The following is a 128,701-nucleotide window of genomic DNA, read 5'->3' as shown; positions in this document are numbered from 1 at the left end:
TTCAGTGTACATCATATATACAAAAACTATAAAAATAAAACAAAAACACACATCTTTTCACATTCTATACAATTGAATTGAAAACCCCCGATACTACATTAGCATTACACTATACAGTAGAATTCAATATAATTACTGCTCTGGGATAGAAGCTGATTTCAGCCTAATTGTCCTTGTTTTTATTGTCCTGTACTGTCTGCCAGATAGTTTTAAAAAAAGGTGCCCAGGATGAGATGGATCTTTAAGAATGTTTTGAACTTTCTTAAGTCAGCAGGAGCTTTAAAGCTCTTCCAAGGAGGGGAGAGGGCAACCAATAATCCTCTGGGCCAGGGGTCTCCAACCTTGGTTTCTTTAAGGCTTGTGGACTTCAACTCCCAGAGTTCCTCAGCCAGCAAAGTCCACAAGTCTTAAAGGGACCAAGGTTGGAAACCACTGCTCTGGGCAATGATGTTAACCCTCTGGAGCACTGTCCTATCTGCCACCGGGCAATTAGCAAACCATACACAGGTGGAGTAAGTTAAAATACTCTATAGTGCAGCGGTAGAAGGTCACCAGCAATTTTTCATTCAGTTGTTGTTTCCTGAGAAGTCTCTGCTGGGCCCTTTTAACCAGTGCTGCAATGTGAGCGCCCCAAGTCAGGTCTTCTTTTATGATAACACCCAAAAACTTAAAACTGGCCACTTGTATCAAAGTCTGGATGTCTGATGAAAAATTGCTCATTTTTGCCCAGAAAGGTTTGTTTAATTGGTATTAATAAATGGTTCCAAGTCTCATTTGCTCAGAACTGAAGACAGAGAGAATATTTTAAGGTACTTAATGCTGAGTCTTTCTTATCCGGAACTTATTTTTGTAACACATGAGAAAAAATACCTTTGTGCATAATTTTGAAAATTATTTGGGGGATGATTTGGGGATTTATATATTCAATTTATTTGGTCATCCAACTCATAATGTGATTTTAGGTAGTTGAAGAAGTTGGCAGTCTGAAAGTAATCCTAGATAAATAGGACAAATAGACAGAAACAACCTTTTGCTTGTCCTCTCAATAGGGTCTGCTAGTATATATTGTAACTTTGCATGAGTAGTTTTTAGCTTGAGGGCCAAATATACCTGTCAGGTTAATTTAAAGAATACAGAGAGAGCACTCACAATTTTTATGGAAGAGGGAAGATATTTTAGATTTAGAACAACAGGTAATCCTCAATGTATGACCACAATTGAGCCCAAAAGTTCTGTTGCTAAATGAGACAGTTAAGTGAATTTTGCCCCATTTCTTGCCACAGTTGTTAAGTGAATCACTGCAATAGTTAAATTAGTAACTTGGTTGTTAAGTGAATCTGGCTTCCCCATTGACTTTGCTTGTCAGAAGGTTGGAAAAGGTGATCACATGACCCCAGGACACCGTAGCCACATAAATATGAGTCAGTTGCCAAGCATTTGAAATTTGATCACGTGACTATGGGAATGCTGCAATGGTCATAAGTGTGGAAAAATGTCCTGAGTCACTTTATTCAATACCATTCTAACATGGGTCACTAAATGAACTGTTGTTAAGTCAAGGACTACTTATATATCATGACTTCCACATAGAAGATAATTATAGTTTAATTGTTTATCACTTCCATCTCTAGCACATGTAAATGATTAAAGAAATTGAATACTATGCTTTCTTGGAAGTGAGCCTTACTGATTTTAATGAGCTAAATATACAATTGCAGCCTTAAATTTATATTTATTGAACAGCCTTCTCTCTTCTCTATGGTGCATGAAAAACTGCTTTCGATGTTAAAAAAAAAAGCTTTCAAAGCAGTTCGCGATGCATTGGAATACTTTCAAGAAATTAACTAGAATATTTTAGTCCACTAACATAGTCAGTCCTTCCAATGGGCCTGTTCAGGATCTTTGGACCCGACTTATTTTAATTTTCAAGTCTTTAGGATTTGCTATAAAACATAAACATGTTTACAAAGATCACAGAGGCAATCAGTTTGTTTTTTTTGAAGGCTAGCATACATACAGCAACATTAATACACTTGGAGCGCTGGCTTTAAAATTATAGGATCTCCTGCTTGGGCAGGGAGTTGGACTAGGAGACCTTGCAAAGTTCCTTCCAACTCATTCTGTTATTCTATTATCTCTATTTTGAGGTACAGCTACAACTTGCAGTGCCAGCTCTAAACTCTGGAATATGGAATAATTATAATTATATAATTATTAAATAATTCCAGATATTCTTATCTGGGAAATTATCTTTGGCATATACAATATACTGAGAAACTTCACAGCATTGTGCCTTTTGCATCTGGAACTGCACTGAAAATTTTGGAGAAGGATCCCTCCAACAAAAGCATGGGCAAATTCAGCTCAGTCACTTGCTTTTTCTGTTTCTAAAGCTGCTGTGTGCGTGCATGTGTGAATTCAGAAAGTGTGTGAGGAGACAGCATGAGTGTTCTATGTTGGAACCTGCTCTGATATGAATCCATTCTGTCCTAGACTAGTAACAGCTTAGAACAGGGGTGTCCAAACTACGGCCCGCGGGCCAACTGCGGCCCGCGGGTCAGTTTTTATTGGCCCGCAGCAAATTCTGGAAGTATAATTTAATATGGCCCTTTTCGCGCTGCGAGGCTCGCGGCTCCTCCCCATGGGCGGGGAATAATGAAGGGAGGGGGCAGAGGAGGAGGCGAGCGGGAAAGAGGCTGCTGGCCGTGCCTGCCCCCAGCAGTTCTACCCTCACCTTCCTCGGGCCGCCTGGCGAAGCTCCTCGCGCCTCCCCATGTCGGACACGCGTGGCGGCAGTGACAGCCATCGAGAAACAGGTGAGGAGGCGGCAAGCGCGAAAGAGGCTGCTGGCCGTGCCCGGCCCAGCAGTTCTATCCTCGCCTTCCTCGGGCAGGGAATAACGGCGAGGGGAGGAGGAGGAGGCGCGGCAAGCGCGAAAGAGGCTGCTGGCCGTGCCCGGCCCAGCAGTTCTATCCTCGCCTTCCTCGGGCAGGGAATAACGAAGGGAGGGGGGGAGGAGGCGGCGGCAAGCGCGAAAGAGGCTGCTGGCCGTGCCCGGCCCAGCAGTTCTATCCTCGCCTTCCTCGGGCAGGAATAACGGGGAGGGGAGGAGGCGGCGGCAAGCGAAGAGGCTGCTGGCGTGCCCGGCCCAGCAGTTCTATCTCGCCTTCCTCGGGCAGGGAATAGCGAAGGGAGGGGAGGAGGCGCGGCAAGCGCGAAGAGGCTGCTGGCGTGCCCGGCCCAGCAGTTCTATCCTCGCCTTCCTCGGGCAGGGAATAACGAAGGAGGGGAGGAGGAGGCGGCAAGCGCGAAGAGGCTGCTGGCCGTGCCCGACCCAGCAGTTCTATCTCGCCTTCCTCGGGCAGGAATAACGGCGAGGGGAGGAGGCGGCAAGCGAAGAGGCTGCTGGCCGTGCCCGGCCCAGCAGTTCTATCTCGCCTTCCTCGGGCAGGGAATAACGAAGGGAGGGGAGGAGGCGGCGGCAAGCGAAGAGGCTGCTGGCCGTGCCCGGCCCAGCAGTTCTATCCTCGCCTTCCTCGGGCTGCCTGGTGAGGCTCTCGCGCCTCCACCCCTTGGGCAGGGAATAACGAAGGAGTTTCAAGTTCATACCAAATACAAAACAAAGCCAAGATCAGGGTGTCCAAACTTGGTCTCTTTAAGACTTGTGGACTTCAGTTGAGGGACTCTGGGAGTTGAAGTCCACAAGTCTTAAGGGACCAAGTTTGGACACCCCTGGCCAAGATGAATGAATATGAAACATTTTCCCCCCTTAAATGAAGATGATATCCACATATTGTTGCTTTTTAGTAGACTGACTGTATCCATCTGTATTGTAATGTCCCAGGTTTTCAGGCCTCTAATATAGTCCTAAATATTTACCACGAGTCATCAGAAATGGCAGCACCGAAGAAACGCAAGATAGCAAGTGAGTGTAGAAGATTTCAAACACGGTGGGAAAATGAATATTTCTTTAAAGAAATCAACGGAAAGTGTGTCTGTTTGATTTGCAATGAAGATGTTGCCGTGATGAAAGAGTATAATGTCCGTCGGCACTATGAGACCAAGCATCAGAGCTACGCATCGTACACAGGTGCCAAACGAGCACAGAAATTCAAGCAAATGGCAGCTAGCCTGCAAGCTCAACAACAGTTTTTATTTCGTGCTAACAAAATACAGGAAAACGCCACAGCAGCAAGCTATGAAGTCGCAAAACTTATTGCCCAGCATGGCAAACCGTTCTCAGACGGTGATTTCATAAAGCAGTGCCTCATCAAAGTCACAGAAGTAATGTGCCCGGAAAAAGTGCAGGATTTCAACAACGTGACCTTATCCAGAAATACAGTGGTGCGGAGAATCGAGGACTTGTCAGCTAACCTGAAACTTCAGCTGAGAGAGAAAGCTTGTGCTTTTGATTTTTACTCGATAGCATGCGATGAGAGCACAGACGCCACAGACACCGCACAGCTTTTAATTTTTTTGCGGGGAGTCGATGATAATTTTTGCTGTACGGAGGAGCTGCTTGATATGATGAGCCTAAAAGGCACAACGACAGGTGGAAATATTTTTGACGCTGTGTCAGAGGCAGTTGAAAAGATGGGGCTTAAATGGGACAAGCTCTGTGGAGTAACAACAGATGGAGCTCCAGCCATGACGGGTGAGCGCAAAGGAATGGCATCCATGGTGTGCGTCAAGGTAAAAGAGAGCGGAGGTGAGGCTGTTAGGATGCACTGTATAATCCACCAAGAAGCACTGTGTGCCAAGACTGTGCAGCTGGGCAATGTGATGAACACTGTTGTAAAAACTGTCAACATAATTCGAGCTAGAGGACTGTACCACAGGGAATTTCAAGCTTTCTTATCTGACGTGGATGCTGAATACGGGGATGTACTCTACCACTCTGATGTGCGCTGGCTCAGCCGTGGCTCTGTGCTGCAGCGGTTTTATTCGCTGAGATCAGAAATCGACAATTTTTTGAAAGAGAAGGACCGACCTCTTCATGAACTGAGTGACCCTCTGTGGCTGGCAGACCTGGCATTTTTAGTTGATCTTACTCATCATCTGAATACACTGAACAAGAACCTACAAGGCAAAGAACAGCTGGTATCACACCTGTATGCACATGAAAGCCTTCTGTGTAAAGCTCCGCCTGTTTGAGACACAACTACGAAGCTTTAATGCTGTACACTTCCCTGCGCTGTCTGAAATCAAGTCTGCTTTTCCAAAGGCAGACCTTTCTGCTAAAAAGGAGAAATATGTTTCTGTAATTACATCTCTCGTGACAGAATTCAACCAGCGTTTTCAAGATTTTTCTGTCATTGAAAAACAAATCAAGCTGTTCTCGACCCCCTTCCTGGTGGATGCAGAAGAAGTGGAGGAGAGTCTGCAGTTAGAACTGATTGAAATGCAATGTGATGATTCTCTGAAGAGTCAACATCAGCTTCTCTCCCTCCCTGACTTCTATCAGAATTTGGATCATGCCAAGTTTCCTCTGATGAGACGCCATGCAAAAAGAATGATGAGCCTGTTCGGCTCAACATACATATGTGAACAAACATTTTCTCTGTTAAATCAGAACAAAAGCAGACTGAGATCCAGAATGACTGATAGCCATCTCTGTGAAGTCCTTCGTGTCTCAACCACCAAACTTTCTCCTGACATCCCAGCCATCCTTCAATCCAAAGGACAGCATCACTGCTCCCACTGAGAGCAATGTTCTTCACATTATAGGCGAGTTAGAAATACACACAGTAATCATGTGTCAATATGTCACCTCTTGTGTGGCCCGGCCACACATGAATTTACTAGGCTTATATACTGTTTGTTGTCCAGCCGCATGCCTTTCTGAATAATTATATTTAAAAATATTACATTAAAATCAACATAACACAAACACACACGTACACAAACATAGAGATACACATGCACATATATATAACTCACACACATATAGTATACTTAAGCCTAAACTGTGCATAGGGACTACCCAGACGGCTGAAAAAAGTGATTTCTGACAGGTTCTCACACTTTTGACTGGTCCTCACACGTACAACTATCTTTACATTTTGCACCCTATCTTGTAACCGTGGTGAAGAGAAGCAGTTGTGAAATGAGTGATATGGTTGTTAAAAATGCTGCAATGGGCATAAATGTGAGGATGGTCATAAGTGTGAGGACTGGTCAAAAATTACTTTTTTTAGCCCTCTGAGTAGTTTCTATGCCCATAGCCACATCCACTCAGTCACATGAGCAGTTAGCCACGCCCACCAGTCACATGACCACCAAGCCACACCCCAAAATAAGCCACGCCCATTCCCCCCCCCCCCCCCCCCCCCCGTGGCCCGGGCCTTTGCTTATTTTTCTGTATTTGGCCCTCACTCAAAAAAGTTTGGACACCCCTGATCTAATCACTAACATTTATAACATAACATAACAACAGAGTTGGAAGGGACCTTGGAGGCCTTCTAGTCCAACCCCCTGCCTAGGCAGGAACCCTACACCATCTCAGTCAGATGGTTATCCAACATTTTCTTAAAAATTTCCAGTGTTGGAGCATTCATAACTTCTGCAAGCAAGTCGTTCCACTTATTAATTGTTCTAACTGTCAGGAAATTTCTCCTTAGTTCTAAATTGCTTCTTTCTTTGATCAGTTTCCACCCATTGCTTCTTGTTCTACCCTCAGGTGCTTTGGAGAACAGCCCGACTCCCTCTTCTTTGTGGCAACCCCTGAGATATTGGAACACAGCTATCATGTCTCCCCTAGTCCTTCTTTTTATTAAACTAGACATACCCAGTTCCTGCAACCGTTCTTCATATGTTTTAGCCTCCAGTCCTCTAATCATCTTTGTTGCTCTTCTCTGCACTCTTTCTAGAGTCTCAACATCTTTTTTACATCGTGGAGACCAAAACTGGATGCAATATTCCAAGTGTGGCCTTACCAAGGCATTATAAAATGGCACTAACACTTCACGTGATCTTGATTTTATCCCTCTGTTTATGCAGCCCAGAACTGTGTTGGCTTTTTTAGCAGCTGCTGCACACTGCTGGCTCATATCTAAATGGTTATCCACTAGGACTCCAAGATCCCTCACAGGTACTACTTTGCTTTGTGGGTCTTGATTTGTTACTGGTACTTGAACAGTTAAAATATTTGTGGGTGATAAATGATTCTTGCTAGCTTAGCTGGTTCTCTTGAGTATCTCATCAGTTTCTAAAAATATTATCTTTCCTTCTGGAGATGCTTCCTGAGGTGGGATGTGTGAGCATGCATTGATGATTCCACTTCTGTTTGAGTAATCAATTTTAGAAAGTAATACTTTCTAAAGTATTGTGTATTGTGTGGTATTGTGCTTCCTTTGACAGCACTTACTTTAATATTGTAACAATACAAAGAAGGTTTTTTGAGAGCAAGAGCTCAAGTCTATTGGATGAGGACCTGGAGCAGGAGTAAGGAAAAGCCTGAGTTTTAGTCTTTTAACACTAAAATCATCTGCATGACTTTGGGCCAAGTAATCTCTCAGCCAAGGAAGAAGGCAATGAGAAAACACTTCTCCAAATATTGCCAAGAAAACTGCATGGAGACTGACTCAAAGGCATGCATATTCGCGCGCACACACACACACACACACACACACACACACACACACATATATAAATATATAATATAATAATAATATATAATCTTGATTATATAATCAAGATTAAGGTCTCATCAAATATGTTTTAAATTTTTCTATTAAAAGCATATTAGATGTTTGCCTAGTCTAGATCACCAACTTAAATGTAATACCACCAGAGAACAAAATGGTTTGGAAAGGTTGAGCAATTTGTTTCTGAATTCATTATAACTAGAATTCCAGGTGACCTGATTAGTTCAGAGTACCTTATATCAACCCAAATTTATTTTTTTATATAATATATATTTATGATACAATATGACACAGCTATGATACAATATTGTATGACAGTATCTAACTTTCAGTACCAGTGTTCCTCCTGAGGAGTCCAAGATGATTTTTTTAAAAAAACCTGAAAACTATAGTCATTATGTAATGTTGAACGTAAATTATGGCCTGTAAAAATTGAAACAAAGTTAAGATAAGTTGCATTCTCCGAGTCTAACCTTACTCTAAGTGACTATGTGGAGTAAGGGATACCTACTATAATTTTAGCAAAAATCGAGACCGCTAGATATTTTTTCTTTGCTGCCATCTAGTCGGCGTCCGGATTTTTATGCCACTCTAATAATTCGATCTATTAAATATCATACCTCAAGGCAGGCTTCCTCGGCCCTATATCTTAATATGCCGAAGATGTGTGTCACTATTTCCCTCCCATAATTAATACTCTTTGCGTGTTGCGTGTTAACAGCAGTCACTAAAGTATCACGAGCCTCGGTGGTTCTGCAAAAACGAATACGGCTGACCTTCTAGGCAACTTAGATGATGCACAAAATTGTCCTAAGACGAGTGTCTATGTTTCCCCTTTTCACTTCCGCCCAATCCTCCCGCACTTCCATTTCTGACCCCTTTTGCCGCTGCCCAGATTTCAATCAAAATCTGCTAAGCAGCGAACACGCCTCCGGACCGGGCGAGATCGAGCGCCGCCCTCTTTACTCAGTTCTGTGAAGGGTTAATTCACACTCAAGCTTGTCATTGGGCAACCCATCTAACGGCTGTCCGGGAGTTGGGCGGGGAGCTCCAGGACCAATGGGGGGCTGGCCTGAGACTGACGCCATTCTTTCCCACCTCCCTCTGCCGCTGGTGGTTAGCTTGTGAGGTGGTGGAGCTGGAAGGGGGCAGTTGCTTCCCAAGATGGCGGCAGTAGCGGCTTTTGGTGGGGTAGTTGATGGGGCAGCCGCCTCTTCTGAGTCTCTTCCAGGCCCAGATGCAGGCTCGGCCAACGCCCCTGAAGAGATATTGCCGCCCTTGGAACCGACCGAAATAGCGGGTCGCCTGGAAAGAAGCGCCCGACAATTCCGTAACCGACGCAAGGTGCTCATTCGCGGGCTGCCTGCCGACGTCGCCAACCAGGTAATCGAAGGGAAGGTGAATTAGGACGCGGTGGAGGGATGTTAGAGGGGGATCCGAGCCAACAAGCAGGTGAGAAGATAAGCACAGCGGCTGCCGGCATTGTTGCGACGTACTGTCTCGGCATTGACGGAAAACAAAATACACATTATTTTTTTATCCTTTGCGTTTTTTCCTTATTTCTCAGGAGCAGCTGTTGTGATCTCTAAACTCACTTTACTGTATTTAACTTCCAGCTTGTGATAAGCCAGGGTCTGGTCTTTGAAAGATTACGCCGCAATAAATGTATGACTTTTTAGCATGTTGCAAGTGTGTGTGTTGCTTTTATCATAAGGCTTTACTTAAGCATGGCGGTGGATGTATGTGTGCATGCATGCGTGCTGCTTTTTCAGTTTGGTTTTAATAAAAGCTATTTAGTGTTTCATGTAATTGAGCTATCAATGATAAAATCAGTGATATGCAAATCTTAGATCCACCAATTTCTTAGTTCTTTCCAGTGTTATAGTCTGTTTTCAGATCATGCCTGAATTACTGCATGCATGCAAACATATCTATAAAATCTTGTAAACGGTTCAGTGCAAAATTTATGGCATTTGAGAGTCTAATAATCACTGATCGGTGATTGCAACTATATTGCTCACTTTTATATCTAGTTGAACTTTGTAAAGGCACTGTGACACACCCACTCACACCCATGGCTGCTTCATTATACTTAGTGTTTGTTTTTTCCAGTTCTCTCTTCTTTTCTATGGCTCTCTATCCTCTAATTAAATAACGTGTGATGTATCTTCTGTGTGACCTTTTGTCCATGTAACTGTGTAATAATAAATCTGCTGGCTTTTAAGGTAACAATAGACTATAGTTTTGGCAACAGACAAACTGATACATACCTGTTTAACTGCTGCAGTCCAGAGAGTGGTAGAGAAATGTACTGCATTGCTTTTCATAGATACTTGAATGAGCTGAGATCATACAGTGAAGTTAAATCAGAAACAAAAGGAAGTAAAGAATTTACTAGACAAATGCTTATGCAACACACTATATTATATGTTGCTGAAGGCTTTTCTGTATGTACAATTAAACCAGTTGCGACAATCTTAACAAAGGACATGAAACATGAAAGTACACAGTAGTAGAAAATCATACAGGGAATGAGGAAAATAGAATTCTGTAGAAGGAAGCAGTACATTTATAGCAGATCATTTTGACAAAGAATCAGAGAATTTAAATGGTGTTTCAGTGGCCAGGAAATAAAGTGGATATGCTCTTTTAACAACTTATATTTGGTTATACATTTCAATATACAATTTATGTGGAGTTTTCACAAGCAGCCAGTTAAAATTTTACTCTAACAAATTTTTTCCCCTTTTCAACTAAGAAGGGTTGATAGAACATCTTAAAATCTATATAAGGACAGTTATAACCAAATATGGTATGCCCTACAGTTTTAAAAAAACAGGCTGATTGAGAAACAAATAGAAAGACTCTTGAGATTCTACACAATCAATTGTGTCAGAAGCTTCCTAGTCCTTTCATTGAACTGAAATTGTAATATTAAGTACTAGGATATCATGGGAACATCTGAGATCAAGAGGGTGGCCCCAATCTTCTCAAGCAAGAGCAAATTTATAGCCCCTTTTTAAGTATGGCTTGTTTGGTTTGGGTTTAGAATATATGTGAGCCCAGACAGTGATTTATAGTTTATGAGGGAATATTAAGAAATTATCAACTGTAATTCAGTCAGTAAAATACAGTTAGGCAAACTGGCTTAAGATGAGCAAACCCAGTCTTAGAATTTCCTTTCTTAGAAGAGATCACAGCTTACAGGAAGATGGTGCATCATGTTGAAGCCCAAATATCTGGAAAGTATCCACACAAGGCAGGATAATTTATATTTTCCATCAAATAATAATCATTTGAAAAAACCTAAAGCAATCATGTGGTGTGCTTAAAGCTAAGAAAACTGGTGACCAAACAAATTGAAATCTATCCAAGACCTAGCAAAGTACAGATGAATATAACCCAAGATGCCTTGTTTCTCATTTAAAACATGTTAAGGAAACAATCAGTGTAGTCTTCCTTGGGGAAGAGATTTCTCCCATGTTCCAAACAAACCTCTTATAACGGCAGGACATGTTGATATAAGGTCTCGATTTTATGATCCATAGAATCATCTAGTAAAATATGGTCATTCAGTCAGTCTAGCTTTAAATTATCATGTTAAATTTTGCTTGGAATCAAATCAAACCAAGATCCTACTAATGTAGTCCCTTCGTACAAAAACCCTTGTTTTTAAAACCTGAGTTATTACATTCTGGATCAAGGGAAAATTTCAAATGCTCTTATAAGTTATCTCCTATAATTCATCACTGTGAATATATAACTTTTGATTTTATTTAGTATGAGTGTAGCTTATGTGAAGCATGTTTAAAATCATGGCTACAGCCAAAATGAAAGCTGAATTTGTGAGGCATCCCAGAAGAGAGTTCATCTAGAACAGACTATATCCCTATCCTAGGACAGATTGTTATACAATCTATTCATGTGAATTCAGTCCTTGTTTCTTAGGCCATATGCAATCTATTAATATTTTCAGATAATGTTCATGATCTCAGTCACCTCTCTGGAATAAAGGGAGAAGAAACAACATATCACAAACCTAGGTAATCTTCAGTGGTTTCATATGGATACTGAATAGCATAAGGCAGTGAACCTAACAATAGCCATTCTCTAACATTCTCCTTAGCATTTAAAAAAAAATCTTGTCACCAAAGGAAGAACAGGATTACAACAAATGTGTGCCTCCTGATCACAATCTGATGAAGTCATCATTGCCCCCAGCGGAAGGAGTCAGTTCCCCCTCCCAGTAAAAAATAGTTCCCACATTTTCAGGATTTTGCCCTTTCTAGAAGCTGTGATTCAAGGCAGATCATGTTGGATCCTGTCTATTGTAAGAAAAGGTATCTGTAAGAAAAGTCTAGTTTGTTTTCAGTATTTTTAATCAACGTATTCCCACAGCAAGTCTCAAATAGCACTTCAATCCCAACACAAGGAATCCTGACCAACCTGGTTAATGGCAAGGAAATCCTGGCAAGGAATCCGCCAGAGGGAACTTTTCTGGAGCATGAATGGATGTCTCCGACAACCACGCCTCCTCCTTATATCCCAGCCAGGGAGGAGCTTGTTAACGTCTTCCTGGATAGCTGGTCCTTAGTCCTGCGTTGCTCTCCTCTCTGCACTTCTCTGCACATCTGCTCAGGCCCCAAAAACAGCTGTCTCTCCACCTGAGCCTGAATTGATAGGCCCTGCTCTGCATCTGGCTCTGAGACCTCCTGCTCCTCAGAGCCTGCCGCTGGCTCCGATGGTAACCCAGGCACCCCTCCATCTCCTCTGACTCATCTGGCTTGACTGCCATCTCCGCTGACAGTCAATGAACCACAACAAGTATATCCTTTTCTCTCCATCCGATAATCCCAATAGTCTCCACTGTTGATTTCTAAAGAATAGTTCTGATCTTTTCAGGATAAGAGGAAAGGTGTAATTTGAGCTGTGGTTTGTGCCAAGAAGATCCAATGCTTAATATCTAATGCAGACGTTTCAGTCCAAAATTCTCAAAAGAGCTGTTAGTATAGGTAAGGGGTGTAAAACTCAAGGCCCGCGAGCCGAATCCGGCCCATAAATCTGCTTAAATCTGGCCCGCAGTGCCAGCCTGGAAATAGCAAAGGACTGACCTGCAGTTTCTCTGGTGGCCAAAACAGGTGAAAAGCACAGTGAAAAATGAATGCCTGATCAAAGCCATGTTGCTAAATAATGCAGTAGCAAAATTCAGGAATTGAGACAAAACAGTGAATAGATGTGAAACAGGTACTTCCCTATATGTTTAGTTAAAGCCAAGGTAATCTATTTAAACTTCCAAATATTGGTTTGGAGAAAGGGTATTAAAAAGATGAAGGGAATATAATTTGATATGAATTTTTATAGTGAGGAATATCCCTCTGTAGTTTATGCAGACTTCTGTATATGTCTGCCTTGAGATGTTGGAAAAGGGTAAGTAAACTAAACTATGTTGATAATGATTAGTGAACCTCTGGGGAAAATACAGAATAAAAAATATTGGTAATACTATATAAACTTAACTTGTAGTGATATAAGACTTTTTAAAAAAATATTCTTCTTTGGTGCAAAATATAGATTACCTTGGCTCAGAGTCTGCTTCAAATGTTGGAATTTTTTGACTACTCAAAGCTGGCAAGCCCGTCTTTCAGTGGAAAGTGTGCTAGTTTTCCACACTCGCTTTAATTCTTCTACATTCTCTGCCCTAGAAACAGGAGACTGTGATTTCTAGTCTTAGGCATGAAAACCAGCTGGGTGACCTTGGAACAACCGCACTCTCTCAGCCCAACTCACTTCACAGAGGAGTTGTGGGGAAAATAAGAAAGAGGAGGGAGTGTTAGATATGTTTGCTGCCTTGAGTTGTTGATAAAAATAATAGAAGCAGGATATAAATAAATAAAAATTCAAGGCAGTGATTAATTACTGTGGCAGTAATTAAGTGGTAGATCTGTGGCCAGAGGGAGGATGGAAGTAGACATGAACCTCTGCTCTCTATAAAGGATATCTGCAGGTTCTGCAGGCATCTGACAGATTGTTTTTTCTTGCATATCAGAAAGAATTTTATTTTTTAAGAAAGTAATCATCAAGGATCTACCATAGGCAAGCTTTCTATGAAAAACTCTATGAATTCACTGCAGTTTTAAAAAACAAACCTTGTGATACCGTACTTGAAAAGAGTCTGGTTTTCTTTTGGTGAAAGCTTTCATGAAATGTACTCTTATGCCTTAATAAAACTGTGCAGTCATTCAGTTTTCCCCAACATTAATTATTGCTGCATAACACTGTATCTCGGGATTTGGTGGTTCTGCTTTTTGAATGCTGTCCTTTATCCACCTTCCTAAATTTAATAAGAATCTTGTATAAGATTCATATTAATTTCATATGTAACTCTCTTAAAATACAGCATCCATTATTTGCTACATTATTTTCTATGAATTTTGTGCTGTCAGAATACAGATACTATTGTGGGATGATCCTTCCTAAAAAGAACATTTAAACTGAAGAATTTAAGAATGAGCTTTTTTTTTAATGTTGCAGCCAGATAGAAAATGTATAGTTTTCAGAAAAATAACTAAATTGTAAATTAATATTTTTGTACTTTGAAGTTAAACCTGAGCTATGATGTAAATAATATATATATCCTGAAAGCGTGAAAGGGAAAAGACTGCCTTGAAACTCTCTTTTTGTTTGAAGCATTCCTTAGACTCTTGTTTTCATAATGTTTAGCATAATGTATTCCACTACAAAGGGAGCACATTTAAACTGGAATATGAGGACCACTTTCTTGCTAAGTCACCAATAATTTTCTGAATGTACCTTAAATTGCTGGAGTGCAACTATGTCATATTCTTTGCAGCTCTGACCCTATTTTTTTTTTCAGGAAAAGCTGTGGGACAAAAAAATGCAGTTGAAAGCCCTGGATATCTTTTTTAAATAATTTTTTTATTTATTAACAACAAGCAAACATAAACATAAAAATCTCGTTGAAAGCCCTGGATATCTATTACCATGTTAGCAGTGTTGTGTTCAAAAGATCAGTAATCTGACTGATTACTATAGAGCATTCTAAGTTACTCTTTTTGTACATCTGTTAAATTACCTTTGTTCTCAGTTGCCTTAAAGCTTTCACTCAAAGCTTTGTAGGGGTTCTTGATTTGAAACTTGTATAAAACCTCTGTCATTAGTTATTGCCAAATAACTAGAATTTTCCTCTATTGTAAGAGCTTCTAAATATTATTGAATGTCCCATTCTCCCTATTGGGAAGAAAAATAAAATCACATAATCATGTTTTAGTGTACAATCATTGCACAAGATACAAGCACAGACCATTCTGCAAAATTAAAAGCCCTGATTTTTTAATTTAGACTTAACATTAACTCTGCTGTTTGAAATACTGTGTATTATCCAAGTCTGCTGGTTTGTCTTTTAGGAATTGATAAATTACACAGCACTGAATGGGAACTGCTTCACTATGACCAAATATTAGATGTACATTAAAGTGGAAAATTGCTACTTTCTGCTTTTGAATTGGCTAATGGCCTTCTGTTTCAAGATTGAAAATTATTATGACACTCATACAGGAACCAGCTCAGTAAGAGAAACTACAGCAGGGGTGTCAAACTCAAGGCCTGTGGGCCAGCCTGGAAATAGCAAAGGACTGGCCTGTGGTGCCACTGGCAGCCAAAATGGGGCACGGGAGGCTGTGTGCATGCCCCCCGTGCCCATTTTTGGCCTGAGCGGCCTCCTGCAGCACTCTACCAGCCAAAGCATTTCTGCGCATTGTAAACATTTTGTCCTTTGGTTCCTCTTTAGGTGGCTTTTGTAGCTGTTTAAAGTATCTCTGAATTACAGTATTTCTTTGAACCGTAACCAAATAAGCTAAAAACAGCTTCCACAACAGTCGTACTAAAATAGAGATATTTACAGATTCTAGACAATGCAGTGAAGCAGTTTTTGATTTTAAAACAGATCCCAAGAGATGGGAGAGGGGAAATATTAACAATTTACAGTACTGCTGTTTGATTATGTTGATGCTATTCTACAAGCCTTATAAATGTATTAACTAATATTAAGAAAAAATACAATATTAATCACATGTTGAACATTGATTAATGTTAATGATTAGGCTAGATCTTAGCTGAAGATTTGCCTGTAACTTTGAAATTAAAGCTGAACACTAAGTCTTCGGAAAAGGATTAAAGTAAACAAACTGAAATAGGTAAAGTTAGAATTGTCTGCTATTCTATAACAATTTCTAATTTAAACCTAAAATTATTTTGATTTTTTAATTTAAAGGATCAAAAGATACTCTGTTATAAAAAATCTTATTTTAATTTCTGCCCAGTCTTGAGAATCATATTTATTTCTGAATAATATAGTGGTTCTCATTGTCAAAAAATAGAATCAAATTTTATGGGAAATCCTCATTTTATAAATTGTCCAATATTCCATTTCAATAACTAGTTGGTAAAACTTGACCCTATCATTTTAGTTTGGTTGGGATCTCTTAATTTCTAAGTTGTATTGCTTTCTTCTATAGTGTCATAAAGTTGCTTCTAGAATTGCCTTTAATTGTATTTGTTTTTTCAAAAGCACAAATAACACTGTGTCCCACAGGGTTGCCCTAAGCTTATGCTAGTGCTATGCTGTGGTATTGTTTCAAATTTTCTGTAAGAGGCATATTTCAATTAGGTTCAGAAATGTCCATTTATGGGGTAGATTACCCTTTGAAGCCTTTCCCCCCTGTGTCTAGGATGTGGAGAGGAGTCAACTGTTTTGCAGAAATATGGGGAGTATGATCTTAAGTGAGCCTGACTTATTTATCTGTACTGTCCCATTTGGTATGTGCTTCAATTGTGCAGTTTTAAGTTCATAAACTGAGCAGAAAAGTGTTAGCACTGAATATATGGCAAAACACCTGCTGATTGTATAATTTAATACATAAATGCAGGTTGCAATATCATCTGCAGATGAATGCTTAGTTGTGACTGTATTCATGTCTCAAATATGGTGTCACAATTGGTGGCTTGTGAGTTTGCTTATTTTTTTCAACAAAAACTGAATTACAATTTCTAACACTTGCCTATAGTCAACCCCCCCGCCCCCCCGGCAATCCCCAAATCACCAACTTTAAGGACATAGGATTTTGTGCTTAATAAGTGGATAATGAAATGTTTAAATTTGCAGTGCCATTTCATCTATAAATGGTTTATCAGATCTGGGCTGGGGAAAAACAAGGATCATCAGATGACTGCAAAGAGGTATAAGAAACTGTTTCCTAGTGGTTGCTGAATTTCTGTAATATTAGAGTACTGTATACAAAGGTGAACACTAGCTACAGTTACCAATTTTATTCCTGAATAATAACAGTTATTCTACTGATTTAAAACAAAATTCAGTGCTCTGAAGGCTGAAAAAATGTATAGTGATTATGTGTAAGTACTACCTTGTGATGTCCTTGTTCATGATCAAATCGAGTTTATACTTTTTGTAAGGAATTCATGTACGCTTTTGCTTATCTTCCTTAAGTTTTCCTCATTTTATTTGGTACTAGACAATCCTGTAACACAGTTGGTCATCCTTTGAGAAAAAGGTAGTGCAGTCTGTGACCAGAATGAACATTGCATTTCAGGCTTCTTTTTTTATTTTCCCAATACTGAACAGTCGCAAGATCATCTAAGAGCAGTATATATCAAAATAAGGGAGTGGGAGAGATTTCTAACTTCCTGTTAGATTCCCTATTGACTTTACTTGTGGTAAGGTGGCAGGGAATGTCAAAAATCACATATAACCTCAAGGACACTGTAGCAGTCACAGTAATTGCTTAACACAATGTAAGCCGCCCTGAGTCTTCGGAGAAGGGCAGGATATAAATTCAAATTCAAATAAAATAAAATAAAATAAAACCAGTCAGAATATTGTGAAAATTTCAGTTCCATAGGAGTAATGAGTCCAAGATTTTTTATGAATTCTTTAAGTTAGTGGATTTTAGATATCTTGAGGGAACAAAGAGACAAACACAATGACAGTTTTAATAGCATATAAAAGATAGAACTGATATCTGTATCTGCTCTGGAAGTTAACAAATTTTGATTTGTCTGACATAAAAAGTAAATTCCAGTTTCATAATGATACAGAAGTGGTTTGTGATTTCCTGTTGTACCTTAACAGTAAAAATAAACTTGAAACAATTGACCCCTGTAGTTTTATTTGTGATCAATTGCATTTTATTTGTTTAGTATTTAATGTCAAATCATTAACAAAATATTGGTCAATTTGGAAATAGCATTTCAGTTTAATATGTAGTTAGGCTATCTTACAATATAATATAATAATTAAAACAACTACTTTAATAGTACGTTTATTTGCTTTAGACATTGAGACTCCTAAAAACAAATGTATATTTGATGGCTGAGTCAGTAGTAAAATGCACAAATTTCAACTTTGATCCAAATAGATTTTTTAAAAATTACCTCGGGTGTAGTGCTCTCTTTAACAAGATATGATTAACACATTTATGACTACCTGAATCCTTGTGCTCTTTTAATCATTGTTTATTCAAATCTGTATGTATTTGGAAGTAATCATTGTTCAAAGCACTGATTATGCTTTCACATAATTTCTGTCAAAATTGTGGATATCTTTCTCTAACATTTGCTATAAATATGTTAGCAATAGTGGTCTTACTTGGCATTGTTCTGTAGACTATCAAAAAGGGAGTGGAGTGATGACAAGAAGTCATTTAATTAAAAAAAAGCAATTATTTCATGTTTTTGCCTCAGTGTGATTTATTTTGTTAATTTTATGCAGGAAATTCATGATCTTTTGAGTGATTACGAACTTAAGTATTGTTTTGTGGACAAATACAAAGGAACAGGTGAGTAAAATAGTATTTATAAAGTGCTTTGCTATGAACTGAGGGTTGGAATGTCATGCATAATATATCTGGATAATACCCTATTCTTGATAAATATCCTTCCAGTTTTTCATGGAAAATATCCACATATTAAATAGCTTTTCTAGGTAATATTTACACTGGAAGGTTTAAGAGCACTTGTATTATGTTAGAAATAAGTTAATGGTAGTGGGAGAGTATTTTTAAATATTGTTTGCCCTCCCTAAAATTGGGGGTGGGACTGTGATAAAATTGCTTTTTATTCTGCATGAGTTTTTGTCACTACATTTAAAAAGCACAGTTCTCCCTCTCTGAAAATGAGTTATTTCGATGCATTAATATATTAGTTAGATCAGTATAAAGTATGAATGCATGCATTTCCTGATAGAAAGTTTTGTTTAGTTGTAAAGAGCATTAACTGTGGTTAAACTTTATTGAGATGCAGAGTAGGAACAAGCTATCACAACTGCTACTTTTTTCATCTACTTGCATTGCTTTAGGATGCAGTTTCTGAGGTTAGCATTCTATAAGAGTCCATTTTTTGCCTTTCTGTAGATAGATTTAAAATTGCTTGATGAATATTTTCTTCCTAAAATAACAACATATACATGTTCTGTATTCTGTACGTGCTCTGAGAAAAAGTTGAGATTAAGATTCCTAATTTATTGGTGTCCATAATGATGTTTCAATTGAAAACAAAATGTTGTACTAGAAATATACTTCAAATATGTTTAATATGGCAAATACTGTACATTACTGAAAAGTGCACAGAAAGATGAGCAGAGCCTTGTCTTAGTGCATTTTCATGATCCTTGAGACTTTTTGCTTTCAAGTGCCTTTAAAATCCAGTATAATGATAAACAATAAAAACATGTACTTTTGCTTCTATCAAAAAGGCCTCTGATAGAATAACTTGTAGGAAGCAAAGATTTGACATCTGTGAATTAAAAAAATAGACTCTCTTATACAGTGTCATTCTTCTCCTTTGAAAACTAGGGAAATATAAAGTGCTAGGAGAGAAGAAAAGAAAGCAATCTTTAAAGATCCATGCACAGTTTAGTACAATACTGATAGTTGATATATGTTGTTAGTGCTTCTTTATTTTACAAAATAACAAGGCTATACAGTCTTGAGTTGACAAAATGGAAGTGGCAGATGAAAGTTCTCTCACATAATTGTCTTTTTGAAATGAATCTGACCTGATCAGTATCTGGATCCTTTACATTACCCTCACTTTCATTATCATGGAGAAGTGTAAATAAAGAACTAGGGGAAGGAAAATAAAAGGGGGGGAAAAAGCAGCCATGTTTGACAACTTTCTGAAAGTATTTATTGTCCAGACACTGTGGAAACACAAAGTGATTTTTTTTTGACTAGTCGACCAAGACCATTTGTTTATAATTGTGTAAATGTTCTGTCAGAAATCTTCAAGAGAGTTTGGTTATATGTTTGCTGTGGAGCATTTTGCCAATTGCCTTTATATCATCCTTTTCTTGTAGCTTTTGTCACCTTATTAAATGGGGAACAGGCAGAATCAGCCATTAAGAAATTTCACTTGAGCACACTGCGAGACAAGGAGATAACAGTGCAACTACAACCCACAGATGCCCTCTTGTGCATTGCCAATCTACCCCACCTTTATACACAGCAGCAGTTTGAAGATCTGGTTCGACCATTTGGGAACTTAGAGCGTTGCTTCTTGGTGTACAGTGAGAAAAGCGGACACTCAAAAGGTTATGGTTTTGTGGAGTACATGAAAAAGGATTCAGCAGCCAGAGCAAAGTCTGACTTGTTGGGCAAACAGCTGGGAACACGGACTCTGTATGTTCATTGGACAGATGTCAACCAGTTGACTCTAGACCTTATTCACTCAAAATGCCTATGTGTAGATAAATTGCCTCACAGTTATAATGATCTTGAAGAACTAAAGCAGACCTTCTCTGCCATTTTTCCTCCAACATTCTGTCAGGTAAGGATCTTAGTCATGGGGGAAATAGGCTGCTTTTCTGGTAACTATGTAACATCTCAACAACTGCACATGACTCTCCCTATGTAGATTCCTTTTCCCAAGTTGCTAAGTTATGTTGCTTATCCCTTGTCAAGCTGTAATTAAATATGGATTGCTCTTATGAATGCAACAGAATGTACACCCCGTACAATAAGGGGTGACTGATGTACAAAACATGCTGGTTGCATTATTCTTCAGATGAATGTTCAGTAAGAAACTATTGAAGGTTTTGCTTAGGAGCTTACATACAAAAAGATGAACATTTCTTTTATGTGCATAATGCTTCTGTTGACACAGCACTTAATTTAGTTATAGCCCTTGTATAATTTCAGTAGCAAAGGTTTAAAAAAACAGGGTTGAAAAGGGTGAAAGAGACAATATTCTAGTTCAGATGCAATTTCATTTCTTTGCAATGTTTTGCTTAATATTTTATTTAAACAAAATACATGTCTTCTGAGGAATGTTTTGATTGCACTGAAGATTTTTGCAGTGAGGAAGAAGTCTGTTGCAAAACCAAAAGGACAAAAAGAAAAGACATTAAGTGAGGAAAGTCTGGCGCTCTTATTTCTCTAGATAAGAACATCTTTCAGAACACGTATTTGATATTTATATTGATTATATTTATATTCAACTGTCTGATCCTTTGGGTGCAAACAGGGTGCTCAGCCAAAAACAAAGTAATATAAACAATATTATAGCTTAATGAGATACCGATATGTAAAGTCAGCTCATTTATTTCTCCCAACTAACTCAGGAAGACTTGCTGATTCCATTAAAAACATGAAGTAACTAGGTCATTTTCATAATGTTGTTTTTTCCCCCCCTTTCACACAGCTGGCATGTGGTCAGGATGGGCAGCTGAAAGGCTTTGCAGTCCTGGAATATGAGTCAGCTGAGATAGCAGAGATGGTTCAGCAGGCTACCAATGGCTTTCTACTTGCTGGGAACCATATCAGAGTCTCTTTCTGTGCTCCAGGCCCTCCTGGACGAAGTATGCTAGCTGCTCTGATAGCTGCCCAGGCAACAGTAAGTCTTAGCTTGCAGTACTGATTTTCTATATAATTTTTCTCTTGCTAATCAATGCCATATGTCATGCTTTGTTATTTTAATAATTTTATTTTGGCCTGGAGCAAGCTATGCATCTCAGTGAATGACACAGGCCTCTTTATTTTCATTGTAGTTTAACAAACACTTGTCTTTTCATCAGTTGTCTTTTAGTTACAGTCTACTCTTTATTGACCTGTATTATCTAGTATTTTGATAATGATAGCCATATTTCCAATCATCCCTTAAGAGATAACACAAAATACATCTTGCAGGAACTAGAAGTTTTTTCCATAAGCAAAAAAATAATAATTGACTAATGCTTCACATTGCTGTAATAATTAAAACTTCAACTTGGATGTGGATGCCCTCTTCCTGCATATAAGAGCTACCAATGCATATTTCTATCTCTGTCAAATAATCCAGATATCTTTTTGATTCTGCTGCTATTTTTTTCAGGCACTTAACCGTGGTAAAGGGCTTCTACCTGAACCCAACCTTCTTCAGATTCTGAACAGCCTGGGGAATCCTTCATCTCTCCAATTCTTACTCAACCCCCTAATTCATGGAGCCATTGGAGGAAAGCAAGGCAAGTTCAGATAAAGAATTCTGAGTCTGAAAGCTACTTGGGAGCCTGACCTAGGTGATATGTATAAGCTTCCAGCCTATAATAGATCCATTGATAATGCTTGATTTCCTCTCACTGTCTGAGTTAGAAAAAGCAGTATGATATAAATACTTTGTACTTAGAAGCTAGGCTTGGTTTCTGATGTTCTAAGCTAACCAGTAATGTGGCTTAGAAATACAAAGCATGGCTGTGCCATATAGCACTTTTGTGAAGCGTTTTAGTCCTTCCTAGGCTAACTCAGTAGATTAAGCCATTCTTTCTTCAAATGTATACATTTCTCATTTTTATTAGGCAAAGCCAAAATATTACTAAAACTCTTTGTTAGGCTACCCAATGTAAACATTTTTTGGGGGGAAACCCCTTCAAATTCAGTCATCAAAAGCCAAACTCAATAAGATATTATGAGCCTCCAATGACTAAGAATTTCAAAATTTGCTTTATCTCATATTTTTTGCAATATTGGTAGGTTGCCTTGCCATTTTTCCTAATAGGATGAATTAAATTATATTGATTTTCTTTCAGGAATCCTTGGAGCACCACCAACGGTATCTCTTCTAACCAACCCAGCTCTGTTCACAGCTCAACTTCAGCTGGCACTCCAGAATCAAACACAAGCACAGCAGGTGACTTGTTCTCCAAGGGTACAAGTAGAAAAAGTATTAACTTTTTGTCATGGAATGGTTGCTGTACATAGCTGCTTTTCCCACCATTCACATTTAAAAAATGAGGCACAGAATATCTTGTCTAAAAGTGCTTGTGCAAATATGATTCAGTTCTTTCTCAAGAGTTACTTTTGTAGTTGGAAGTATGTTTTGTTGTGTGTGAGTGTATTTGTATAACCAAATTTTATACTGGTCACTTAGCCTTTCAAGTCAAAGCTGTATTTGTATGTTCAGCAGCTGCAACTGATTTTTTCTGTTAGTGTAAAATACAGCAGTTTGCAATATTGCATATGGTGATCGAAATGTCCTTAGGCACTGGTATATATACATAGAAAAAGTGCAGTATAAGCTTTGCTTTCTAATTATCTTCTTCTCAATAGCTTTTCTAGCGCTTAGTTATTTCTAAATTTCTTATTTCTGGTCTTTCTGTGCTTTCTGCTCCAGAAGGCATTTCTTGGAAACTTGCTCTTAGTCCAAAACCAGGTCTGGACACAGCTCCTGCAGAACAAGGAAAACCAGGCCATATTCCATGTGAGTGCTAGGCTTGGTCTCTGTGTGGAAATACACTGATTGTGTGCAGATGTGTGTAGTGTTTGTGCTCAGTGAAAGGTACACTGCAGTGACCATTTTCCAGTCTTTCTCGTACCATGGCCTCAGTGCAGGAGATGTACAATATGTTACTGAACTTTTAATTTCGAAGAGTGTAGCCTAGGAATTTAATGTTTAAAGTAGGATTAAGGAACTAGCATATTTTCTTGCCATAACTTTGTGCATGTCTTTAATACAAGCCGATTATGGATCCTCAGAAAGCAATGGATGCTGAGATCTTAATTCAGTATGTAGGTTTACTTCATTATCTGTGTATCTCTGAGGGCAGCTTTATGTCGTCAGAATTGCATACTTTGTGATTCCGGAGAGAATAGATTTTGTCTATCAGCTAGCTGAACCAATGAGACATTGTGCATTATATAAATCATGTATAAATAAGAGATTTAACTTCTCTGTATATTGATCTTTCATGGGTTGCTGTTTCAGAAAAATGTAGAATTCTCCTCTCCCACCCCACATTCTTAAGGAATGAGAGGTGGTTGTTGTTCTTAATTTCAGACATAAAAATGTCAGACCTGTTTAATACTTTTCTATTTTCAAATGCCTCTGGATAGTATTATATTTAACGGGATTGGATTCAAGATACATCCCTGTGTTTTTCTTCATATTCTAGCTTCCCTAGGATCTAGATACACCTTTACAGTTTGGTTTTGAAATAGAATGCACCTATTATTATAGCAATGGAAGGAAATGGCAATCGGAACTTTCGGAACTAACTTTGAAATGTCAGTATGCCTGTCAAAAATTGATTGGTACTGCAGTTTAACCCTTCAAACTAGTGGAAAAATTGAGATACTAAACTAACCACTTGTGCTGTGGAATCTTGTCTGTTTAGATCCTTTTTAAATACTGTAATTTAGACTGTTTGTGGCAGCTAAACTCAGTCAAGGTCGTTCCCTCCACAAAGGGGTTAAAATTTTAAATGGATATATTAAAGTCATCAGGACACTTACTTCCTCCACGTATTGTTTTTTCAAAACTTGTAGAGACATATTTGCACCTCTGCCAGATGTTTATGTGGTACGTAAGTTTACAGGATTGAGTTTTTGTCTCTTTCATAGAATATCCTAGGTCACTTGAAGTATACATGGTTATATTTCTCTCTGTTTAGTTCATTTTTGGCATTACCTTGCTTGACATTAGCTGCTTCTGGCAGGCTAATAGTTTGGTCTTGTGTGATTTTTAATGCATGTACTGTATGTATCCTTTAATCTTAATTTTTTTGAAACCTCTGACTTGTTTGCAGAAACCTGGAATCTTGGGAGAGTCTCCTCATGGGTCCTTGCAGCACAATACTATGGGAATGTCAAACTCTCCAGCTTCTCAGACCGGAAATCAGTTATTAGGAGAGATATCCTCAGGTAATTGTACTTGTCCTATTAAAAAAGCTTCCAATCTGTGGAGTTTAAGCAGGGATTCCCAGTAGAAGTTGAGGAAGTTTTCTTAGATTCTTGATAAACAAAGATATAGATTGCAGAAGATTCCTACAGTTTCATAGCAAAAATGGTTCATTTTCTCACTCAGTTAACTTTCCACTTGCTTAACTGAAAGGAGACTTATTTGAGTTGAATAGACAATGGTAGGCTGTTCTTCAGATGGAAATTGATATTTTTGTTTTGATTTTGCCCTGGATTTCAGTACAGTTTTTGCTGCTCTTTTCAGAAACTTAGTGAAAGTTCTATTGGTGGGATAGAATGTTATAGTTCTGTAAATTCCTGCCCTTTCTGTCTCCTGACTGTCTAAAAAAGAACATTGTGCTGAGTCCAGTTAATAGACTATGAATATAAACAAAAATTTAGGTGACTTTTTTAGCCTTAAAGTAAAACAGGTGAATAGATTATGACTAGAAATATACTTTTATTTGTGGATATGTAGACCTAAGGTTTTTCTATTATTTATATTACTATTACTTGTATTGGCAAGCTGCCAAGGAATTCATGAATAACCTGTGGAACCCCTATTTCTAAAGATGTTTATTAAGACTGGACAATATCAAGGTTTGCTATTAAATGCTCCTTAAAATGCTGCCCATCAAATGGTGATCATTTGTTCAGTAAATAGACTGATGTCTTAGCCCTACTATCTAATTTTCATAGCTATTATTTGGAATATACTCTTTACTGGATTCATGTTTTCCCAGGTGGTTCTTTGCCAGCTGATGTTTCCCCAGGACCTGTGAAATCTACTGTCTTGCCTTCTGCCAACTTGTCCTTGCCATCTTTCTTGGGACCATTGGCAATGGAGAGGGAGAATGCTACGATGGGAACCCAGGCACCTCAACTGACTTCACCTGGCCTACAGGGTCTCACTACCTCCATTTTGGGATCTATGATCAGTGGGCTTCAGAAACCCTGTGATAACAGATCAGATAATGGTCCTCAGGGTCCTCAGTTAGCTAATGTAAGTAGGGCCATCAAGTTTAATATTCAGCACCTGTCTATATTAGTGAAAATCTGAGCATTTAATGGCATAATTTTATCATTATTTAATGTAATCATTTAGAAGTACGGCAGACAAGAAACTCTTTATTTTTTGTGACAGAGCTCTTTGCCCGCTACACTGGCTAATGCTCCCTTTCCTTGCAGATCTTTTTCCATTAAGGATTCTTTGTTTTGTTTTGCTTTTATAGTTCTGATACTTGCAGATATTAAAATCTGAGTGAATGCAAAATAACTACTTTCATGGTATAATGTATAGAGCTGGAATTAAAGATAACTACCTAGGGTTTTTTGTTTGTTTAATAACTAAGAATTTGGAGGTTTTATGTGTTGCTACTTAGGTAATTAAAACAGGGCCAGACTTAAGTGACTTGCCTTAATTGGAGTAAACTATATTCAGCAGTCCAGGAAATGGTGACTATTGCAGTTTTCCTTTCAGGTTTCTCTCCTAGGAGAGCCACCAAAAGACTTCAAGATTCCACTCAATCCATATCTAAATCTGCACAGCCTTCTCCCTAGAAGTAAGGTTGGAGGTAAGCAGCAATTGTCAGGGAGGGAAACCAAGAGAAAATATCTGTTCCCCAATTAAAATCATGTTTGGCCAATATTTTAAAAAAATAAAGTGGGAATGTTGGATGTTGCAGTTCCCAATTTTTGAAGGATGCCAAGTGGGAAAAGGCTGTTCTGGAATAATACTTTCAACAGGGGTTTGCATTTATTCTTTGTTCTTCTATTTATTCCTTGGCTGGCATCCTCCCATCCTAGCTTTCTTTTCTAAATTCGGGATTATATATAAATTTACTTATTTTACTAGGTTTCTATGCCTACATAAACAATGTTAAACAACATAAATGATAAAAAACTTAAGATTTTTATGCTGAAGAATGATTTCAGGAATGGTATCTCAGAAATTGGGATAATAGCATAATTTAGAAGACAGAAGTTCTTTAGCAAATAGGTACCGTATTTTTTGCTCCGTAAGACACTCCTGACCATAAGACACACCTAGGTTTAGAGAAGGAAAGAAAAAAAAATCTGCCTCTGCCTCCCAGCATTCATCCATATTCTTCTGGCTAGTGTCCTTGCAGCAAAAAGCAAACAGCCTGCCTCCTCCATGTCTGCTGCCTCTGCCGGGGAACGCTGGAGACTTCACCTCTGAGCAGCTGATTGGCGGTTGGATAGGCCTCCTGGAATACCACCAATCAGCTGTTCCAGGTGGCGGGGATTGCTGCTGCTGTTCGGCTGCTGGATGTTGCCCATATTCACTCCATAGGACGCACAGACATTTCCACCCACTTTTGGGAAGAAAAAAGGTGTGTCTTGTGAAGTGAAAAATATGGTACATATTTTATTTGGATTGCTAAATTAATCAGATGTGCAGATGTTTTAAAGCTGGGAGGAAATTTGTTTACACCTAGGGATTCACAAACATTGTGATAGTACGACTACCTAAAATATTGAATTGATTGCATGGCAAGAAATGAATACACCACTGAGCAGGATTGCAAGGTCCACAGGGTGGCGATTTCAAACCATCTTTCTTGGAAACCCTTTTGTTCTACATTCCCTGGTTATGCTTCCATCTCATGCTTTGGGGAACTGTAGTGACTTAATAGTTTAGTACCACACCATGTGCAGGTAGTCCTCAACTTACAACCACAATTAAGCCCAAAATTTATGTTGCCAAGTGAGACACTTGTTAAGTGAATTTTGCCCCATTTTATGACCTTTCTTGCCACATTTGTTAAGTGAATCACTGCAGTTGTTAAGTTAATAAATCTAAATCTAATAAATAAAATCTACTAAATAAATAAATAAATAAAAACATGGTTGTTAAGTGAGTCTGGCTTCCTCCTTGACTTTGCTTGTCAGAAGGTTGCAGAGGGGAATTGTATGGCCCTAGGACACTGTAACTGTCATAAGTATGAAACAGTTGCCAAGCATCGGTATTTTGATCACGTGACCATGAGGATGCCACAAAGATTGTAAATGTGAAAAATGGTCATAAGTCAGTTTTCTCAGTGCTGTAATTTTGAATGGTCACCAAGCGAACAGTTGTAAGTGGAGGACTGTCTGCTGTAAAGAGAAAAAACACAATTTAAAATTACTTCGATGTGCTTGAAGATTGGGGCAAATGTCACAAGTAGAAGGCCTGCTGCAGTAAGTAACCTTTCATTTGGGTAGGGAAAAATTAAATGCATAATGGGGAGACTTGGACCGATGGCAGTTTGCATGAGAAACGAGTAAATGACCAGCTGAACATCAGCAATAGTAATATACAGGCAGTTCTCAGTTTACAACTGTAATTGAGCCTGGAAATTGTGGTCATTAGTCGTGTCAATAGAGTGTTCCAAATGCCAATAAGTGCAGGCTGGTTGCTGAGTGCCCAAAATGCAATCATGTTACTGGGGTGGTGGTGGACATTGGAACTTCAACACTGGTTCATAAATAGCTTTTGGAGAATCTGTTGTAACTTTGAACAGTCACTAAGTGATCAGTCATAAGTGAAGAAATACCAGTAATGCATTAGCTAAAAGTCAATGCCATCTGAGGCTGCGTTAACAGAAAAATTGTTTCTAGATCTTGAGGTTGTAGTTCAGTTGTAATGTGTGGTGGTCCAGCTCTGGTTGTTATGTTATATTATATTAAATATATGTTTAAATGTTTAAGCAGGGATTGGTAATATTAGAATAAGCAACAAAATACATAAACCTTGCTAAGTTTTGTTTACATGACACAAGATACGTTGCTTTAACAAAAGACAGGATGGATAAAAATTGATGATTTTTTAATATAAATTGGATTGTTTAAATTTTTGTCAAATTTATTTTAATAAAATGCTTTTGGAGTAAAAATTTATTCAAAGTTAATTTTCTATTTAAGATACATTAATAATTTAGTTTATTCAGCATGAAATGGAGTTTAGTTATGTAGCATGAGGTTATATATTCTGCAATATTGGGACTGTTGGTGAGTCAACAGCAGGTCAGGGGAGGAGCTGCTGCAGGACAGAGATGACAGTTGCTCTTTAAAAAGCCTTTTTACTAGTGATTTAAATTGTGATTTCAGGCAACATGATTTAAATCAAATCCACCCTGCCAGAAGATGCATGCTCAAATTCTTGAAAGTACATACAGATACACTTTCGTTTCTGTGTTGGTATTTTGCTTCTTTTATTAATCTGCTTACTGATTCTGATAAACAAATATTCAGCCTGTAGAATTCATTCCCAAAGAGACAGAGATGTTGGATAACTTTCAAAGAGGATCAGATAGATTGTTAATGGTTGCAGATATCAAAGGCTACTCTTAAGTAATAGATATCTCATTACTACTGCTGGGGGAAATAAACGAAAAGGCAGTATTTAATTTCTGCTTTTGGACTCTCTGTTGGTATCTGGTTGAGCACTGTGGAAACAGAATACTAGACTAGTTGCTTCTTTAGTCTCATTCATGAGAACTTTCCTGTGATCCCATGCTTGTGTCATAATAGAAATCTGTTACAAATATAGGAGGTTCAAAGGTGAAATGATAATACAAAGAGAATTTATGGCTATTCCTAGCATGTGCAAGTACTCATGGAAAAATCTATGCTTACCTTACATACCGGTAGTATAGATAGATATTCTCCCATGTGGTCCTGCATTTAATCTAAAGGAATTATAGTCTCATTACTGCATATTCACTTTACTTGCAGGTGGAACTAATAAAACATTCAGCCCAAAGACTGGTGTACTTGGCAATGCTTCCAATCCCAGAATGCAACAGGCATCCATGTCTGATCTTCTCCTGCCCTCATCTAGTCAATCAGAAGATAATTCTGCATTTGACTATCAGCCTGTGAGTATTAGTAAATTGTGATTTTCTGATTTGGAAAGCTGTGGGGGAAGGCATGCATAGGTTTTTGCTTTTCATTAGTGAGCATATAAAATATTAGGTGAATGTTTCAGGGCCATACTTGTCTCTAGTGGTAGCAACATTTTCTTGAAAAGATTTATTCTCTCTCTTATTTCAAAAGGACTTGGTATCACGAATATATCCCCAGGCCAGAGAGACAGCATCCCAGCTAAGTGTATTTGCACATAAGAAGCAAAAGGTAAACATTAATTGAATAAAAACTGTCCACTAGTTAAAATGGACCAGATTTTAGGGAGCTCCTAAGAAGCTGCCAATTTCTGTATCTGTTCCTTCTACTTTTGATCCATTACCCCTGTTCCTTGTGCAGCCAAATGGTACCATTATGTCTATGAGGGGAAAATGGCATCAGTATTGGCCAGTGATATGCATAGAACTATCACCAATATATGCATAATTATCTATTTTAGGAAATATTTAAGCGGAATCCATTATTAGCTAGAATGGAGAAGGAGCAAGGAATGGGTGAGAAGGAAAGTATAAGAAGTATACTGGAAAAGTATTGATCAGGAACACAGTAAATGGCAAGAAGGTTCCACTTTTTGATCTTCTATAGTATCCATGTAGACTTCATAGTCAAACTATGGTGTAACTGTAGTCAAACTATAAAATCATGGTGTAAAATCCAGATGCTAAGTGCCTGTTTCTGATTTCAGTCAGTGAAAAGCAACAAGTTTACATTTGCACAATTCCTAAATATTAAAATATGAGAGTTTGTGTACAAGCACCTAAAACAACCCAATTTCTTTTTTAGGTCTCATCTCCTGGGTTTGAGCAAAATCATCTAGGAGCTCCATTGCCTCCATTCTATGCAGGGTCTCCAACTTCATATTTCACAAGTGGCCTTCAAGCTGGTCTTAGACAAAGTCACTTGAACAAAGTAATTTTTGATCATTAAAATAATTTGAAGTTTGTATAAAAATTAACTTTACATAGTTTTCAATATCATATTGCAGTTGTTTGCACATTGCTCCAAGATTACTTCAAAACATCAGGACCATCTCCTAGAGTTTCTGTCTTCTATGACATTATGCAATGTTTCTCTGGACAGCACAATTTTTGGCCACCAGTTGCCTGGTTTGACAACAGCCTGCATGTTTACCTAGACAGGGAGACATGATATCTTACAAAAACAACTAGTAAGGGATATAGTTCTTGTAAAAAGAAAGTATTCACACAGTGGAATATTTGATGTTCAGATTTGTTTAATGAAATGAAAAGTTTGGCAGACTGTTCTGAGTTTGACTGGAATCCAGATTACACATTTACTAATTTTTGTGTGCCTCCAGGGTTCTTTCGGGACATTCTCCAATAACACCTATGCCTAATTTATATATAATACATAGTATATAGTATACCAGAGCAATGTGTTAAAAATCTTTCAATTAAATTGAATAATGGTTTGATTCTTTCCTTATCTTTCAGGCTATTGGGATGCCACCAATGGGCACAGGAGAGAATATCCTTGGATTAGGACCAACTAGCCCTTCCCACAGTAGCTATGCAAAGGTGAGATGTTTCAATCCAAAAGGAATTCTGAAACTTGGAGGTTCTCCTGAACTTGTCATTTACCTGCCCTGCTTCTCTCCTCCCTTACTTTGTTTGTGCTTCTTTTGCAGACTCCCATTGGAGGCCAGAAGCGAGCCTTTTCTCACCTGCTACCCTCTCCAGAGCCTAGTCCAGAAGGCAGCTATATTGGCCAGCATTCTCAGGGCCTGGGAGGGCACTACGCAGACTCCTATTTAAAGCGAAAGAGGATATTTTAATCCATTTCTTAGTGAAGCACTCTTATCCTCCCTAGCCCCAACGTGTACATTGTTTGTAAAAATATTTTTACTGTTTTATTTTAGTGTTTTTTTTAAATGCTTGTGTGTAAAAAAAACCATACCTTTATGCTTCTAAGACCAGCTGCAGTCTTGTTGTGGACATTGAAGATGGGCCTTGGACGTTTGCTCCCAAAGAGCACTACTTTTTCCCAGGTGAAGCTATATGAACAATCATGAGAAGCTTTGCCAAGCTCTAGACAGCTGGACCACAATCAAACAAATTGGATTTGTTCCACATTGGTGTTTTCTTCCTGTAAGAGCCATACCTTTTAAAGAGATACAAGTTCCTGCCTTAAGACTCATAACAAAGGCATGTGCCCTCTAGATGTTTCACAGTACAGCAGAGTGAATGGTGATGAGGAAGGTGGTGTGATGCCTTGTTACCATTAGGAAACAGAGTTCCAAATAACTGCAGATTATCACAATCACAGTCCTGGAATATTCAAGTTGAACTGAGTCTTCACTTTCTCTACAAGCTTTTTTTCATTGGTTTCTTTTTAAAGTATATGTCTATTTTGCTTTTGTAAATATTTGTAAATTCCCTTTTTAAAAAAAAAATCTGGGCTTTTAGCTGCTTCTTTCTAATAATAGTTCAGAAACTTTGGATCTTGGAGTTACATCAAAGTCATCTTGAATAATGCTTTTTTTAAAGTTTCTTTTCTCTTAGGTGTAGTAGTTTTTAGTCTAGACCAATTTCTTTTTGCGATACAAACCATTTTCTTCTGAGTGTGTTTTTTTCTATTTTGACCATTGTCTTAATGCTAATCCTGTGATCTGATATCTTTTAAACCAAACTTTTGTGGCTGGGACAATCTTTGGGCACATTGCTTTCTAGAGTGACTTGTTTTCTTGCAGTTACACCCCTTAGTGACACATCTGACTTTTTGATAGAATCCAGCTTTTATATGGTGCCTGCAGTTGGGCAGCACTATCCAACTACTGAATTGATAATTGGAGTCTTTATGCTGTGTTAAGGGAGGATAGATAGAAAGCACAACCTCCTCCAACCAGAGTAGTTTGGGCAAGATCCAGGTTTAAACTGTAAACAAAGAAGAGCTCAATCAGTTCCTTAAGCCAGTTTAGATTCAGGATAGGCAATATTGTCCATTCTCAGAGGAGACCTGTATAGGGTTCATTTTGAGAGAGTGGGAGTCTGTGGCCTTCTCCCCAAGGGATTTAGAGTTCTGCTTTGATATAATGAACTATTTCTGTTTCATAAACATGCTACAATATTTCTACTATATATACTGGCTGGTTTGCTGTATTTGTCGCTGGATTTGAAATCCATCAACAGCTGGATACCAACTTTCTTAAAGTAAAGCTATATTTATATCAAACTTCATCATCTGTTGCATTTTTCATTGAGAATGTGCTGCAAACTAATGCTTGGTTGAAAGATACTTGTGCCCCATATATGTATCTGGATCTAGAACTGCCTTACATGAAAAATAATCCATATAAATAGTGTCAACTTTTTGGGCGGACACATACATCAAAGGGGAATTGTTGACCTTTTTTATACCCAAAGGCTGAAAAGAATATTACATATCACTGGAGGTCTTTTGTTTCCCTTGCAAATTGTCTGGTGGATGGAATTTCATAATTCTCAAAAGTAACAGTAGTATTTCTGTTGTTGGGTTAATCCATATATTAATAAAACAATCATGTCTGTAACCTTCAACTGGGTGAAATGTTGCATCCTAGAGCAAAATATTTTTAACCAAGGCATCTCAAATGAGCTAATTTACAGAATGCCAGGACCTCTTTCTCCCAAGGCAGTGACATTTGGGAAAATTGTGGTTACTTCAGCATTGCCAGGTTGCTGCACTGCTCTAGCTACATGATCGGGGATGCTATTCAGCAGGTTCTGACAGGTTCTGGAGAACTGGTAGCGGAAATTTTGAGTAGTTTGGAGAACCAGCAAATACCACCTCTGGCTGGCCCCAGAGCGGGTTGGGAATGGAGATTTTGCAATATCCTTCACCCAGGAGTGGGGAGGGAATGGGGATTTTGCAGTATCATTCCCCTGCCACGCCCGCCAAGCCACGCCCACAGAACTGGTAGTAAAAAAATTGAATTCCACCAATTTACATAACCTTCATTTTCAGCATTACCTAACATTTCCCTGGCCACTACTTCAATCCCTTGTTCCTCTCTCCCTTCAGCTGCAGGAAGCAAGCTACATTGGCATTTCTTTCCTGCAGTGAATTGAACATATTCTAGAAAGTACGTTGTCTGAAACCACTGCCTTCCTGTGTAAACTTTGTAAGAGGAAAGTCATTAATAATCTACAGGAAGAAAATAAACAGGAGGACTCTCGTAGCACCTTTTCCAACAAATGAATTTTATTATAACGCATAAGAGCTTGTGAGCTGGAGCTCACTTTATCAGATACATCTGACCTTTTTCCCCCTCTACATAAGAAAAATTCTAGCGACAATGCCTTGGGTGAACTGATTGAGTCTCCAGCCATTCCTGACTTTTCTTGTCCTTTAAAAATAAGGTTGTAGTTTTATACATGTCATTTTGTTCAACTGAACATTAGACAGCACCACACACTGAACAGAGACTGCAAAATTTCGGGAAGTTTCTTCACTATCTCCTGATTCTAAATCCCAAATGCCAGGAATATTATCTAAGATGTTTTACATTTTTAGTATACTAATGGTTTAAATATAATTCTCAAGCTGAGCTCTCATTATAATATACTAGTGGGTGGAACCTGAACTAGTTAGATTTTTTTCTGAATTCCAGAGGTCAACTTTTGTTTTAAATGCTCCAAGAATGCCCTATTATCATACTTCTTTTCTCACTTTGAAATCCTGGCTGCCTTTCCCCCATTTGGCATCCCTGCTGTTTGCTAGGTTCCAGAAAAATCTGGTCTTGGGCAGCCAGAATGACCTGGATTGCTCTGTTTGGTTGGACTGACCATAATTTGTGAAAATCTAATAATACCTCCTGCCACTGCCTATTTTTCTAGTAGGGTCCCATTTTTTTGTGGAATGAGGACCATGAAGGGGAGCTAGTATGAAAATTATAACAAGGCAGCAGTTTTCCAGGAATAAAGGAACACATTCCAGAAAGGGAGGGTAAGAGAAGAAGCAACACAGACCAGAGATTGATGGGAAACAGAAAGAGAATTCAGATAGTCTCTGAAATCCCCCAGGATAAATCCATTAGGCTGAGGTGGTAAGGATTTGTTCCGGTTAGAATCTTATATATGAGCAAATAAAGTATTGAACTCGGGTTGAATGTTCTTGGGCTTAGCCTGATACATTTGCCATCTCAATGCAGTTAGCCTCTTGGCTATTGAAAGAACGTGGTTCACCCCAAATCAGTAATCACAACTATTTATTCTTCGAAAAAATATTGTATTGATAAAAAATGTAGATAGAATTTATGATATGATGAAGGAAAAGCAAGTATTGTAAAACTGCTGGACAGGTACTTTCCTTTTTATAACATGGAATAGAATTTTCAAAACCCTGACAGCTAGGGCCATTTTAATCTTTCTCAAATTGCTTTCCCTGCAGTTTCCGTTTCACAGCCATCATCATTTCCACCAGAAGGCTCTCCGAATTAATGCTCCTTCATTTTCCAAAAACATCTCTATTAATCAGTTAATAGACAAGCTGGGGAGGAAAACATATAATGGATTCATATAACAATCTAGACTACTAACAAACTATGACTTTTTCAAGAAACTTAAATATTTTGTAAATATGGACCTGAAGACACAAACTCAAACCCACTCCATCGTACCACTCTTGGGGACAACCTGCAAATATGTTCATCCATACTCCATGCTTCCAATCCACAAAATCCAGTGATGATATTGTAGTAGCTCATTTTTATTTCAGGATCTCTCCATCCACACAAATATACTCAAACTATATTCAAAATATACATCATACTAGCTAGATTAAACATTTGCATTGCCACTTAGGTTTGTGCTGGTATTTAGATAAATAACTTTTATTACAGTCACAGACCAGCATTAAAAATAAAAGCATTAAAAATAATAGGAAAAAAGACAATATATTACAATTAATGGTGGATTATCAGTGGGCAGTCAGCTTCTGTCTAATTTTATAGGCAGTATAACAAAATGTAGCCACATTAAGAGAAACTACATTTTAGTGATCTGAAAACATCAATTATACATTATAAAAATCAGTACTCCCCAGCTATTTTATCGGGTGAGGTGTTATAAAGTGGGTTCATGAGTTCTTATAAGAGATACAGTATAATATGACATGAGTTTTAGTTTTGATAGCTCCTTGTCCACAGGGACACAATTTCGGCTCATGAATTTTTTTTATCAGCCCTCCAAAGCTACTGTGGAACGTGCATTGCAGCATGCTAAAAATGCACTTTGAAGTTAAATATCTCACTGCTTAAAAAGGAGGGATTTGACTGCACAAAAAAAAGTTTTTAAGAAAAGCAGACTGATCTTGTTGGATTTCCAGATCTTTGATATGCATTAGGTGAACATTCATATCCCATCACTAAGAGTGCTTCCCTGGAGAAGAATAGAATAGAACAGAATTTTTATTGGCCAAGTGTGAATGGACACACAAGGAATTTGTCTTGGTGAATATGCTCTCAGAATACATAAAAGAAAAGATACCTTCACCAAGGTACAACACTTAGAACACTTAATGATAGTCATAGGGTACAAATTTAACACTTAATGATACAACACTTAATGACAGTCATAGGCTACAATTAAGCAAACAGGAAACAGTATCAGTATAAATCGTAAGGATACAAGCAACAAAATTACAGTCATAAGTGGAAGGAGATGGGTGATGGGAACGATAAGAAGATTAATAGTAGTGCAGATTTAGTAAATAGTTTGACAGTGTTGAGGAAATTATTTGTTTAGCAGCGTGATGGCCTTCGGGGAAAAACTTTTCTTGTGTCTAGTTGTTCTGGTGTGCAAAGCTCTATAGCGTCGTTTTGAGGGTAGGAGTTGAAAGTTTATGTCCAGAATGTGAGGGGTATGTAAATATTTTCACAGTCCTCTTTTTGACTCGTGCAATATATAGGTCCTCAACAAAAGGCAGGTTGGTAGCAATTGTTTTTTCTGCAGTTCTAATTATCCTCTGATGTCTGTGTCTGTCTTGTTGGGTTGCAGAACCAAAACAGACAGTTATAGAGGTGCAGATGACAGACTCAATAATTCCTCTATAGAACTGGATCAGCAGCTGCTTGGACAGTTTGAGCTTTCTGAGCTGAGATACTGAAGTTTTTGTGAAATGATCCTGAACCATACTGATGCAGAATTGTCCTCTATAAAGAAAGAACTCAAACCTGTGTGGAATAACACTGTGTGGAACAGCAAGACAAAGGCGAATCCAACTTATACATTGACTACCGTGCTGACTACCCGGATTAAAAGAAAAACCTACAATCAAATGCCCAACATCCAACCCACCATCACCCAAAACGTTCAACCAGCTGTCGTACAGAACGTTGAACCAGCCGTCATCCAAAACTAGGTATGCACGCCCCTTATTTCCTCTATACCAACCACTACAGAACTTATATGCAAACTGATAAATGCAAGAAGCATTGTATACAAAATGCCTGAATTTCTCCTCTTGTTAAATACTGGTATATTCGACATTATATTTGTATGCGAAACATGACTGAACTCATCCCTCCCAGACTCCATCATTTCAGACAGAGAATATCATATTTTCCAGTTGGATCGCGAAACCCGCAGGGGAGGTGAAATGGCTATCTTTTACAAAAAGTCACTGAATCTAAAAAATATTCAGGTTGCACATAAACTTGCTCTTCCAGAAACTATTGTCTGTGAACTGTCCCTTAACATCACACTTCGCTTCTTGCTATGCTACAGAGCCCCCGACTACGACATTGCACATGTGAACATGTTAACCATACTACTAACATGGGCTGCCTCTTGCCCTTATCCTCTCATCTTCCTGGGTGACCTCAACCTACCTCTTATTAATTGGATAACAAACGAATGTACAACTGAACCCATCCATACTACCCTGTACAATGCTGTTACAAACCTAGGTCTTAATCAACTAGTAACTAACAATACAAGACTCAACAGCTGCCTTGACTTCATCTTCTGCAACAACGCAAACTCAATTTATGGACTACAAATAAAAGAACCCTTTTCCAACAGTGACTACAGCATGATAGACTTTTGTCTCAATATACGCCCTTACAATAATCTCCATAATAATGGTACAAAAAACTACAATTTCAAAAAAGCCAACTATGATCTTATAGACACCGTCCTCTCATCTCTTGACTGGCAAATTCTATTCTCTAACTGTATCACTGCTGAAGACCATTATAGTGTTTTCCTACTTGAAGTCAATAGAGTCATTAAACTATACGTACCACAGACCACCACCAAAATCAGGAAAACAAACTACCCATTTCAATAAAAAAGCTCCAATCCCAAAAAAAATCCCTCTGGCAAAAAACCAAAACTGGTTATGTAGCCAATTTTAAAAACCGCTACAAAAATATATGCCACCAAATAAAAACTGAATGCACCAATTACCACATCAAACAAGAAGAAGACCACCTGCGCATAAAATCCAATTGCACTTTTTATAATTTTGTAAACAACAAACTTAAAGACTCGAGACCCTAAAGACCCTAAAAGGATCTAACAGTAAAGAATGTAATGATGAAACAGTTAAAGCAAATCTCTTTAACACATTCTTCGGCTCAGTCTTTGTTAACAGTAATGGTTCATACCCAAAATTCCCCAGTCGTACCAACAATGATTACAACGATCTAACACAAATAGATTTCACAGAAGATAATGTTGAAAAGGCCCTTTGCAGACTGAAACCATCTCTATCTATTGGACCTGATGGTCTATGTGCATACTTCTTAAAAAAGCTTTCCACTGTTATAGCAAAACCCCTAAGCATAATCTTTGAAAAATCTTTCAGGACCAGCTCCCTTCCCAAACTATGGTCACTAGCCATGGTCATCCCTGTCTTCAAAAAAGGAGACCCCAGCCTAGTTGAAAATTACAGACCAATTTCTTTATGCTGCGTCACCTGCAAAGTAATGGAATCAATCATCAACCAATCCATCACCCTCCACCTTGAAACAAACAACCTACTCTCTAATAAACAATTTGGTTTTAAAATAAATTATCCTGTAATTTTCAACTTCTTCACTGCAAAAACATATGGACTACAAATCTTGACCAGGGCAAAGCAATAGATGCAATTTACATAGACTTCTGTAAAGCTGTTGACTCAGTGGTACATGACAAACTTCTTCTAAAACTTAAATCCTACGGCATCTCCGGACCACTCCATAATTGGATAACAGCATTCCTGTCAAACAGACAACAAGTGGTCAAAATAGGCAGTGCCCTATCAAATCTTGCTCCTGTCAATAGTGGTGTCCCCTAAGGCAGCGTTCTAGGACTAACACTCTTCATATTATACATTAACGACCTCTGTGACCATATTATAAGTAATTGTGTTCTCTTCACTGATGATGTTAAACTATTTAACACTACCAGCAATGCGGCTACCCTTCCAAAAGACCTTGACTTTGTGTCGGAATGGTCAAAAATTTGGCAACTCCAAATCTCAACCAGCAAATGCTCTGTCTTACACATTGGAAAAAAGAATCAGAACACTAAAAACAAGCTTGATGGACATTACCTTGTAGATGACCCTCACCCTGTTAAAGACCTTGGAGTTTTCATATCAAACGATCTAAGTGCCAAAGCCCACTGCAACTACATCGCCAAAAATGCTTTAAGAGTTGTAAACTTAATCTTGCGTAGCTTCTTCTCCAGAAAGATTACACTACTAACCAGAGCATACAAAACTAAATTGCTAGACCAATTCTCGAATACAGCTCGCCTGTCTGGAACCCACACCTCATTTCGGACATTAATTTATTAATTTATTTATTTTATTTGATTTTTATACCGCCCTTCTCCCAAAGGACTCAGGGCGGTGTACAGGCATAATAAAACCGACAATACAATATACAAGTTTAAAATACGATTTAAAAAACTTATTTAAATTAGCCCAATGATTAAAATTTACCATACTAAAAAACCCCGTTTAAAATTAATAAATTTAACATTAAAATCCCAATTTAAGCCAGCCCCGCGCGGATGAAAAGATGAGTCTTGAGTTCGCGACGAAATGTCCGAAGGTCAGGTATTTGGCGTAAACCCGGGGGAAGCTCGTTCCAGAGTGTGGGAGCCCCCACAGAGAAGGCCCTTCCCCTGGGGGCCGCCAGCCGACATTGTTTGGCGGACGGCACCCTGAGAAGTCCCTCTCTATGGGAGCGTACGGGTCGGTGGGAGGCGTGTGGTAACAGCAGGCAGTCCCGTAAGTACCCAGGTCCTAAGCCATGGAGCGATTTAAAGGTCATAACCAACACCTTAAAGTGCACCCGGAAGGCCACAGGCAGCCAGTGCAGTCTGCGCAGGAGCGGTGTTACATGGGAGCTATGCGTAGCTCCCTCTATAACCCGCGCAGCTGCATTCTGGACTAACTGAAGCCTCCGAGCGCACTTCAAGGGGAGCCCCATGTAGAGAGCATTACAGTAATCCAAGCGAGAGGTAACGAGCGCATGAGTGACTGTGCATAAGGCATCCCGATCAAGGAAGGGGCGCAACTGCCGAACCAGGCGAACCTGGTGGAAGGCCCTCCTGGAGACGGCCGTCAAATGGTCTTCAAACGACAGCCGATCATCCAGGAGGACACCCAAGTTGCGCACCCTATCCTTTGGGGCCAGTAACTCACCTCCAACAGCCAGCCGCGGCTGCAGCTGACTGAATCGGGGTGCCGGCATCCACAGCCACTCCGTCTTGGAGGGATTAAGCTTGAGCCTGTTTCTCCCCATCCAGACCCGTACAGCTTCCAAACACCGGGACAGCACTTCGACAACTTCATTGGGGTGGTCCGGGGTGGAAAAGTACAGCTGGGTGTCGTCAGCGTACTGCTGGTATCTCACCCTGAAACCACTGATGATCTCACCCAACGGCTTCATGTAGATGTTGAACAGCAGGGGCGAGAGAATCGACCCCTGTGGGACCCCACAAGTGAGGCCCCTCACGGTCGACCTCTGCCCCCCTGTCAACACCGTCTGCGACCGGTCAGAGAGATAGGAGGAGAACCACCGATATACGGTGCCTCCCACTCCCAATCCCCCCAACCGGCGCAGCAGGATACCATGATCGATGGTATCGAACGCCGCTGAGAGGTCTAATAGGACCAGGGCAGAGGAATATCCCGTCCCTGGCCCTCCAGAGATCATCCACCAATGCGACCAAAGCTGTCTCCGTGCTGTATCCGGGTCGGAAGCCGGACTGGAACGGGTCTAGATAGACATCTTCATCCAGGTGTTGGGGCAGCTGTCACGCCACGGCACTCTCTACAACCTTCGCAACAAAGCGAAGGTTGGAGACTGGACGATAATTACCCAAAATAGCTGGGTCCAAAGAGGGCTTCTTAAGGAGGGGTCTCACCACCGCCTCTTTCAAGGCGGCAGGGAAAACCCCGTCCAACAAAGAAGCGTTGATAATCCTCTGGAGCCAGCCCCGTGTCACCGCCTGAGTGGCCAGTACCAGCCAGGAAGGGCACGGGTCCAGTAAACATGTCGTGCCGTGAAGCCTCCCCAACAACCTTTCCACGTCCTCGGGAGTCACCGGGTCAAACTCATCCCAAATGTGCTCAACAAGACGTGCCTCCTCTCCCTCGCTTGGATCATCCCAAATTCGGTCCAGACCGTCCCTCAGCTGAGCGATTTTATCGTATAGATACCACTAAACTCCTCGGCTCGTCCCTGCAAAGGGTCATCCCGCACCTCCTGATATAGGAGAGAGCAGGTCACCCGAAACAGGGCGGCCGGGCGGTTATCTGCCGACGCAATGAGGGTGGAGGCGTAGGAGTGCCTCGCTTCCCTCATTGCCACTAGGTAGGTCCTAGAATAGGTCCTAACTAGTGTCCGATCAGCTTCAGAGCGACTGGACCTCCAGGTGCTCTCTAGGCGTCTTCTCCGGCGTTTCATCTCCCTCAGCCCCTCGGAGAACCAAGGGGCCGGACGAGATCTACGCCGGGTCAGAGGCCGCAAAGGCGTGACACGGTCCAGGGCCCCGGCCCCGGCCCGCTCCCAGGCCACGACCAGTTCCTCAGTCGTGCCGTGGGCCAGATCCTCAGGGAATGGCCCAAGCTCCGTCTGGAACCTCTCAGGTTCAATTGAGCGTATCCAGAAATATTTTACAGGAAGAGTTCTCCACTCCTCTGATCACAACAAAATACCTTATGCCATCAGCATGACCTGAGTATAACTCATAAAATCATCTGCTACAATGTCCTTCCTGTTGAAGACTACTTCAGCTTCAATCGCAACAATACACAAGCACACAATAGATTTAAACTTAATGTGAACCGCTCCAATCTTGATTGTAGAAAATATGAGTTCAGTAACAGAGTTGTTAATGCCTGGAATGCACTACAAGACTCTGTGGTCTCTTCCCAAAATCCCCAAAACTTTAACCAAAGACTACTATTGACCTCACCCCATTCCTAAGAGGTCTGTAAGGGGCGTGCATAAGAGCACTAGTGTGCCTACCATTCCTGTCCTAATGTTCCCTTTCCCTTAATAAGAATAATTTTTAACCAATATGTTACAAGGCCAGGCACCTGTTTTAACTTTAGAAAAACTGCCTTCTTCCTTATTTATTTTATTTATTTATTTATATTTATTTTATTTGTCACAACAGTATATATAAGTATAAGCATGAAATAACTATACGAATTGGATACAATCAAAGGGAACATTAGTAGTACATTTGGGACACAATGAGCTACCTGAAATATAGCTGTTAGTAATTTGGACTGCACCCTTTCCAGAGGAGTTAAAGAGGAGTAAGGTCCCAACCAAACACCAGAGAACAGCTAAATATAACTTCAGTGCTACTGGAATATACTATGCTCCTCTGGAGAAATAGAAAGATTGAATTGCTGCCGTTGTTGTTGTTGTTAAAGACTGAATTGCTGCCGTTGTTGTTGTTGTTGTCGTTGTTGAGCATTTTGAATGACATAGTTTGGATGTGCACTGCGTTTAGTAGAGCTGTGAAAATCCATGCCCGGATATTTTAAAGATTGAACATGCTCAAATGTTCTGGCCGTTCATCTTCCAGGCATGCAATTTAAGCCTTTTTGCAAATATCATGATCTTAGTTTTACTATAGTTGATTTCAAAAGTTTCTTCAGATCAGTAACTAGCCATAGTGTTCAGGGCTTCTCTAAGTCCAATATGAATTTGTATATCATCTGCATACAAGGATGTAAATATGTGTATTAGCTAATTTTGGAGGATGTTGTGTCCTTCCTGATCCGGAAGGCGAATGAGAAGTTCGGTGTATTGTGTATGCCTAACTTGTTATCAGTTTATGGAATATAAACACAGAAAATTAATTCGGTGACTCCATTAAACCTGCTGTGGGAACAGATTCCTTACAAATCTGATTCCCTTCCAAGGGAACACGACTTTGCTCCTCCCCCTGCGTTTTGTCACCCTAGCAACCGAACTCCGACCCCGCCATGCAGTCACGTGGGTCGTGCAATGGCGGCTTCCGGGGCTGCTGGTGGCGGCGTGAGTGTGACCCTGGGCTGGGGGTGGCGTCGCCTCCAGTTGCTCCTGGGAACTGCCGGGCGATTTCAGTTTCGGGGCTTTCGTACTACAGGTGGGATGGCGGTTGCAACTGGGAGCATTTTTGCCTGGCCTTAGAGAAGAGGGGAGGGAGGGAGGGAAGAGGTTTCTCCGCCAGGCGCTCCTTTTCTCCTTGTTTTGTGTTTTGTGAGGATTCGGTCACCCACCGAATCGAGAAGAGGAGCGCGATAATCCTTTTCTTTCCCCCGCCCCAGCCTTCCCTTCCCAATGTCTGATGTCTCCATTGGACTATGATTTCCTTTACCTTTTCTTCCGTTCGAGAACGTAGACAACTGTTAATGTGTATCATTTCTACTGCCCCCCCCCCATTCCCTTTGCTTCGGAGATAACCTGCACCATTATTATTCTCCCTCTTTGCTGTTACTGCGATTCTGTGGGGTACTTTAGGATAAAAAACATTGCAGTAGTTCAAGGTCATTAGTAAGTCTTCTTAGCCAGTTTGAGTTTGAGGCTCCTTCTCCAATATACTCAATCCAGTCATCAAATATACTCAATATATTCTTCAAAGCACCCAAAGGCACGACAAGAAGTAATGGGTGGAAGATCGTTAAAGAGAGATTCAACCTAGAACTAAGAAATTTCCTGACAGAACAATTAATCAGTGGAATGGCTTGTCTCTGGAAGTTGTGGATGCTCTATTAATGTAGGTTTTCAAGAAAAGATTGGGCAGTCATCTGGCTGGAATCATATAGGGTCTCCTACTTGAGGGGGTGGGGGTTGGACTAGAAGACATCCAAGATCCCTTCCAACCCTATTGTAGGTTCTGTATAGATTACAACAGTGTTTAAGTACATTGGAGACTTACAAATACATTATTGAAATATTTGAGTAGTCACATAAGAAAAACCATGTTTGCATAACACACTGAACTATAATAAATCTCATTTTATCCTAGCATACTATGAGAACCCAGTTTATGATGCTGTAGTTATATTTCAGGGAGTTAAAGAGAAAGCCTTTTAAGGTGGTTATGTGTGTCATGCATAGATGAGAACATCTCCTAATCATTTAATTTACATAAGCTGTCTGGATCCTCCATGTTGCTCCTAGGAATTTGTACTGCTTCCCCATTTCCAAGTTGTCTGTTTTTTAGAGTAGTAGGCCAGTTGTTTATGTTCTTTCTGGTTTATAGAAGCATTTCTTAGTATTGAGTCAATTTCTACTGTCATTTTATGATGCTGGACTGCTGTTAGTTGTAAAGATGAATATTTCTGAAAACTGGTTCATTAAAGAGACCATGATAATACAGATTTAGTACTAAAAATGAAATAGTGCTAAGAAGCACTGTGATCTCGCATGAACAACCCTAAAACCAAAGTTCAAATGCAGCGATGATTGTCTAAAAAGGAGATTTCATTAGGCTGGAGATCTATTTGTTCTACCCCTTTCTGTATTTTGTGTTGCAAAATTCTGTAAAATAAGGAAACACTATTTTATGCCATGGGGTACACAAAATAATGCAAATAGTAAACACTATTTATTTCTAATAAAGCTGCAATACTTGACTTAGAAGGTTATGAAGGTTATGATAAAGAGGTGGATCTAGCATGTAATACCAAAATCTGGCTGCAAAATTTCTGAAAGGATTTGTACTTTTGTAATTAATAATGGCATTTTGTTGTTGCTTTTCCAGTGGCTTTTCAAACTGAAGATAAGAGCTGCACAGCAGAAGTGTGAGTATTAGGATGTAGTAGACGCATGAAACTAGAAGAAGTAATTCAACTGAAACAGGCACATTTTGTGGCTACTCCAATTTCTTGACATTTTGCTTGCTATTAAAAGACACAAATAACTTTAAATTCAGAAAAGTCAGCAAATTCAGGGGTCAGCAACCCACGGCTCTGGAGCCGCATATGGCTCTTTCATCCCTCTGCTGTGGCTCCCTGTTGCTAGTCGGCTCCACAATTGATAGGGCTTTTGGTTAGGACAGGTAGAGGAAAAAGGATGCTGCGCTAGGAGGAGACTCTATGGTAGGAGAACCGGACTTCCGGTTGGCTCCAGAAGTAAATGGGGGCTTCCAGTTAGGACCTTTGTGGCTCTTTGAGTGTTTAAGGTTGCCGACCCCTGCTATAGTAGAATATTTTAGGGGTATATTTGGAGTAGAGACCAGAACACATTATATTGAAGCATAAATTGGATTAATGACAACAGTGGCAGCAAAAATAGGCTTGAGGGTTACAGTCCCTCAGTATTGACTTATGCAAATGAAAATATACCGATGTGATTGAATACTGCAGTTAGGTATAACACATTGTATAATATCTAGGTTTAATAAATTGGTATAACACAGGTGCCTACTGAAATCAATGAGGCCATTAAAGTATAACTTTACACTAAGGTAATGAGTCAAGACTACATTTTGGGTTTTGAATGAACAAAGGCATTCTATGAACATAATTTCTTTCTAGGGAGTTATTCTTGATTGCTTTCCCAGAGCTCTGCTTGCCTCCAAATATCTTCACAAATTAATTTCCTTTGAATGTTCTGAGGTTAAGGTGGCAATGCAGTTTTCCTTAAAAAAAAAAGGCATTTTTGTAATGAGGTACTTGCTCAATTTGACTCTATAGCTAAGCCTGTCCTTTGTTTTCTCTAGGAAGATTTATTTGAATTAAGGGCTTTAACTTGGCCCTATAAAATTGCATACTAACCTAAATCAACCTAGGATGAAAATTTTGATTTAAGTATTGACCTTAATCATAGATTGATCCAAGGTAGTGGTTCATCCTAGAGCTAAAAGTAATCAATCTTAGCATGTTACTCAAAGCACTTTTATCATTTGTGTCTTTTATTTCAGATTAAAAATCTATATCCATTATTAGATCAACCTTCCGCATGTCTTCCCCCTATGTGTTAGGACAGGAGCACTCAAAATTCTCATCCAGTGTAAAGTGAACAAGGATAGGCAAGATTCTACATAAAAACAGAAATTGCCAGAAAACATTCAGTTATGCTTGTAGCATTTGAGTGTATGATATATACTGGATGGCCCTGAACTGAGAGCATTTCCATATTGTTTCTTCTGTCTCAGAGTCAATGTAGTGTTCATAGATCGTTGTGGGCAAAAAATCCCAGTGCAAGGCAAAGTTGGGGATGATGTGCTGCGCTTGGCTCAGAGAAATGGCATTGAACTAGAAGGTATGTCATGAATATCTGTATAATGCTCTCCTGGATCGGAGCAAAGATCAATTTAGGCCAGCATCCTGTTTCCAACATTGGGTCACATGCTCTGGGAAACCCACACAAGCAGGATATGAATACAATTATTTATTTGATTTATACATCTGCCCATCTCATAAGTGACTCTGGGTGGATTACATTGATATAAATAAACCAAATAAAATATACAATATAAAGTAAAAAACAGAAAGCTGAGCAGTATAAAATAACCATTAACTAAGCGAAGAGATGGGCTCTATCTGTTCTGGGGCCCTAGGCAACCACGTCTTTAGGGCTTTGCTGGCTGAGGAAATCTGGGAGTTCTTAAAGTTGCCAAGGTTAGAGACCCCTGCGTTAGGGTTTTGCGGTAGCTCTGCCTCATAGGTTTTTGCACTTAGTATATAGTATACTGCCTCCAAATTGAAGGTTCTACAATTACAACCTCATAGCAGCATAGAAGCAATCTTTCTAAATAACAGTCAGTTTCAAAGAAGATTAAAAATTAAAGCTGTCCTATCACAGATTGTAACTTTAAAAGATCTCTCATAGAAAAATATGTTAAACTCCGCAGCAAAAAGTTTTCCGCTTGTATAATATACAATTACTGGGCTTGTACAGAGACAGTAAAAATTTAAGTAGCAACACCACCCTTTTCTCCCTCCCCCACATTCCTAATTTTCTGGTAGATTCGTTTACCTGTTCTGAGGTGCCTTCAGCTTGCCAACAGGATTTGTCCAGGTTTTTTTTATAGATTCCAACCTTTAATCATGGCCCAGAGACAATGCTGCTTCTTTATGTAATCTAGCACTAGTAACTAACTTTTGTCTTTAATTTTTTTTAAAAAAAACAACCCTTTTCTTCTCCAGGAAGAAAAAGGTAGGAAGATTTGCCTGTTGTATATGCCTGGGGGGGGGGGGAATTCTGTGAATGACAGTTTTAAATCCAGACGATGGTTTTCTGTTATATTGCTGCTTGGCAGAAGAATCATTTGAGATCAGGGAAGCTGGACTGAATCAATCTATCTTTTACTTTCCCAGGTGCTTGTGAAGCTTCCTTAGCTTGCTCCACCTGTCATATTTATGTAAGTCATGATTTTCTGGATAAGCTTCCCATGCCTGATGAACGGTAAGGGTTACTTTGGTTTTCTTCTTATAGATGCTGTGGCTGACCTTTAGACCAGGGGTGTCAAACTCGATTTCATTGAGGGCTGCAGTTGTGTTTGACCTTGGGGGGGGGGGCGGTGGTGTGTGGACAAAGTGGGTGTGGCCAGCTTGACGTCACTCATGTTGGGGGTGCCTGTGGTGGCCCGACCACTCTACCAGTGAAAATGGGCTCCCAAACTTCATTTTCAGCTGCAACAGCCTCCTGCAATCCTCTGCCAATGAAAACAGCTTGGGAGGCCACGTGTGGCCCTCGTGACCTCCATTTTCAGCTGGGATAGCCTCCTGCAACTCTGCCAGTCCTTTGCTCTGCTGGTCCTTTGCTGTTTCCAGGGTGGCCCTACAAGACAGATCTAAGCACCCTGTGGGCCGGATCCAGCCCGCAGGCCTTGAGTTTGACACCCCTGCTTTAGATTATCACTAGGCTAACATTTCCTGATTTTGGCTTTATGCTGATGCTTTTCTCAAGCCTTTTGGAGCAAAATGACTGGGTCTTTTGGGATGAATAATTTGGGAGGGGGTATCCCACTGCAAAGAGGCATCCTTTGTTTTTACTTTGGAAAGACACCTCTGTAGTTTTTCTGTTTGCTTCTGACTTGGATAATAGTAAAAGCCATCACTAAAAATTAAGCAATATCCCAGTGGGTGAGGAGGGGAGTACTTACTATATATACTAATAGCACTACACAAATGTAGTGTACATAGCAAGGAAGGGCTTGTTATTTTTCCTAAGGTTGCTTTTTACCTGTAACAAAGGACAATTTGAATATTTAAGTACATAACCTTCATTCGAGACTGAAAAATCAATTGCACTAATAATTTCCAGTATGTGTTGAAGCTTTACCAAGAGTAATCCCCCTAGACCTTTTGTGTGCTGAGTCAATTTGATATTATAACATATACAGTGCATTCAGAAAGTATTCAGACCCCCTTTACTTTTGTCAATTTTGTTATGCTGCAGCTTAATTCTACAGTTGTTGAAATTCATTTTTCCTTCAATCTACACTTAGTATGCCATAATGACAAAGTGAAAACAGAAGTTTAAAAATAAAAAACTGATATATCACATTGGTGTAAGTATTCAGACCCTTTGCAACAATACTTTGATCGTTGCTGACATGTTTCTTCATCTTGAATGGAGTCGACCTGTGGTAAATTAAATTGGTTGGACATGATTTGGAAAGGCACATCTCTCTAGAAGGCCTCACAGCTGACAGTGCATACTGTAGCAGAGCAAAAGCCACAAGGTCAAGGGAACTGCCTTCAGAGCTCAGGGACAGGATTACCGCAAGGCACAGATCTGAGGAAGGCTACAATAAAATTTCTGCTGCACTGAAGTTTCCTAAGAGCGTAGTGGAAGAAGTTTGGCACAACCAGGACTCTTCCAAGAGCTGGTCGCCCAGTCAAACTGAGCAATCTGGGGAGAAGGGCCTTAGTAAGAGAGGTGACCAAGACCCCAATGGTCACTCTGACTGAGCTCCAGAGATATGTGGAGATGGGACGTGGTTCCAGAAGAACCACCACCACTGCAGCCCTCCTCAGATTTGGGCTTTATGGCAGAGTAACTAGACAGAAGCCTCTCAGTGAAAAACACATGAAAGCCTGCTTGGAGTTTGCAAAAAAAGCACCTGAAGGACTCTCAGACTGTGAGAAACAAGATTCTCTGATCTGATGAAATTAAGGTTGAACTGTTTGGCCTCAATTCTGAACATTATGTCTGGAGGAAGCCAGGCACCACTCATCACCTGCCCAGTGTCATTCCAACAGTGAAGCATGGTGGTGGCAGCATCATGCTGTAGGGGTGTTTTTCAGCAGCATGGACTGGGAGACTGGTCAGAGTTGAGGGAAAGCTGAATGGAGCAAACATCCCATTAGTACAGGGATATCCTCAATGAAAACCTGTTCCACAGTGCTCAGGATCTCAGATTGGGCTGAAGGTTCACTTTCCAACATGACAATGATCCTAAGCACATAGCCAAGACAACACATGAGCGGCTTAGGGACAACTCTGTGAATGTTTTAGAGTGGCCCAGCCAGAGCCCTGACCTGAACTCTATTAAACAACTCTGGAGGGACCTGAAAATGGCTGTCCATTAACAGTCACCATCCAATTTTACTGAAATCGAGAGGATTTGCAAGGAAGACTGGCAGAAAATCCCCCAATCCAGGTGTGTGAAGCTTGTCGCATCATACCCAAAAAGACAAGACTGTAATTACCAAAGGTGCTTCAACTAAGTACTGAGTGAAGAGTCTGAATACTTATGCCAATGTGATATTTCAGTTTTTTCTTTTTAATAAACTTGCAGACATTTTTAAAATGTATTTTTTTATTTATTTATTTTGTCAAACACAACAAATATATATATAAGTATAAGCATGAAATAACTACACAATTTGAATACAACCTAAGGGAACATTAGGACAGGAACGGTAGGCACGCTGGTGCTCTTATGCACACCCCTTAAATTAAAATTAAAATTCTGTTTTCACTTTGTCATTATGGGGTACCAAGTATAGATTGAGGAAAAAAATGAATTTCAATAACTGTAGAATCAGGCAGCAAAATTGACAAAAGTGAAGGGGATCTGAATACTTTCTGAATGTGCTGTATCTCTCTATTGTGTTGGAGATATGATAGAAGTTGAGCAGGTGGAGCTCCAGATACAGGAGAAAGCACATATTGCTTGATTGCCAATTATATACATATCAGCATAGGCCTGATATTTAGATCCTTGATTTGACAGAACAGTCTATTGAGACTCACAACAGCTTGTCATATTTCCTTCTGGGCACTAATACATACATGACCAGCTGAAATGCTAAATTTATAGTCAACGCTATTTAGCTGAAAACCTGAACAGTTACATAGCATGGTCTCATGCAACATGATATACAAATTTGAATATACTTTGTTTTGTACTTTGGAATATTTATATTTATCTTTTGTTTGGTTGATCCGGTGTGGTTCTTTGATAGGGTCAATTGAGTGATCAATAAATTAGCTAACACATAATTCACAGATAATGTTAGAAAAGCATTTGAGTATCAGGTAACAATTGAGAGTTAAACTCTCAAAAATCTCCAAAAGTTGTTGCATATACTAAAAAAAAGTTTGCTGTATAAGGAAATTTTAAAAAAACACAATTTCAAAAGACAAAAAGCATTTGTAAAATCTGCTGCATGAATTGGAATAAGTATTGAAAACCTGTATTTATTTATACAGAGTAAGTCAGTTTGGTGTATTGGCTAAGACACCAGGCTAGAAATTGGGAGATCATGAGTTCTAGTCTCAATTCAGCCACAAGCCAGCCTCTCTGACAGGAAACAGTCAATGACAAACCATTTCTGAAATCTTGACAAGACATGATTTTATGTTATTCTTGTTTAGAATAACTTTTCTTTTTCATCTTTCTTTTTCAGGTTTTAAAATAGTTATCTGCCATGAATGTTGTAAGTGCAAAGTCAGGATATTAATTGCTATTATAAATAACTCTTGACATTCTTCTCCACCTAGGGAGGAGGATATGTTGGATATGGCACCGTTGCTTCAGGAGAACTCTCGACTGGGCTGTCAAATTGTCCTTAGCAAAGAACTGGAAGGAGCAGTGTTCACCCTTCCCAAAATCACCAGGAACTTTTATGTGGATGGGCATGTCCCCAAACCTCATTGAGAACTACAGACTCCATGGCTGGATCTATCTCCATTCTTAAGATGATAAAGGCTGCAGAGTGCACAGTGGGATTGTGGCCAAAGCTGGAAACATTTAAAGAAAAGAAAAAAGAGGAAATGGCTCAAAGAGTGAGAAGATGGGGCTATGGAAGGAACTGAGCAAAATGAGTGAGACTCAAACATCTCATCTGCTTATACCTTCTTCAGAAATCCAAAGATGGATTAAGCTCCATGGTACAGAGGGGTGCTGGGAGAAGGGTAATTCCATAGTTCTTTCTGCACATCCTGGAGAAAACCAAAACATTTCATGGAGAGGCAAGATGGTCCTGTGCAGTAGCCACTGTGTTTTAGCAGAGGAATACAAAGTTTTATGTATTGTTAATTGCATGAAGAAGGGAAAAAATGTAATTCCCATAAGCACATTCTCTATACACTTTACAGCCTATTTGTTTTCTCTTGTTTTTCCAGCACTATTTGGATCTATACTGGCACTTCTTGTCTGCATTTAACCATCAAACAGTATATTGGATATTTGGTTATCTGTAGAACAAAAAAAAAAGGCTTCTTCCAGTAAAGATGAGGCTTCTGCTAATGTTTTTGAATTATTCTCCATAAACATGAACAGATATATTTTGAATGATGTGGGTATGTGGGGCAGGGGCTGGGCAGCACTTTAGATTCAGCCTTCCAAAGTGGTTTGAAGAGTTCAGGAGCACAACTGTAGCATCTATTTGCAATATCTTAAATGGTCACATCTTTTGTTCTTGTAATTGCACAGCCACTTAGAAGTGTTATAGAAAGAACTCTGAAGCAGATTTTTGGACACCTTTTCAATACCAAAGTTCAAAAGAGTCAATATTCTTTCTATCCTACTTCTTCAGAGTTCAACTTTCACTTCCCATAGACTTTCACAGACAATTCCTTTACTATGCTATTCTGAACTTTGTAGGTATAGACACATCACAGGATCTGAACAGCTTTTCCAAAGCCGCCTCTGTAAGAGTTAGTCTGCAGCTTTTTCCTTTACTGTTGATGGTTGATTGTAGAAGCTCTCTACCACTTCAGTATCTTCACTGTCAGTTATAAGGCTGGCTGTTGTACCTATTGCCATTAATTTAGTCTTATTTACATTTAATTTTAGTACCATTTTTTTTTACTATGCTTTGTGACTTTTATTATTTGGGCTGGTGGAGCCTTTGCATTTTCAGCTATCAGAGTAGGACATGCAGCATTTTAGTGGGGAAAAACACGTTTTCAGAAAAAAATGGTTTTGATATGTAGATAATGTCTTTATAACTATTGTCTAGATACTTCCAGTGCAGTGGAAATAGTTTCCCCCTACCTGCAACCACTAGATTGGCTCAGAATTAGTATAAATGATGGATTTGCTTTTATTTATTTAAGAAGTAGTTGGGAGAAGCTTAATCTGTTATTCAGATAAGTTTTATACTATTAAATTGGTTTGAGCAACTTGTGCTCTTCCAAAGGTTGATTACAACACCCATAATCTCTGAACAATACCCATGCTGATTGGTTGGAATGAAACAAACAGAGGATACATGTTTCCCAATCTTACTACCAGTACTCCTCAATTTACAACAGTTCATTTAGTGACCAAAGTTACAAAAGCACTGAAAAAAAGTGTCTTATGACTGTTTTTCACATGACCATTGCAGCATCCCCATGGAATTCAAATGCTTGGGAACTGACTCACATTTATTACAATTGCAGTGTCCCGAGGTCATGTCACCACCTTTGTGACTTTCTGACAAGCAAAGTCAGTGGGCAAGCCAGGTTCAGTTAACTGAGTTACTAAGTTAACTATTGCAGTGTTTGATTTAACTACAACACAAAAGGACATAAAATGGGCCAAAATTCACTTAGCAAATGTCTCACTTAGCAACAAAAATTTTCAGGTCTAGTGGTTGAGGACTATAGCTCTTTCTGATACATTGTAACTTTTTCAGCAAAACCATTTTTTCCTGTTCTACGCACCATCTATGAACCTTCCTAGATTATCATACAGGTAGTCCTCAATTTATAACCACAATTGAGCCCAAAATATAAGTTGCTAAATGAGAAATTTGTTAAGTGATTTTACAACTTTTCTCTCCACTTAATTTTTGTTAAGTGAATCACTGCAGTTCTTAAATTAGTAACATGGCTGTTAAATGAATCTGGTTTCCCCATTCACTTTGCTTGTCAGATGATCACAAAAGAGGATCACATGACTCTGGGACACTGCAGCTATTATAGTATCCAAATGTAAATCACATGACCATGGGGATGCTGCAATGGTCATAAGTATGAAAAATGGTCATAAATTGCTTTTTTCAGTGCCATTGTAACTTTGAATGGTCACTAAGTAAACTGTTATAAGTTGAGGACTACCTGTATTTAGGTTTCTCTTTGATGCAACTAAAAAGTTCATAAATATGAAAAAGGCAAATATGTATACAATATGAAGAGTATATAGTGATGCTTGAAAGCTTGTGATCTTTTGAATTTTCAGTATTTCCACATAAGTGTGATCTAAAACATAATTTCTTTACAGTCCTTTATAGTCCTAAAAATACATAAAAAGAACCTAATTAAACAAATGAATCAAATCATTATACTTAGCCATTGAGTGAGGAAAATTATCCACACACATTTGTGTGTGGCAAAAGTATTACTGAATTTGAGGTGATTGCCTTATTGCATGATTCATTTTCTCTTGAGCTTCACTTCATAGACAGGTATCCTGATGTGTTTCTGTAGAATTTGCTGATATAAGTTAGAATATGTAGTTCCATCAGTGACGACAAGCTGTCTTGGTCCAGGGGGAGCAAAGCAAACTCAGACCATGGTATTGGTTTCACAAGTGGGACAAAGTTCTTAGACTGGAACACAGCGTTTATCGTTTGCCAAAAATGCTTTTCATTTATATTTTGGTCTCATCTATCTAGAGAGCGCATATCTCAATAGATTTCCAACATATGTGCATGGCCTTTCCCAAACTTTAAATAGGCAGCAATCTTTTTCGTTGCAACTCTGCTGTATACACCATTGTTGTTCAGTGTTTTCCTAATGATAGTTTCACGAACACGATACTTGCCAATGCAAGAGTGGCCTTTAGTTCTTAGGATTCTTTGAGTTCCTGAATTCCTTGAGACCTCCTAGAGTATTACACATTTTGCTTTTGGTGTGATCCTGATTGATTAACCACTCTGAGGGAGGTTAACAACAGCACTGAATTGCCTCCATCTGTAACCAATCTGCCTGACAGTGGAGTGGTAGAATCCAAGATCTTTGGAAATTCTTTTGTAACCTTTTCCAAAATGGTGAGCATCTCTTTCATGGTGAGATATCTTTTCAGAGATCTTCAGAAATTTTCATTTGAGTCATGACATTTCCACTTACCTGTATAGTGAAGATTAAACTTTGCTAGTGAAGACCCACAATTCTCTTCTTTAAATAAGGGAGGACTTCTCACAATCATACCCAATTATCCCTTTAATTGAAACATCTGGCTCTAATTTCCACTAATGTAGCTTTGAATTATTTTCTTCTGCAAATTAAAGAGCAATTATGTTTTTGGTTCATTTAACTGGGTTCTCTTTACAAATATTTTTCAACTTACAACTACAATTGGGATCAGAATTTGGGTAAGGTTAATTATATCAAATTTTATTGCTTTTGCCACAATTGTTAAGCAAATCCAGCTTCCCCTCCCACCCTTGATTTTGTCAGAAGCCAGCTGAGAAGATCACAAATGGTGATCATGTGATTTTGGGGCACTGCAGCCATCATAAATCGGCTTGCCATCAGAAATTGTGGGTGCTTCACCACTGGAGGTTTTAAAGAGACTGAACAGTCACTTGTCTGAAATGTTATAAGGTCTCCTGCTTGGACGAGGGGAGGGTGTTGTATGGTTGTAAATTGTGGACTACCTGTATCTACTTTTAAGACCTGATGAAGAACAGATCATGACTTAGGTCATATTATTGAATATTTCATATTCAATAATAAAAATCTTGAAAATTCAAGTGCCTTGGCAAACTTAAGCTTGGCTTTAAATGTGTGGTGTATCCACAAAAATTCAAGAGAAGTGGAATGTATTCACACTTGTGTAATTTACAAATATATCTGTTTGTTATAACTTCAACTATTATCTCCTTCAAAACTGCTTAAAAATGCACCATGCAGATACCAGTTCTTGCCATCACTCCCATTTCTTCTCCTTACACCACCTGAAACAGGTTGCTAGCCCTATTCTAAAAGAGCAGGATCAGCCCTACATTTGAAAAACTTTTCAATTTTTGGCAGAAACTGTGATTGACAGGTGTACCTATACTTGCAAGTTTAATTTCTTACTAAAAAGGACACAATTCCAATTATTTCAGATGAACAATACAGATTAATTGAATATGAAACAATCCAAAAAGTCATCAAAAATTATACACATGCATACAGTTAATTAGCATCTTACAATGAATAAGGAAAGCACTTAATAAGTAGATTTAATATTCAGCTATAATTTATCTAAAAGTGACATTTTGATCAAGATTTGAGAGAACCAATGCTAAAATATTTAGATAAAAGCTGAGCTCTAAAGTAAAGCAAGCAGGGATGTCTCTCCTGTTTTTCAAAGATACACAATCTCTGAACAGGGAAGTTCTATTTAACTCCAGATGAAGCCTCTTATGCTAAACAGCTTCCCAAATTCATCTTCCTCCTCTGTTAAAAAAACAACACCCCCCAATCATGGCAGACTCTAGCAAAGGCACCCAACATGTTACTTTACAAAAGATGTAAAGTAACTAACTTAGATACCATAATAAATACCATAACAAATCCTATTTTGGGTCTAGTCTATATTTGAGGGAACAGACTTGACCTTATGAACGTTTAAGCTGAGCTCCAATCTCTTTTCCTCTTCTGACCGATGTCGCCTAAAAGTAGTCCAATTCCCCTTTTATAGGTGCCGTCCCTGTGCTCCCAGGTGTGTCCAATTTAGCACCTTCGTTGAAAGGTTGACTCCTGCGCCTTTTAAGGAGGTGATCGGCGTCAGGTTCTCCCTGCGGACTGTTGGTCATGGAGGGGGAACTTTTCATGGAAGGGCAACCCCCAGACTTTTCTGTCCTGCAGGAACTGCTCTGCCCTCCTTGCCTGGAGTCCGAGTCTAGTTGCAGTCCGGTCTCCGTTTCAGGAGACTTCGGGTCAGAAACAACCGCGACTAGAGAATTCGGGTGAGCCATTCTGAGTGACATCTTGAAAAGAAGGGGGCTCCGGATCACTTCGCATCCGAAGCAGATCCGATCCCCCTGGCTGATTGCGCTCACTCAGCTCTGGGATCCGAATGAGCTTCTTGGACCTGAGAATCAAACCAGGGCTGAATCCCACGGAAGATAAGTTTAGGTGTAACCTCACTAACACGCAATGGAACTTGCTTCAGTCCCAAATGCGCAAAGACTCATTTGTTTCACTTCTATGCGTAATGTTGTTGGGAATTATTGCCGAATAAGACGGTGGTCTGGGCTCAGTTTGTAGAGGAAAGCGGTCGCAGTGTTATGTAGAGGGGGACTGCATCTTCCCCGCACGTTCCAGCCATGTTAGCCTTTGGGTGGCGAGCCGCGCAAGCGGCGCGAGCCCGAGCAGAAGCCCGAGCAGGGTTGATTACCATTGGTCAAGTACTTGCAAGCGGGAACCCCGCGCGGGGGGCCTCGCAGGTGTGGGCAGCTGAAGGGGCGGGAAACTTTTGGTTGGTTTCCTTTGAGGGGAGGGGAGGGGAGGCCAAGCCTAGTAGGAGGGTGCCTCTTGTTCAGCCGCCTCGGAGTAACTGGCCTGGATATGGGAAAGGGCAGCCTTCCCACAGGAGGAGGAATTGCTGGACGAGTCTGTTGGGGGGACTCTCCTCAGTTTCGTGTCGAAAGGGGTCGTGGCAAGGATTGGTGCCTCTCTCGAGATGGCAGACGTGCTTCAGGAAAGTAGTCCTGAAGAAGTCCTGTATTAGAGATTGCAGAATCGAGGGAAACTAGGAAATTTCGTTCAAAGGATGGGATACTTGAGGCAGGGCGATCCCAGATCTCGTACGTCGATTTTCAAGGCTACTGGGAATGGGTTCGTAGGGCAGAAGAGAGCCAGGAGGCGCGCCACCTGCCGACTGATTAGGTTTAGAATACTCACGGGATCATCGGGAGGGGGAGAATATACAAAGTACAGTATATTATGGAAAGATACTCGGAAAAAGCTTTATTTATTTGGGCTGTTTCCAACGGGATCATCTCTGTAATAATTCATTGTGCAGACAACAGTTCTGTGGTATTCTGAAGATTTAGGGCACAAACGTTTGGTCTAAAAAATCCTATAATCAGTCTGTGAAATTTATTGCTAAACAAACTTACTAACAAGCCATGATCACTGACATGCTTATAGATGCTTGGGATTTAATTTTTACTAAATGTCTTTTGAAATCCATTTGAGTAGTATGTTTGTTTGAAAATAAATCGTATAGATCATAAAATTTTAGAGAATCTATATTTCTACTCAATTCATTGACCTTAAACTGTTGCTCAGTTGTTTGAATGCATTGTTTAAGTGTTGCAATAAATTTACAGGGCCTTTGGTTGTGTATGCTGGTTAAAGAATAATTAAATAGATAAATACTCATGATAATTCCAGATAATTTTTCAAATAAAAATTCTGAATTTTTTCACATGTATTCATGGTTTAGGATTTTTTTTAAAGAAAAAACTTCAAGACAGTAGATACATTATTTTTAAATTTAGAATGGATGCTAGGAGAGCCTCTCATACAGAATTTATATTAGCACACAGTGGCGATGGAGAAATTACAGAAATATTTGGGACAGAGTCCTCTAAAAAACTATCCTAAGAATAACATTTTCATGGAAACTTTAATAAAATGTTTTTAGAAGAACTGTCTATAAATTTTAAAATAGGTGTGAAAGTGCTAGTATTTATGTGGGGACAATCCTTAGTTGATGCATGTAGAAGAAGGAGAGTTTGGAGTAAGCGCCCCGCCCTTTTATAAGCACACATAACAATCTTCATCTTGGTTCACTTAATGCTTTTTTTTAATTTACTCTTCTTACCTGCAGGTTCGAGCCTTTCAGCAACATGGCTTGTTGCCTTCAGATACCAGATAGCAAAGCCCTCAGCTTCTTGCAGGAGAGTACACAGCTGCTGTCCCAAGCAGAGCCAATCAGCAGTAATCCAGGAAAGCCTCTGTGTCAGCTGGGCCGGACTATGCATTCCACCCACAACATCCATGGACCCCAACGCAATTGTTTCTCCTCTCCTCTAATGCCTTTTACTCCCACTGATGCTCTGAATCTCATCAGCCTCCATTGCTCCAGCCTTAATTCAGAAACTCTAGATCAGGCCAAGCCCCCAGAAGCTGGGAAGATTGCTCATGAGAAGTCTCCCATTACTCACTCTAAAGAGCATAATAATTACCAATTGTGGAGAGCTTGTGTGGAAGAGCCCAGACTGACCCAAATTTCTGAGTCACAGAGAGGCAGGAGGAGAGTCTTCCGCAAGCAGCCTAAACCCAGAAGGAGCTATGATGCTCTGGACCCAAATTTCCAAGGGGTAACATTTCACATGAAAGTGTGTCTGTGTCAAAGCTATTCAGAGGGCTGTCGCCTTATCATTAACACCCAATTCAGCAGGTACAGTTGCTGTAGGACATGTCAATTAACTGTGGCTCCCAATTCCCAGATTTGCGAACAGGAATACTTTATAGTGTTCATAGGATTATTTTCTCCTTTTAATTAACTTGTCTACCGTGTAATGTGCATATTGTGTCCCATAAGTAACAGTTCCAATTGGAAAAAAATGTCAAAGACTTCACAAAGATTTAAACTTCCTCTCTTCTGTAGTGCCCCAATTCCTAAAAGCCACATTTTGTCGTACAAGGGGGAGACCTATAAATATAAGTATAAATGCAACACTGGCATAGTGTAGTCTCCATCATTTTTTACTTTAAAAAATGATGCATGGATTCCATATGTTTTCTTGGAAAATAAAAATGATAATTGACTGTCCCATAAGTAACAGTTCCAATTGGAACTGCCTAACAAAAGAATGAAGGTAAGCTGCAGCAGTATCAAAAATTATGCAAGAACTGTGGAATTCTAGAGAGATTGCATGGAAGTTTTGTGGAAAACAATTCACAGGGACAATATTTCCAGGGAAGGCATTTTATGGATATAATTTGTTTTTGTCTCTACCGCCTCCCTTAGCAGTCGTTTTATGAGAGTATATAACATGTTTTCTGAATTAAAATGTTCCCATTATGCTGCCCACAGTAGAAGGAGCCATAGAGTCTTGTTTTCTAGATGACAAGAGACAATGTCAGTTCCTAACATAGTGAGGCACCATGTTGATAATTTTGCAAGAGAGTTATAACTCTTGGCCAGTTTGCCTTCTGTTCCTTTCTATTTTTGTTGAGTCAGTTTGATCACCTATAAGTTGTTAAGGAAATGAAAATGTGCAATTTCTTTCTGAAATTCCAGCTAGACAAGCACTGGTTAGTAGATACAAAACAGCACTCTCAGAGATTTATCAGGGAGATGGGTAGCATATAAATTTAATAAATACTTTATTGTGGAGAAACCATCTCAAAACCGCTGCTGTAAATTCAGGTTAATCAGTTTTCAGCCATCCAAACGAATGGGTGTCACTCTTATCTCAAGTGATAAAGGACTTCATGCCTTTTAGAAATTATAGATTAGATCACTTATGATTCCTGGCCATTGACCTAGTTGGAATTGTAGTTCCTAATATATAAAGGGAAGCATAGTTGAACATTTTATTTTAGGAGTAAATTCTATAGAGAAACCCTCCTACGGTGTATACTCTTTATTCCTAATGCAATCTTTTGTCCCCTTGTCTTGATCATTTTTTTCTCTTTGCCATGTAAAACATGTGAAACCAGTAAAAAAAAAGAGGTAAAAAGGGCAACTATTAAAAACTTTTTGTTTTGTAACACACTGTGATTTAGATGAAGTAGGATAATCCTAAGGAACATAAGATATGAGGAATTGTATTTCTTACTTTGTCATCTATTCGTTATCCACGCTGTTAAAGCCCCAACTTTCTTTAGGTATGGCTGCAGAATTGTATTCTTAAATTGCAGTACCTATGAACTATTTGTTAGAAGTGTATTTATTTGTAAACCACCCCGAGGCATGCAAGTGTAATAGGCAGTATAAAACTTTAATAAATATATTAGACTTACTCAATCTGACTCTTACTGATCCAGGAACAATTCCTCTAAACCACAGATATTTTTTTTTTGCATAAATATATATAGGATGGATCTGTAAATGTTGAAAACATATTCTAACAAATGTAAGATCATTTTTGTATGTACATACAACTTGGATCAAGTGTATTTTGAGTAGTTTCTTATAGCTTTGAAAATTGATTAGTTATGCTGTCTTGAACTTAATAGTTTCAGATATTACTCACAAGCTGCAGTCTTCATTCACATTTGGTAAACAATCTTTTAGTAAAACTGTCCTATAAAGTTTGTGATTAATTACATTTTTTTCAGTTCCATCCTTTGCCCTCTGCCATTAGAGTGTATAATTGTGTGTTTGTTATCAGGAGTGCCCCTAAAATGATTCCTGCTGCCCTCAGAGAAAATAATAACTTGCTTGGCCACAGAACGTTCTTGAGTATCTACTGTAATTTATGCCTTCCACAAGAGCTGTGGTAGTGCAGTGATTGGAATGCAGTACTGCAAGGTACTTCTGCTGACTACCGGTTGCCAGCGATTTGGGAGTTCGACAGACAGACTCAAGGTTGACTCAGCCTTCCCTCATTCTGAGATTGGTAAAATGAGGAGCCAGACTGTTGACTCTGTAAACTGCTTAGAGAGGGCTGTGAAGCTCTATGAAGCAGTATAGAAATCTAAGTGCTATTGCTACTACTGGGTTTTTTCCAGTTCCATCCTTTGGCCTTTGCCATTAGAGTGTATAATTGTGTATTTGTTATTGGGAGTACCCCTAAAATGATTCCTGCTATCCTCAGGGAAAATAATAACTTGCTTGGCCACAGTATGTTCTTGGATATCTAATTTATTAGGCCGCCTTCTTTCTTGTCAATCTCTAAAATAAGACTCGCGGCATGTATATCAGAGATTCTGTAAAGTAATGTGAGAGAAGTTGTAAAGATTGTACAGGTAGTCCTCAGCTTATGACTACAATGGGGACCAGAACTTCAGTTGCTAAGAACGGTGGTCATTAAGTAAATTGTGCCTGATTTTACAACCTTTTTCATTGTAGTCATGAAGTGAATCATCATGGTTGCTAAATGAATCTAGTTTTACCCATTTACTTGTTAGAAGTTGACTGGGAAGGTTGCAAATGGCAATCATGTGACCCTGGGATGCTGCAAGTATTGTAAATACATGCCAGTTGCCAAGCACCTTGAATTTTGATCACATGACTGTGGGGATGCTGCAACAGTCATAAGTAACTTTTTTTCAATGACATCGCACCTTTGAATGGTTGCCAAACAAAGTGTCGTAAGTCAAGGACTACCTGTACTTAATTTTCAGTGTAGATCAGGGTATAAAGCTAAATCATGTGACTTAGAAAATGGTTTTGTTTCAAAGCATACCTGAAATGCTAAATATCTAATCTGTGCTCAGTGGAAAATTTAGGAAAAGAAATGGAGTCCCATTAGCAGAAGAGTGCAAAGCTGGCAGTTCGGAAGAGGAAGGATTCGTTTCTGCTCACAGTATGTTAATTCTTTTGCCAGTAAATAATTGTAATACTAACTAGTTATTTTTAAAGTGTCCAAGACAAAAGTATTTGTATCTTTTTCAGGAAATGAGTGGGTCTAATTATCCAATTAGATAATTAGCAACTACCTTGCAGTCGTTTAAATTATGAGCTGAGAACTAAACACTCTGTTTAAGAATCATCCTAGCAACAAACTCACTAAGTAATTTGATCAACAGTTATGATGTTGTCAACCTTATTTCAACATCTTATGATGAAAAAAAAGTATTTGCAGGATTATGGAAATAAAATAGGAAGGCAATTTTAACTTTATAGGTATAATTGTATAAATTATGTACATTAACCCTATTAAAGTTCACCCATTCTGAATTTTCTTTTTAAAAACATCAGTTTTTATATGAGCACATATGACATATTTCATGTCACCAGGATTTCCCCCCAAAATTCAAAACAGCTAAAAATAGTCCCTAAAACAAAACAAAAAAGCAAACCAAAACTAAAAACCATTGATATACTATTGAAAGTTAGTGCAAGTTAGAAGAAATTTGTAAGACATGCTTTCAGCAAAATTAAATTGCAAAGATATATTACTTGACTTAACTGCTCTTTGCTTTCAAGGAAATAAGTGTTGTGCTTCCTGCAAGACTAGGAAAACACCATTGTGGAGAGATGCTGAAGATGGGACCCCTCTCTGTAATGCTTGTGGCATTAGGTATTTAGCATCCTATGGTATTATAGTTCAACAATGACTTTTGAATAAGGTCTAGGATTTACTATAGAATAGGCCAAGCACTGAACTGCTTGTGATTTATCTATTAAAGGTCAACAAAACATAGAAAGGAAAAAGGGGATTTGACTTATGACTAAGATTATGCTCTGGAAATATGTTGGAAAATAGTCCCAATAATCCCTAATATCTATTGGCTCTATTCTTCATAGGAAATATTTTCCTTATATCCCACAAATATTTCATGCACCCCCCAAGACAATATATCTCCATTTTATTTCATGCAAATGGGAGATACAGCAACATGGGAAGATGCTTGGTGCAGCTCACAAAATTCAGCTCAGTCAGTGAACACAGATGCAGAATGACCAATGACATTTTTATTAAACTTATTAATAAAGTTTAAACTTTATTATTAAATTTCTTCTGCCCCTCCCCCCTCCAGGTACAAAAAGTACAGAATAAGATGTTTTTACTGCTGGAGTATACCAAAGCATGGTGGGAAACCTTTCCTACATTGTTCCAATTGTGGAGGAAAGTTGGGCGTGGCAACTGCCCAGCAGAAAACTGGAAAAAGGTAAAAAGGCTGGGGAGAAAGAAAGCCTTGGTTGTTTAGAATAGCTTGTGATTGTCCTGAACATCTGCTGCTCACTTGAAATTGATTTTTGAAGCCATCCATAAGAAATGTGGGCTGTATTACAACATTTGGTTTAGGTTCTGATTTGATTATTTGAAAAACAGACCAGTTCATCTGGATTAATAACAGGCCACTTGATAAATAAACTGTGCCTGGGGGTTCTAATGCCAAGGTTATCAGTTTTTCATTAAAAGCAATAACATTCATTTCAATGAAGTAAACTGCAAATCATGTGATCACTGTTTGGCTAAAATAAATATCTAAGTAAAAAAAGACGTTTCAATTTTCAGTGCCCCAACTAATTAATTCATAATTTTAGCAATTGGAAAATGAAGTTATTAAATCCCTTTTAAAACTCTTTTCCATTGGAAAGAGATTGGTGACACTTTTTTTTTAAAAAAAACCCATGCTTATGTGTAAAAAAATAATCCTAACCCTCCATCCCGCAACTGTTAAGAACAGAAATAGTAGTTTCTAATATGAGCATTTCTTTTAAAAATTAGCAATTTTCAATATTCAAATGTTATTCTGCCATGTTTAGAGATAAAATACGAATTGTAGTAGATTTGTCTAAAGATAAATCCATTTTAGATTAGTGTGTCTGTGTGTGTCTAATGCTAACTCTCCGGAATAGTCCAGTTTTGCTATCGCATGAGGATGGATAAAAAGAAATATATTTGAATCCCCTGCACTCCAATGTTGCTAACTTTTTTTAAAGAAAAATGAAGTGAGAGATGAGATCAAAGCTGATTTTCATAGCAATACAATGTATTAAGAGCTGGAGGTAACTTTTACATATGAATGCAAAATGTCAAACTCAGTTGAACATTTTTCTTTTGGATTTCACCCCTGGATAAATTTGGTTCTTCTCTTTCTGTGCTGAGAGAGAATTATATGTCCAGAAACCAGCCTTCTCACCCCCCCACCCCATCCACTGAAAGCTATAATGAAGCTAAATTTGCTTAGCTAGATAAACATTACAAGCTGAAGGAAGCCAGAGAAAATAATTGCTTGATCTACTTATCCTTATATTTTTCCTCCACGTGCCCAAAATATGTAGCCTTACCCATGTTTTGATGAATCCAGGACAGTTCTGTCTCATCTAGATTATGTATCGCTTTGTTTTTCCTTCTTTCCCTGCATGCTTGATAGCAGACCCTACTTTAGGAATTGAGGATTTACATTCATTTATGTCCTTGAGGATTTTAATCACAAGTGGAAATATGGAGCCCTGCTTTGCCTATTGTAAAGGAAGAGAGATCAGTTTGTCAAGGTCAGCCCTATCTAGTTTGATATGTGCTCAGTCAACCAGAACTCTCAGGAATCGTAGACCTGTCAGCCTTCCTTTAAAATAAATAAATGAGTTCCCTAGCTCATTTATTGAGGAACAAATTGAGGAAGTTTCCAAATGTGGCTGATCAGTTCAGTAGAGTGAAAGTAAAGTGAATTCCAAACTCTGATAAGGTGTATTCCTATGTCCCAGTTCATTGTCAAGATCCTTCTTCACAGTTCCCTCTCTCACACTTAGTCTTTAAACTCCTCCCAATATTTTCAAGTTGAAAGATTGGAACAATAGCTTGGTTGTAAAACGTCTGCTTTATAGGAACACCACATTATACGTTCATAGGCAATCCTTTTCTTCACTGGAGGTCCCAGTGCAAATGTTGTTTGTGTGTGAACTTGCATGAATAGGGAACATTAAAAACCAATGGCTGTAATAATTAAAACATTGAAGTGGGAAGACTCAGGTTTTCAAGTCATGGAAGCTCACTGGGTGAATTTGTGTCAGCCACTGTCTCTCACCCCAATCTACCTTATAGGTTCTCCATAGTGTGGAAAAAGAAGAGGGTCTGGGAATTTGGGAAGTAAATTTGGGGAGTAAATCCCTGTTTGGGGTTTGAAATAAAACATTAAATAATGAACCAGAAAATACCCCTAAGGGGAATTAGGGCTGAACCTTTTGAAGGATGTTGTTGCTTTGATACTGAAAAGAGGAGTTCTTCGCTTGCCACATTATGTTCTTGAAATAATAGTCTTAGGTGATTGCCAGAGCCGTAACCTAAATGGTATTAGTATATTATTAATAGCCTAAACAGTGTAAATAGTATTAATATATTATTTTTATTGTACTTTGAATAATAAACATAAAATTGAGAATGTGGTTATGCCCTAATCATACATCATATTATAAATTTAGGGGATTTTTTCTTTCTGTTTTGTAGATGTGGCAATTTTGTAAAAAATTGCAATTAGCCGGAGAGAAAAATTTCTTTGAGGAACTTGAACTACTTGCCTGGGAGCCTTGCATGGATCATTATTAGATATACTAATTGTATTTCCATAGATTTTTTTTTATTTTGGCTTTGTATTTTGATTCTTCCTGGATATTACTCTGATATGAAATTGCAGATATACTGTATGTTGAACATTTAATTTAAATGAATGTGTAAGAAGGTAGAAAAAAAGCATGGAATATTTATGAAATAGAGGTGTTTCACCTGAAATTTCAACAATCCACACAGCTGAGGAGAAAATACTGAAATATTTTCAAGTAATTATTCTTCCTAATCACATGGATATTCCTTTAAGGTATATTGAGTTAATATCAATATCTCATTCACTCATAACATTTGGGGTTGAATCTATATTAATGGCAGTGCTATTTAATACTTTTTAGAGAGGTATTACAAAAAGCTGCAAAACAGCTTTTTCCTAGGTTATTTTTGGACAAGTAGGAGAGTGATCTTATTTAAAACATTTAATAATTAGGCCACCATCTTCTAAGATTTAAAAAAAAAACATAGTCCCATGTGATTAAGGGACTTTTTTCCTGATAATATTTGTTAATTTTACAATAAATAATTACTATAAAGGCACAAAGTGTATACGACAAAGTATTTGTATATTTATAGTAAACTGTCATGTATTATTCAGTATGCAGCAACATGATAGTTTCTTAATGATTCAAAAGGCATTCATTCTCCAGGAAGAATTGTGTTTTGTGATATTGTGCAGGAATCTTTTTGAAGTATATTTGTTTTTGTAAATAGCATTTATATTAGAAGTTTGAGATTGCTATATTCTCTATAGAGCAATGTTAAAATGAAAAACAACAGATCTGTATCATGAAATAACCAAACCAAATACCTTGATTTTTTTTGGTAATTAACTAAAATTCTGTAATTTACTAAAATTGAAAATTTTGTTGAAAGTAACATATTAAAGGTTATTTCACCACTAAATAGCTGCCAAGCAACAGCAATAAATATTATTTATTGTTACACACTACAGAACACTGTTTGATTAATTCTTGCAAAGACTGGGAAGGGGGAAGGGGTTGGGAGGGGGAAATACCTCTATACCGTATACTAATGTCATTGCTAGGCTCTTAAAGATTCAGAGGTCAGATGCTAGAACAGGAATTCATTTTTTGAGTTGAGACTTGCATGCAATTCAATGAAATATAAATGGGTTTATCTGTTACTGGAGGGCAATGCATTTCACTTTCCACCACATTAGGGAAAATCTTGTCAATAAGACTCAATTACCTACAAATCCCTTTGCTTTATTGATTATTAGTACAAGGCCAACAGCATCATGTTTATCTCCAGAAGAAATAAAATAGGAGATCTATTTAGCATGACCATTGGCAGGACAATTTCATCATGAATCTGTCTTCTGACATAGCTATCTGTTTATACTTGAAAGATTGCTTCACTCATCTGCCCTATGGAAGGTGTTCCCTTACTTGGCCTTCTTCTAGGGTACAATAGCGCTATCTTCTTTCACTTATACAAGTCATCTATTGCTGCTATAAATATGAACTAATAAATACATGGATTTTTACTGAATTCCTTTATCAAGGAATTGTACTTCTAGAAAAACCCCTCACATCAATTCATCTTTTGTTGATAACAAGTCTGATTGTGTACTGAATTACAGGTAATCCTCAACTTACAATTATTTATTTACTGATCATTCAAAATTACAACCACACTGAAACAAATGATTTATGACTGTTTTTCATGCTTACAACCATTGCAGCATCCCCATGGTAATGTGGTCGAAATTCAGATGCTTGGCAACTGGCTTGTATTTATAACTTTTGCAGTGTCCCAGGATCATGGGATCACCTTTTGTGACAATCTGACAAGCAGTCAAAGGGGAAGGCAAATTCACTTAATAACCCTGTTACTATCTTAACAACTGCAGTGATTCAATTAACTGTGGCAAGAAAAATCATTAAATGGGCCCAAACTCACTTAACTGCCTTGCTTAGCAGCAGGAATTTTGGGCTCAATCACGGTCATAAATTGAGGACTATCTGTATAAGGTCCCTGTTCATAAATTCCAGAACAATCCCACAGTCCCTGTGATTTTGAATAGACAGCATACAAAATTTTATCTTGCATGTGGTGTGGAACATGCACTCTAGGGGTCTCTCAGTATATAAACCTCTTCCCATCTTTTGGGTTGACCTTCACCACCCTTTTTGTATTTCCTGTTCGATACTTAATCTTTTAGTGAAATGGCAGTCTCCTTTATACTCTTGACTTGGATGGTTTATGCCCCCTCCAGGGATTGCTGACATGAAATTCATCTATCTTAATATATCTGGTGCCTCTTGAAATTTATGCTAATGCTAAAGCAGATGCAATTGGTAGGCTACAAGCATTTAGTTCAATTTAATAAGTAGTTATTCAGAACTGTATGGTTCTGGATTTTTTTTTATTAGCTAGTCGAGGTATTTGTGCTCTTATTAACACTAGCTGTTGTACTTTAGTAGACCAACAAAAGTCCTCCTTGATGTTCAGGTTTTTCTACCACATTCTGCCAACTTTTATGCCCTTGCAGCATGATGTTTCCTTCTCAAAAACATGGCAATTCCTCTCTTCCTAGCTACCTAGACCTGTCTTTGGGTCTATTGTCATGTGTTCTATGTTAATATTCAGTGGTGGTTTGTGTTGTTCGAATGGCCTATATTCTATGTGCCCTCCTGCCCACCAAATTTTCTTCTCCTATTCGCTGTTGTGGAGATAACAGCCATTATGGCTAAGCCGGACTGCAAGTACAAAGAGACACAAAAACATCAAAAACTAAGGAGCTCTTAGACTCTCTCTCTCTCAAGTTTAAGGGGGGGGGGAAGGGATGTTGGAAGCCATGGTTAGAACGGCGTTTGCAAACCTTCGGGTAATGCACCAGTTGTGCCCATACTAGATCAGGAGGCCTTGCTCACAGTAACTCATGCCATTTTAATTGCCAGGTTAGACTACTGTATCACACTCTACATGGGACTGCCCTTGAAGATCATTTAGAAACTCCAAGTGATGCAGAAAGCAGCTGCGTAGGTACCAGATATACAGCATACATAACACCATTCCTGTGTGAGCTTCACTGGTTACCAGTGTGTTTCTGGATGCAATTCAAGGTGCTGGTGGTTGCCTATAAAGCCCTACATGGTATGGGGCTGGTGTGCCTGAAGGGTTCACCTTTTTTTTCAAGAGTCTTTATTGGTCCAATTAGATCAAGCAGAATGGGTATGTAGGCTTCATATCTCTCTCTCTCTCTCTCTCTCTCTCTCTCTCTCTCTCTCTCTCTCTCTCTCTCTCTCTCTCCCCTTCCTTTGTCTCCCCCTGCCCCCCTCTCTCTCTGATATAGTTTTCAACAATTCAGTTATCATAGTTACATTAAAATGGAAGATTACATTCTTTTACACTGACTTGCCCTCTCAGTAATTCTCTGTATATCAGTTCATAATTGCATTTATTCCATGTTCTATTAAGATTAATTCCCTCCGTATTTCTTTTTAAAGTATAGCCTTTGTCTTGTCTTAAAAACATCATGTCCACTCCAAATATGAAAACTTATGGTCCAAAGTTGATGTCTCCCACCTTGGCAAGGCACCAATCAGCTAGGGAGAGAAGACTGAATCTGTAGAATTTTACTGCCAGAATTAACATCCAAGTCCCAGAACAGAAGAGCAGTCAGTTCCTCCGATACAACGTTTTCAAAGGGCAATGAACTCATTTCATATTTTCAACTGCAGAAAGTACTTTAAAAGGATATCTACAAAAATGGAAGAGATGAAGGCTGCTTTCAGGCTTTGGTCTGGGAAAATGCCATGTATGTGCTAGACTGGGCCAGAACCTGATACACGAAAACTGGCTGTCCATGCTCAACCATAGGACAGTCAATTGGCTGTTAACACACTGCAGAGTGAAATAGAAAACTATACGGTCCCAAAACCCTTCCTTCAAAAGCAGAGACAGTGGAAGATATGAATGGGTGGTATAGAAAACGGTTGTTCTTTCATTTACCTTCCTTGGACCCTATCTAGGGAGTACCTGCCTGAGGACAGATAGGAGTACCTGTCTGAGATTGTTCAGGTCCTGGTGAGCTGTATGCCATAGATGTCAATATCACAAGGCCTTTCCCGATTTAGGAAAGTGGCTTCAGTAGAATTCTCTGCATCACGGACATTGTATTCCCCCTTTTTACAGGCTGTGGATTTGAGATAATAAATGACCCCAGCCATTCCTCCCAGGACCAACATGGTGGCACCAGCAATTGCCACAATGACTATAATATATAGCCAGTGATCTGCAAAAGAGGAAGCATATTATTAGTTAGCAGCCTTTTGGCTTACAAAAAGTATTCTTAAGTAGAGGCGACTTGTCATAAAACTAACCTGACCTGCTGAAAAATATACAAGCCCACATGGGCAGGCTTCAACTTGCGCCTTTAAAAATTGCACATGGTCTTTTACTGAGAATAAAGCCATTGATAACCCTTCCTTCCTTCCTTTGAAAATTTGCTTTATATGGGCTGTTTCATCTTAAATATTGTCCCTCTGAGTTAGAAATGTTATCTATGGTTTAGTTATTTCGAAAATTCATTCACTGTTGTTGATTGGGGAATTCTGGGATTTGAAGTTCACAGGTTTTTAATTTGCCAAGGTTGGATACCACTGAATTAGATGTTATATGGCACATGGATATAAGAATCTCTGTATACCTTGCCATTTTTTTTTTACAGAAAACCAACCAAGAAGTTTGTAGACAGAAGCATTAGCACAGAGATGGTGGGTTTACATAATTAGTACTCTCCCTTTTAGTTGCTTTATCTTTCTATCTGAATCTTAACTGTATTTCTTTATACTAAGCACATGTCCAACTTTCTTACTAAATCTTATTTCACACTTAACTCCTGATAATGGGTTCTTGCTCTTAGGGGAGAAAAGGAGAACTTTTTAAGCTGTCCCAGTCCTGCTATATTCTGTTGTCATCTTTACAAATAAAATGTCATTGCTAATGGCATTTTTCAAAGCTTGTGTAGCATCCGGCCTTACCTTCCACCTGGATTTCTACCTGGCTGTGCTGCTGTCCATGCTTGTTGCTTGCTGTGCACTCATACACACCATTGTTCTGTCCATCTGCATGGACAATTATCACAGTGCTGTTGTTACCAGTAAAGATGACGTTGGAGGCATGGGGCAACCTCCAGGTATAGCTGGCAGCTGGGTACCCATCTGCCTGGCAGGTGATGGTGATGTTTTCTCCCCTTCTAATGGGTAAAGAACCACTGACTGATAGTATGGCGATAGCAGGCCTGTCTGAAAACAAAAATGGTGGGTGTTCAGTTCATCCAGGAAAAGACACTCATTTTTTGTTCTCTGTCTTCTCCAGCTATCTTAATCTCTTGAGTTGGGTAGGCTATAAACATTGTTAAACAAACAAAACAAACAAACAAACAAACAAACAGCATTGCAATGCTTCTAGGCCAGTTGATATTGAGATTTGCAAAGCATCCAGCTGTAGGGGTTACTGGATCTGGGATGCAAAAATCAGATGAACATCAAATGACCACTAGATGGAGTTTTGTACACAGACATCATACACAGCTAAAATATAGCACAATTGCTTGTTTCAGAGAGAAAGAGAATGAATGTTCTTTGATCTAGGCTGTAAACATTCCGACCTGGCAACATAGAGATATCAAAACTTCTCCGCTTGCATCTAGTGATTGTTTGGAGTTTTGCAGCTCAGATCTGTGATCGCAGAATACCCTCCTAATCCTTCTTCCCCATTAGTATTAAGAGTGATGAATCTATAGGAATGTTTTTTGTGGGATTCAGATTACAGAATTACAGAGTTGGAAGGGACCTTGGAAGTCTTCTAGTCCAACCCATTGCCCAAGCAGGAGACCTGAACTGGGATTTATATAAAACTTCCCTTACTTTGAACCAAATTTAAAACAGTGGTATTTCCAGAATGATTGCTTGTGCCACCAAGCTTGTGCCACCAAGGAAGAATGTCTTAATAGTATTATTTTTTTAAGCCTCTTTTCCCAACTTAACTTTAAGAATAAAACTAAAGCCAGATTTGGGCTATGGAATTCTGGATGCCAACTGAGATACAAAAAGCTAGTTCTTTGCTGTCATCCATTCAGGTTTCTGAATCAAGTGCTAGCATTCCAGCACTGAAAAAGAAAACTCTCACACAGGGCTGGAGAAAAGGGAAGCAAAATTGTGATTGACTGATTGATTGCCATCAAGTCATTGCCTAGAAAGCTCATGTTCTTATTTTACTGATTTTAAATGAATTTTAAAGTAGTATCTAAGAATATTTAGTAGCATTTTGACTTATAAAGTAGTTGAAACAAAACAGAGTCAGACATCTGCAGGAAAACAACGAAGCTCAGAAACATCACACTGAAAAAGTGTTTCAAGTCAGATTATGGAGGAAAAGCTTTAAAGAAATAAATCAAGCAACTGTTCCCTAGGAGGCTGTTGTCTGAGATGCCTGGGACTTAGATTGTTTGGAAAATTACATATTAGGTTTCAGATTTAGCCTGAAAATGCAAGATGACAAGTAACAATAACTTTAAATGACTATTATATAAGACCAAGTATAACAGAGACAACACATCTGAGTGATTAGCCTTTCTCTTTCTACTGGAACTTGGGAACAAGGTTTAAAAAACAGATCATTTTTCACACAGTCTTTGGAGTCCAAGTGGCCGTGCATAGGGAGTGATAAGCATTAGAGAAACTGATCCCTTCTCAGTTTGGAATAGAAAAGAAGTTGACTGCAGCAATTGTGCTAAAACCTCTAAGCAGGAATATAGTAAGCCAGGAAATCCATAGATCTAGGGCATATTTGCACTTACTGTTTAAAATGTTCATGTCCTGTCATGCTCACTTGACCCTAAGCTATTCTAAGAAAATCCTATCCAGAGTGAAGACATGGTGATAGTTTGCAAAGTCTGAATTGCAAACTGCTACATTAGCCCCGTTGGATAATAGGCTCCTGCTGTGTCCTCCCACCCTTCTCTTTCAAGAAAATAGTGGCTAATAACTCTCTTCCCTGTGTGCAGTGCTTCCTTGGTATATATAATATATATAATGTGTATATGCATTTGATACACACACGTGTGTGTACAAATTAAATGTGTATTTACAAAGTTATTTATTTTATTTATTTAGCATATTTTTAAACTACCCATCTCCTTTATAACCTCACAACTTTTACAAGGTTAAAGACAGAAGCCTGTCATCCCAGCCCACAAACCACTTATAGTTATTTGGGCTGTTTGAAAACAGGTTGCCTGCTATTTTGGGTGATTATAAAGAGTAGCGTGTATTTAGAGTGAAAGAGTAGAATTGTTTTTATCAAGAATAGAGAAAAAAATAGAAAAGATGAGTGTGCAGAAAGAAGAGGAGGCAGAGAAAAACCAGAATAAGCTTCTGTTGCTATTTGAACCTACAATATATGGATTACAAAGCAGGAGTTTTACTGATTTTACTATTGAACATAAAGGAAAGATCTAAAATACATAAGAGCTCAATAGGTGGGTTTTCCTCTACAAAGGAACCAATGAACTGCTGGGGTTACACTGTCCCTAATTCTCAGCCCTCTAGCCCAAATGGACAGGAGCACTTCAGAAGAGGTGCACTTTTGAACTGGAGCAGACACAGGTTGGTTGCAGGTGTGAGTAGAAGATTGATAGAAGAGGACCACATCTATTTCTGCCTTCCAGAAATGGTTGCCAACCAGTTATAATCATGGGGTAAGATATAAATCAGGTTCTGTTTCTAGGGTCCATGCTCCTTGCTTTCTTTGTGGCACCTTAGTTACTCTCCAGGAGAGGACAGCATTAGGACAGTCTCCTATTTAGATTTTCCTCACAAGAAGATATATTGGCAAATGAAAAGAAGAGCGTGCAAGGAGGAGATTGATATTGATTGGGGTGAGGTACTGTATAGAGTGGTAGGAAGAGATATAATGAGCTTTCCTCACACAGTATTTGTCTTAGAAATATGTAGGTGCTCCTGGAATATAGATAAGGGGGGGGGGAAGAATACTTTTTCTAGAAGTATGCACTGAGTAAAAAAGGTTGCTCTTCCCCTACACCTACATCCAGCTTCTTCTCTCTTTTTCTTCATTAATTGCTAGCATAATAATGGCCAACTTTTACAAACTCTTGGAGATGAATAGAATTGGGGGTATCACCTCATGCCTCTTGAGGCCCAGATCTTATGAATGTTCACCATGAAGCTATAAATGAACTGATGACTCACATTCCACTTGCACGTTCACCATCCATCTCTCTGTTCCATGGCCATTAGTGGCATTGCACTCATAGATGCCAGAGTCATTCCTACTGACGTTCTGCTCTCTGTAGAATTCTCCAGTCGTTCCCTCCTTGGCACACAAGACGAGTGGGGTGGGAATCCCATTTGCTTCACAGGCCAGAGACTGCAGAGTCCCTTCCAACCAGGTTTGATTGCTCGGGCAGCTCGATTCATCCATCTTGGGTTTGGCTGCAACAAATTGATGGACAATCTGTAACTAGGTAACTAACAGCTGCTATCAACCTGCTTCACTGATGGCCACTTTGTACTTCAAACTAGAGGACTATAACTGTTACTAACATTTCTACTCCACAAGATGTCTCATGTTAAAAACAAATACAGTAAATTAAAACTGCCAGCAAATTCTCTTCACTTTAGTTTGCAAGAACATTGAAATATGTAGGCCTGAACATAGATTTTCAATATTTCACGGAAAACTCATTAAATGCCATATCTGCAGGGACAAAAGTATGACAGAAAGTAAAGGATTTCATCCTTATTTTAGGATATAATATATTAGGTACAGACAGAGTTAGATTCAGCTGATCAAAAAGGCATGTTTAAAACCTCTCCATACCCTGGTATAATATTCCTCTTATATCTGACAAAGAATGAGGAAAGCCTGGATTTCCAGAGATACAGAATGTTACTTAGATAAATGTCTCCTAACATTAATGGTACTGCAAGTGTCCCTAGTGAGGACAAAAATAAAGTAAAAATAAGTCTTTCTGTCAGGTGAAAATAAGAGATGGATAAACCAGTTGTATTTATAATCAACACTCACTTTCAACTGTAATCTTGACTGCCTTGGCTACACTGCCATGTCGGTTTGTTGCATTACACCAGAAGGTTCCATTGTTAGCTAAGATCCTTTGTCCTTGGCTGAGATCATATGATCTATTATCTTTGGTGCATATAATTTCAGGAGGTGGAAACCCATCAGCATTACAAAGAACAGTTGGCAGTGCGTCTTCCACCAATGTCCAGTTGCTTGGACAGTTAGATTCATCCATTTCTGGCTTATCTGGAATATCAGGAAAGAGTATAATTTGAAAAGGTTAGGCCACAGTTTTTTAAAGTCTTAAAGCTAAATTAAAAATTCAGATCAAAAGTCATCAAGAAATCAACTCTTTTAATTCTCTTCAAGTGTAGGATTCTGGCAAAGTTGTTTACATATCAAATCATGGTTTGAGGATGAATGGAAAATGAGTTAAGAAAAAACCGTCTCATTTAACACTGCCTGTACTTGAACTATCACCATTTCACTACCTTGCTCCCCCCCAAAAAATGTTTTAAAATGGATGACAGTTCTGACAATAGTGCAAATGAGAATTTCTTTAAGAAGCAGTTTCAAAATAGAGAAAATACCTTTTGGAGGAAAAATTACCTCAGTTGAAGTTTTCAACTGGGGAAAAAGACCAGTAAAAGAAGAGAATGATAGAAAAGGTGTGAGAACCCCCACTAATTCATGATTCTAATCTGATCCATAAGGGCCCCCTCTCTTGCAGCAAGAGTTAAAAACAAAGTGAGAGACAGTTATGAAAAATTTAAAATGTACAAGAAAAATTAAGGAGCACCAGAATGGCACCACTTGTTTTGGATCACTTCTAAATGGCAGTCATTTTTTCAAAAAATCCTTGCCAGTGTATCCATCTCTGTTGGGCTGAAATCCATGTTCACTTACATTCCACCTGGATGCTCACAGCTCTAGAGATGGAGCCATGGATGTTTCTGGCTGTACAAAGATAACTTCCAGCATATTCTCTGGTGACGTTCTGGAGAGTCCCAGGACTATAAGCCATTCCCTCTTTAGTGCATTCAATAGTTGGTTCTGGGTTTCCCCAAGCAAAACAGGTGAACACGTGTGGTGTCCCTACTGTCAGAATCCAGTTATGAGGACAGCTGGAATCATCCATTTCAGGCTCATCTAGAAGATAAAAATAATTCCTGATTTTTCAATGGAATGTAGGAAAATATAGATCAACAATATACAAATGGTGCAGTAAGCGATGATGCTTGATAATTTCTATTGGAGAGGGAATTTTCCATGTCTTGGCAATTTCTGTTTTAAAGACTACAGATCATATGTTGGATATACATACATAGCCATAGATAAAAACACATTACGGAACTTCAGTTTTTCAGTATTAACCTAAACAATTTTATGTGCAATATTGAAATAGTATGTAGGAATGACCCTGGAAGACAAGGGGAAGAAATGATGCCTAGGGAACAATCAGGTAAGAGGGAGCATAGCCTCACCTGTAAAACGGTCAGAAAAAGAAACTCAAAAAGGAACATCACTAACTTATCTGGTGGTAAAAGATGGCGAGCGATCGGTATTTTCAGACTCCCAAGATTCTGAACATAAAAGTGTTATAATAAAGTAATACTAGCTCATCTGGTCACATTTCCTGATTGCACTACTTGGAAAGGCTGACAAATTCACAAGTTGCACTTACACTCCACTGTAACAGCAACTATCTTGGTAATTGACCCATGTACATTGGTAGCATTGCAGTAATAAACGCCAGCATGACTTTGAGTGATATTGTGCATCCTTCTAGTATTGTACACTTTGCCATCTTTTATGCAGAATACTTCTGGAATTGGAATACCATCAGCTTGACAGCTGAGATTCCACAGGTTTCCTTCCAGCCAAGTTTGATGACTTGGGCATTTGGACTCTTCCAGCTCAGGGCCATCTATAACGGAGAGAAGATGGAGAAGGTGCTTGGTGATAAGAACACAGGAACTTAAAAACAGTCCTTTTGGCATCAGGCCAAAAGCCCATCTAGTCCAGTAGTCTGAGTTACAGTCCAGGGGCGAACAGATGCATTCAAGAATCTTACAAGCAGATGATGATGATGACATGAAAACTTCTTCAATGGTTGTTTGCATTAACAATGGAAAAGACCTGTGATTCAGTAAGTGGTATATGGCCACCAAACCAGAAGTATACAGTCAATATCAGTGGTGGGATTCAATATTTATAACTACTGGTTCTGTGGGTGTGGCTTGATGGGTATGGCATGGCTTTGTGGCGTGACTTGGTGGGCATGGCAGGGGAAGATACTGTAAAATCTCCATTCCCTCCCCACTCCAGGGGAAAATTACTGCAAAATCCCCATTTCCTCCCAATCAACTGGGACTCAGGAGGTAGAGAATAGATGGGGGCGGGGCCAATCAGAGGTGGTATTTACCGGTTCTCTGAACTACTCAAAGCTTCCATTACCGGTTCTCCAGAACTGGTCAGAACCTGCTGAATCCCACCTCTGGTCAATATGATACCCAAAAACATTCCGATTCGTCATGAATTTATCTAGTCCCCTTTAAAAGCAACTTGTGGCCCTTGCCATATCTGGCTGATATAGGTTTTTTTTAAAAGAAGTGCTTCCTTTTACAGGCCCTGAATTTCCCTGCAATGAATTTTAATGGATGTGAATGTGAGAAGGGAGAAAGGTTGATAAACACATTGGATGCTTTTTGACTTTACAGTCTAGGAGTGTGTGGCTGGCCCAAAATCCTCTCTTAGTCCAGCTCCTTAGACACTACCTCTCCCCACCCCCCAAGTAAATGTAAATGCAAATTGATACAGAAACATTACTTACATTCAACATGGATGGTGATTGTTCTAGTGCTGGAGCTGAGCTCATTTGTGGCCGTGCAGTTATAGATGCCAGCATGGCTCCGGTCAACCTGTGTCTTCTCTTCTACATCATAAGCAATGCCCTCTTTGAAGCAAGCCACCGAAGGCTTTGGATTCCCCTTAGCCAAGCAGTGGAGCATTTGTTGTGTTCTCTCTACCCATGTATGGTTGCTGGGACAAGACAACTCATCCATTTCTGGCACATCTGCAATGTGCAGAGGGAACATACACATTGGTTGAGGCTCTTCTCTCTTTGGATGAGAAATAAAGGGGGATGTTTAAGGTTGGAGAAGAATATTGGGGTGACAGTGGGCATTTGTTAGTTAAGCCTGGGGTGAGGCTGATTTAAGAACTGGTGAGGGGACTGCCCTTAGTGGCATCACTAAACTGTAAAAAATGGTGTGTTCTTTATTATATTTCAGACCATATGCAGGAAGCCATATAAATTTGTCTTATATTTTACTGTTAGATTAATTGATCTTTTTGCAAGCTGCCTTGGAGATTTTGCAGTGGAAGTGAGGGGTATTTAATATTTTAAACAAAAGTAAAATGAACAGGGGATCTTTTGTGTCCTGTGATTTGTTGTTTTTGTTGTTTTTGAAGCTTTTGAATCAATGATGACTTCTGATAACTGCCTGGACTGGTCCCTGCAGTTTTCTTAGCAAGGTTTTTCAGAAATGGTTTTTCCTTTGCCTTCTTCCTAGGGCTGAGAGAATGTGCCTGGCCTGAGAGCATCCAGCTAACTTTATGCCACAAGCAGAACTCAATCTCCTGGTTTCTAATTAATAAATAAAGTTTAATTAATAAATAGCCTAGTGCCTTAATCACTGTACCAAAGTGGTTCTACTCTGTGATGGGACATTGAGAATTATTACCTTGGTGTAGATTTATAGCTGTCCCCATATATTTCAGCTTAATTATTTGCTCAACATAGAGCAGAACAACATAACACAGTTGGAAGGGCCCTTAGAGATCTTCTAGTCCAACCCCTTGCTCAGGCAGGAAACCCTATACCACTTCAGGGAAATGGTTGCCTAATCATTACATAAAAAGTTCCAATGTTGGCACATTCACAATTTCTGGAGGCAAGTTGTCCCACTGATTAATTGTTTTAACTGTCAGGAAATTTCTCCTTAATTCTAGGTTGCTTCTCTCCTTGATTAGTTTCCATTCATTCCTCTTGGCTTGCCTTCAGGTGCATTTTGGGTTGCACAGAGATTTCTGAGTACCAGAAATCATTGTATAATTTTCAAGGAGGGAGGCTGATCTTGCATAGTCACCTTTTAAAAAACTAGTATCCCATTGATCTTCCATTGTGTTTTAAGCACACATGGTAAGGATATATCTGCAGTTGTGATGGACACTATCACTATGGAAACTGGGCAGGTAAACCCCCATTCCATACTGACTGACAGCCAGCAACATCAGAGTTTCAACATTCATTTGAACTGACTAGTGGTTGTAGCTAAATATCACGTACACAGGAGAATTGCTTTAAACTTCCCCCTTTCTGCTAGATAAAAGCTTTTATCTTTTTAGGACAAAGGCAGGAGCTGGGTAGCAAGGTTGACAAATGTTGCTCCTGGGCCTCTGATTGAAAGCTGCAATCTATGAGAAAATGGCAGTTCTTGGGAAACAAGAAAGGTTTTTCTCTGGAAGTCTATTTGTCTCTATGGAATAGATATAGACAATTCTAGACAGAACACTACGTTGGAATTTTAATTTTGATTGTGTGCATTTGATATTAATGTTCTTGTGCAGGATCAATATTGGTGTGTTTTATATAACTTTACACAGCACAGGTTCTTCATATTAAGAGTAGACCCTTATTGTGGTCTATTCACGGCCTTATATTTTGCATTTTCCCTATTTTTTTTAAAAAAAATACGGTTTTATTTTATTTATGTCCTATGAGATTGATCTGTCTTCCTAAAAATGAATGGATAAGAACTGGCTGATTTCCTTAGCTGCACCTCGGTGCTGTGCAACCAGCAAAAAATGCTGTACCATTTTGTTTCTCACATCTTTCCTTTTAAATTGCCAGAAATAAGTACATAACGCAAATTGTGGGAATGTTATCTCTCACACACATTAAGGGCAGAGGGGAGGATTCCAGGTGAGGGGCTGCCTACAAAATAGGTGGTGGCTGTGACGGCTACCAAACCAAGGCAGAAGATAGGGCTAAATATAGACTCAGAGATCTTTTGCTCGACAATCTCAACACTCCCACTTCTATTATGTGTAACAGACAGTGTTTGCCGTCTTGTGACAAGGGGCACATACACACCCTCTAATTCTTAGCCACTGGTTTTTACGACCATTTGCCTGCTGTAGTAGGAGAGCCAGGGCACTTCATTGTGCTCTAAAGCCCTCTGTCTACCAATCCATAGGGGGTGGGGGTGGGGGGCAGATGAAAGATGGTGAAAAGAAGGGAAATTTGGGATGCCAGTTCTCCCAGGACCTAAAAGACCCACTTCTCCCTTCTCTTCGGTTATCATTGCCCTAGTCTCCATAGGTTTGGAAAGTTGACAGTAGCAAACCAAGAGTGCTAAGTGGGACAAAAAGTACTTGAGGGTCAGGATTGGGAGAAAGAATAAAAAGTTGATCTTTGGGTTCCAGTTTCTCCCTCAAAGAAGGTCTGCTTAATTACAGGGATACCTACTGCGGAGTTGGTTCCTCAGCAGTACAGAGGAACAGCTTAGCTCCTGCAGGGTCTAGGATGCAGGAGACTGTACTATATGTCTAGCAGTCTATTGGTCAACCGCTGGATATGTGATACATGTTGGCATTTCACCAGGAGATTGCTTACGAACAGCTGCCGCTTCTGCACTCCCGAAGACAGCAGCACTCTTGGTTTTACAATAAAACGCAACTTCATTTGTGCATCATCAGGAGTGCATTGATACAGGGGACCACTGTGTCACAATAGTGAATCCTGGTTGCACTCCTGCATGAAAGCATGAGTAGGTACTCTTCCCTTCCTCCTCTCTTCTGGTTTGATTGCCACCTAGGTCAAGGGGCAAGGTTAGGGGTAGGGAGAAGGATGGTCTGGTTCCTCCCTCCTGCTGTTATTTGGAAGGCAGAAAGAACAGGGGGAAGAGGAGAGGAGAGGCAGAGAATGGATCCTTTGGGGCACGTTCTCTGTTATCTCCATGGCCTTGGGCTGTGTGTGTCTCATGCTGCCAGGGACTAGCACCAGAAGAAGGGTTCCCCCTTTGCCTTTCTCTTCCCCCTGCTTCTCGGGTGGACAGAGCCCCTCCTGCTTTGTGCTGAGGCAGAATGGAAAGTGGAAGAGCACTCAGCACATCTTTGGGGCCAGTTCTCACCTTGGGTAACAAGGATAAAAAGAGATTTCAGCTGCCTCCATTTCTGCTTCCCTTCCCTATACGCCTGACCAAAGGTTGGATCCAGGTCTCTAGTCCCTCTCACCAGCACAAATTCCAGGCATCTTTAATTCAGTGCTGGAAGTGCCTGTAGCAACACTATAGAATTACACCTCCTTGTTTCTTCCTGATAGACACTGAATTGCAAATGAGTTCGTCTGCCTCCTTTCCCCATCACTGGCTGTTATCTTATGCTAATGCAGTATTATATCTAAAGTAGCAGTGAGCGTGTAAGTGCAATAGTTTGCTAGATTTTTATTGTTCTTTTTAATGCAGACTACGAACACAGAATGGTCCTAGCATTGCTGACAGGATGACTGGTGCTTCCTGGGTTCCCACCTATAGTAAAATCCTGCCTGCTTTTATTGGGAGGTTAGAATAATGAGCTGTTTTGCAGCCAGAGTGCACCAGAAGCTTCAGTGGCAACAGCAACACAGAAAAGAATTTGGAAGGGTCATTGTAAGATCTCCAGCAATGTAATCAAAGAGATCCTGTCTCTTAGGTCCTACTAGGCAATTCCAAGCAGAGGCAAAATGGTTCGAATGTGCTAATTTGCAGGGATAAATGAAATAAGAGTTTAATGGAAAACTAGTAAACAACATGCTGTTGGAGGAAGAATATTCTGTACTCACAGAAGACAGTGAGAGTGGCAGAGGTGTGCTTTGTTATGGCTATTCCATCGATTTCGAGTTCTACCACACATACAAATTCTTGCCCATTATCTTCCTCTTGAGCTGTCAGGTTGAGTTGCAAAGGAAATTCATCACTGGATGCCAAGATTCCCCCAGAAGCATTTTGGATCTGAAGAGAAAAGCTGGATGGTTCAGGTGCTGATGAGTTGCATAGAACTGCCACGAGATTATTGGCAAGGGCCTCTGAGGGGTGGATTTCCAAAGAAGGCTGTGGAAAATCTGCAATTTTGAAAAAAAGAAAAGAAAGAAAGAAAGAAAAAAAAGAATGCTACTTCTGAAACAGCTCAGCAATTGGGAATTACAGCAAATGCTAGGCACTATTTCACAGATAAATAGTCTTAAGAATTTGTTTTTGAACAGATATGTGTAATTGCTGATTACCAGATGCATTGCAGTACCGCACCTATTAACTCCAGCTAGCACAGGCAGTGATCAAATGTAATAAGAGTCACTGCTCAATGTAACAGGAAAATTCTCAGCTTGGGGGGAAATTGCATAAGGTACCACAGAAGGAAACATGATGTTACATTTTTGGCATACCCAGCAACACATTTTTGGCAGTTTTATGTATTTACAGTTCTGGGACCATTTTTTTTTTATTTACAGCCTGCTCAAGGAGAGAAAGAACAGATGGGTGCAAGGATCATGGGATTTGGAAGATCTCTGATGACTGAAAAAATAAGGCTGAAAACATGACCTGCTGTGTTCTTCTCTCAGGTTCTTTAGAACTTTGTATAGTAGCTTATCATGATGTCATCTCACAAACATCTCACTGCATTTGTGATATACATGCCCTCTGCTTCAGAAATGCCTTCTTATGGGGCTAGAGGGAACTGTGGCTTTAGGAACCCAAGCAAAACCCTAGATGTGGAATTGGTCAATAGTTTTTGGTGTGTGTGTGTGTGTTTGCTAATAGTTTCTAATGAAATAGAACCATTTACCAACCTTAAACTGGCAGCAAATGAGAGAAAAGGAAAGTAATTTGGATCTTTCTGTCTCCTGGTCTGCTGCTATTGGAAGCTCATTCAAGAGCAGGCATGCACAAATTGGTGAAATCTTATGCAACCCTCAAAAGTCCCAAAGACCTTCCAAAATTTGAACCCAAACTAAGGCAAAAGGGAGAAAATGAATACATGGAGAATAATCATTATAATTACATTGAATTTAATTGGCATTTGATTTGCTTCAGCTTAATTTTTCTTGAAGCTCTCCACCTACTTGTTGAAATTAGGCCTTTGATATGCCACTCAGCAGCAGATGGAACTACTACCTCAAAAACTATTGCAACCCTCCCCCCTCCTTTAATAGGAAGTATGGTGCACTGTCATTCTGACTTCTTAGTGGTGATTTCATGTCACCAGATCACACACACACACGTCTTAAATTGGAGACGTGAAGAAAAAGAAGATTGTGTGCTACTCAGTTATAAAGGAAGGTCTTTGTCCCAAAATCTGAAAACAACTTAAATATTTCTCCACAGTTTTTGTAAAAAACATTTTTTGGTATCAGGCCTACTTGAGATGTCTATGGAGATTCTCAGTCATCCAAGTCATGGTTATCTCAAAGGTGCTTTTTCAAGAGGCAACTGGACTTGCTGGTTTTTCTTTCAAGATATTTAGTTAAACACGAAAGTCTAGTTGCCTCTTGAAAAAGCACCTTTGGGGCGTACTTGAGATCTGGAATAGTTAAGAAACTTGCTGTTGAGTACAGATGCCCTTTACCTTCCCACTGGCTTTGCTTTATCCCGACCTTCATTGTTCAAAAAACTGGATTCAGAATATGTGTGACCCCAATGATATAAATACAGGGTTACAATGAAGTGAAAGGACTGGCTTCTTTATTCTATCTTGAAACCTATCACACTGATGATTAATGTGCTTAGTACTGTCATTCCTTCTCCTGGGTCCTAGGTAGCTTGTTTTGGAAACAAGGCACAATTCTGTGGAAATCAGAGTAGCCACTCACTGTAGATATGCACGGTCTCCACTGCAGATTTGGTTATGGGCCCCAGGGACACGGTGCAGTTTAGCTGATAGTTTCCTGTTGCCAAGGAAGACACCTGAGCTTGAGCTCTCACAGTATTGCCTGACAGAGTGATGCTGGCATTCAGACTCTGTTCTGCGAACTTCAAGTCAAATTGGGCCTCTTCAGCTGGGAAGACCCCAACAATCTCGCAGGTCACACTCAGGTTAGAGCTAGCTTGTACGTAGCGCAAAGTGTGAATCTGGGGATCTGCCAGAAAATCTATAAGAAAGAATGATTTTTCCAATTATTTCTCTGCCAGGAAAGTCATCAGATATGAGAACCTCTGTTAAGCACCTTCGTAAGAATCCAGATTAGTTCCATGAATCCCCCCAAAGAAATCTACTTTTCTCTATACATGTTTGTCCTTTGCTCTCTAATCAGTCAAGAAGTCCTTGGACTTCCATTTTTCTTTTCCTGTCATTAAAAATATTTGTCTAATTTATCCAGAATGGGAACTTCAGCCTTTGGAGGCAACATATAACTCCATGGATGTTCTCTGGGATTGTGTATATATCACAACACCATGCTTATAGCAAAACTTGCAAGTTTCCTCTTGAACATGTATTTTGAGTTACTGCTGGATGGGAACACTGAAATAACTGTGTGCTTGATAGACTTGATAGAGGCTAAGGACTCCCAGACCCTTATAATGAGGTATCCCTACTAGTGCCAGAGTAGTATAGGAATGGATTTAGAGCAGGGGTGTCAAAATCAAAGCTCGTGGGCCAAAACTGGCCCATGAGGTACTTAGATCTGGCCTTTGAGACCGCCCTGGAAACAGTGAAGGACTGGCCCACAATGCTGCTGCCAGCAAAAACAGAGCTCGGGAGGGCTGTGCAGACTCCATTTTTGCTGGCAGAGGGTTGCAGGAGGCCATCACAGCCAGAAATGGAGCTTGGAAGCTCATTTTCACTGCAGAGCACTTGGGCCACCACAAGCACCCCCAACATGAGTGACGTCAAACTGGCCACACACCCTGGCCACGCCCCCCTTTGAGGTCAAACCCTCAATGAAATCGAGTCTGACACCCCTGATTTAGAGGATACCACATAATTAGGCAGTGTTGTGCTGCTGAACGTCAATGTGATGACATTTCTCTTGGTTCTGTCTAGATTTCTTGCTCTAACTTCTCCCCTCTCAAGAATTCTTCTAATGAAACCAAATGAAGTCAGAAGTTGTATTGCAGTTAAAAAAAGTGTTAGTCTTCAACATCACTTTTGAAACATTTCCCCATTTTAGGAAGCAGAATGAAAATGGGGGTCGGAATGGTACACGGGCAAATCAGGGTTTTGTTTGCAAATGCTCCTCCTTGCCTAATAAAAATGACATTTGTAAATTGGGGTGGTAGTGATCACAGATTGGATGGGGGTATCAGGGGACTCACTGTTGATAAGTGTGAAAGCATCTTGTGAAAACACCCATGAGACTGCTTTTAAATTTTCACAGGTTCACACAATCTCCAATTATTGTTTTTTCACTGACATAATGTGCTCACTAGTTGTTTTGACCTTTTGGGGGCCTTCACTGTTCTTAGCCGTTGATGTTTTTCATCTTAGTTATGGGCAATAGTGAAATCCGAATTTTTTTACTACCAGTTCTGTGGCCGTGGCTTGGTGAGCGTGGCTTGGTGGGCGTGATAGGGGAAGGATACTGCAAAATCTCCATTCCCACCCCACTCTGGGGCCAGCCAGAGATAGTATTTGCTGGTTCTCCAAACTGCTCAAAATTTCTGCTACCGGTTCTCCAGAACCTGTCAAAACCTGCTGGATTTCACACCTGGTTATGGGACATAATTATTTCTAAAACGTATCTTGAGCCTTTTAGAATAAAGAATAAACAATGGCATACAGTACTGTCAGCTGATGTACAAAGATGCATAGATACACATTAAATGGGTAAAGAAATCTTGCACTCTGTTACAGGTAAAATTGGGGGCAGTTAATTCTCTGTGTAACAAAACAGAATTGTGAGTCATAGCCATCATAACTTAAAAGCAGCCAGCTCAGGGAGAATAAAGGGCAATGTTTTTGACATACAGTTATTAATATACTCCCACTAACAGGATTATAATAATTACATGTTTCCGGCATGCTCACTAGCAGTAGAATGCCTTTCCTGAGCACAGAACTAGGAACTAGGATGGAAGAAGGGGAAAAAACTGAAGCAATTCTTTGTCCTATGAATGAAAATCTTAGTACTTATTAAATAGCTTCAATATCTTATCAAATTAAATATCCTGCAATTAATTATAATTGTTTAAATTATCTGAGAAATCAATGCCGGTTTTTTTTCCACTTCAACATCAGAAAATATTTTGTTTATATCATTATTGTATTAAGAGTCCTTTTTTCCATTGGGACAAGTTGAAGTCTGGCTGCCATATTCATCAGTCATTGCTTAGCCCAATTCCAAAAGATCCTTGGTTCTTGTAATCATGAAGGATCCTTCCTCCCTTTGGCAACTGATGCATGGCAGAGAGGATGGCAGGAGGGAAGGCAACACTTATTTTGTTATCCTGCTCCAGCCACTGCTAGCTCTGCCTCCTTATCACTAGCATATATCCTTAAACAACAACAAAAAAATCAGCCATGCTTTTATCAGGTCTTTCTGGCCAAGTGCTGCATTTACTTTTCTTGTTCTTCTTCCTTTTTATTATTATTTGTTTTCAAGGACTACTGAGGCATGGCCGGTGTTATACTATAACTAAGTGATGTCACTAGAGTTCATAGACCCAACATTTGGAGAGATGGTGGGAGCATTCAGCACTGGGTTCAAATATATCAGAAAGACATATTAAGCCTTCCAGAATCAAATCACACCTACTATTTTAAGTCTTAAATTAAAAAAAAAAAGGAAGCTAAAAATATAGGAGAGTGATAATTACTCATTTTGTTGTCTGTGGAGATTCTCAATCATCCAGGTCATGGTTGCCCAAAGGTGTTTTTTTTCAAGAGGCAACTGGACTTTCTGTTTTTTCTTTGAAGACCTTTCGCTTCTTGGATGAGAAAAGAAATATCTTCAAAGAAAAAAGAGAAAGCCCAGTTGCCTCTTGAAAAAAACACTCTTTTTGATATTGCATTTCAGTGGCATAATCTTTCAAGATAGTAAAATGTAACCCAGGGGTGGTCTGCTGGGGGCTCACAGGGGTTCGGGAGAACTTCTAGCTAAGATTCTGTGCAGTTCAGAGAGCCCCCAAATCCCACTCCTGGCTGGTCCCGCCCACCCCGCTCCGTTCCTCCTACGCAGCCAGTATTGGATGCAGGTAAGTGCAGGGCACGCATGGAGGTTTGGGGAAGGCGAAAAACAGGCCTACCAGAAGTTTGGGAGGGCCTCCGGAGCCTGGGGAGGCTGTTTTCACCCCCCTGGAGGCTCAAGGAAAGCCTCGGGAGCCCGAGGAGGGCAAAAATGCACCCCCCACCATGGTGCAGGAGGCCAACTAGACCACGCCCACCATGGCCACGCCCACACAGCAACTGGGCAGAGAATCCCTTGCTAAAATTTTTGAAGCCCACACATCAATAAAAGCTGATAGAAGATGGCAACCCAGCCAACCATAGAAACTCAACAAAGGGCCCCAGCTCCCTTAGTCCAAAGCCTGGTGGAAGAGCCAAGTCTTCAAGGCCCTCCAGAATAATAGCAGGTTGGGAACCACCTGAATTGCAGGGGAACTACATTCCAGAGGACAGGCACAGTGACAGAGAAGACCTGCCTCTGGATGCCAACCCTGTTAGTCCTGATCAGTTGGGCGTACACTATAGAAGGCAGAGAAGCCCTCAAATAAATGGTCCTATGCCATGTAAGGCTTTATAAGTCCCAACATACACCTTAAATTATACCTGGGATCAGATTGGCAGCCAGTGCTACAAAGGTGTCTCATGGGCATACTGAGGCATCCCCCTCACTGCCTATGCTGCTGCATTCTGGACCAGCTGAAGCTTTTGAGTGGTCTTCTGGGGCAGCCTCATATAGAGCACATTCCAGTGGTCCAGCACAAGGGTGATTAAGTCAAGAGTGATTATCTGAGAACCTCCTGATCAAGGAAAGGACATGACTAGCACATCAGATGAAGTTCTGTCAAGGCCTTCTTGGCTACTATGGCTGCCACCTGCTCATTGAACAGGAGCGGTGAGTCCAAGAAAAACCCCAGATTGTGCTCCACTCTGGGGTGGGGAACTATAACCCAACCCAGAGTGAAAACTGGAATCTCTTTGGATCAATTCAGCCTTCAATAAATCTTGTATAGGAAGCTGGAGAAAGATGGAGAGGCAAGATATGACTCCAGACTTTTCTGATAAAACAAAGAGAATAAGAACAGAAAGCGATTCTGAAGAAGTAAAGAGCACAGGACAGAATTTAACCATTGCAACCTCTCAAAGTTGTGGACTGATCAGGAACACTGCAGAAAAGCACTGTTATAATTAGGATCCTTAACAATAGGGATCTTTATATTTTCTTGTTCAGGTACTTCTTCCTTTTGAAAGATTAACATGGTACATGTTCAGGGTGCTGAAATGTTCTTCAAATGTCGCTGAGCTAATTTTCAGCAGCCGCAGCTCACATGGCTGGATTACTTTATTTCAGCAACTTCTAGAAATCTATAGCTTTCCCAATTCTGAATCAAGTTGCCCTTTACACTGTGAGCTTGCAATTATTGCAGGCTTTGTAACAGTAGAATGGAAGAAAGTATAATAGTTTGCTATGTGTACCATTGAGTGTATGTGAATGGAGATCTGCATCCATTGCACACCCAGAAATCCCATGTGGACATAAACTGAGGGTGAAGAATGATGTGTGACAATAAGGACTGAACTCAGAGCCATGGTTAGAATGCAGTACTACAGGCTAACTCTGCCCTCAGCCAGGAGTTCGATCCCAACCTGGCTCAAAGTTGACTCAGCCTTCCATCCTTCCAAGGTTGGTAAAATGAGGGCCCAGATTGTTGGGGGCAATATGCTGACTCTGTAAAATGCTTAGAGAGGGCTGTAAAGCGCTGTGAAGCGGTATATAAATCTAAGTGCTATTGCTGTTGCTATTGCTATTCATTAGCAGTTTTGATTTTTCAGAGGTTAGTTTTGAACCTGGTTCCCAATGCATCTGAGTTACATTCCCAAGCACCGTTTGGTTTGATCCAATATCCTCCCTCTTAATAAATCCCTTTTCTATCACTGTTTGAACTTTCTGTTAGTAGTAGTGCCTATCAGGGAAAGATTTGGGGGCAGATACTCAAGGACATCAGAGCTCACTCTGCAGCATAAGTAGCAGCTCACTTGCCCCCCCCCCATGTAATAAGGTTAACTCACTACATTTGTCCTTTGCCATTAAATACATACAGTAATACAAACCTACCTAACTACAACATGGGAAATATCATGTTTTGCCTGCTGATTCCAGATTCAGTTTCTCAATTTAGATCAGAACTCCAAGTGGTTTCCCCGTAGTCCCCCAGCACAAGCATTCCTCTAAGATCCAAATAGACACCCACTCCTCTCTTTCTGAGCAAATAAGAATCCCAGATATTGGGATGATGGCTTTTAATGTTTCTTTTCTTTCTATTTTGACAACTATTCACCACTTTTTTTATTGGGAGAAGGAAGCTTCATTCTGGAAAAGATAAAGAATGTACAATAAGAAACTTGCAACTCACCAAAGACTTTTAGGACTTTGCTAAATGACGTCTTTTCAAGGAGCCGCCCTCGAGGTCTCAGATCCAGAGCAATATGGCAGGTGACTTCCTCCATGTGATTGTCCTGCTGAGCAGTTATGGAGAAGGTCACTAGGATGTCACTTGCTCCAGGATCACTGTGATTCTCAAAGGTCTCTATGTGGAGTTTTTCTGTTCCTTTATACACTGTCACAGTGAGGAGCTGGATGGGAGCAGCATTGGCAACTCGGCATGTCAGATTATACACTTTACCTATCTCCATTATTGGCACTGGATCCAGCATTACATGTTCTGGGATTTCTGCAATGATACATGGAAGCTTATTGAGAAATGATTTCATATAAAGGTGGCAGCTGCTGAAGAAATTCCATAGGAAGGGAAGGGTCAAACCATTTTGATCAGGCATGGGCAGCATGTGACCCTCCAAATTATATTGAACAACCATAACAACTAGCTAGCATATTTAATCATGCAGAAAGAAGAGCAATCACAATCCAACAATCTTTGGCATGACAAAGATTGTCTGTCCTGCTGATCTAGACCTTTGAACATGTCTCCTTTCCAAATTCTCATTGAGATGTAGCTCATAGACAAAACAGATTTAAAGTAGTAGTGGTGAGCATTTATGGGAATCTTGCCAATTAACTATGGTTTTGTCTATAGTAAAGCAAGAAGTATATCTCAGAAAGGCAGGCAAGAGTAAAACCCTACCTACGTTAAATATTTAGACACTGAAGTCCTTCAGCCCTGTGGACCAGCGGTGAAATCCTACTGGTTCGCACCAGTTTGGGTGAACCAGTAGTAAAAAAAAAAGCTACTAGTTCCTCCGAACCGGTACTTCTGATGATCAGCTGTGCCGCGCAATTTAAAATCGCTAGAAAGCAGGAAATCCTGCTTTTTAGTGAATCTAAATCGCACGGCACAGCTGTTCCCCCCCTCGCTGTTCTACTTACCTTCCCAAGCTCCTTTTTCCGTGCAAAGCACGTGTTTGGCGTGTACAGCGCATGCACACATGCAGCATGTGTTTTGTGTGCAATGCACATGCACGAGCAGCAAACCGGTAGCAAACTGGGGAAGATTTCACCACTGCTGTGGACCACACATTCCCACTGCATGCAATACACTTTCAGAAACCCATTTTTCAAGGTTTCTCTGCTCAGGTGACCATCTCAAGTTTTGATTATAATTTTAGAGGTAAAGTGTCATGGGGATGGAGAACACCCAAGATTGCTGAGTAATTGGTGGCGGAGTAGCTAGAATGCAGTACTACAGGCTAACTCTGCCCACAGCCAGGACTGTGATCTTGACCAGCTCCAGGTTGACTCAGCCTATCATCTTTCTGAGGCCGGTAAAATGAGGACCCAGATGATTGGGGACAATATGCTAACTATGTAAACTGCTCAGAGTGCTGTAAAGCATTATGCACTGGTATATAAGTAAGTGGTTTTGCTATTATTTTTCATTTATGATCTTATGTCACTTCTCTCCAAAAACCAAGCATTCCTAGACTCTGCCCTTAGCCTATTAGATACAACTTTAATTTCGTACCTTATCCCAACACCCATTTTTATCTCACTAGACTTTGTTTCCTTAGGGACCTGAATAGAAAAACCTGGAAATTGTCTTTCTAGGTCACCTCTTTAAATACTTTCAAGATAATCTAATGTTAATATGTTCATATGGTTCCCATGGGGCTGCGGTAGCTTCTAGCTATACAGGATGTGATAACCCACTTCTGGAAGGGTGCACGTCTCAGTCATTGAAGGCTACCCAAATGCCATCATTTTATTCTGAGAACATTCGATCAGTAGTTGTGCCTTATCAAAACCTCTTACAGTCAACTCCAACAAGTTAATTGGTTGCAATCTGGAGACACCAGTAAAGCAACAGGCAGTTGGAGAGGTGCATCATGGTCCTCTTTGGTATTACTAAAAGGAACAACTCTTGGGTTATATATCTATCTGAATATGAATTGCAGATTTCCTCCTTTTTAGTGATTCAGACCTTCCGATTTTCCTCCCCATTTTTCTTTCCCTTTCCTCCACTTTCTTCCTTTCCCTGCCATTTCTATTAACTTTTTTAAAAGCTCTGACTTAGCTATAAAGAGAATTGGAGTTCTAGTCAGCATCTTCATTTCTTCAGTGGGCTCATAGGAGAATGAGGTAAAAGGAAAAACAAGGCAATTATGCTCTTATTGTAAAGAAATAATAATAATAATAATAATAATAATAATAATAATAATAATAAGAAGATTATGATTAATCAATTGCAAGAGACCGCTTTACTTGAAACAGGAATATTAAAGGGACTAAGATAGTCCCTTTAATATTATTAAACAGCAACATCTGCCTATGCCAGGTCCTTGGGAAGGACTTGATAGGTGGGCAGAAATGCCAGATCCAATCTAAACATCTGGCTGATTATGCAATCAACCATGATAATAATAATGCTTGTTGTTGAATCTGGAAATTCTCACTAGGCTGGATTGTGGAGCCTGGAATTTAGCCCAATGGTCCATTCTAATTAGCATCACTGTACCTGTGTAACATTCAAAAGTGCCCTGTGTCACAGTCTGACTTTGTTCATATATATATGTTTCCAAATCTCAGGCCAGGCTGGTCTAGACTAAGTAATTACCTAGATGAAAAGCTGCTTAAGGCAGTCCTTTACAGATATAAACAACAAACAGATCTTTGCCTCATCACCACTTACGATAGACCATGATGTTTGCCTGAACAGATTTATGCTCTCCGTAACAGCTGAAGGAGCAATCAGTGGCAGACGCCCACTCCGTGATGTTCACAAGCTGGAAAACTGCCCAATGACTCCCATTGTCTTTCTTCTCCTTCATCAGTGATGTCTCCAAGCCTCCCCTGGCATCTGCCTCCTGGCAGCTGGTGCTGCAGTTCAGCCAGAGAGAACCTCCATACTCCACCACAGGGTTTTCTGGCCAAATGGTCACATCAAACATGTGCTGTTCTGCTCCTGAAACAGGGTATTCAGACTTACCAACTAGTTGGCCCAAAACATCACATAGAGATTTATAGGTTTCTGAGTTCAGAGATAGGGAGTATCTTATAGGCTTAGGCAGAAATTTCAGTCCATTCCCTCCTTTTCCCTCTCATTAATCTCAAGGCATTTTAGCAATAGACTGTGCTCATCACACTGAAATAATTAAAGAAACATGAAAGTGCCATTCTTGTAACTGCAGTTTATACACATTTATGAAAGAATGAACTCAGAGATCACAAGTGGAATTACAGGAAACACAAACGGAATTATTCCAAGAAAACCACTTGCATTTAAAGAAAAATGTACCTGAATGACTCTACATATTAGATTGAACTTCAAGTCAGTACACAAAAACATAATGCTTTTCACTCAACCAAGCGTTTCTTTGCAAGAAAGACTAGCTTTTAGAAGTGGTTTTACTTAACCTATGAAATGCTAATTTTGCATTCCCGCTGTCTTCAGGCATTCATCTGAATGCTTAAGAATTTGAAACTGGGCAGAGAACAGTCCATGCCCACAATCCTATTCTCAGCTCTCTGTTGGCACACGTTCACCTGAGATGTATGAAAGGGCTCTATGCTTGTGGTGGCTTGAATGCAAGGACAGCTCTTTGGGTTGTCCAGGATCCATAGAGAGTTGAATTCAGATTCTAGTGTCTGAAGGTGACAGTCTCCTTAAGACCATCTAGTGAGTATGTGTGTGCATGGTGAGAATTAGCATTATCCAAAACATAGTTGTGCTTTTTACCATCCAAATAAGCACTAGCTTCAGTCACACTATCTACAATGTGGGGACCATAATATCATTTAGAAGGAACACCTGAAGCATGTTTAAAGGCCTTCTACCCAGTAGTGGCATTCACTTACCTTCGCTACTGGTTCGCCAATGGGAATGCGAGTGTACTCATTTTGCTTGCATGTGCCATCTCTGCGCATGCACAGAGCATCTGTGATGATGTCCAGGTGGGTGGGCGCAGCCTCCTGCCACCACCACTACTGGTTCACCCGAACTGGGGAGAACCAGTAGAATCCCACCGCTGCTTCTACCCCATTTGCAGTGTTGCACAAAAGACAGTTTACTTTCTCAAAGCACATTGCTAAATGAGTTGCCCTTTATAATACCGAGTGACGTATCTTCAAAGGTGTTTGTACTCCATTTTAATAAGAAAACTAGTTTGTTTTTGCATTTTACATAATCTAGCAAATGAAATTGGATGAAGCAGGAACTGGCTGCGTGCAAAGGTCAATAGATGTAGTGAAGAAGAGCATTCAAGGGAAAATGCTTCTATATTCATACATCTCTCTGTATCAAGGAATTTGCCAGCCATGTGGGTCTTCCAATGAGTGTCATCCTGGCAAATGCTTTAGGCAATATCTAGTTTGGGAACATACATATACTTGGCCTGATTCTCAGCCATCCAGGTCATGGTTGTCCCAAAGGTGCTTTTTCAAGAGGCAACTGGACTTTCTGGTTTTTCTTTGAAGACGTTTCGCTTCTCATCCAAGAAACTCATCCAAGCTCTGACTGGATGGTGGGGATCCGATCACTATATAATATCAACACTTGCTTAAGAATGTTTGATGTTGAATATGAACCAGGTCACTGTGTATTTATGTGTCTTGCTCAGCTGTGGTTTATGTTACCAAGGTTGTCTGGGAATGAAAACACTAATTTCTAATTTCACATATAATGGTTGGATTTACATGACCACTAACCACACCCAAACAAATTATATTGTAGCATAATGTGTGAATCTAACCATTGTGCTTTGGAAAATCTGTTATTTTATTTATTAAATTTATATACCTCCCATCTCATTATCCAAAGTGACCTATCATTTATCATTATCTATGAACCCAGAGCACAATTGCATGGTTATTAAAACGACCATTGTCTGGAATGATTTCACAGCTTTCCATAGAGTTGGACAAGGAATAATTTCAGTAACATAATTTAATGCCTTTTGGTCCAGAATAAATGGGTGTATATAACTAGCAAATAAATAAGCCAAGAAAAACAAGGAAAAATATGTGAAGTGTGTTTTGGGGCCTTTTTTCAATTCATGATCATCAAGAACACATGATCAAGAAGGAGAAAAGATGACTTAAAATAGAGGAATCAGCAATATTCTGAGCTACTCTCCAATTGTTCAATTGCTCCCATGGAGGGCATTTTATTCTGCAGTTTTCCCAAAGCCCATTTTCAAGTGCCACCTTTCTTTGTTGGCTTCTTCTTCTTTGGGAAGTTCTAGATGAGAGTAATTCTGCTGACAGGCAGACTGGTGGGGAGTCTTAGTCCTAAATTCTTTTTCCATATTTCTTTTCTAATATTCACTTGGGTTGGAAAGAACATCTTCTGGATTTGGGGGAGGGAAAATCAAAGAATCTACGAGTGAAGCACAATGATCAAATTCTAAGGGATGACTTTTCAGCCCTCCGAAATAGATTAATAATATTGGAAGGGCCCTCGGCAGTTCTATGGTCCAACCTCCTACGTGCAGATATAGAGATATCTCTATCTATCTATCTATCTATCTGTCTATCTATCTATCTATGAAATCTACTTACCTTTCCTACTAGTTTGGAAGTGTATGTGCCATGTCACATGCGCACGCAGACCCTCTGCGCATGCGGTAACCCTTCTGCACATGTGCAGAGGGTAAAAAACAGGTTACTTCCTGGTTAAAACCAGGAAGTAATGACAACTGGGCAAGTGGGTGGAGCCTTGCGCTGCCATCACTACCGGTTCTCCAAACCACCCGCCGCCATTGCTACCGGTTTGGCCGAACTGGTCCGAACCAGTAGCATTTCACCCCTCTATCATCTGTCTGTCTGTCTGTCTATCTATCTATCTATCTATCTATCTATCTATCTATCTATCTATCTATCTATCTATCTATCCATCTATTTATCTATCCTCTACCTAATCATCTCCATCTCTCCCTCTCCCCCCCCCTCTCTGCTGCCCATCTTACCATAGGGTAACTCTGGACAGCTTACAATGTCTAAGCTAAAGCATAAAAAGTTAAAATCAAACATTAAAACCAAAGACACATGGGGAAGGTGGGGGCAGAATGGGGGGAGGTGGGATCTGTTGTTAATCAACCACCTCCATTGCACTGTTCCCCCACTGGGGCCCCAAGCCTTCTGGCACAGCCACATCTTTGGGCCCTTACGAAAAAAGAGGAGAGTTGGGACCAACCTCACATGGGGCGGGGGGAAGGGGGAGAAAGGTATTCCAGGGGGCAGGAACAACAGCAGAGAAGGCCTTAATCCCTAAGAGGTGGCCATAAGCCTTCAATATTTGAAGGTGTACCATCTTTGCATGCGTGTATGCTTAGGTGTTTGGGGCATTGTGGTCTCACAAGCTCTACCCTTTTGTGCATGTACAATGTTATAACACACATAGAAAAGGGGCGTGTGTTGTGACACCATGACGTTCTGATGCTGCTTTCATCATTCTGTGTCTAGCCATCCACTCTTGCACCCAAAGCACCCAATTTCCATTGAGATTCTCAAGCGTTCTGTTGAATTCACTCTATTTAATCCAGGGGTCTCCAACCTTGGTCCCTTTAAGATTGTGGACTTCAACTCCCAGAGTCCCTCAGCCAGCAAAGCTATCCAACTATGGATAGCACAAAATTTTTGACCTGCACTGTCAGGCCAGTTCGCCCTTGCAGAAGATTGAAGAAATTGGTAGAAGAATTTTGACTGGTCAGAAAAAGATGGGCAAAGATGAAGAATGAAAGCAAAAAGTTGGATTCCTGCCCCAAGATGCTTACATTTTTTTTTAATGCTGGGAGTGTCATGATCAGAAAGCAAATTGAGGCAATGGGGGACTGGAAAAAGAAATATTTCAGCTATATTTTCAGAAGCAGACAACAATTAGAGAAGTGTTTTTCACACTTGGCAACTTTAAAATGTGTGGACTTCAATTCCCAGAGCTCCAGTGTAAATGGGCATGCATTTCAGTTGTTCACACGAAAACTGGGCTTTTGTTTGTTCAATATTTTTGCATGAATTTCCAATCTCCAATTTTTCTCTAGCCTGAATGACAAGCTGCCACCTCTCAGCGCCCTTCACTTTGAACCTAGGTTTACTTATTTGTGTAAATGAAAGATGAAAGAGATTGAGAAATTTATTTCTAAACATCTCAACAGGTAAGATATCGGAATAAGGTAATGATATTGACTGGAACATTAGGAAAATCTTTCTAATGGTAATAGAAAGGATGGGCTCCCTTTTACTGCATATCTAAGCATATGTTGGAGATACTAGACTTTGTATCTCCGCACTGAGCACGGGGTTAGATCTGACAGCCTCAATCAACCATGTGCAAGCTGGGATCCTGAAAGATCACAATCAGCTCCACTTCCACTCACACCTCTGCCAGATGAGCAAGAAAGACTTAATAATCCACATAATCTCAAGCTCTAGTGTGTCTTGTTTTGGAAATCATATTATGTTCTTAGACTAGAGAACCTCTATTCTTGATAGAGAGAAATAGAATGATTTCAAAAGCCCCCATTCCTTTAACCCACATCCTAAGCAGAGAAGGAGTCTGGAAAAGAATTCAAAGTGAAAGCTATCCCAGCCCAGTCCAAAACTCAAACCATCTGGTCTTTTTTAATAAAGCGCACACTATTTCTTCATGGCTGCAACAGAAATCATCATCATCATCACCACCACCACCACCATCCAAAGAACAAGTCTTATTCCCCTTCTTAAACGCAAATGAATGAATCTGGGTGCAGAATGGAGAACCAGAAGCCGGTAAGAGATTTTTATGGAAAAAACAGCATGTGCAGAAAGCAGCAAAGATCTAAGCAGAGATTTCTATATAGCCCAGGGAAGGGGAGGGGCAGGGGGGAGAGTCATAAAGAGAAACAAATGGAAACCCTCTTTTTTGGGAGGGGGGGTCCTCACACATCTTAGGCAAACCCACTCAGCTGCATCCGATCCCATTTGTGACAAGGAAACACAAAGCCTCTTCCCTTTGCTTTTGTCAGCAGTCAGTAAGAAGCCTTCAGCATAGTTTGGGCAGTGGAGAGCATCTTGGGGTGGGGGTGGGGGAGAAGGGTGGACTGCTGGTTACTTACCCCCGGGCATCAGCACTGGAAGCAGGAAGCAGCAGGGAAGGAAATGCCAGAGCCACTGGAGCTTCATGGCCGAAAGCAAAGCTGAGCTAGAGAGAGTAAGAGAGGAGGCAAAACCAGAGAAAGAATAGCTGGCAAGCAGAGGGGAGGAGAAAGGGGGCTCTTGATTGGTTTAGCGTTGGCAACTTGGTATCTAAGGAACAGGAAGATGCAGAGGTGGCTAAAAAGCTCGGCGGCAGCAGGAGACCAACTGTTTTCAGGGGCACAAGCTGTGCATTTTAATTCCCACCTCCTACTATTCAGAAGGAAAACTCTCGCCCCTGTAGAATCAGCAGAATGGTCCAGCCATTCCTGCATCCCTTTCCATTTGTGGGAGTGATGGATGCTTCAGAGCAGAATCCTTGCCAAGCCTTGTTGTCTTGAGGGGCAAATTGAAAGGTTGCTTTGATGGCGCTGTGCTTGGCATAGCCCAAATAAGAGTTCTCTTGAGCGTGCAACATAAACCTGCTTCCATTTTAGCAGCCTTTTAGACATGGGCTGTATTGCTTTATTGTTCTGGAATCAAGTTAGTGGTTTGTAGAAATGTATTTTAATTCCAGAGTGGGTAACTATAAACTTCAGATGGAAGGACTCTGACCAACCTTCCAGCACCTCTGTCCCTTTGATGCCAGTTATCAGGACTGTAATTCCCTTGGGGCAGAACCCTGTCTTTTACACTTATTGTATGCTATCAAATTCAGCATGAATTAACAGTGCTTTCTAACTAAAATGTGTAGTCTATATCAAATTAAGCTCAATTTCAGGTGACTACATGAACACTTCCCTATAGTTTTTTTGGAAAGTCCCACAGAAGTAGTTGACTCTTGCCTTCTTCAGTTTTACTTCTTAATCTAAATCTTAAGATTTCAGGTGGTCTCCCATCCCCTTTAATCACCCATTCCTTTTCAAAAGTAAACTTGCTGCTGACCTGTTCTGTGGACACTTTCAAATATTCTCAGCAACCTGTAGCATGATCACATCAATACAAAAGTCCATTTGACAGCAGGTTTTAACCTGAAAAGGTAAATGCTTGACCCAAAAAGCTTATTACCATCTACATTACCAACCAATGGAACAGAAGTTGCTTTCAGAAGTTGCGGAGCTTCATCACTGGAAGCTTTCAAGAAGAGACTGGACTGCCATTTGTCAGAAATGGTGTAGGGTTTCCTGCTTGGGGTGTGTGTGTTAGACTAGATGATCTACAAAGTCCCTTCTGTTAAGTTCGGGCAATGAAGAGGCAGGAGACCAGTGAGTGACAACAGCTCTTTAGTTTATTGTGACCCCAGCGAACACAACCGGCAAAAACCCCTCTTTAAATACTCTTTTGGTTGAGGCTTCAACCAATCAGCAACGTGCAATTTTCCCGCCCAAAATTCCCTCTCAAAGTTCAAAATACATTACACCTTCCAACTCTGTTAATCTGTTAAATAACATTTTATCTGTAGGGGAAATGAGTAAGAGCAGACAGGAGATAGGAAGTGAGTATAGCAATTCCTTGTGTTGATGTTGGTCCCACAGAGTCATCACAGAGGCAACATTGCCTTCACCGTCAGGGGCATTCAAGGGTCCATTGGGGTAGATGCTAGTTTCTTCAACTTCTTTACCAGTTTTAAAGAAATTCATCACAACTTCTAGGCTATTGTTTAATATATGCTCCATTTTCTTACCACAAAATTGTGCCTGATTCAAAGATGTAAAGATGTGTTTATATGGTCCAAAGTATTTATTTCTGCCTTTTAAAGCAGGACTGGTAACTGGTTTTCCCTTGTGGATGTTTTATTGTTCTAAAATAGGGAAGAACTACCCACAGATCCTGGGCCATTTTTCTTTTTCATGTTTAACATTTTTATTAGGTTATAAGATAAAATACAAAATACGAAAGTAAATAGGAAGACACAGTGGGGGGAAATGGGAAGAGAAAAGTGAGGAGAAACTGGGGAAAAGAAAAAAAGACACATTGACTTCCGACTCCCTCTGTTGCAGTAAAAAAGGCATCAACATCAAACCACAACTTATTGTTTTTCCATAATAATATAAAGTAGCCATTTCTATAAAAAGATATCAATCTAACCGGTAAACCCAAAATCAAAGTTTTATTTTTTTTTCACTTCAAGCACAAAGTTAAGATGTTTCCACGTGGAAACAAAGGTACTTATATTCTTCCCTTGAACCAAAATGGTCAATTTAGCCGTTTCTACCAACTCCATCAGCTTCTGTAGCCATTGTCCATGGTGGGAATCCAAGTGTCCTTCCATTTTGTGAGTATAATAGTCTTGCTGCTGTCAACATATATAATAACAAAGTTCCACATTTTTTCTCCAAGTCTTTTTATTTATTTATTTATTTTTATTTATTTTTCGCGTTTTTATACCGCCCTATCTCCCAGGGACTCAGGGCGGTTCACAGCCAGATAAAATATACATATAAATACAAACTAAAACATCAATTAAAAAACTTATTATATAAGGCCGAATAATTAAAAATAGTAATACAAATAATAAAACCCCATTAAAACCAAATTCAAAATTTAAAATTCTAGTCCAGTCCTGCGCAAATAAATAGATGTGTCTTAAGCTCGCGGCAAAAGGTTCGAAGGTCAGGAAGTTGGCGGAGTCCTGGGGGAAGTTCGTTCCAGAGGGTGGGAGCCCCCACAGAGAAGGCCCTTCCCCTGGGTGTCGCCTGTCGGCACTGCCTGGCCAACGGGACCCCGAGAAGTCCCTCTCTGTGAGAGCGCACGGGTCGGTGAGAGGCATTCGGTAGCAGCAGACGGTCCCGTAAGTAACCCGGCCCTATGCCATGGAGCGCTTTGAAGATAGTTACCAAAACCTTGAAGCGCACCCGGAAGGCCACAGGTAGCCAGTGCAGTCTGCGCAGGAGAGGTGTCACATGGGAGCCACGAGGGGCTCCCTCTATCACCCGCACAGCCGATTCTGAACTAACTGGAGCCTCCGGGTGCTCCTCAAGGGGAGCCCCATGTAGAGAGCATTATAGTAATCCAGACGAGATGTCACGAGAGCGTGAGTGACCGTGCATAAGGCATCCCGGTCTAGAAAGGGGCGCAACTGGCGAACCAGGCGAACCTGGTAAAAAGCTCTCCTGGAGACGGCCGTCAAATGATCTTCAAAGGACAGCCGTCCATCCAGGAGAACGCCCAAGTTGCACACCCTCTCCATTGGGGCCAATGACTCGCCCCCAACAGTCAGCCGTGGCTGCAGCTGACTGTACCGGGATGCCGGCATCCACAGCCACTCTGTCTTGGAGGGATTGAGCTTGAGCCTGTTTCTCCCCATCCAGACCCGTACGGCTTCCAGACACCGGGACAGCACTTCGATAGCTTCGTTGGGGTGGCCCGATGTGGAGAAGTACAGCTGAGTATTGTCAGCGTACAGCTGGTACCTCACACCGAAGCCACTGATGATCTCACCCAGCGGCTTCATATAGATGTTGAACAGAAGGGGCTAGAGAATCGACCCCTGCGGCACCCATTAAACCCAAAATAAAAGTTTCTGGTTTCACATTTATATTTGTTTTAAGAATTTTCTGTATTATAATATGAATCTTACTCCAAAATTTATTTGCTTTATCACATGTCGACAATAAATGATAAAAAGTTCCTTCTTTGCTTTTACACTTCCAACATTCATTTGAAATACCTTTTTACATTCTGGATAACTTATCCAATGTTGAATTCCAACGATACATCATGTTATAAAATTTTTGTTTTAAATTATAGTTTAGTGTACATTTTAAACCTTTGATCCACACATTTTCCCATTGTTCCTGGGCCATTTTTCTAAAGCTCATGAAGATACTTAAACTCAGCAGTGCCATTGCTTCCCCCCCCCCCCCCCCCGTTTTGATCAAAATAAGAATGCAAGTAGCTGTGCTATAAGCCTCCACTAGGTGAGTGGGCTACAGGAATACTGTAAAGACCAGGAAAAGGAGCTGAAGAATCTTATGTGGGAAATGCTGGGCAGGTCCTCCAACAGCCAAAAAAGGAGGGAGGGTTTCTGTGTTGACATAAGTTCCGCAACATATGGTCCATCCCCCTCTTTAGGTGTGAAGGCAAAGGGACATATTGGACCGCTGTTTGAGACGGAGCTTGCTTCAGAAGGTGGGATGAGATGCTTTGCCAACTCCTGGAGTGGATTCCTTGGCAAGCTGTTTCAGAGGAATGGCATTTCAAAATCAGATAGAAGTTGTCTGGGGACAGTAAATCTCTTCCAGTGGGCAGCTACCACAGGACCTATAAAGAAAGCAGCTAGCTATTTCAGCTAGATTGACCCAATTCCCTAACATTGCTGGCCCCCAAGATTTTCTCCTGAGTGAGCAAGCCAACACATGTGCAGTGATGTTTGGATTAGAGAAAAATAACTTCAAGGAGAGCTCCAGGCAACTACCTTGCGGGCAGGAGAGGTGGGGGAGGCAGTTATAATAATAGCTGGGGAACTGTGGGTGGATGAAGCATGCCGTGTCTGGCTCCAGATGGGTCTATATCAAACCAGTTTTGGACTACGATGCAGCAAGTACAGCTTTGCAGATTTTACTGGCATCGAAGCCCAAAAGCCTAGTCAATCTATACGCTCAGGGTATTTTGTCATAGGTCCTTAAGGCCAAAGAGACTGGCTTTATGTAAAAGCCATATTAATGTTTTTGCTATTTTGCTATTGTTGGTGTTCTTTTCATATTTTGCAAAGGGTGGCATTTAGTTGTGGGATCCTGAACCCCTAGCCAACCCCACCCTCACTCCCAGCAGAAGAGGTTGCTGTTCTACCTGTTGCAGTTTTCCTTCCTTCCTTCCTTCCTTCCTTCCTTCCTTCCTTCCTTCCTTCCTTCCTTCCTTCCTTCCTTCCTTCCTTCCTTCCTTCCTTCCTTCCTTTCTCCCTCTGTCCGTCCGTCCCTCCCTCCCTCCCTCTCTCTCTTTCTTTCTTTCTTTCTTTCTTTCTTTCTTTCTTTCTTTCTTTCTTTCTTTCTTTCTTTCTTTCTTTCTTTCTTGAGTGTATGTTTGTTTTCCTTATGTTTTTAATCTGCAGATCAAGACTGGAAACCTGGAATTTGCCACAATTGGAACAAATTTCTGAATTCATCTGAATGTAATTGGGTCCATTCATGCACCCCTGTTCCACAATCTTGTTTCACTGACTTCCACAGCTCTTTCTTTGGTATGAGCATGTGTGGGATTGTCCTGGAAGAGGATTTGCTGGGAACATCCTTCCCAAAGAGTCATGGAAACCTTAAAATGACACACCAGTTAACAGACGGGAAGTGCATTATCTACAAGAACAAAAGAGAAGGAATAAGTGCCTGAGTCTATAGACACAACTAATCTAAAGTAAATTACCGTATATACTCGAATATAAGCCGATCCGAGTATAAGCCGAGGTCCCCAATTTTACCCCAAAAACTGGGGTAAACTGGGGACTCGAGTATAAGCCGAGGGTGGGAAATGAGGCACCTACCGGTTGGGGAAACCCTCCCTCCCTCAGCTGAGAAGGCTGGCGGCTCCCCCGCCCCGCCCTCTCACTGCACCGGCAGGGCTTCAGTCCGGTAAAATGTGAAAAAAAAAAAAAAAAAAACGCGAGTATAAGCCGTATATACTCGAGTATAAGCCGAGGGGCTTAAAAAAAAACAAAACTCAAGTATAAGCCGTATAGACCCGAGTATAAGCCGAGGGGACGTTTTTCAGCACAAAAAATGTGCTGAAAAACTCGGCTTATACTCGAGTATATACGGTATTCCCTTTTCTATTATATTAGAATGACAGAGTTGGAAGGGACCTTGGAGGTCTTCTAGTGCAACCCCCAGCTCAAGCAGGAGATACTATACTATTTTAGACAAGTGGTTGTCCAATCTCTTCTTAAGAACCTCCAGTGATGGAGCCCCACAACTTTTGAAGACAAGCTGCTCCACTGATTAATTGTGGCAAAGTAAAGTAAGGTGACCAAAGTAAAGAATTATTCTACAATGTTAGAACTCCAACTGCACTTGATTCCCATGCAAACTTCTTGGGGTCCCTTGCATAACCGCAAAAAGCCTCTCATTCTGTGCCCAAAATCTGCAATGTCATTTTATGAAACATTGCAGGTTCTCCCATTGTTTTATTAAATGTAATACCTGTAGGTCAGTATTACTGGGGCTATTGGGGGTCATCCTTAGGTCCTTAGACCAAACACATATTTACCTGAATCATATAGAAGCTGTGAAGCACCTTTTTGTCTTTGAAACCAAGTCACTGCTTTTGATGATCATGATCACATCCTTGCCCCATCCTTCCTCTGTTAGGTCGACTCCACCACAGTGTGAATACAGCTCTTGGGTAAATTGAAAACCTTGCCCATTGAAAGACTGCCCATCCCCATTGAAGAAATGCGGTGCAGAACTGTGTTCATACATTCAATAAATATATGCTTAGGCTAAAAGGAAATTCAATAATAGTTTTCAAATTCCTGAAAGGTTGGCATGCAGAAGGTGGAGCAGAGTTTTCTAATCAGCAGTAAGCAGATTTCAGCCAAATGGTTGGAGAAAACTTTCTCCCAGTGAAAGTTCAACAGGAAAACATTCCTATTGCATACAGCATGCATTTCCATTAATAATTACTTGATTTGATTTAGAAAGCTGTTATATAAGAATGTTTTTAAAAAAATCTCTAGAAGAAAATGCATATTTTGTTTTGCAGCAGTTAAGATGCTGGACTTTGGGGAAATCCGGGTTCAAGACTCCACTCAATCATGGAGCTCACTGGGTTACTTTGGGACAGTCACTCCCTCCACAAGCTGTGGTTTGCTGAAATGTTTGTTAATATTTGTGTTAAGTTTGGGTGTGTTTTTACTTTTGGTGGTAGTAATTTTGGACAAAGGAGCAAGGAAGAAGATATAAATAGTTGGTCAGATTTTAAAACTTGTTTAATTTGTAATATAGATTTCCAGTATTTTGGGTGGCAGTTAATTTTTATTTCATGTTGTCATTCAGTTATACACACACATACTTTTGTTGGGTATGATTAAGAAAGCACAATTTTAAAAAAAATCTACTGTAGATGTTTGGCAAACTTTTAAAAACAGAATAACATGGGATAGGATTGTATTTATTTGCTAGTTCTGCTGGTTTTAAAGATCTTTCTAAAGCAGTGCCTTCCTCGTGGCCTTTGTTTGTCATATTCCATGGTGCTGGTTCTTCATGGCTGCTGGTGAAGCCCGGGGCAGAAATCTTTTCTTAACCCTCTTTGATGTCAAAGGAAGGTTGCTGCCCTGAATCTCTGGCTGAGTCTCTGTATCTTTAGCGTAGCTTGCTGCACGTGGCCTCCATGAATCCTAGGTAACTCTGATAGAACTCATCATATTGAGCTCTCACACTTTATCAGGTGGATATATTTCTGGGCTTGCACTAAATAATGCATATTTTTCTTTTTTCATCTCCCTTCAGATTATCTCTGTTTATATTCATCTTGTTCAACCAGCAATTATGACATTTTATTTGAAGAAGCATCAAGAAATTCTTTCTTCTCTTATTTTACTTTGCAGTCCAAGAGCAATTGATCACTCCTATATTGACTGTCTTGCCGTGCAAAATCCTTGAGGTTATGTTAAACAGTCATTGGAAGATACAATTTCAGAAGTAACTCTCCTAAGGGCTATGTTTTCTTTAACCAAGTGTTAGAATGAGAAAGCAATTTGTTGGTGCAGTTTTCAGGTATTCCAGTTCAGTTTATTGTCCTGTTCCCTTAAATTTCTGTAGCTAGATACTGAAAATACGCTGAATACCTGGAAATATAGAATGTTAGTATTGTTGAATACAAAATGGCCATTGATTTCATTGTGCTAATTTATGTCCTGATACTCCACTTTTCTATGGGGTTTTTGGTAGCAAATGTCCCCAATTTTGTATACATTTGTACTCGTATTTCATTACTTGTTCTCAAAGTATTATAGTTACAAAGTTGTTGTATTGCTAATAAATGCATTATTCACTTCATTCTATAATATTATAAATACTAGGGGAAGAGGAAGGGCATTTACATGAATATAATATTGCCCTGTCAGTTTATTAAAAGAATGAATAGATCATACGTGATTGTTGACATTTCTTTCACATTTGCATCTTCTAGGAAATGTGGTCCTTGTAAAAATATATGAATGATCATTGCTCATTTTATAATTATCAAAAAATCCTCAAATATAAACAGTCCTTCAGGCTATGAATTGATGAGAATCCATCTCACAAAGGTTTATGACACCAGCCAATCATTGTGTCAGGCCTGGAAGCCATCTTTAGTACCTTGTAATGGGACATTTCAAGCAGGAAGAAGAATGCCAGAGAACGGGACATGTTTTCTTGATTCCAATGTCCACACGCTCAAGATGAAACCTGGATATGATATTGTGAGCTTTTATTAATATTCTTTCCATATATAAAATGATTCACTATTGTGTCATGACACATTCCTTGTAAATGAGATGTTCGTGAAGCAGAACTTTTACTCTTCTTAAATAAGATATAGATTTTTGATTCATTGAGTTGCCCTTTCCATTGCATTAATTGATCCAAAGTTTAAAGATGAAGATGAGAAAGACCACCAGCACAGAGACTAGCAAAGCAGCAACAGCAGTAGCAGCTACAATGATAGCCAAATAGGATTCTGAAAATCAAATAGGAGGACAATTAGAAAAGGAGATTGAAACATCACAACATTATTGCCAAAATGTTTAGATATTTTAGGCTGGGTGAAATTTGCAAAGAGAATTCAATGTATCACCCAACTGCATTAATAAGGCTATTATACTACTTTATATTATAAAAGAACTACAAATTCTCCAAATCAAACTAAACACTAATAAGCATAGCTGTACTTCAGATGTGACAAAGAACCAGCTTGCTTCTTATTTTCCAAGCAGAATATTACATTAATATGATTTGAAACTGGATGAAGAGCATATGACATCTGAGGGTATAAGTATCTATTATTTGATTATACCCCACCACCAGCTTACAGTTATATTGTAAGATGAAAAATAAACTCAACTAACAGAAATAGTCAGATGGGATATTGCATTTTACATATGTTCACCCAAAAATTCACAACCATTTTTTCAGCCATTGAGTTAGTACATCTTTAACTCATACTATAAATTTCAGACTTCTTAAATTTCAAGAAATAATATTTTGGTATATTAGCAATTATTTGTTCATTCTAGACTGAATTTATAACTCAACAGCAAAGGAAAATTTTGCATAAAGAAAACACTACACTAAATCTGGGGTGACTGCAATGACCACAGCTTTACATGTTTCAGTTCATATAAATTTGGATAATCCTTAGGTGGTTAAGCAAAAGATTTTGGGAAAATAAGTGGGTTGATAAAATGTGGATCTGCTAATAATCTGGACATATGAGGAACCACAAAAAATAGCTTGAGTTTTACAAGGAGGAAAATATGATATGCTTTACTCACAAGGCATAATTTTCTTTTCTCCATCAAGGAAAGTTTCACTTAAAAGTTCAGTTTCCTGATTCTCTTGATGAATGCTAAATATGATTCTTCTTTGATATATCCAAGCATTGACTGGAAAACTGGGTGTGTTCCTCAAGCCCAGCCCTGGCTGCCAATTGCTGCATTTCAGATTATTCACTATAATTCTTTAACCCCTTGTTTATTTTTGTTTGGATTTGTTTTTTAAATTGTATTATATTTTATTATTTTATTTTTGTTAGATTATGAGCTACCCAGAGCTGTTCGGATTGGGTTGTGCCTCAATTGAATAAAGTAATTTGAATTAATTATATAAATTAAATTAAATTAAATGGGGAACAGATAAGAGACTTTTCTCAGGAGGAATTTATCCAGGTTTTTTGGGGGGGGGCTTGCAAATGTTCCTTTGTGGGGGAAGACAACACTCCTTTCACTATTCATGGACTCATGTGAATACTCTTTTCACTGTACCGTTTCCCATTTGTGGAATCACTTCCTCTCCGAGTTAAGATTCTTCCAGTCTCAACTATTTTTCTGCTGTTTTGTTTTGTTTCTCTGTTATTGTTTATAATATGATCTACTGTACCAGTCTTGGTGACATTAATTGAAAGGCTATATACAGTAGAAATATTATGAAATAGTAAATAAAGGCACTATAGTCCATCTGTCACATGAAAGATAAATTAACGTATCACCTTTATTTCAGAAATGTATTAGCTGAAGAGCAGGGTAGGAAAGATTAGTCCTAAGATTAGTTGATGAAACATATTTAAAGCATAACTAAACAAGCAGGAATTGATATGAGGAGGTGGTCTAGAATGGTATGTTTTATAACGGCTGGCAACCTCAACATTATGATGTGGTCTTTCTTCATATTATATAATAAAGAAAAGTCTCTGAGCATGTATAGAGTCCTTTTCTCTCTTACCTGAGCAATCACATGCTTTTTCTGCATACTTATATAATAAAGTCTTCTGTTATACATGTGGGTAAGAGAGAGACTTTTGGACAGACCCTGGTTTAAACTCTTGGCATTTTGTTTTTAAACACTAATCAGCCTTCCCTTGGTTGCATTCTGAGTTCTACCATAGAATCATAGGGCTGGAATGGACCTTGGGGTCTTTTAGTTCAACTCTCTGCCCTTGACAGGGGTCATTATTCCACCCCTGGTTGTTCAGTCTTTTCTTGAAAACCTCCAAAAATGAAGCACTCAGAACTAATCCAAATGCTGTAGCAAAAACACTCTTGGCAGTCATAAAGCTTATAGTTCTGATGTCACAATCTTTTTCTTCCCCAGCCCATTGTCCATGTTTTATCCTCATTGTGTTCCTTAGTGCCTAGGGCCAAGTGGCACACAACAGGAGCAGCAGTCATTTCCCAAACTAGCTGGACACAAAAAAAAATCGAGCATATGTCATCTGACATGTGAAGATCACTTAACATTTCCTAGTGAATAAGAACTGCTACTCTGATCCTAAACAGCATGTAATTGTGTATGGATTCCTTTTTTAAAAAATGAAGAAAGAGTTAATGCAGTTTAAAAGAAAAACACAACAGTAAACATGTGCCCCCCTCCTCTCTCTGAAATATGTCTGAACTGGCTGTTCCCCATTTATACGTTTTTATAATAACAAGGAAAAAAAATGTTTTTTGATCTTCCCCAGCAAATGGGGAAGCTGTTGCTACATTTCTGCAATGAGACAAGGGTCTGGCTGGCATGTCTGTTCAGTAAAGCTTCTTGGCTTGCAAACTTACCAGCAGTCATGAGTGAAACCTCTAAGGATTTGGTTTGATAGACTGGCTCCTGTAGGCTGAAACGCACGGCTGCGTGACAATATGCTTCCTGGCCATGGTCCTCTGGATGGAGGGTGATAGGGAGAGTGACCGTATAGTTTTCTATTTCAACCGAAGTACAGTTTGTAAAACCTGGCGTACCCAACCTCGTTGACCCTTTAAAAAAGGTCACCACAAGGCTAAGGCAGGGATTTACTCTTATTACGTGGCATATCAGGTTATAGGCCCAGCTGTGGCCTGGCGATGACTTCTGGAGTTCCAGGGTCATTTGCTCGAGAGGTCCTGTAACGGCATCTGTGGCCAAAGAAAGACAACATTAACTGGACTGAATGGTTGGGTTTCTTCTCTGAGAGAGATGGAATATTTCTCTTCCTTGACTCTCCTGCCAATAGTTGGATGGATTCAAGCTCTTCCAGGGTTCCTTCACTACTCCCCTTTGACCACTTCAAGGAGAAAGACATCCTCCATCTGCCAAATTTGGAGATTGCTGCCCCCCCCTAAGAAATCTTGAAAACTTAGAAATTGCTTTCATTGTTCTTTCTCTTTTAGGCTCCTGTCAATCAAGGAGTCTGAAGTAGAGCTGTGGTTTAAACAGACTGGATCTCCCCTAGTCACCACAAAATACCCTACGTGGAAAACATCTCTTTAAAGATTTTTTTAGTAGCCCCTAAATTCCCAGTTTACAGCATTAATTAGACTACAGTAATGAATACCTAAGTAATGGTTCAAATGGTTCAAATGACAGGCAGTTTTAGAAGTGCTGGTATTTAAATGGCTGATAGGCTTTTTCTCCTGGGATATTCATGTATCTAACACAAGAACATTGTTAGATGATCTAAACAAATTAGGGATTGATTGCTATTTTACCTTTGTGGATCTATCTAGCAGGATCAATTTTGTGATAGTGTTTCTAAACACACTGTTTTGACGTCTTAGATTAGAACATTTTGACTCATAAGACAAAATTTGGTCATGAAAGGTAAACTTGTGAGTTTCCCTTGAAATTCTACGCTGAAATGGACATTAAATGCCCAACCATTTCTAATCTTCATTTCTAATCTTATTCAAGGAACAATAAATCATCCTTAATTTGACAGCAGAGTTCTTGAGACTGAAATTGTATTGAAAACCTACTTTCACACCTCAACCACTGCCCTGCTTCTTTTTTAAGTAGCAACTTCCTGGATGACTCACCCTTTTAGAACAAATTTTTGTGAGATGTTTTCCCACCAAAGCCTGTAAGTATTGTAGGAAGGGAACTTCACCTAGGCAGTGTTGAGCAAAAGGAAACCAAGCAAGGGTGCATCATAATAACAAAAGACACTGACTCAGAATTAAATCTGGCCAGGGAAAAACCCAAACCTCAAGGCTATTTAAAAGACAATATCAAGAAATACAAGAAAGGAAATAATTAGGTCACACAGACATAGCCGACCAAATAAAAGAAATAGATTAAATCAAGACAAGATTCAATCACAAGCCTAAATAGATTAACTTCAGTCGAAGCATATGGAAAACAACTAACGAGAGAATACTTGAGGAAATCAAATCATTAGAATGATCAGAAAGGCAAACACAGAGCACATACACAAAAGGAAAACCCATCAAGTACTCCCGAAACAAAGAAATGAAAAGGAAAAAAAGGGTATAAAAATGTATACTTACTGTATATGGTTGTCAGCTCACCCAGGAACGCAGTCCTTGCAGCTTGCTGGATTCGTCTTTCTGAAAAATAAAGAAACCTCGCTTTCACGCAGCTCGCTTCGATCTCAATTCTTCTAACATATCGGCAACGCTCCAACTGCTGGAGAGGCTCTCCCAGCCGGGAAATTCGAACCCATTCGGGAAACGCAGCTCGCTTCGATCTCAATTCTTCTAACACATCGGCAACGCTCCAATCTGCTGGAGAGGCTCTCCCAGCCGGGAAATTCGAACCCATTCGGGGAACGATCTATCAGTATCTTAATTCATCTGATTACAGATGTCTTGCCAACCTATTTATACTTTAGTGTGTCATGTGTACACCCAGCACTTATAGTTAGTTTATGCTTCAGAGTGTTAAAATTGAGTTAACTGTTTGTAAACATGGCCTTTGTGTAAAACATGATGCTCTTTTTCCAATTGTAGGAAGGAATGCAGTATGCTTAAAATGCTTGGTTAGAGGCAGCAAGACCTAAATTCTACTCCATGGCTGGCCTTGGAAACTTTCAGGGTGACTTTGGGCCATCATTTTCTCTCAGCTCAACCTACTCAAGAGTTTTTATGGGGAAAACTAGGAGGAGCATTACGCCTCTTGAATGAAAGGCAAGATATAAATGAATGAATACTAATATAAGAGGATATGAGCATTGCCCTTTCAAATCTCTTTTTAGAGCACATACAGAATGTGTATGTAGTGTTTTAGGAGATTCTAGCCCTCCACCCTAAGCTAGAAGAGAATTGCTACTCTAGAGAGGCAGCCAGAGAGGCTGTGTGTGTGTGTTGTGGGGATAGGGAAGATGCTGATTTAAAAGTCTGTTTTCATCTTTTGGCAGGACATAATCAAATGGGCAAGAGGAAGAGGATGTTGCTTTTTGCACTGGAGAAGCTGTATGGTGGACTCAGTAGATTATAAATCAACTGCCAGCTTCCTCTTCTTGCTATTCATTCTTCTTCCTTTCTCCTGACGCTTACGAATGTTGAAGATAATAGCCAACAACATATGGCCATACTAAAGTATATGTTTTGCACATCCTTGAGTGCAACAGAAAAGTGGTGTAATGGATTATATTGATACAGATCAACAAGGCCAGGAAGCATAGCTGTCCTTATAGATTTAGTGCAGGAATCTTTCAGGAGTGTGAGCAGTGGTTTCTTCAACTTTCTGCAGACAAAATCACCTACCAGCAGGAGAAATCACCACAATCACTCTCCAGAACAGGGCTCTCCAACCTTGGTCCCTTTAAGACTTGTGGATTTCAACTCCCAGCCAGCAAAGCTGGCTGAGGAACTCTGGGAGTTGAAGTCCACAAGTCTTAAAGGGACCAAGGTTGGAGACCCCTGCTCCAAAACACATGCTGGGGAAGGAGTGGAAGATTTCTGGCACTCTCTTCCAAAAATCCAGAATCTTTCCAAAAAAGATTTTGCAGGGTTTGCCATTGAACTATCAGTCTCTTTCAAGGGCAGTGTGGTGGGGAGAAGTGAATTTGGGCGCTTTAATTGATCTCTGATTCCCGTCTAATAATACCTTGTTTCTTTTAAAGCTGGTGCAGCATTTGCATTGAAGCAAAACTTTGTTAAAGGGTTTTTGTGAGTTGCTGCTATTTACTGCATTAGATGCAGTAGTTGCCCTCACTCACTTTATGACTGTTTAAGATTACAACAAAACCCCAGAAGTTATTTACACCCCATCCTCAAAGTTACAGCCTCAGCATCCCCCCAGCCCACAGTCACATGGACACATTTCAGGAGTTTGGCAACCAGCTTGCATCTACGGTATGACCAGTAGCAATGTGCCATGGTCACATTATCACGATTTGTTATGTTTTTGCCAGTTTCTAGTGTTTTTTGTCGAGGTAGGTTTTTTTTGTTTTGTTTTTTTGCAGTTTGGCAAAAATGCCTATTTGGGAGAATGGATTCACTGAATGATCACATAATTTGCTTAATTACCATAATGACTCACTTTATAGGTGTCATAAATTACCATAATGATTCACTTTTTAGGTGTCATAGAAACAGTCACAAAATTGAGTCAGTTGCGTGGTGATCCACTTACTGACTGCAATGACTTATAATGAAAATTCCAGGCTCAGTTGCGGATGTTAAGTGAGGCCTGCTTATACTAAAAAGTATTTAATTCCTAAACCTGAATTTTTTTTACATTGTTATCATCATTATTGCTGCAAGTTAGAACAATTAATAAGTGGAACAACTTGCCTGCAGAAGTTGTGAATTTTTAAGAAGATCTTGGATAACCATTTGTCTGAAGTGGTGTAAAGTTTCCTGCCTGAGCAAGGGGTTGGACTAGAAGATCTCCAAGGTCCCTTCCAACTCTGTTATTCTATTCTATAAGTTAAGTGAGGTACAGTGCAAGTAGTGGGTGAGAATTCCACCATCCCTGAACCTATAGACTAAAACATGCTTCTTTCTCCTACTTGGCTGCTGGAGATAAGAAAGAAAAAATAGATTTCTTCCATGTCCTTCCTTCCTCCCTCCCTCCTTCCCTCCCTCCCTTTTTTCCTGCTAATTCTTCATTTCCCACAGCACTCGTTTTGGAAAGATGTTGCGATCAGTGCCCTGATTATGCCTTGAAATTGGGGCTGTGATGACGTCTTTTCTTTTGTTACAATTTTTGTTTAGACCTTTGACTGCTGCAGCTGTCTTTATAGCAGAGGAGGATTGAGGCCTCAGGGCTGCCTAGCCTCTCCAGAGCACTTCACAGGCCCTTCTAAAAGTTGCCATCTAACTTTAATGTGAAAGAACAGGAAGTTATTAAAGGATGAGACCTTATTAACGCTAATTCATTTAATTTTCCTCAAGTTCCAGTTCCATCTCATTTTTTTTGTCCTGGTCTTGCATGTTTCTTTACACTTTTTTAAACAGTAACAGAGCTGGAAGGGACCTTGGAGGTCATCTAGTCCAACCCCCTGCTCACGCAGAAGACCTGTACTAGGGATTCGAACTGCCGACTTTTCTGATTGATAAGCTCAGTGTCTTAGCCACTGAGCCACCAAATCAGGCTCTGTCTGACCTTAACTACTGCTATTCTGGAGGGTGGTCACTATAAGGCATTTAGATGGCCCAAATCTCATGAAAGGCAAGTTGGGAAGACCTGCTTTAAAGGAAGTGAATGGGAGCTTACCAAAATCTTTATGAAGACAATGAAAATTGTGGGATCAGTTTAAAAAGGTGGAAGACCTTTTTTCTCACTCACCCACCCCGCCCACCCCGTGGGGGGATTGTTATACTCTGTAACTGCAGAGTGAAGTATGTCTAAATCAGAACCGGAGCAATGGATGGGATCTCACCAAAAGTCCACAATGATATCCCGTGGGAGGTGTTTTTCAGGAGTGGTCCTCTTGGTCTCAGATCCAGGGATGTTTGGCAGGTGATCATCTTGTTGTAGTCATTTTGCTGAGCTCTTATCTGATGGTTCACCACAACAGCACCAGCTTCAGGCTGAGTGTGATCCTCAAAGGTCTTTACCACAAGTTGCTCTTCCCCTCTCACCAAAGTCACGGTGAGGTCCCGGATGGGGGCTACACCAAAAACCCGGCATGTTAAATTATACAACCTGTCCACCTCCATATCTGGTACTGGATCCAGCTCAATCTTCTGTGGAGGTTCTGTAATAGAATAAGATATAGCCAAAGATCTTCAATGTTTAGAAGAGAGGTGATGATGAGTGAAATAATGTTTTTTCTGGACTTAATTCCATTGCTGTTCAGGAAAATTTTTCCAAAGTACATTTGGGATAGAATACAGGTAGTCCTCAACTTAAAACAGTTCATTTAGTGACCGTTCAAAGTTACGGCACTGAAAAAAGTGACTTATGACTACTTTTCACACTTATGACCTTTGCAGCATCCCCATGGTCACGTGATTTATATTCGGCTGCAGTGTCCCAGAGCCGTGTGATTCCCTTTTGTGACCTTCTGACAAGTAAAATCAATGGAGAAAGCCAGATTCACTTAACAACCATGTTACTAATTTAAGAACTGCAGTGATTTACTTAACAAATGAAGCAAGAAAAGTCATAAAATGGAGCAAACTCACTTAACAAATTTCTTACTTAACAACATAAATTCTGGGCTCAATTGTGGCTATAAGAGAACTACCTTATAGATGCAATCTATAACTACCGTATAACTATAGATGCAATCTATAACTACCTTATAACTATAGATGCAATCTATAACTACCTTATAGATGCAACTACCTTATAGATGCAATCTACATAGACTTCTGCAAAGCTTTTGACTCAGTAGTACACGATAAACTTCTCCTAAAACTAAAATCCTATGGCATTTCAGGACCCCTCCACAAATGGATACCGTATATACTCGAATATAAGCCGATCCGAGTATAAGCCGAGGTCCCCAATTTTACCCCAAAAACTGGGGTAAACTGGGGACTCGAGTATAAGCCGAGGATGGGAAATGAGGCACCTACCGGTTGGGGAAACCCTCCCTCCCTCAGCTGAGAAGGCTGGCGGCTCCCCCGCCCCGCCCTCTCACTGCACCGGCAGGGCTTCAGTCCGGTAAAATGTGAAAAAAAAAAAAAAAAAAACCTCGAGTATAAGCCGTATATACTCGAGTATAAGCCGAGGGGCTTAAAAACAAAACAAAACTCGAGTATAAGCCGTATAGACCCGAGTATAAGCCGAGGGGACGTTTTTCAGCACAAAAAATGTGCTGAAAAACTCGGCTTATACTCGAGTATATACGGTATCTGCTTTTCTGTCAAACAGACAACAAGTGGTCAAAATTGGCAATGCTCTATCTAATCCTGTTCCTGTCAAGAGTGCCGTTCCTCAAGGCAGCGTCCTTGGACCAACACTCTTCATACTATACATTAATGATCTTTGTGACCATATCTCAAGTAATTGTGTTCTCTTTGCTGACGATGTCAAACTATTTAACACCACAGACAATACATCTATCATTCAAAAAGACCTTGATCATCTAACCACTTGGTCTAAAACTTGGCAACTCCAAATCTCAACCAGCAAACGCTCAGTCTTACATATTGGAAAAAAGAACCCAAACACTAAGTACATACTTGATGGACATTACCTCACAGATGACCCCCATCCCGTTAAAGACCTTGGAGTTTTCATGTTAAATGATCTAAGTGCCAAAGCCCACTGCAACTACATAGCAAAAAAGGCTCTAAGAGTTGTTAACCTAATCTTACGTAGCTTCTTCTCCAAAAACACTACACTACTAACCAGAGCATATAAAACATTTGCTAGACCAATTCTAGAATACAGTTTGCCTGTTTGGAACCCTCACCACATCTCTGACATCAATACAATTGAACGTGTCCAGAAATATTTTACAAGAAGAGTTCTCCATTCCTCTGAAAACAACAAAATACCTTATCCCACCAGACTTGAAATCCTAGGCTTAGAAAACTTGGAACTCCGTCGCCTTCGACAAGACCTAAGTTTAACTCATAGAATCATCTACTGTAATGTCCTTCCTGTTAAAGACTACTTCAGCTTTAATTGCAATAATACAAGAGCAACCAATAGATTTAAACTTAATGTTAACCGCTTTAATCTAGATTGCAGAAAATATGACTTCTGTAACAGAATCATCAGTGCTTGGAACACTTTACCTGACTCTGTGGTCTCTTCCCATAATCCTAAAAGCTTTAACCAAAAACTTTCTACTATTGACCTCACCCCATTCCTAAGAGGACCATAAGGGGCGTGCATAAGCGCACAAACGTGCCTACCGTTCCTGTCCTATTGTTTTTCTTTTCTTCTTCCTATATATAAATATGTTTATACCTCCTAATATTTACTCATATATATGTTTATATACTATATAAATTTTTTGTATGACACTTATATATATTGTTGTGACAAAATAAATAAATAAAAATAAATAAATAAATAAATATCTGTATATGTCTATTGGCAATGTGGAAGCTTCTGGTGCTAATATGGCCATAGTACCAGAAGCTTCCATGATGCCAACTATATTCAGCCATCTGTCCTTCTTTATCTCCCACTAAAGGCTTCCTTCTTCCACTTGAAAAAGATAATGGATCTCCCTGCAGACTGGTGGAAAGTGATTTCTCAGCAGATGTAAGTGTGAGAGAACTTGGAGTGAAGCATTGGTGGCTGCATTCTTTAAAAACAACTTAAGCTCTGCAAAACAGTGAAAGTAGCCAGCCATCACAGAAAAGGGGTAGATTTTACTACATTATCTAATATATACAGTTTCAGGATTTGTCTGCTCTCTCCCCTCCATCCTTCTTAAGGAGGAAGGAAGAGAGAAGAGCATCCAGCAGTGACTGCCAACATTTTCCTTCTAGCCCAGGCTGCTTGCTGTTTTTGCTGCAGAACATCCTCCTCCTTCTCTTCCTCCCCTGTCTCACTTGTTCCTTCTTCTTTCCACAGTGCTCTTCCATCATGGTACCTTACATTTGGGTCATCGTATCTGAGGTGCAAAAACTTGCATGACCCTTAAATAAGCAAATAACTACTGGAAACTCTCATTTTTTTGCAGTCATCTAGGGATCACCTCAGGGCTTCAAAATTTTTAGCAAGGGGTTCTCGGCCCAGCTGCTGAATGGGCATGGCCATGGTGGGCGTGGCCTAGTCAGCCTCCTGCATTATGCGGGGGGGGGGGGCGTTTTTGCCTTCCCTGGGCTCTGGAGGCTTTCCTTGAGGCTCCAGGAGGGTGAAAACAGCCACCACAGGCTCCGGAGGCTGGAAATGAGCCCATTTCTGGCCTTCCCAAACTTCCGGTAGGCCTGTTTTTTGCCCTCCCCAAGCCTCCGTGTGTGCCCTGCACTTACCTGCATCCAAAACGGGCCACGTGGGGACTCCTGGGAGGGGCAGGGTGGGCAGGCCCAGCCAGGAGTGGGATTTTGGGGTTCTCCACAGAATTTTATCTAGAGGTTCTCAAGAACCCTCAGCAGCCCACCCTTGGATCATCTGGATTCTTGCATGCCAGTTATGATAGCCCTACCCCATACACTCAACTTAGCTGAAAGCATCTGCCAAGGAACAGGCAGCAAAGGAAACTCAATGTCGTGGTATATGGGAATGACCTTGGGAGATAGGGTAAAGAGACACAGTCAGAGGAAGGATCAGATAAATGGCAACTTAGACCTCAGTAGGAATACTGACAGGGCAAGTGGCTCAGAAGGGACTCTCCCTAGTTTTTTGGGCTGTAAAGAAGATTGGGGGTTTGAGACAGAGATATATTTTCAGGTTTGAAAGATTCCTTTAACTGCAATCTTACAATAAAATAGAATCAGCTCATGTGACCATATTTCTTGTCTGGTTCAGCATGCAAGATTTTCCTCAGTGGCTGGCCCTGTGCTTGTGAGTGTCAAATGGTTGCCCCTATTCCAACTATTCTATTTTTTTTGAGGGTGTGTTTGTGTAAGACTGACAGTTGAGCCTAGAGAGACTTGTGGACTTCAACTCCCAGAATTCTGGGAGTTGAAGTCCACAAGTCTTAAAGTTGCCAAGGTTGGAGACCCCTGTTCTAGAGGGAAGAGCTTCACGGCTGAGATACTGTAACTGTGAAACAGTTAACACTTTTCCAGCCTAAGGGAGAAATAAATCATCCAACTCAACCAAGTTCTGTTGTTTTATTTTACTGGGATACTTTGGGGGCATTTTAGTATACAATTTTTATTATGACTAGAGTGAGCAGTAAATACTTCTAAATGCCAGATAGCCATCACCTACTAGATTAGATGTCAACAGTCAAGCATTGATTTAGAAACAAATGCTTGACATTACATTGGATCTTCGAATGACTTTTCTCCATCAATGGGATGGCAGCAGCAAAGAAGTTTAATGCCAAAAGCAAATTTAAAAGAGATTATAAAGGATTTCAAGGCCTAGTTGCATAAAAACCTCTTCATCTGATGTCAGAAGGAGAAATGGGACAAAGTGTAGTTTTTTCGGGGCGGGAGGAGGCTGTCTAAAATTTTGCTGCAATTGTGAGGGAGAAAATTCCTACTAGATGCCTCGGGACTTATTCTGGGCATTATAAATCAGGGATGTCAAACTCAAGACCCATGAGCCAGATGGGTGCTTAGATCTGGCCTGTGGGGCCACCCTAGAAACAGCAAAGGAGCAGCCTGTGGTGCCTCTGCCAGCAAAAACGGAGCTCCATTTTCACTGGCAGAGGGTTGCAGGAGGCTGTCACATCCGAAAACGGAGCTCAGGAGCCCACTGGCAGAACACTCAGGCCACCCAAGCACCCCCAACATGAGTGACATCGAGCTGGCCACGCTCACCCTGGCCACTCCCATCCCAGCCCCCAAGGTCAAACACAACCTTGATGTGGCCCTCAATGAAATCGAGTTTGACACCCCTGCTATAAATCTTCCTCTATATCTGGCAGATTTGTGCTCCCAGGTTTGACTTTTGGCTTCCTGAGCCCCCGTTTTCTTTTCTGATCTTGTTGAATTTGAGCACCTGATCCCAAAGAAGGGAGAATTCCTCCCTCTCCTCCACCGAACGCCAGTCAGACTCCTTCACAGTAGGCAACATTCAAAATGATAGACTTTCATAGCTGAATTTGACTTACGGTAAACTGTGACAATCGTTTCCCAAGAGCTGGATTCATTATAACAGGTCACAATACAAGATGCATTGAGTGACCAGTAAACAGCAATAAAAGTGAAAGCTTTCCAGGTGGGCCCGACATCTCTATAATCATAGTTGTGAGAAGAACTCTCCTGAATATCACAGCTATCGTTGCTGCTGCTGCTTGTTGTGCAATTCAACACAAAGAAGTGTCCAAATTTCACCACAGCTTTTCTCAAGGGCGCTATTGGCTGTTTCTCCTGTGCCCCTGAAAACCCAAGAAAAACACACATGTGTCAAGAACAGGAATTAACAAGATAGTGTCATTTCATTCTGATTTTGTCCAAAGTGTTTAAATCACTCACGCAGCCAGCTGAGATCTTGCCCACCAATATCACCATGAAAAATTCAGAAAAGGAAGCTATTATAGTAACCTGCTTCTACCTTGGCATCCAGAAAGGTGTTTGTAAAATTTTACACTGGGAGGTTAACTCTTATTACAGAACTTCTAACATACTTTAAAATTTTGGATTACCACCTGTTTCAGAAGCATATACATAATTTTACCCCTGAGTAAATTTAGCTGTTTGTCTATCATAGCAAAAAAAAACCAAACCAATCAGGAGGATTCTGGTGGAACATTTTTCTTATTAAATGTTTATTAAAAGGCACACACATGCCTCCTCAATATGTCAATATTTCACAGCTGATCTAGAATTGTATTTTCTCAACTCTTACCCACTTCTTTACTTGAGATTCATGGCAGTTTTCACCGTCTGGACCAGGGATGAAATCTAAAAATTTTTGCTACCTGTTCTGTGGGTATGGCTGGGTGGGTAGGTGTGTCCTGTGACTGAGTGGGCGTGGCCAACTCAATGTCACTCACAGCCATGCCCACTCAGTCACAACCCCCTCACCAAGCCACACCCACAGAACCCAGTAGGGAAACAAATTAATTAATTAATTAATTAAAAGTAATAGTAATAGTAAAGTAATTAAATAAATTAATTAGTTAAAAATAAATTTTTAAAATGTGCCATTCCCAGAGGCCCCAGAGCCGCCACCTGCCACCTGCCTCAACCAGGTTCACTCCGGCCTTTCTCCGGAGCTTCTGCCCACTCACCGCCCGCTTGCCACCTGCTCGCCCTTCGCCTTTGGTCAGGGGCCGGGGCCCAGGGACGCCTCATTCCCTGAGGCCCTGGAGTCGCCCCCTGCTCGCCGCCTCCTCAACCGGGTTGGGGAATGCACCATTCCCCAACACCAGCCTTGTCCCGGAGACACTGCCTGCTCTTCCTTCACCACGCGGCATATACTTACTTTCCTCCAGTGGCTGGCTGCCAGGAAAGGCAAGCGTCCCAAAGTTATCAGAGTTGCTCTCCTTGAATATGCCGCCTTGTTCTAAGCGCCGGCTGCGCAAGCGCACACCCAGCCTGCCGCTGATAAATAAATGAAATAAACAGTGTGCGCTTGCGTACCGGTGCATGGAGCAAGCAGCAATGGCAGCAGCATATTCAAGGAGAGGGACTTCAGTAACTTTTGGACGCTTGCCTTTCCTGGCAGCCAGCTGCTGGAAGAAAGTATGTATATGCTGCTTGGCGAAGGAAGAGCGGGCGGCAGCTCCGGGACAAGGCTGGTGTCGGGGAATGGTGCATTCCCTGACCCGGTTGAGGCAGGTGGAGAGCAGGGGATGGCTCCGGGGTCTCAGGGGAATGAGGTATCCCTGGGCCCTGACCAAAGGCGAAGGGCGAACAGGCGGTGTGCGGGCAGCAAGTGGGCGAAGGAAGAGCGGGCGGAGGCTCTGGGGAAAGGCCGGAGTCAGGGAATGATGCATTCCCTGACCCAGTTGGGGCAGGCGGTGGCTCCGGGTCCTTGGGGAATTGGCTCCAGCCCCTGACCTAAGGGCGAGCAGGTGGCGAGCTCCCTTCCCGGAGTCCCGGTGTCCAGCTTGCGAAGGCTGGACTGCGGGCCATGGAGTGGTTCGGGGGCGTGGCCAGCCAGCGATTGCTATCGGATCGGCGAACCAGAACCAATCTCCGCTACCTACTTGTCCGATCCGGTCCAATCCGGTAGCATTTCACCCCTGATCTGGACTCATAAAAAAGAATTTCTGCACAAATTCCATCAATACTTCAACAGCTTCCATTCCGTCATCAACTTTAGCCTCAATGAAACTATATAATGAGTCCACTTCCTTAATGTCAGGTTAAACTCACATAATGGGCACATAGGCAATATACAGCAGAGCTACATGCTTCTAGCTTCCACCCAGAACACATAATCAAGCTGCCCTCTTGTCTACATCCAGGCGCTACAGTACAACAGCATTTGTTCTGGCCCACTTGATGGTCATGCTCAAGTGGTGGAATTAAACCAGACATTCAGGAGGCTGAATGTATCCACCCAACAAGATCAACAGGCAAATCAATAGAACCTGATTGGTTCTCAGGGAACATTATCTATTAAAAGACAGACCACAAAAACAGAACAGACATTGGTTGTCACTTGTAGCTCACAGCTCAAGCACACAAAAGATGTGATTGCCTCTGTCTAGCCACTCTATCCAGATGAGGAAGTGAGATGCAGCTCAGTACAGCTATACATCTTTTAAACAAAATGTTGGAAAAGGTGCTACCAGACTCCTGATTTTTTTTTTGTCACTCTGAGTGTGCTCACTTGTTTCCCCTTTCTAGAGATGGAAATAACCAGAAAGAGTTGCTCCCTGCTTTTCTATGAGAAGATAAACTGGAAGACAAACCCTATTACCCTTGACCATTGAATATGCTGAAATCCAGAAAGAACCAATTTACGGTAACTTTCTTGATTTAACACCAGTATTGTTCCAAGATCTTCGTGATCTTGGGCCCATCACTATTGTACAAACTAACCTTCCTCAGAGGCATGCCATGGCAAGGACAAAATCAAGAACTCGTGTTAAATTTCTTGAGCTCGCACACAGCGGCCATCTTTGCAGTGTGCATTTATAACATCTAATCCTTACATAGTATGGTTGAGAAATGTGTTATTTCAGCCAGCATGAGGATGGTTTCTGTTGGTCCTGATAATGGCCTGAATGCAAAGCACTCCCTCTTGGGATATTTTCTGAGCCGTATAGATTAGAAACGGCCAAGGCAACCTTCTTCTGAAATGGAAAGGCGCCAGAGAGGGTTGAAGCATGCTCACTTATCTCAAACCAGAGGGATGGGATGCTAGCTGGAAAAGATCCTTTTTATTGAAAAATATTGTTCTATCATTTATAATTAGTTTATACCCTAATTAATCCAAACTTATAATTTATTTATTCACATTGTGTTGCTAATATTTGGACCTTCCACTTGTCCAAAAGACAGCAAGACTTAATATCTTTACTATTACTACTAATAATGCATTTCTCTACTTGTAGTTTCTGAAGATTCTTCCCAGGTACATCATATTTACAATATTTATATATCGGCAGCTCATGAAATTAAATGAAAAATATACAACAGTACAGTAAACATACATTGAGAGAAAATGTATACTTAAGGCCAAGGAAACCTGGGTATATGTATCTGCAGAAATCATCTAAAATTAAAAGTATAACCAGAATTCAATACTTGGAAAAATTAAAAATTAATACTTAATTTTTTTGTTACCACTAAGAAAGCACTTCCGCTATTGTCCGTCTTGAAAGGAGATCTAGGTTTCATGTTTTAAAGTTAAAGACTCAATTATTCACATATGGACAGTTCAGAAAACGAAGGGGAGTATTTCTCAAACTTGCATATAGGTTGTGATATAATGCTTGTGCCTCATCAGTCTGTTGAATGACACAACAGACGCTGTAGCTTATAACAGATGTTGGGTCACAGTTTGGAAAGCCAAGCAAAAGACCTTCAAGGTGAATACAAAGTCCAGAATGGAGATTAAGTTCTGCATAGGTTCCAGCTTCAGGACACTTACTGGAAAGAGCCAGGAGGAATCCAGCGCAACACAGAAAGGCAGCGAAGAGCTTCCAGGTTTTCACCTCCATAACTAAAAAGAAATGAAAAAAAGCAGCTCATTGACTAAGAAAATGTGTCCTTCAAAGATTACACTAGAATAAATCACCAGGAACAACTGCAAAGGTGAAGACCAAACTCAGTGTCAGCCTCTGACTCCAGGACCCAAGAGTTCATTCCTGTAGCTTAGGGGTGCCCACACCTTTTGGCACGTAGAGAAGTATTTGAACTCTTCTTTGACACGCTTCCTTGAAAACATGAATGCAAGATAACCGGCCCTGAATATTCCCCTATATTCCAAAATGCAAATGAAATATTTTAGTTCCATGTTTCTTTTCCATTTGTTCTTCTTTTGGGGATATTGGGTTGGGCTTTTGTTCTTCCAGCTAATTTTTCCTTGCAAGCTGAAGACTGCCTGCACGTCTTGGAACAATTTTAATCTGTTGTTGTTGTTGCTGGTTTTATTCATCAGTTTAGAAGTTCTGGTTTCTTCTTCACGTGCTTCTGTGCTGTAATGTTTGAATGTGGATTTTTTTGCTTTTTGCTTTTTTGTGTGTGTGCTTCTTATGCCATGAAGTGTGTTAAGTATGTGGGGAAAAAAGGGTCTTTCCTTATATTTTGTGATTTCTTTTTTTACTGTTTTTAACTGTTTTACAATTTGCTAGGAGTTTTTTCCCCTGAAAATCAATTTGCAACCTCTGCTCCAAGTGCTTCTTGGTTTTTTTTACATCCTCTAGCGCTGCTTTTTCGTCTTACACATTTCCCTCTTTTCTTCCTTGCTTTGTGACAAGAAATTCAGGATTTTCTCCTCATCAAAGCCTTCTAAAGTGAAGGAAGCTTGAAAAAACAAGCCTGCTCAAAGCATCTTTTCACTTTGCTCCCATAACCTATTCTCCACCCCTTGGCCAGCTTAGATCCCTTTGGCTGATCCTCTGTGAAGTGAAGGTTTTGGTGTCCTCCCCATATTGAGCTGATAAAGAGATTCAGGAGGATTGATCACTTACCTGCATTGGTAGCAGAAGTGGCTCAAAGGAGGAAGAGCAGCTGAAGAAGACAAAGTGATCTCCGTGTGGTTGGTGCTGTTGTCTTGCTACAAGCCTTCTCCAGTCAGTGGCCCAGGAGGTTTCTGTTGCTAGTGGTAGTAAAAGTCAGGCAGGCAAAACTTCTTCCTGTTAGGAGAAGATAAGGCCCCCAGCTTTTGAGTTCCTAGAAAGACAACTCTGAAGGAGAAGCTCTTTGCCTTAATAACAAATAGTTGGCATTAACCAACCGGTGTTAACACTACTCTTAATAACACATATTTTATCATTTGCTAAATATTTTGTAGCTGCAGTACTTTTTGGGGAGTAAGCCCCATTGAACAGAAAGGTATTTCCTTTCAAGTATTTGCAGGTCTATCTCTTCTGTGGAAATCAATAACATCTTTTCAAGGAGAGGGGAGGGAGGGATGCACACTACAGCCTCCAAAGTCTCTGCAGCTCATTCAAGAGTTATGTCCGTCAGCTGGTTTCATTTGCCTTCAGCCAAAGGTGCTCAGTCCAGTCCCCCTTTGCAGTGGCAGAAGTCTGGATCCCATAACCAACAGTTTCAGCTATGCTCAAATTGTGGAATGAAAGTTAAATCCCCCACTTGCTGTGCTACAAAGGCAACCAGAAAGTGCATTCTAATGTAAAGCAAATTGATTTCTGAAAATTAGTTTTCTTGTAAGATACCAGAAAAGTGGCTACAAACAAGTCTACAATTCAAAAGGATTATGGCAATTTTGGGATTAAAAAGGCACAGCAGGATGTTTAAGATGATAATTACTCAATAAAGAAGAGACCAGAAGGCATAAGTGTATATTTTCCCCTAATTTCTTTCTTTATGCTTTTTCTTACTTTGCAACTTTTGTTTGTTCATTTTTACAGTATTGAAAAATTCTCATACATACATTATATATGACAACTAGCTGGATATCCGTGCTCCACTATGAAATTATGTGATGGGGCTTGATAAATCGACACTTAGAGCTTGAAAATTAATGAGTAGTTATGATCAGCCTCTCCTCTCCTCTCCCTCAGGCTTACCCCACAGAAGCCTCTCCTCTCCTCTTCCTCAGGCTAGCCCCATTGATCCTCTTATATCCCCTCTCCCTCAGGCTTGCCCCACAGAGGCCTCTCCTATCTTATCCTCTTCTCTCCCTCAGTCTAATTCCTTAGCATCAGGGCATTTTTCAGGTGGGAGTAGAATGTCTAAACTTCCAGCCCATAGGCCATATGAGTCACGTGCTGGCCATTCCCACGCCCAAGTGGCAGTTGGAACAGAGTTCTTTTTGGTGGAGAGGGGGAGTAAAACATCTAACTCCTTAGCATCAGAGCGTGTTAATAATAATATAAGAAATACTAATGATCTGGTGGTCATTTCAAAAAATCCTTTCTTAGCGAGCACCTAGAAGCCAAGAAGAACATATGTGCCAAATTTCAAGTTTGTAGGCTTTACGGTTCTGGAGATTTCATGATGATGCGTGAATGGTATTTCGCTTTTGTATATATAGATAGAGTATTGTAGCAGCAATTTATGGAGGTTTCTCAGTAGAGCTGATCTGACCCCACTGACCTGTTAAGATGGCTGATGAAGACTAAATCCAATGTTCTTCTGGTTCATCATTTGTTTGCTTTGTGTCCCACATTTATTATTCTTATAAGTAACTCAAGGCAGCAAAAATACTCCTTCCTCTTATTTTCTCCACAACAACAATCCTGTGAGGTGAATTGGGCTAAGAAAGAATAACTGGCTCAAAGTTACCCCGATGGTTTTCATGCCTGAGGAAGGACTAGAACTCACAGTCTCCTGGTTTCTAGGCCAGCACCTTAATCACATCACCAAACTATAAAGGAATTCTCAGAACCTGAAAAACAGGATGGTAGTTTGCCAAACAGCACAAGTTTGGAAGATCTCCACATTTCTCCTTGATGGCTCCCCACTGCCATCAAGAAATGGATAATATCATCAACATCATCATCGAGAGGGTCAAGGAATCCCTCTCCTCACAAACTGAGATATAAAGGGAATTCAGGTAGTCTCAAACTGTGACCACAATTGAACCCAAAATTTCTATTGTTAAGTGAGACATTTGTTAAGTGAGTTTTGCCCCATTTTACAACTTTTCCTGCCACGATTGTTAAGTGATTGATAAATTAGTAACCCAGTTACTACAGCAGTTGATAAATTAGTAACCTGGTTGTTAAGTGAATCTGGCTTCCCCATTGACTTTGCTTGTTAAAAGGTCGCAAAAAGTGATCACATGATCCTGGGATACTAAACACTAGTACCAAAGGAGGGATGAAAGCATTCAAATGCATAAACATTTGGGAAAGGAAGGCAAAAGAGAGTGAATAAGTGAGAAGGGAACAATCCCTAAGATGAAAAGGCAGGTATTGGTTGGCCCAACCTCACCAGAGCTAGTCAGTGAAGTTTGCCTTCCCTGCATGGGTAGGGGAAGAAGCAGTGACCAATTGAATCATGGGATGCCAGGAGTCCCGAGTGAGTATCATCCTAGATCCTTTGCCAAGTTTTGCTGCAATCTGGAGAAGAATTTCTGAAACTGGCTGGAGAAACGATCAAGAGATGAGAGACAAGCAACTTGCGCTGCAGGGTGCCTTCTGTGAGACTTCTTTAGAGAGTGAGCAGCTCTGGTGACTGGACATTTATCTTTTAAGCCTTCCTCTCTTGCTCTGGTCAAATTTAACTGTCATCTGTACAATCCTCGGAATTCCAGGTATAGCTGTGACTTCCCAAACCCTTCTGATTGCACCAGATTCAAGATTTGTAGGCCATCATGAGCATGTTGAGGTTTACGTACACACCAGTGGTGAAATCCATTTTTTTTTTACTACTGGTTCTGTGGGCGTGGCTTGGTGGGTGTGGTGTGGCTTGGTGGGTGTGGTTTGTGGGCATGGCAGGGGAAGGATACTGCAAAATCTCCATTTCCACCCCACTCCAGGGGAAGAATACTGCAAAATCCCCATTCCCTCCCTACTCCTAGGGGAAGGATATTGCAAAATCTCCATTCCCAACCCACTCTGGGACCAGCCAGAGGTGGTATTTGCTGGATTTCACCCCTGATACATACAAACACGCACACACACACACACACATGAATGAACCCTGCTATATTTGACCCCTGCATACATGAGACAACCTGGCCTTGGCTTCTCTAAGCTGAAGACAACAAAAGAAATTGTTTATTTATATACATAACCTGCAAGGGGTATTTATTATAAAGAACTAGATTCTTTGAGATTTGGTGTACCATTCCACACAGGGGGAAAAATACTACCATTTATTGCACTCTCCCCAAACAGCAATATTATTTTCACTTAAAAGAAAGGATTCTTATTTGAAAATCTTCAGCGTTAATTTCTATTAATGTAATAGAAATTAAATTAAAAGAGGTAAAAATACAGCATGCTGGTATAGGCTTTGGCAGCTACCATCGATTTTAATATTTCTGGCCTTGCCTATAACTCTGATCCCTTTTCATTTAGCTCACAGTTGGGTGTTTTTATTTAAACACAGTCAGTTGTGGGTTTTTAATACAGGTACCCCTCGACTTACAACAGTTCATTTAGTGACCGTTTGAAGTTACAATGGCACTGAAAAAAGTGACTTATGAATATTTTTCACACTTATGACCCATGGTCTCGGGATTTACGTCTGGATGCTTCGCAACTGATTCATACTTATGACGGTTGCTGTGTCCCAGGGTCATGTGTTCTCCTTTTGCAACCTTCTGATAAGCAAAGTCCATGGGGAAGCCAGATTCACTTAACGACCGTGTTACTAATTTAACAACTGCAGTGATTCACTTAATAAATGTGGCAAGGAAAGTCGTAAAATGGGACAAAATTCATTTAACAAATTTCTCACTTAGCAATGTAAATCCTGGGCTCAATTGTGGTCATAAGTCAAGGAGTACCTGTACTATCTTATGAAAGAATACAGAGCTTCCCATATTTCTCCAGGTCCAAGAAATGGATTACTTCTAGATTCATATTAGATCCCACATCACCCCATTCCTGCTCCCAATTTGGGGCTAAGTTTACATTCTTTTTTCTTTTCCTTTTAAAATTATTTTTGCCCTAACAGTAGCATAAAATTTATTTCTTGGTCTTGCTGAGATGTGTCTGTCTTCATAAACACTTTGCTGCCATCTCATGTTCATCTGAATTTTTGCACTCCTGCTACTGTAGGATAGCCTTATCCAAATCCAATCAAGTAGCTACCAAACTGTTTTTAATTTTCCCCATCGTTTTAAATTCAGGTACAGTCCTGCTCTTCCACAGTAGATGGCACTGGCAGATTTTAAAATAAGATAGCAATCAGGAAGAAACTTAGTTTTACTCTGTTTTATGTTGATTTCAAAAAGGAGACAAGTTTATGAGTAAAATTAAATGCCTTAACTCAGGGGTCTCCAACCTTGGTCCCTTTAAGACTTGTGGACTTCAATTCCCAGCAAAGCTGGCTGAGGAACTCT

The 128,701-nt window shown here is 40.0% G+C and overlaps 5 protein-coding genes across 8 annotated transcripts; 3 read left to right on the top strand and 2 right to left on the bottom strand.

Moving 5' to 3' along the window:
* Nucleotides 1–8,278: 8,278 nt before the first annotated feature.
* On the top strand, nt 8,279–33,006 carry RAVER1 (ribonucleoprotein, PTB binding 1). 4 transcript variants are annotated; one of them, XM_058170218.1, is made up of 15 exons: nt 8,282–9,029; nt 18,451–18,517; nt 20,035–20,504; nt 21,378–21,569; nt 22,047–22,176; nt 22,738–22,838; nt 23,322–23,408; nt 24,733–24,847; nt 25,627–25,886; nt 26,364–26,457; nt 29,621–29,763; nt 29,942–30,019; nt 30,593–30,718; nt 31,264–31,347; nt 31,458–33,006. In XM_058170218.1, exons 1-15 carry the CDS (start codon nt 8,811–8,813, stop codon nt 31,602–31,604), a joined length of 2,313 nt encoding a protein of 770 aa, XP_058026201.1. In that variant the 5' UTR covers nt 8,282–8,810; the 3' UTR covers nt 31,605–33,006. The 4 variants fall into 4 exon arrangements, with proteins under 4 accessions (XP_058026202.1, XP_058026201.1, XP_058026203.1 ...); XM_058170221.1 differs by lacking the exon at nt 8,282–9,029 and adding an exon at nt 16,824–16,901; XM_058170219.1 differs by lacking the exon at nt 29,942–30,019 and having other exon boundaries at nt 8,279–9,029.
* Nucleotides 33,007–43,256: 10,250 nt separating this feature from the next.
* On the top strand, nt 43,257–51,963 carry FDX2 (ferredoxin 2). Its single transcript, XM_058171297.1, has 5 exons — nt 43,257–43,398; nt 45,019–45,058; nt 46,414–46,520; nt 47,579–47,666; nt 51,216–51,963. Exons 1-5 carry the CDS (start codon nt 43,278–43,280, stop codon nt 51,370–51,372), a joined length of 513 nt encoding a protein of 170 aa, XP_058027280.1. The 5' UTR covers nt 43,257–43,277; the 3' UTR covers nt 51,373–51,963.
* A 1,033-nt stretch (nt 51,964–52,996) lies between these two features.
* Nucleotides 52,997–66,701, top strand: ZGLP1 (zinc finger GATA like protein 1). The gene is made up of 7 exons (XM_058171298.1): nt 52,997–56,549; nt 57,163–57,188; nt 58,474–59,046; nt 62,037–62,125; nt 62,749–62,842; nt 63,303–63,434; nt 65,717–66,701. Exons 1-7 carry the CDS (start codon nt 56,448–56,450, stop codon nt 65,745–65,747), a joined length of 1,047 nt encoding a protein of 348 aa, XP_058027281.1. The 5' UTR covers nt 52,997–56,447; the 3' UTR covers nt 65,748–66,701.
* Nucleotides 66,702–69,876: 3,175 nt separating this feature from the next.
* On the bottom strand, nt 69,877–97,715 carry ICAM5 (intercellular adhesion molecule 5). The gene is made up of 12 exons (XM_058167978.1): nt 97,649–97,715; nt 92,251–92,550; nt 89,521–89,838; nt 83,817–84,095; nt 81,792–82,070; nt 77,739–77,981; nt 76,590–76,832; nt 75,812–76,054; nt 74,912–75,151; nt 74,074–74,316; nt 70,843–71,106; nt 69,877–70,094 (listed from the first exon to the last, which is right to left on the bottom strand). Exons 1-12 carry the CDS (start codon nt 97,713–97,715, stop codon nt 69,877–69,879), a joined length of 2,937 nt encoding a protein of 978 aa, XP_058023961.1.
* A 6,853-nt stretch (nt 97,716–104,568) lies between these two features.
* LOC131192159 (intercellular adhesion molecule 3-like) lies at nt 104,569–124,365 on the bottom strand. The gene is made up of 7 exons (XM_058171038.1): nt 124,191–124,365; nt 123,149–123,220; nt 119,211–119,477; nt 113,952–114,269; nt 110,611–110,670; nt 108,907–109,239; nt 104,569–106,319 (listed from the first exon to the last, which is right to left on the bottom strand). The coding sequence occupies exons 2-7, from the start codon at nt 123,216–123,218 to the stop codon at nt 106,216–106,218; spliced, it is 1,152 nt and encodes a 383-aa protein (XP_058027021.1). The 5' UTR covers nt 123,219–123,220; nt 124,191–124,365; the 3' UTR covers nt 104,569–106,215.
* Between the last annotated feature and the right edge of the window lie 4,336 nt (nt 124,366–128,701).

Source organism: Ahaetulla prasina, chromosome 2 (genome assembly GCF_028640845.1).
Source record: "Ahaetulla prasina isolate Xishuangbanna chromosome 2, ASM2864084v1, whole genome shotgun sequence".
NCBI lineage: Eukaryota > Metazoa > Chordata > Lepidosauria > Squamata > Colubridae > Ahaetulla > Ahaetulla prasina.
The sequence above is the reverse complement of the archived record's forward strand: the minus strand, read 5'-3'. Positions and strand labels throughout refer to the sequence as shown.

What these genes read in the sequence shown, in the direction of transcription:
- LOC131192159 (XM_058171038.1), bottom strand. Translation starts at nt 123,218, where the DNA reads ATGGAGGTGAAAACCTGGAAGCTCTTCGCTGCCTTTCTGTGTTGCGCT. An exon ending in GATATCATTGTGGACTTTTG is followed by an intron (nt 110,671 to 113,951) that starts GTGAGATCCCAT and finishes TTTATTTTTCAG; the next exon opens with AAAGACGAATCCAGCAAGCT. An exon ending in TGAGCTGACAACCATATACA is followed by an intron (nt 109,240 to 110,610) that starts GTAAGTATACAT and finishes CTTTGGCCACAG; the next exon opens with ATGCCGTTACAGGACCTCTC.
- RAVER1 (XM_058170218.1), top strand. Translation starts at nt 8,811, where the DNA reads ATGGCGGCAGTAGCGGCTTTTGGTGGGGTAGTTGATGGGGCAGCCGCC. An exon ending in TGATAGCTGCCCAGGCAACA is followed by an intron (nt 21,570 to 22,046) that starts GTAAGTCTTAGC and finishes TATTTTTTTCAG; the next exon opens with GCACTTAACCGTGGTAAAGG. An exon ending in ATCAAACACAAGCACAGCAG is followed by an intron (nt 22,839 to 23,321) that starts GTGACTTGTTCT and finishes TTTCTGCTCCAG; the next exon opens with AAGGCATTTCTTGGAAACTT.
- FDX2 (XM_058171297.1), top strand. Translation starts at nt 43,278, where the DNA reads ATGGCGGCTTCCGGGGCTGCTGGTGGCGGCGTGAGTGTGACCCTGGGC. An exon ending in AAATGGCATTGAACTAGAAG is followed by an intron (nt 46,521 to 47,578) that starts GTATGTCATGAA and finishes TTACTTTCCCAG; the next exon opens with GTGCTTGTGAAGCTTCCTTA. An exon ending in CTTCCCATGCCTGATGAACG is followed by an intron (nt 47,667 to 51,215) that starts GTAAGGGTTACT and finishes TTCTCCACCTAG; the next exon opens with GGAGGAGGATATGTTGGATA.
- ICAM5 (XM_058167978.1), bottom strand. Translation starts at nt 97,715, where the DNA reads ATGAAGCTCCAGTGGCTCTGGCATTTCCTTCCCTGCTGCTTCCTGCTT. An exon ending in TGCCACTCTCACTGTCTTCT is followed by an intron (nt 77,982 to 81,791) that starts GTGAGTACAGAA and finishes TGCACATTGCAG; the next exon opens with ATGTGCCAGAAATGGATGAG. An exon ending in GGTAGAAATCCAGGTGGAAG is followed by an intron (nt 70,095 to 70,842) that starts GTAAGGCCGGAT and finishes CCTCTTTTGCAG; the next exon opens with ATCACTGGCTATATATTATA.
- ZGLP1 (XM_058171298.1), top strand. Translation starts at nt 56,448, where the DNA reads ATGGAGGGGGAACTTTTCATGGAAGGGCAACCCCCAGACTTTTCTGTC. An exon ending in CCGAGTCTAGTTGCAGTCCG is followed by an intron (nt 56,550 to 57,162) that starts GTCTCCGTTTCA and finishes GCCTAGTAGGAG; the next exon opens with GGTGCCTCTTGTTCAGCCGC. An exon ending in ATTAACACCCAATTCAGCAG is followed by an intron (nt 59,047 to 62,036) that starts GTACAGTTGCTG and finishes ATCTGTGCTCAG; the next exon opens with TGGAAAATTTAGGAAAAGAA.